Source organism: Rattus norvegicus, chromosome 1 (genome assembly GCF_021556685.1).
Source record: "Rattus norvegicus strain SHRSP/BbbUtx chromosome 1, alternate assembly SHRSP_T2T, whole genome shotgun sequence".
Classification (NCBI taxonomy): Eukaryota; Metazoa; Chordata; class Mammalia; order Rodentia; family Muridae; genus Rattus; species Rattus norvegicus.
In genome coordinates, this window is record NC_141534.1 from 67,411,256 (window position 1) to 67,533,874 (window position 122,619).

The following is a 122,619-nucleotide window of genomic DNA, read 5'->3' on the forward strand; positions in this document are numbered from 1 at the left end:
AATGCTTGACAACCAGATCTCCAGAAAGAAATAGGCCCAAGTGACTGCATTTGTAATGTCTGCAGTCAATTTCTTCTATGTGGCCCGTTTCAGGCTACAAGCATGATCGTGCCAAAGGCAGGGTTAGGGAGTGATAGGAGAACAAGCCCACACACCCGATCCCGGAGCGGCAGTGGGTATAAACAATGCTAACACAGACTTGGAACACTTAAAACAAATATCAATTGTTGGCAGGCTTTTCTGTAAAGAACCGGGTCGTTTATGGATCTTCTCAATTACGTACTGTTGTTTTAAACAACAAGGATGAAGGCAAGCCCTTTTTGAGACTCCTCCCTGTTGCAAGGAACATTACTCTAAAATCTTGTTTGCTTAAAAAAAAAAAACCAAAAACAAACAACAACAACAAAACCACAGATGAAATCGAATGGTTCATACACTGCCCCATCCCCAATCTCGGTTTACAGTTATCTTTTCGTGGTGATAAGCAGTTGGGGAGATCTAGCGTTCTAATTGCTTCGTGCAATTCCCCTATTACGCTTCGTGCTTTATTTCCAGTGCTTTTGCTCCTAGGGTGCAGTGCAAAAGAGTCTCACACTAGAGGCTCGTCATGGAGACATACTACTTTTATCTCCTTTTAAACTGAACGTGCCATTCGGGGACCAGGCAATGGATGGAAGTTCTTGCTATGTATTCCTCGATACTGAGTTCTATCCCTGGAACCCACGGAAGAAGGAAAGAAGCAAGTCCTTAAAGTTGTTCTCTCTCTCTCTCTCTCTCTCTCTCTCTCTCTCTCTCTCTCTTACAAAAAGTAATACAATTTGAGTTTTAAAAGTTGAGTGCCATTACACACCTCCACATGAAGCCAAAGAGCATCATTCCAGCAGAACTAATCTCTTTCTTGGCAGCTGTCAATCAATGACAGATTGTGGCAGCGGAAGCAAGGCCTAACCATTTTATTCCCCCAATGTAAGATTTTTCTCAAAAGACAATTTTTTTCCTTCTGGAGTTCCATAATTGGTTGTTAGAAAAAGTTTGTCAGCTCTGTAGCACTCGTGTGTGTGTGTGTGTGTGTGTGTGTGTGTGTGTGTGTGTGTGTGTTTCCTTTCCAAAAATGGTTTGTTTCCAGAGACTTCTTATGCTCCTAACTCACTCTTCAGCACTGAAACAGAGCAAGTGGCACTGTTGGTGTAAAGAGTAGGCCGAGAGATCCTAAGAGGGAGCTGAGGTCTTAAAATTGAACATCAAAATCCTAACTTCTAACTTCCAAGTCCACTGCTTTAGAAGGAGCCGGGATGTGGATGTCAACTTTGTGAAGGAAAAAAGTGGGATGGAGAGCAAGGTACCACAGACTCCGGGTGACTCCTTGAAGAGTCCTGACCTGCCCTACACGACTCACCAAGTGAGATGGCAAAAGGAACTGAGGCAAGGGTGGTGGTGGCCGCATCCCCCATTTTCAGGGAAGCCCTCATACGTGATGATACCGCCCCCACCCCTTCCGAGTTACCTCATCAGGCAGAGCTTTCTTGGAGCATTATGTGGTGAGATATGATGGACCGAGGATTTAGGGGCTTGGGATTGGATCAATATATGCCTATAGGCTGGGTAACAGGCTCAGAGCAACTTCCTGATGCTAGTCTCCAGAGACGGATTTCCTGTGGTGTGTCACGTGACATCTCACCCCCCAACCCTTGGTTCCGTTCCCACAGGGTTATCACCAGTGAGTAGGGCAGTTCCCTTAAACAAAGAGGCTGGAGCTAGTCTCTCCCTTATGTCTAGCATGACATTGCACGTGATGAGCGATGCGAATGCTCTTCCAACCTTGTTGGGTCGGAGTTTTTATGGAGCTAGTAGCTGGTACCCTCTTCCTGTCCTTGGTCTTTCTGAAGATATTTAAGAACCCACCCCTGGTCACTTCACCAGCATGAACTCAAAAATTAACAACAAAGGATGCTTTATAACTTTGTTTGAGCCTGTTCTCCAGGGACATGTATAGCTATTTTGCCTCCATTGTCAGGCCACAAGAGGGTGAAAACAATCTAACTATTATGCTTATAGTGGGGCCTTTGGGAAGTGATCACATTTGGATACAGTCATTTGGACAGAACCTCTATGATTGGATTCTGGTGGCTCTATCAGAAATAAAGACAGGCCTAGCTCAGGGCACTCATAGGCACAGTGTCTGACTCTTCATGTGATACTCTATGTGCCTCAGAAAGAAGGCACAGTCATGTGTCGGCACTGGGACCTCTATCATTGTGAGCTAAATTAACCTCCTTTCTTTATAAATTATCCTGCTTCAATGTTTTCTTATGAATGAAGGTCAGAATAATGTAGGGGCTGCTTCTCTGTAGATACACAATCCTCTGGTAGTCATAAAATCTCAAGGGTTGGGGTTGGGGATTTAGCTCAGTGGTAGAGCACTTGCCTAGCAAGCGCAAGGCCCTGGGTTCAGTCCCCAGCTCCCAAAAAAAAAAAAAAAAAAAAAAAAAAAAAAAAAAAATCTCAAGGGTTCTGTAAAGTAAAGCAGAGAGGAAACCTCTACGTATTTCATATACAGCATACAATCAAAAGATTAAGATAGATGGAGCTTGTGAATTAGTTCAGAGTTGTCCCATTGCCAATGACAACCTCAGTTATATATGATATTGGGGTCCCTGGGAGAATGTGGCCCCTCAATTACTAAAACTTTGATGGGAGAGGGCATTGGGTATCCCGGAACTAGAATGACACACAGCTAGTTGATAAAGGCGCTGTGAACCAAATCCCGATCCTCTGCAAGAACAGGAAGTGCTTTTGACCACTGAGCGTCTCTGCAGCCCCTGCCTGCCTTTTCACACCAGAACATGATGCTTCTTCATATCTGCGTCCTCTGCTTAGTCTGCAGTGCTTTCTTCTTTCTAGAAGGCTATAGAGCCTTATTCATTCTTCAAACTTGGACAAGTTGGGTGAGTAGAAGAACAGGTGCAAATGGATCTCCGTGTGCAAACCGGCTGGCGTGACTGCACTGTGAGCACCGTCAGTGCCTCATCTGTGGGATCTCAGTTTCATTCACAGTGTGTTCTTGATCTTCTCTGGTTTCCCACGTGCTCCCGATTATCATTTAGAAACTTTGAATGAACTGTGACATGTTTCCCGACCTCTGTGAAACATTTCCTACATGCATGCTCACATAACTGTCCAACACAAACACACACATGTACACATAAGTAATGAAAAATATATTAAAAACTAAAAGATTTTATGACAGAAATATGTTATATGACCAGGTGTGGGCACTGGGACTTCTATCGCTGGGAGTCAAATTAACCTCTTTCCTTTATAAATTATCCTGTTTCAAATGTTTTCTTACGAACGAAGGTCAGACTAGTGCAACATCCACTTATTTGCAGGCTCAGACTCCTCTAGCACTCACAAAATCCCAAGGGTCCTGTGAAACAAAGCAGAGGGGATACGATCCTGGTTACAATATTATTTAGTGGAAAGCACGATTAGCAATACCAGTCTTAGCAAGGAAAACCTTAACACCTGGAATGGGCTGTGATTACCATATCATGTATAAAATGTTTTTTTTTTCTTTAAAGAAATGTATCTTTACAAATAATCCTTCAGTGTCCTTTGAACATTGCATTGTACTATAGGCACACAATGAGAAGTGTTAGCTTTAAAACTCATAACTTAAACACCCACCTCAAAACTTCTTGACCTTTTAGCATTGTATTTCCCTCTTTGTCCACGCCATGTTCTCTAACTCACTGTCCGTGTCCTCTACATCTTGAATGCCAAACACAATATTTTTACTTTTTTTGTTTATTTATTTCATGTACATGACTACACTGTCACTGTCTTCATGCACACCAGAAAGAGGTCATTAGATCCCCATTACTGGTGGTTGTGAGCCACCATGTGGTTGCTGGGACTTGAACTCAGCACCTCTGGAAGAACAGTCAGTGCTCTTAACCCCTGCGCCATCTCTCCAGCCCCATATTTTTACTTTTAAATTGACACTAAGAAGCCAACAACTAAGGCATGATCCTTAAAATGGATACAATTAAAAATCCAGATGCCATTAGGCTTTAAAACTCTAAAAAGACAAATTTTAAGGAATCAGATTGTTTTGAAACATTTATAACAAAAAACAACAGCTCCTGCCTCTCTCTCTGCTCTTTCCATTTCCCAGATGCAAACACATTTTTAAAGCTGCTTAAATTCTTCTGCAAGCAAGTTCCATTTTCTTTGTTTTTTAAACTCCATTTTTGTAAAAGATGTATTTATTTTATGTATATGAGTACACTGTAGTTGTCTTCAGACACTCCAGAAGAGGACATTGGATCCCAATATAAATAGTTGTGAGCATGGGGTTGGGGATTTAGCTCAGCAGTAGAGTGCTTGCCTAGCAAGCGCAAGGCCCTGGGTTCAGTCCCCAGCTCCAAAAAAAAGAAAAGAAAAAAAAATAGTTGTGAGCCATCACATGGTTGCTGGGATTGAACTCAGGACCTATGGAAGAGCAGTCAGTGTTCTTAACTCCTGAGTCATCATCTCTCCAGCCTCTCCATTTTCTACCTAATATGTACTAAGTTATTTCTTAGTTTACCTTGTCTTTCCAGTGTTTGTAAAGAGAGAAGAGTTTTTATTGATCAGGGTGCATCAGCTTCCAGCAATTGCAGTCCTGGGCTTAATAGTTGAGAACCATGCTGATTTTCACAATTAGAACCACAGAATTTACCATATGCTTAGGGCCCAGCCTTCTCTGGAAGCTCCAGCTCCCTTTCTTTGTGGTTTCTGGGCTCTCACCCCCCTCTGCATTTCATATTATTGTTACATTGTTTCTCTAGTGAGGGTAAAAGAGATGTGACCTTTCTTGGATTTACAAAGCCATGGTGGATGTCAGAGGAGAATGGCTCATGCTCTGTTCTTTTGTTCTTTTCTTCTTTTCTCTCCCTTTTCTTTTTCTCCTTTATTTTTATTATTTTATTTTAAATATGTTATTTTATTTGATTTTATGTGTATGATTGTCTTGTATGATTGCATGTGTAAGTATACAGTGCATACAGAGGACAAAAGAGGGTATTGGAGCCCCTGGAACTGGAGTCCTTATGTGGGCGCTAGGAACTGAACCTGAGCTCTCTGTAAGAGAAGCAAGTGCTCTCAACACTCTCCCGCTGCTGCTGCTGCTGCTTCTTTTCTTCTTCTTCTTCTTCTTCTTCTTCTTCTTCTTCTTCTTCTTCTTCTTCTTCTTCTTCTTCTTCTTCTTCTTCTTCTCCTTCTCCTTCTCCTTCTCCTTCTCCTTCTCCTTCTTCTTCTTCTTCTTCATCTCCTCCTCCTCCCCCTCCTCCTTCTTATGATTTATTAGTTTTTTTTTTTTAAAGAAATAGGGTCTCATTGTGTAGGCCTGACTGCCCTCGAACTCACTGCTTGTTGAAGAGGAAGACTTTGCCCAAGTGGAAGGGGACTGGGCATTAGTTAGAGGTATACAAGCAGCTGCCTCAAATGTTAGAACTTCACAAACAAGCAAAACTGACTTTAAAGATAACTTCGACTTTTCTAAGTGGTTCACTGTACCAGTTTCTCATAGAGCTTCCTCAAGCAGAAGGCAGTCAATAACAAACATGGGGAGTTAAAACATGCTAACTGTGACTCATCGTCATTGCTATAAAGAAATTAAATGAGATCACTAGGAAAAGTAATGTCGAAGGGATCTCAGTCTGAGACCTGAAGGAAGACCAAAAGCCCCACATGCAAAGATGTGAGGAAAGCATTCTAAGCACAGACAGAGCCAGGGTCAAAGCCAGCAGAGAAAACAAGTAACAGAGTGTGGGTAGAAAGCGAGCCTCTAAGACCCAGTTCAGCGTAGGTGAGTGTCCTGAAGTGTGGCTCAGTGAAGCAGAAGGAGCTGCTCAAAGTCTTTAAACACCCCGGGCAGAGCAAGAAGTAAAAATATAAGAAGCAGCATAATACCTCCATTCTCTTCTATAAATGATTCTTGCCACTGGGCAATATCTTATAACAATAGTTTTATTTTTATTTCCTTTTTCTTTGTTTTTTTTTTGGGGGGGGGACAGGGTTTCTCTGTGTAGCCCTGGCTGTCCTGGAACTCACTCTGTAGGCCAGGCTGGCCTGGAACTTAGATTTCTGCCTGTTTCTGCATCCAGAGTGCTGGGATTAAGGGTATATACCACACTGTCTGCCATATACGTGTGTGTGTGTGTGTGTGTGTGTGTGTGTGTGTGTGTGTATGTGTGTGTGTGTTTATGTGTATGTGTGTGTGTGTGTGTGTGTGTGTGTGTGTGTGGTGTACAATAACTTTTGGAGATTACATAAGCTCAGCTTCATTTTCTTTAGAAATTTTGTTACTAACAAATGAAGTAATTTTGCACCATTTTTAATTATTTTGCTTTTATTAAATGATATTAACTAGTTAGACAAGAAGATGACTTACAATAATGAGTATAAGGAAAGCATAAAATCAAATCTATTTAAAGTTTTAAAATAATTTTTCATTTTAACTATTGTATGGAATCTCTGTAAACATCCCAGGTACTCAAAAATGTAAGCTCTAGAGAATTTTAACAATGCAAAGAGAAAGGAACCTCTAGGCAAGTCATACCAAAGCATCTGCAGCCTTAGCTTCCCAAGTGCTAGGACCTCAAGACCTGACTTCCAGACAAATTAATAAACAAACAAACGAGTTTCAGTGTCACTTGGGAGGTAGAAGGGGCTAGATCTGTGAGTTCAAGGCCAATAGGGTCTACATATCACAGCCAGAGCTACAGAATAGATTCTTTCAAAAAACAAAACAAAACAGAAGACACAGACAGATGCACACACACATGAAAGAAGAGCAAAAGCAAAAACAAATGAACCATAAAACAACAAAACAAAACCAAAACCTTCATAGGTGAGCTCTGACTCAGCCCAGCCAGCCTGTCACTTGCTGCTCTCTAGTTGTCTGTGTCTGTGTCTTCCCAAGTTCTCTGCTGCCCTTGCATCCTCCCAATTGTACGTCTTGCCTTTCCTCTACTTCTTCCAGTAGGTTCTATTCCTTCTCAGTCCAGTTCAGAGCAGCCTTATCTGACCACCCAATGGTACTTCCCATTCAAATATGGGAATCTTTGCTCTGAAAGGACGCTTTCTTTTTATTAAACCACCCCAATTTCCAACCCTAATGCCTTATTTACATTCTTACTCTCTGCCCTTCTCAAGAGAATGCCATTTTCAAGTGAGAAAACCCATTTTTGCCTGGACACTATTTTTCTAGTACCTAGCCTGAGCAAAGGTATATACAGGTCATCCAGGAAATGAATAAATAGCATGTGTCATTGCTTAACTAGTTAATTCAACCGGCTCAGCTGGGTATAGTGGTACACTCCTGAAATGCTATCACTTGCGAGGTAGGAAGGAGACAATTAGTAAAACAAGGCCAGATATTTGGCTACATAGAAAAACCAAAAAGAGAACGTGGTGTGTGTGTGTGTGTGTGTGTGTGTGTGTGTGTGTGTGTGTGTGTGTGGTGGTTGTTGTTGTTTGGTTGTTTTTGGTTTTGTTTTTTTTTTTTGTTTTTTTTTTTTTCATTTTTCAAGGTAAGATTTCCCTGTGTAGCTCTGGCTGACCTAGAATTCACTCTGAAGACCAAGCTGTCCTCACACTCAGAGCTTTGCCTGCCTCTGTCTTCGGAGTGCTGGGGTTACAAGTATGTTGGTATTTATTTTATTTATCCACCTCTCGATTCTTTTGCAATGAGTAGAGTCTCCATCTGCCTGTCAGATGGTTCATTATTTGTGGTTGGTCCTGTTCTATAAACCTAGTTCAGCAAGCATACCGTATCCAGCAGAAGTGGGGTAGTGTGCAAATAGACTGCTGGAACCCTCAGAGGCACGAGCTCACTGAACCGCTTCTAACCAGTTATTAGAAAATCTGGTCTTGTTTGTGTGGTGGTTTGAATGACGTTAGCCCAAATAGGCTCAAATATTTAAATGATTGGTCCCCGGCTGGTGGAATTATTTGGGAAGGACTAGGAGGTGTGGTCTTATAGGAGGAAGTGTGTCATTGGGGTGGGCTTTGAGGTTTCAGAAGCCCACACCACTCCCTGTTAGCTCTCTTTCTGCATTATTCTTCTGGATAAAAATGTAAGACGGCACAATGCAGTCTGCCTGTTGCCACGCTCCCTGCCAAGATAGCTATTCTAGTGTTTTGGAACTGTCAGTCCTAATAAACTCTTTCTGTAAGACAGCTTGATTGGGACTCCCCTTTGTAGGTTTTTTTTCAGGGTTACTCCTGAGAACAGACATTGCCCATCCTCATTTGGGGAAAGGTGCCCACTTCTGTCTGGTGAAGAATCTTCTGTACTGGAGGAAGAGTGTGTACTCACACGAGGCATGGAGATAGATTGTGGTCTATAGACTTGGGGCACAAGCACTCTACTGTGGGCATTGTCTGCCAGCTTTCTCTTAGGAAGAATTAAATATAATCTCTTAAGAGCACACTGGATCAGGTTTCATTGTGAGTTGCGAGTTTATCTGGACTTCTGTTTCTTAGCAACAGCCAAGCTTCTATCCTTTCAAATTGTTCTCTGTTTCAGCCTCAAGTCAAATAAGGGAGCAAGTGGGCCCTGCAGCTTGACCTTAGTGATATCTTTATATACAATGGTGCATTCTGGGCCTGGTGGCCACTGCTAGACAGCGAAGGAATCACCATATTTCTGTGAGGCAGACTCAGGGATGGGCTGTGCAGGATGTTTTGGAGGGTCCTGAGGAAGCGGTGTGCCTTACAGCTGTGGCCCCTTGGGGAGTCTTTCTCCTTGAGCGCTCGTTTGTGAAGGGCGCCATTTAGAAAAAGTACGGCAAAAGCTTGTGTTATAATTTTGCATGCCCATTTACTCATTTCTTATCTATCCTTACATTATCAGACCAAAGGTGATGGGCACAAAAGAGAGCTGATAACCATTAAATTGGTCAAATTTGGAGCAAATCCTGACAACTTGCTCTATTTGATGGCTAGTCTTGATTTTCAACTTGACTACATGTGGAATCAAGGACTCCACTAAAGGCCAAGCTTCTGAGCACACCGGTGAGGGTTTTTTATTTTATTTATTTTTATTTAAATCATTTGAAATGGGAAGACCCACTTCAACCTGGGCTACACCTTCTGATGGCAGCTTATCTAAAGGACAGGGAAGGCAGAAGCTCTTGCTTTTAGCCTGCTTGCCCACATTGGTTGGTAGGTTCAATCCTACACTGGTATTGGAGCCTACTGCAGGATTCTGACATATAATGAAGAACAGTGGAGACGTTCAGCCTCTCAGACTGAGTATAGATTCTTGGAATTTCCCTCAGTCAATGTCGAACTATCCAGACCACAGCTTGTGAGCTTCTCTAATTAGATGATTAATAATAATAATTTCATTATTGATTAATTAATATAAATTATTAAACTTTATAATTAAATATAATAATTAACATATAACACAATGTGTTGTATTAGATATATTAAATATTATATTACATATTTAAAATATTATATTAATATAAATATAATATATTTACATAATTAAATATAATCAAATTAAATACTAATTAATTATTAATTATGACTATATTCATTCTATCAGTTCTGTTTCTCTAGAGAATCCTGATTAATACTCTCCACTTCCATCTAGAAACCTTCTTTAGAATGTATCTCTTTCCTAGGTACATTTGAAATTCAGTATGTACTAACCCAAATATTTGTAAGCTTCAAAAGTACTTGGCTACTATAGAAATTGAGCTCTAAATCACTTTGGGTAAGATAACCACTGCATAATACACTAAATTTCTACCTTGTAGTGGCTATTCCTGGTTGTCAACTTGGCAATATCTGGAATGAACTACAATCTAGAATTGGAAGGCTCACCTGTGATCCTGATCTTGAGGCTGGAAGATAGCAGTTTCTGAACTGGATCTTGGCATGGAGATCATGAGACATAGTGGCTATGAATCCCAGGAGACTAAGGTAAGGAGATCTCTGAGTTCAAGGTCACCTGGGACAAAGCAAGTCCTAGATCCAGCTGTGGTGGTACACACCTTTAAGCTGGGATGCACCTTCTGCTGGGGATTTATATAAGGACATTGGAAGAAGGAAGAGTCGCTCTGTTTTGACTGCCTGCCTGCCTTGTGGGACTGAGCCACTGCTAGATCCTTGGACTTCCAATCACAGCTGCTGCTGACCATTGTTGGGAAGTCGGACTACAGACCCTAAGTCATCCACAAATTCCCTTACTATATAGAGACTACCCATACGTTCTGTGACTCTAGAGAACCCTGACTAATAGACACCTTATAATTGGAGGTCTATATGATTCTTCCTACCTTTTGGTTTGGCCCCTTTCCCTGTGGTTTATATCTGCTTTTCCACTTATAGCCACCTAAGTACAGGGCTTTGCTGCTGCACTCACTAGAAATCCACTTTGCTAAAGCCAAGATGAGAGATTATGTTCCAGGGATGAGTTATGACAGACAGTGCAAACATGAAAGCCGGCCAACTTCTCACAGGATGGGGAGTAGGACTGGGGCAGCTATTACATTGTGTTTGATACATGCTTCATGAAAACACAGACTCAAGTTAAACTGCCTGATCAATTCGGCTCCCACAAGTCCTTTAAGCAGTTACCAGCTTTCTTGCTCCCCAAGTAGAGGAGATAGTATTAATGTCATAGAGCCATAGAACTGTGACCCCAAATGGCACAGTGAGTGGCCTGGACTGCTCCGTCTCTTCCACAGAGACACCGGTTCTCCACAGGATGCATGCTGTCACACATAGCCTAAGTTTACGAGTTTTTAGTTCAAATGATCAGCCACCTGACAAACATTCCTCAGACCTCGTTCTAAGTTCTCGAGACAACCCATTTGATCCAGAGTGGGCCATTGGTTCATCTGGCGAAACTCAGAGTTATTTGGTCTTCTAGTACATATGTCGTTCCCGAGGCTGAACTCTGTTGTGGTAAACATTAAATAAATAAATAAATAAATAAATAAATAAATAAATAAATAAATAGGCATGACCAGCTCCTGCGGGTACTTTGGCGTTCCCCTCCGGCCAGCCATTGGAACATTGGAACCAGTGCTAGTTTATCTCAGCGGCTCCATGTTGCCCTCAAGTACTCTCTGACCCAGGCAGCAATTTCTCTACCCATCTAGTTCCCAGGATGGGTTGTTACCACTCCAGGCATACACATCCCAATTCTGTGGTAGGTCCTATGTGTCCTGCCACCACATACTCACTTGAACTCAATTAAGTCGCCACACGAAAGAATACATCACACAACATCCTCTGATCCAACTGATAAGATATAATTGCCCATCTAAACAGCACAAAAGCCTGTAGACACCCGTCTCTTAAAAATATTCATATGCGCAGAGAAGAATCTTAACATCTGCCACCATGTTCTCTCCGCTCCTCCTCCTCGCTCAAACTTCCTCTCCTTCTCTTCAAAAGCCTCAGTTCCCGCCTCCCTTCCTTCTCCCCCAATGACAGGCCTCACTTTTATCTTATTTGCCTTCACCTGCATAATGACATCATCCTAAAGAACTCTTATGTGGGAGGTTGTCAATCAAGGCCAAACTACTGAAAAAAACAGTTTGCTATTTATCCCAAATCGATGACACCTCTTTTTATAATCACAAAAAGTCCTCAAATAATTGACTTGCTGAATGCCATTTAACTAATGGTAGAAGGTACAGTGCAGTGGCTCTAAATCCAGTATTCTTTTCTGTAAGCAATGCTCTACACACACACACACACACACACACACACACACACACACACACACACACACACACACACACGAGAGAGAGAGAGAGAGAGAGAGAGAGAGAGAGAGAGAACCTTGCATGTATCTAAGCATGAAACTGGCCTTTATGTTTACTTTCAATTTTTAAAACAAAGGGTATGCTCAGCTTTACTTCAGAGAAGGCTTTTGACTAAGGCAACTTATAAAAGGAAAACATCTAGTTGGGGCTTGCTTACAATTTCAGAGGGTGAGTCCATGACCACGGTGGGAAGCATTGTGATAGGCAGGCATGGAGGTGGAGCATTTAGGTGAGAACTTACATCTAAATGGCAAGACAGAGGCAGACAGAGAGTGTGTGAGGCTGGGTTTGGTGTGAATTTTTGAATTCTCAAAGCCCACCCTCAATTGTCCTACCTCCACCAAAAGGCCACCCATCTAATCTTTTCTAAACAACCCATCAACTGGAAACTAAACATTCAAAGATAGTGACCTATGAGGCTCATTCTCTCTCAAACTGCTACATCCGGAATACAAATACTCAAGTTTAACCCCAAGAAAACCCAAATTGCCAAGCAATGTATTGGTCAGTGAATGAAATAGACATTTCTCAAAAGAAGAAATACAAATGGTCAGTATTTTTTTTCAAGTGCCAAGTATTCTTAGCCACCAGAAAAAAAAAATCCAATTAAATCTACTTGTGATTCGTCTCATTTCAATCATAATGGCCGCTATCAAGACAAAAAAGACAGAAAATGTTGGCAAGGATGTGGAGGGAAAGGGAAATTTCTTCACTGGTGGTAGGAATACAAATTGGTGCAGCCACTGTAAAAATCAGTGTGGAGTTTTCTCCAGAAAACTAAACTAAGGCTAGTGTATGATCTGCCTTTCGCATGCTTGGGCATTTACTCAAAGTGTTCTGTAGCCTGACATAAAAATGTACATCCATGATTACATCCTTTCCAATAGCAAGGAAATAGAATCGGCTGTCCATCAATGAACAGATGGGTAGTAAAAACATGGCACATAGAATACATACAACAGTGGATCCATGCAGCTGTAGGGATGACTGCGTTTCTCAGGGAAATGGCTAGAAGGGAACAATATATTAAATGAGTGCCCCGGTTTCAGTAAGACAATTAACACATGTTCTCTCTTATATACGGGTCCCGGTTTTGACCTTTTATGTGTGTGTATTTCTGTGTGGGTGAGTGTGTGGTGGAGGATGTGCAGCTAGGAGCTCCTAAGTGTGGAAGCGGGAGCCTTTAAGGAAATGGGGATGATGGAACTCATGCAATATGAAATAGGAAGGAAAATACTAATGAGAGAAGGCGGGGTGGGGGTGGCGTGAGAGCGAGGGGCGAGGGGCAAGGGGTAGGAGATGGGGGTAAGTAGATGTTCAGAGCAGAAACAACTACAACTATGTAAGAAAAATACCATTAGAAAACATGTATTTTTGAACATTAATAAAAAAAAATAGAGATTTAAAACGATGATGATGGGCATGAGGATGATGGTGTAATGAAGATGACAATGGCGATGATGTGGACTACAATGATGGTGATGACAAAGCTCTGTATGTTTGCGTAGGAGCCATGGTGTGTGTGGTGGTCAGAAGGTAACTTTGGAGAGTCAATTTTCTCCCTCCATTGTCACACAGGTGCTGGGGATGGAACTCTGGTTGTCAGGCTTACGCCGCAAGTGCCTTTACCATTTACCTGGGGGACCATCTCATGAGCCCAATAAAATATACATTTTTATAAATAAATAAATAAATAAATAAATAAATAAATAAATAAAACATAGGACAGAACAAACGCAGTAAAATTTACAGATGTGTAGTTGAAAGGTGCAGAGAGAGCTCAGTGATTAAAGGTACTAGCTGCTCTTGGGTCTCTCAGTCTCTATAAGCAGCTATATTCACAGGTATATTCCCACACATAAACAGACACACACATACACCATAGACATTATAAAAAAAATACAATTTCTAAATGGAAGGAAGAGAGAGAGTGTGTCCTTGTCCTACTTTTATTTCTGTCACTGTGGTATCTTGACAAGCAACTCAGGGGGAAGATATTTTACCTCACAAGTCCAAATTACAACCCATTACTGCTGGGAAGTCAGGGTGGCAGGAATGCACACTACAGTCATGTGCAGTGGGGGGATGAATAGATACAAGCTCGTTTGCTTTCTTGCTTCTGCCTGGCTGAATCTCTCCACCCTTTCATGGTTCACGACCTCCTGATTGGGAATGGTGCCACCCACGGTGGGATGAGTCATCCCACATCAGTTACCATAAGACAGTCCTGTCTCCTACCCTGTGACCATAGGCCTACCCAATGTAGGTGAGGGTTTTTTCTAGTCTGTGTCAAGTTGACAATTGACATTGGGAGGGAAAAACAGGGTATGGAAGAGTTAAGTGCCAGGTATACCAGTTGTCTCAGTGCAGAAGGATTGCCTGTTTGATACCAATGAGTTCAGGTATACTGTAAGACCATGTCTCAGCCCCCCCCCCCCCCGTGTGTGTGTGTGTGTGTGTGTGTGTGTGTGTGTGTGACACCTTAAGTCTTTTATCAAAGCAAATCAAAATCCTCACAGACAGAAAATGATATGTTCCAGGCTGAAGGGATGGCTCAGTGGTTAGAAGCTCTCTCACTGCTTTTGCAGGTACAAGTTCAGTTCCCAGCACCCATGCCATATGGCTTGCAGCTCCAAGGTTCACAACTGTAGCTCCTGAGTGTCGCAGCTGCGTGTGCCTGCCCACATACAGACACATACACATGTGTAAAATAACAAACTATGATCTATACCCTCCCGATGAAAAGTCAAATCCCATGAGAAGTTTAGATCCACTCCATTTATTTCTCATCTATCACATTCCATTCAGTCTAGCTTATGGCCATATTACGCAACCAAACAGTTCTTGTTGTGGTAACTGATGACCATCACGTCACCAAAGGCAGTGGACATTTTCCAGGCCCTGTTACACATGACTTCACAATGGCACTTGACGTTATTTATTCGCCACTCCTTCCTTGAAGTGCTTAGTCATTTGTCTTCAAGCACATAACACCCTCTGAGAACTCCATCTTGTCTGGTTCATCTTCTCCTACCTAGGCCCTAAGGTATTGTAAAGCCAGTCTTCTGTGTATTCAGGAATTTAATCTTTCCTTATATATGCACCAGGTTTTCTGTTTTACAAGTGATGTAATCAGCTCTCTCAAGCTCCTGCTGCTGTGACTTCCTGTCACTCGGTAGGTAGGGATAGGCTGTAGATGTCCAGCCAGTATAAATCCTTTCCCCTAAGGAGCTTGTTCCCAGGTCCATACTTCTATTTAGAGGCTGCTTGGATGATTCAAAACCCTCAGAAATTCAGTAGGTATTAAACCAAATGATCTCCCAACCTCCCTATCTACCTCCAAATACTCTAACATTTAAGTGAATGCCACTACCATGCAGTTCTAAATACACAAGTAACCTCTTCCTTATGCTCACTTTAAAAGTACATTCAACTGTTTGTTTTCTAGCTCAATCTATCTATTTCTCACTAACCTGGTCCAACATGCCCTTTCTAGCTTTTTTATTTTATTTACAAAAGCCTCTAGCTAATTCTGGAGTATTTTTATCTACCTTGATACATCTTAATCTTTGTTTGGGATTTATATCTAGAGTACAGTTTTCAATTTACCAATCCTTTTCAGTCACTGTCGCTAAAATTCCTTCACTGGTTTCCTGCATAATCTACTTGGTCCCTGAAGAGCCTTGCATGTGTAGGGACTCTCTCATTCAATTGCTGTGTGCTCTCTCAGAACTATGTATTCTATATCCCTTATTGTGATGGCTAATCTTCCCTATCAATTTGACTAAGTTTAGGGTCACCAGGGACGCACACTTTAGCTCATCTCTATAATATCTTCGGAAAGGTTTAACTCATGAAGAGGGAATGTGGGCAGCACATTAAAGGACTAAACAGAAACAGGAAAGCTAAGCAGCAGGATTCATCTCTCTCTTCTTTCTGACTGCGGGGTGTGACAGCTGCCTCGAGTCTGCTGCATCTCCCCCACCATGATGGGTAATACATGCAAATTATAAGCCAGGATAAACTTTTCCTTCTTGGAACTATATTTGTTAGGTGTTTTGTCATAATAACTGTCTTAGTCACTGTTTGATTGCCATGGCCAAGGCAACTCTCAAAAAAGAAGGCATTTAGTTGGGGGTTTGCTTATGATTTTGGAGGGTTAGTCCATTAGCATCATGGCAGGGGTATGCTTGGAGCACCGTGGCACTCATGGTGCTGGATGAACAGCTGAGAGTTACACCCTAATCTGCAGAGAGAGGGGCAGGGTGTGTCTCTGACTGGGTCTGACACGGGCTTTTGAAACCTTCGTTTCACTCCCAGTGACATGAGTCCTCCAAGGCCACACAGTCTAACCTTCGTAATCCCTGTAAACAGTTCCAGGCCTTGGTGGCCAAGCATTCAAACATATGAGCCTACGGAGGCCATTCTCATTTAAACCACCACAGAGATAGAAAGGCCATGAATACATTTCCCGATGCTCATCTGTTCATCACTGAAACATTTCTCAAATATCCTTGAAGAAAACTTTTTAAGTAACCGAGGCCTGTTCTTGGCAAGAGCGATTTCTCTGGCTCAAGAATTTTTTTGTTCTCGCAGTTCTTTTATCTACAAAGAATGTCTTCGGTGGCCTCGTTTGTGTAATTCATGCTAATTTCTGAGTTCTCAGAGTGCCGCACTTTCTTTGGGGAGATTGTTTTTCTAACTAGCATTTATTATTCCCATGGGATTATATTTCTCTTTATATTTATACTTCTCAATTTTGAATTAATGTAGGTATTTCCTGTCTGATCTTGCTTTAGGACAGCTCCCTATTCCTCAGCAGAATGTCTGAGGTAAATAAGTTTATAGAGTGACTATTAATATAATGTAGTGTGGACAGTCTCTATATTCAAGGGTCTTACAATCTAGCATAGAAGCAGAGGGTGGTGGTTGGAACGAAAATGGCTCCCATGGGCTTAGGGGATGGCAATATTGGAAAGTGTGGCCTTCTTGGAGAAGTGTGTCACTGAGGGGTAGACTTTGAGAAGCCTAAGCCAGGCCCACTGTCACTCTCTCTGTTGCCTGCCAATCGGGATGTGGAACTCTCAGCTTCCCCACCAGCACCGTGTCTGCCTGCATGCTGCCATGGTTCCTGGCATGATAATGGACTCATAACATAACCCAGCTCCAATTAAATGTAAATTCCTTTGTAAGGGTTGCTGTGGTCATAGTGTCTTTTCACAGCAATAAACCCCTAAGACATGGAGCAAATACCATGTGACAATACAGTGATCCACTGAACTGACAGGACACCTATTTATGTCATAAAAAGTAGACAAGAAATTGGACAGGTCTGTGGTGTGTGCAGTTACAGTAGTCCTTGGATATTTACTTAATCCAGAGAGTGATCTTTAAAATAGATAGATGAACTATAACTATTTACAATAGAGAAATACTATTCCAATTACTATTTCCTGAAGAAATGTGTGTATAGAGTCTACTAGGAATGGTAGGAGGCAATGATAAACTAAGTGGAAACTACATATTTTTGCATACATAACTATATGAATTATACACTTTGTATATATAACCATGGACGTGCATTCACATAATGCATTCATGTAGTCAAACATGCAAATATATATGTATGTGTATATGTATATATATATGTATACATACACACACACACACACACACACACACACACACAAAATGTAACCTAAAAGGTATACTGAAGTTTGGGAAGATAGAGAAAATAGGCTCCTAAGTATTAGTAGGGATTAAGAGGATAAATATAGTCTGGAGAGATGGCTTAGTGGTTAAGAGCAGTGACTGATCTTCCAGAAGTCCTGAGTTCAATTCCCAGCAACCACATGGTGGCTCACAACCATCCGTAAAGGGATCCGATGCCCTCTTCTGGTGTGTCTGAAAACAGTGACAGTGTACTCATATATATAAATAATTTCTAAAAAAAAGGATAAATACAAAATTATCTGATATGAAATGATTAATACTTGAATGACTTTTTTTGAAAAAAAGTAGAACGGAGGCATGGTAACGCTGGTGAACTAATCTGATAGAGGTTAGCCACTAAACTATCAGTTTTCTTTTACTGCATATATATGTATACGTTTAGTTTTGGAAGCTGAAGATATACTTTTGTATTTACACAATACCTATAAGATTTTATACCTACTGGCCTTTTAGAATCATCTTTAAGAACTCCATTTAAAATTTTATTGGTATCAAGGGACTAATTTATAAAAGGTCAAATGATGGAAGCCTTTAGTTCTGACTCTCAGGGGACAGAAGCAGGAGGGTCACCTGAGCTTGGGAATCAGAGCCATAATAGTTATTATAGGGAGACTGTGTCAAACTGGCACCCATGTCTTAAAAAGAAAAGGATTTATCAGCTAGTAAGATGGCTAAGTTGGTAAGGGCAGTTACTGCCAAGTTCGATGACCGGAATTTGATCTTGAGCACTCAAATAATGAAATGGACTCCTTCAAGTTGTTTTCTGACCACCACATACATATGAATTATATGTGACTGCACATGCATGTACACACATACAATAAATGTAAAAAAAAACACTTAAAAGAAAATAATTTCATCAGTCAAAACCCCCAAATATAATAATCTGGAACCCCCAAATATAATAGTCTGGAACGGATATCAGAATGAACTAGGAAATTCTTCCAAACACTGAATGTGTCACATTTACTAGGACTTAAAATTTCACAAGCTTATCTATCAAAGAACTTTGTAAATGTACACATGGTATTTGGAAACCTCTTCCAGTTTGGCAAGGCACTGGGGTTGATATCACAGGCTACAACTGAAAATACCGTAAGCCAAAAGTGTATATAACACATACGGCCTACAGAATACCGTAACTCAGTCATAATGGATACTTGAGTTTGTGTTGTGTGCCCTATGTTCACACGTCTGACTGGGAATGTATGGGTAAGTACTGTGACTCATAGGGCATGGGGCATTTCTTCAGCCCGGAAAAAGTTCTTCCTACAGAATATGTGTCAATTCCATATAACCATAAAAAAAAAAAAAAGACTAACTGGAACAATGTTAAGTCAGACTGTCTCTATTCTAATATTAAATAGGGGAAAAGAATATTTTTATCCCTATATTGGTATTCACAAAGTTAAGAAAGAGCTACCATTTTCTATTTGGAACATAGTTTTCCATTCTGGTAGTGTTTCTCAGTTTATCTATTTAAGAATACTGTGTGTGCACGTATTGTGTGTGTGTGTGTGTGTGTGTGTGTGTGTGTGTGTGTGTGTACATATCACTATGATCAGGTCCTTGAGGAAAGTCAACTTATAGGAAGATTAATTTTGGCTAATTGTTTTGGGGCCAGAGCTGAGACTCGTCCAAAGCACACCCCCACCCCCAAGTGATTCCTCCACTGAGGCTCTACCCACCACACTTCATCATTCAAAACTTGAAATCCATGCTAGGAGAGCTGGAGGCCTAATCCTTTCATCGTCTCTGGAAACTGCCTTACAGACACATGGAGTTGTTTATTTTACACATCTCCTATTTCTCAAGCCGACCAAGCTGACAATGAAGATTAACCATCCCAGACATCCACCAGCAATCACAGCTAGTAGAATGTTTCAGAGTTAAGGATTCACAGAGTAATACATTAGATTCGTCACTCTCTCCCAAAGGACTTTGATGTGTTTCAGATGGAAATTGAATAGTAACAAAATAAACCAAATTCCCTCCTGGTCGATGCTAACTATCTGGAATTTCTGCTAATTACATGTTTATAATCATCCCTAGGCTGTTGTTTGATATACTGAGACAAGATGCAAATGGGCAGAGGTACAGCTCAGTGTGGAAAGACACCTGCCACCAAGTCTTAAGATCTGAGCTCTGCCCCTTAGAATCTCATGGTGAAAGGGGAGAGTCAAGCCCTGAGAGCTGTTCTCACCACCCCATGTGCTGTGGTACACCCCCAAACACTAACAAGAAATAAAACTTAGAGAAGAGATTGTTTAAAAAATTGAGAGTTTAATCGCTCCGCTGACAAGTGTTTTTGCATTACTTTTAAAACTTGAACAGGAAGCTGACCCCCTTTAGTCCCAGTACTTGGCAGGCAGAGGAAGGTAAATCATTAGTTCGAGGCCAGCCTGGTCTACATGGGTTCCAGGACCCTGGAAGCTCTGTCTAGAGAAACACACAGACAAACAAACAAACGAACAAAAAACAAACCAAAACCCCCAGAAGTCTGTACTGAAAAACCTTGTCTCGAACAAAAAAACAAAAAACCAAAAACAAAATAAAAATAAAAAACCCAAAAAACAAAAAAACTTGAACAGGCAAGATTGTTGCAAGTTTTTAATATGTTGCATTTCTCTATATTCTTAAGTCATTTTAAGATTTTACAGTGCAAGAAGTATATTATGATTTTATTCAAAACATAAAGCTTGAAAGTTAAAAGAATCATTTGGAGAATATTACGGCAGTCAAACTCATTTGACTCGAAGGAGGGACCTCTACAGCAAATGCAACTTCAAAAAGTTTTAAAAGTTAGCCCCACAAGATGGGTACACCGACCATTTCCGGAGGCTGAAGGAGGTAGGTGGAGAAAAGGAAGACCAGCCAGGCTTGTATACTGTCTTTAAAAAAAATCTTTTTATTTGCCGGCTGGATAATGAAATCAGAAGAATTTTGATTTAAAAACAAGTAAGCAAACAGAGTTCCAAACCCTTTAAAACAGTCAGCCTTGAGGTAGCACATGCCTGCGGGTAATGCCAAAACTTCGAAGGATCACCCTGAGGCCACCCAGGGCAACATAATAAAACGCTCTTTCAAAACCAAAAAGCATAATAAAAACAAAATTGAAAACCGTACATAGATTGCTACATCACCAAGCTCGAAGAGATCTTGTTTCCGACAAATTGAGCCCGCGGATACAGTAATGACAGAAACTGTCAACTAAGCTGCAGCACCTTAGATCCAGTTACCAACGTCCCTCCAGTAGTAGCCTTTCTTGTTCCAATTCGGCACGGCACCCTTCCACCCGTCCTCCAGGGAGGGACCTAGGCAGGCGCTGTTGTAAAAGTTCTTTTATGAACCAGGCATGGGCCACCCACACACGAATCAAGTAGCGTCACGGGATGTCAGCACCTCGAACTCTTTCTTTCACTAGAGCCCCGCCCGGGAAGAGACTTAGCCGCAGGTCGCTCAGGCAAGGATCGCTGCGGGAGGCGACAAGGTTGCCCAATAGTTCCCTAGCTGCCCCGGTGACGCAGCAGCTCCGGCCGGACTCCGGACACCCAGCGCGCGCCGCCCGTCCCCAACGCCCGCAGTCCTCGGCCTCCGTTTTGGATCCCGGCGTATCGGTGCAGTGACCTCAGCGCCCATCTCCGGAAGCCCCAGGCGAAAGCCAGAGGTAGCGCGGGTTAGGAGTGCGCAGGCCGAGGCCGGCTAGACCGAGTGGCTTCCCCGAGGGGCGGACACCACCGCCCCGCCCCGCCCTGCCCCGCCCCGCCCCGCCCCGCGCTCGCGCGTCGGCGGAAAGGCCCGGCGTGCGCGCCGCCGCCGCGCGCCGGGAAGGGGAGTGAGCCGAGGCGGTGACGTCGCTCGGGAGGCGGAGGCGACGGCGACCTCGGCGGCGCCGCGCGGCGGAGACGGTTGCGCTCGATCGCGGTCTTGGCGTCATGGCGGCTGCCGGCGGCCGATAAGCGGCGGGGCGGGAGCGCGGACGGAGGAGGCGCCTTCGGTACTTCCCGCTCGCCCTCGGCGCCCGGAGATGAACTGATCGTAGGACCCGCTTCCCAGCCCCTCACGTCTCCGCCCGCGGCCTCCCCTCCCCCTCTGCCGTCCGCGGCGCGGGTCCCGCGGCCTGGGCGTCCAGGATCGCGGGCCCCGCGCGGGGCATCCTCCGCCTGAGGCGCCGGCCCGCGCCACCCTTCGCCCTGTGCCCGCCGGTAAGGACGGGTCGGCGAGGCCAGGGAGGCCGGGAGCCGGCGAGGCCCGTGAGGCCCGGCCCGGCCCGGCACCGGGGGCGTGGGAGAACGGCCCGGCGCATCCTCAGCGGCCTGGCGGCGCTGCCCGGCGCGCGGAGGGGACCAGCACGTGGGAGCGCGGGGGGGAGGGGGCGGCGACCGGGCGAGCCCGGGAGGGCGCGCGGCGGGGCTGCGGGAGCGGGAGGCGGGAAGGAGGCCGCGTCGCCCGGCTGCCCGGAGAAGGTGCAGCGGCCCCGCGCGGCGCCGCCCGGCTAACTTAGCCGGAGCCCGGCAACTGCCAGGCGGGGAGGGAAGCTGCAGAGGGAGCCCTGGCCACTTCGGAGGCTCTTATTGTTGAGACGCGGGAGCGTCCGGAGTCCGGGCGCTCCGAGCAGAACTTAGGGCAGGACGGAGAAAGGAGGCGAGGCTGGAAAGGAAGTCCAGCGGCCGGGGAAAGCCATCTTGAGGGGCTAAAGAAAGGTGAAAGGGAAAGCGCCCAGGCGAGTGAACTTTCTCAGCGCAGAGTTTGCGGAGAGAAGGAGGTGGGGGGACTTGGACACGGTTTCACGGGGGCTGGGATTAATAGTTAACGTTAGGAATTACTGTTGAGTGCTGTGGCTCTTAAGTGACCTGTTCTCGCAGAGGTCTGGAGACTGAGCTCTGCGGGTTCGAAATCCCTATCCAGGTGCAGAGTCGGCCAGGTGGCAGCAGCCTGGCTGGCCCCTCTGTTCTTTGGAGTGGAAATAATCAGAGTTAAGTCTCTGCTGGAGTCGGAGGACAACTCTGCTCCGTTCCTAGTGTGTCTTGGTGGTACTTTCTGGCTGGGGAAGGATCTGACGTCTCCTTCCCCCGCTTCTTCCTCTCCCTCCCCTGCCAGAGATCTCCTTTGTTTATTCGTGGTTGGCTTGTAGGTGACTCTAGTGCTCTGGCGGAAATCTTGAGAGGTGGAAATATTGTCTTGTTCCCCCCGCCCCCATGGTTTGCCTTGAAAATAAGATACAGTGTATATATTCTTTGTCTTGCTTTTTTATGTTTTTTTTTCTTCAAGGCGTCTTAAATACCTTACTGGATAAATGTTGTTTTCCACTCTACCATTGGTTTACCGATAAAAACCGTCTGTTTTGACGTTTGCACTTTGGCTAAGAATCGTGATACCTTTTATTACACTCTTTTCCTTATGAGCATTTAAAGACTTCCCTTAGTTGGAATGTGAAGTTCTTGGTAATAGAAGTTAGAGTTTCATTAAACGTAAGTCCTATCCTCACTTCGTTTGTTTGGCGAAGTTACCAAGTAGCATTTTTTCCACTCTACGTGTATGTATATGTTACATGGTAGGTTCAACTTTGTTTTAATAATCTATGTAAATAGTGCTTCATAGTAGCAATTAGTTTAGAAAAGTTTGTTGCCCTTCTGTCAAAACAGCACTAGCAATGGCAGGCTAAGTTCTAGTAAGAAAGAAAGATTGTACTTAATAGATGCCTTCTAGTTCTTGTAAGTGAAAGGCGTCCGGGTCTTCCTAGCCATCTCCAGTCTAATGGTCTAGGTCCATTTCTGTGAGTTCTAAAGTCGGGTTTACATCTTTTCCTACAGCAAATATTCTTAACCGCTAATATATTTCCCCCAGGTGACATAGAGAGGGGGCCCTGGAAACCCGTGGATGTTGAAGAAAATTCATCTTTGAACTTTTGATATTCGAGGAAATCGGCATTCATACTCGTCTTTTATTATTCTGAGGAGATTTGTGTTTTATTTAAAACTTGTTGATCTTTACAATGAATGGACACAGTGATGAAGAAAGTGTTAGAAATGGCAGCGGAGAATCAAGGTAAGTGAGCACTTTAAACCAGCTAGTTACCTGAGACCTGAAACTGGGAGTGTTTTTATCAAATTGTCTTAGCTTGGCAAAGGTTAAAAAGTCCCAATAGCAGTTTTGTTAACATTGCATATTTGTGTGTGTGTGTGTGTGTGTGTGTGTGTGTGTGTGTGAAGATAGCAGGTGAAAACTATAGAAAATTCTGATCTACTTAAATCTATTGAAGGTTTATATTTTGAATTAATTGAAGCTGAAACAGTAAAGAGACATTAAGATTGATTTATTTGGCCATTAATGAACTGTCTAAATGTAGTAAGAATTTCTGCACTCTTTGTCAGGAGTTTTATGTCCCACATCTTTGTTATCCAGTTAGCTATTAGCTGCATGCAACAGTTTAGATTATAAAACATTCAAAATTCTGTAAGTTACACCAGACATTCAAATAGTATGTAAATGACATATGACACATGTCCGCAGCACTAATAGGAAGTATTTCTGCCACTATAGAAAACTTTAGACAAAATTGATGTGAATTTAGTCTATGTTTATTTTTATATGGGAGTTTTAGAGTTCTTATTTGGACCATTTTGTTTCTTATAAATAAAGTTTATGGAAATGAAATGTTGAGGCATTTTATGTGTAAGTCAATCCTTTTGGGTTTTTTTTTTCTCTTCAAGTCAGGGTCTGTGGTAAGGCTCAGACCACTCTCTGTAAGACTTCTCATCCTGTACCAAAATGGAGCACTGAGATTATAGGCATAGATCACTGCCTGGTCCAACACCATTAAGTTCTTTTATATTTAAATAGTCTCCACATTACTGTCACAATCCATTATTTGTATATACTTAGACATAGAAGTCAGCAAAGTAGGTGTTGCTGTCTGACTGTACAGTTAATCCTGACTTTAATGGTTACTCACTATGAATTGAGGTAAATTATTCAGTTCTGATGTTTGGTCTTGCAAAATGGGAATTACAGTATTACTCACACACACACAAATAAGATGTGAAATCTAGTATGTCAGGACTTCAAATGGTTTCTGGCACAATACACATTGATGTTTTGTGTTGTGTAGGACACCAAACTGAAGTTACAGTGGTGGACAAGTGGGAGGTTCAAGAAGCAGGAAAGGTGCTGGGCTAGTTTACAAAAACAAAATAACAACAACATAGAGAATAGAACATGTTTTGTTATGTAAGTAAGGATCTAGAAGTTAAAAACCTGGGTTGAGCCCGGGAGTGATGGTGTACACTTTTAGTCCCAGCAATCAGGAGGCAGAGGTGGTAGGTAGGTCTCTGTGAGCTGGAGGCCATCCTGGTCTACATAAGAGTTTCAGGATAGTCAGAACTACATAGAGAGTCCCTGCTAATGGGGGTGGGGGGTGGGGAGTGGGGGGAGGGCTGTACAGTAGTACAAGGTAGAGTTTATAGAATCAGTGGAGTTGAAATTATTGAAATTAGAGGATTTGTGTGTGAGTGTGGGAGGGGGAGGAAAGGAGGGAGAGACAGAGGGAGAGAGAGAGACAGACAGAGTTTCATGATGTAGCCCTAGCTTACCTAATTCTCATTATGTAGACCAGGCTAGCTGTGAATTCAGTGAGATGCACCTGGCTTTGGCCTCCTGAGTGCTGGTTCACTTAAGAGGATGTTTACACTTCAGCCTTGATTCATATCTCTAGATACATTGTAGTAAGTGAATAGAAGAGTTACATTGTCTAAGTCTCATTCATTAGGAGTAAAGAAATGGTTAAGAAGTAGATATTCACAGAGAAACTTAGGAACAAGGGTATCCACAGAATAGGAAGTCAGATTTAAGTCAGGGGATTACCTGCTTGGTACATTCTCAAAACTTAACCTTCCAGTATTTGCTGCCATATCCAAAGCTAGGAGGAGGATGAAGCCAATTTGATAATAAACTGGAGGGGGGGTTAGTACGGTTTCTTTCCAACTTGGCATAGTTGGAATATTATTCCTATAATCCCAGGAAGAGAGGCGGATCAGAATACTAAATTCTATTCTTTCTCAATTTATACTCCTTTTAAGTGGTTACAAAGCATATTTCTATAATGTGAGTAATTCTGCTGTCAGACTCTGGTGCTTCTGAGTGTCACCATTGAGGGATCTGACTACACGTGCGGCTTTGGGATCTCTTTATTTCCGCTCTTCCTTGACCTTCCTTGACACAAAGCTTCTTGCTTTGTGTTGTCTTTTATTTTTTCTTCACCCTTTGTATTGATACTTCCTACTCTTTCTCGAAAATGCTTTCGTTGTAAGGTTGTGCAAAGAAAAGCAATTGTGTCTGGTTAACTGAGGCCTTAAACTCTACAGATAGGATTTCTTACCAAAATACCGAAAGATATTACAACAGAAAATATTAATAATAGAGAAATGAGAAAAATGATCCACCTCTGAAGTTAGTATACATTGTATACGTAGTTAAGCAAATTTGATGGTGTTGGCTGAGAAATGTAAAATGTGTTTTGCTACAGAATTTCATTTTTATTTGGTGGAAGCTTCTGAAATGAGGTTACCATTTGGTATTTTGGGTTGGGTTTAGCTTTTTACAGAAAAAGAAATGTGGAGGCGAAGGGGTTGATTCCTTCTGTGTAGAACAGTCACCATTGATGAAAAGAAAGAATTCTTAAGAAATAGACCCTTCGGCTGTATTATAACTGATAGCTTTGAAACCTTGCTTAGAAAAGTGGGTTAGGTCTGAGATGGGGAAGTGTGCACAGGCCTCTCCTCCTAACCAAGAAGCTGTTTGCTATTTGGTGGCAAAAGAACAATTAGTTGTTTTCAGTGAAGTCTCCATTGATGTTAACTATTCCTGGGTGGGCCTCATGACCAGAACAGTTGGCCATCACAAAGCTAACTCAGTGGTAGTTTTGTAGATTTTTTTCCCCCATTTGCTTTGAGCATTTTTCTCTTACTGGTCTTTGGCTTGTATGTTATGATTTGTGATTTGTGTTTTTCCTTCCTTCCTTTCTCTCACTCCCTCTCTCCCTCCCTTCCTTCCGAGAGGGCATGGAGTTGGGTAAGAAAGAAAGTTGGGAGGAGTTAGGAGAGGGAAAAGTTGTATCAGAACAGGCTGTATGAAGATAATATTTTTCATGCCCATGCCTGATGATCCTAGCACTTAGGAGGCAGAGACAGACCTCTGTATTCAAGGCCAGCCTGGCCTATATATAGGGACTCCCAGGCCAGCTGGGTTGGAAAAAACCCCAGTAATTAGAATAAATTAAAATAAAAAAATAAAAGCAGAATTATCATGTGTTTGTGTTGCTAGAGTGAGTCTGTAGCTTTTAAGTGCAGGCCAGGACACCTGTATGTGGTTCAGTTGAACACAAGTTTTATGTAGCTGAAGCCAAGCTCTCTGAATACAGTGCTGGAAGGGTTCCAGCCAGCAGGTCTGCCTGTGTGGACTTGGGGTGTGGGCAGTTCTTTAAACCCTGCCTATTAAACATTTTAAAAGATTGCATTCACTCATTCTTTTGTATTCCTGCACATGAAGCCCAAGGGCTCACATGTTAGGCAATTCTTTTTTTTTTTTCTTCAGAGCTGGGGACCGAACCCAGGGCCTTGCGCTTGCTAGGCAAGCGCTCTACCACTGAGCTAAATCCCCAACCCCCAGATTTTCTTCCTAAAGGGTATTTTGAAGGACGATTTAGTCCAATAATGGATTTAAGGGCCAATATTTGAAATGTGATCATATTTTGCTTATCTTTTGGATGATTGATAGATGCTTGTTTGGTTCAACTTTTAGCAACTTTGTTGTGTAAGGCTTACAAATTTGATCCTTCCCTCTTTAAGTCAGTTGTCCCTAATGCTGTGTTCAGTCACTTTATACAGTTCCTTATGCTTTTTGCTCACCCTCATCCATAAAAGTATTTTTGTTTCTACTTCGTAACTAATTTGGTAGTTGGAATCACAATGTAAATAACTGATAGGATATCTGATATGTACCCTGTGAAAGGGTCGTTAGACCCTGAGTTTGAGAACCACTGCTCTATGTGTTATGCCCTTGAATAATTCTTACAGAGTGGAAGATAGTGCTAATGTGCTTTAAGTCTCACGTAGTCTGTAGTTAATTGAATTCAGTTGACCTGATTCTTAGAATAAAATCTTTTGTGTGTATATATGCAAGGACACAGGTCATAGAGCCTAGAACCTTGTGTATACTAATTAGACCCCAACCTAAAATCTTCATTTTTCTTTTAAACAATGTTAATAATGATAAACGTGTGGGTTAGGCTGAGTCTTCATCCTTAGCCACTTGAATTCAAGGATTATATAAACGTGCATATACCTCATACATGTAAAACTTTGGGTTTTTTTTTTTTTTTTTTGGGTCAGGTGTTAGGAGGCAGAGGCAGGTAGATTGCTGAATTCAAGACAGTCTTCAGCAGAGCAAGCTTTAGGACAGTAGTCAGGGCTACACAGAGAAACAACACAAAAAAACTGGTTTATCTTTACATTAGATTTAAATATTTTTTATAAGACATTGTAAAACATGGTGCTTCTTGCTCTTCGTTTTATAACCACTTTTTAGAGTCAGTTGAGTAAGTTTGTAAAGTAATGCTAACTGTGAAGTTATGACGGCAAGCATCTTCAGGAAGATAGGAAACTAGGAGGTGATGAAGACAATGGCCAGAGGCGACCCCGTTCAGAAACCTGGCTGGACAGTTTCTGGTGATGTTGTAACTCTTGCATCTCACTTCTCTCAGTCCACGTGTTGGTCAGGTGTACTTTCTTTGGCTTTGTTTCCCCACATCCTCTGCATGCTTCTGAAGCTAAGATTTCTATCCGGAAATCTCAATATGCTGCATACCAGCGGCTTTAGCAGTAGGCTGTTCCTTGAGTAGAGTTAACCAAGTTATAATTGCCATAGCTTCCTGGGACTGTGGTAAGTATAGGGTCCTATAGTTAGTGTTACTTTTAGCTTGTGAGTTTAAGAGGATTCTGTGATTTTCTAGTGCAGTACTGTCCTATATAGAAAGGTAAGATATGTTCAGGAAGGGATAATAGCAAGTTTATGCCTAACTGGACCGTACCTATTGTAGTTTATATTTAAACAATGTGTCTTCTTAAAGACGTGTTCGAAAGATTACTTTTTCTTTAAATTTTTTATTTTTTAATTTATTCGGTGTATGTGACAAGATCCCTTTGCAGCCCAGGCAGGCTTTGAACCTGCTGTGTAATGAGGATGGCATGGAGCTATTGGGGGCTCCATCTCCCAAGTGTTGAGATTTGGGAGGAGTGCTAGGATTAAAAGTTTGCAACTGTGCTTGGAAGGAACTTTTCTTATAATTTTTTTTTTTTTTTTTTTTTGTTCTTTTTTTCGGAGCTGGGGACCGAACCCAGGGCCTTGCGCTTCCTAGGTAAGCGCTCTACCACTGAGCTAAATCCCCAGCCGGAACTTTTCTTAAGATGGGAAGATTTCGAATGCACAGGAAGAGAAGTGTTAGAACTGCACTGTGGTTCGTTCTCCTGAGCCTGTTGGGAATGGAGAACTGGGTTTCATACCAGAGTGTTCCTACTGTACCAGGTTCCTAAGTGATGTGTGTGTGTGTGTGTGTGTTCAATTCATCGTGTAAATGTATAAATAAAATGAACATGTCTACCTTAGTAATTTAGCCACTTATCCCTACAATTGTTGTTACTGGTGTTTTACTTAAATAAGGTTCTATTTTCTGTGAATTCCTGAGGAATATTGTCAGGAGCCATGCCAGAGAGAGGCTAGGTAAATTTTATTTTGCTAGAAACACATGCAGTGGCAAAGTGTAATTGTTGATTTTCTGACTGAACCAAGCAAGGTACATTCAGGGCACTGTCACAAGAAATTTCAGAACACATTCCCACAAAACCCCATTGCTATCTACTGTCTTATAACTTTGCTTTCTGGGTAGGAAAATAAGGTTTATAAACAGTTTTCAAATTTTATTTTTGTGCCTGTATGCCACTTTCATTTGCATGAGTGAGGAGGCCATAATTAGGGTGTTGATGCTATGGGGCTAGACTTAGAGACAGTTGTGTGCTACATTAACATAGTGCTAGGAACTGAACATGGATCCCTTGCAAGAGCAGCACGTCCTTTTAGACATTCATCATCTCTTCAGCTCTGTAACAGTTTAAAACTCGGATGAGGCCTGGGAGTTGACTGGATGGGTGAATGCATGCTTGGCATACAACATGCGGGGAGATTTTACATATGTATCTATCTCCAGGCTTGGGGCATTCAGCTGGACTCCCAGCCTGGGAACTGGAGACTTAGGACCCCAGAGACCTGCCAAGTGTGATAAGGTGGAGGACTGGGAGGATGGCTAAGCAGCTGCAGGCAATAACCTGATCAGCAAACTTGGGTTTCAATTGAGGCCCTCTCAGCAGATAAAGCAAATGGAACTTGGAAATCTATGTGTGCAAAAACTGTCATAAACTCGGCCTGTGCACCAGGCTGGCCTAGAACTTATTATAAGAGACTCACTGTAACCGCTGTAATCCGGAGTACTGGGATTAAAGGTGTGGCCCACCACTACCTGGCTCCACAAGGTTCATTCTAACCCCACTCTTGTGCTCTTATAACTTCTACCTCCAACAGTGGAGAAGCCGGCTCAGGTTATCCAGGCACTCACATATATGACACCTAGAATATATGAAAAATAGACTTTAATTCTAGGAGAAACCAACTTGCCAACTTGAATACAGTATTTATGTACATTTGGCCTTGCAGTGTCCACTCAACTTGAATACAGTGCGTGTACAGTATTTGTGTACATTTGGCCTTGCAGTGTCCACTCAACCCAGTAGTTTCCGAAGTTGCCCAGCACTTCCTTTTCCCTTCAGGGTTTTCAAATTAGTCCTAGAGGCCGGTGCATTTGTTAGTCACGTTGCATTTGAAATCCATTATACTTGTTAATTGTAAAGAACGTGAGTTAGAGTTCTGAGTTTTGACAAATGCAAAGAGCCAAAAACTGGAAAAGAATGGCTTACCTTGAAAGTTTTCTTTTGTATCTTAGATTTCCTGGATCATAACTTCCATTTTAATAGGGCTTCGGGATAGTTGTGTTCGTATCAAAATTCATACATATATAAAGCTATTCACGTGGAGTTGCAGCATGTTTTTAAAATAAGTGAGTTTTGGAAAGATTATTTTAATTTAGAGGTATTAATAGATTAGTATATCTATACTTAGTTAAGCAGGTACTTGTGGGCCATATAGTCGTGCAGGGGAGGTGAGGGAAAGCAGTTTGGTAAGTGCTAGAGCCATGCAGTGAGCTATATGGAAGATTCCCACTGAACTTTCACAATTTGGGTAAAAATGGATGTAGTTTTCAAAGAAAGAACAAATGATACTTTTACTAGGAAATCAAAATTTTTTACAAATATTGTATCCCCCCAGTAAAGAAGAGCTGTTCATTCTAATAAACAGAAATTGGACATTCTAGTTTTACAGTTTTTATCCCGAGATTGGTTCCTTGTTGTGCTGAAGTTTTTGTGTGGTTTAGTTGGAATGGGGGAGTGAAGGAGACTTTGAAAAAGGAGGCAGAGTAGATGGTGGGAAGGTAAACCATCACACAGGCTCATCAGACCCACAGAAAAGGAAAGCTACAGCATGCATGCCTGCGTGCGCTGTCTCTGTCTCTCTGTCTGTCTGTCTGTCTCTGGCTTGTCAGACCCACTAGTTTTAAGGGAGATGGTATTGCACTGTTGACTGAGGACTGCTCTTCATAATTGAAGCTGTGTTGCTAGCTGCCGCCAGTCATGAGGTGACTGCTTACTCAGAAGCTAACATTTAACTACATGCTAAGCCACAGACAGTTTTTTTTTTTTGCTATGGAAAGATTAGGTAAGATTTAAGTTGCTGTTGAAATGAAAAAACAGAGAAAGGAGAGAAGGCATTCCTGGTAGTCAGTATGTACACTCTTTCTCAGAGCTAAAGCACAGGAGAAAACTTCCTGGGCGCTCTATTAGTGACCCCGGCGGCTGCCTCTCAGCCGCACTGCCCCTTCCCGAAAAACAGTTTTCACTAGAATGGAATGAAGGTTTTTTGTTTGTTTGTTTGTTTTTTTACTTTTTAATTTTTTTATGTTTTTCAGTTTTTTTAAAAAAAAAAAAGTTTTTCTAGCCTGTGCAAGAAGAGCCAGGCATACCAGAGGCTGGTTGGGGAATGTTCCTCGGAAGTTAATGGAGCCATGAGAGCAGTGGGCAAAGTGGGCAGGACAGTCTTGATTTCCTCACCTCACTGGTATGAAGATGCTGTTCTTTTGTTGTTAGAGTAGATGCTGACTATCACCCTCTGGTTAAATCCAGAGTAGTTGTGTTGTTTAAAGATGGATTTGTTTTAATTTTTTTGAGTGTTTTGTCTGTGTGTATCTTAAGTGGGCTGTGTGCATGCCTGGTCACCATGGAGACCAGAAGAGGGTGCTAGATCCCCTGGAATTGGACTTAGGAATGGCTGTGAGCTGCCCTGTGGGTGCTGAGACTCAAATCTTGGTCCTCTGCAAAAGCAACAGATGGTTCTCTGAACCATCTCTAGCTCCTAGAGTACTCCCCCCACCTCATAGTTACAAATAACTGAATCCTGAAATACTTTACTAAGAAGTCACTTGAATGTGTATTAAATACCAGCTGTCTAAATGGGTGCTCACACTTTAAATAACCTTTAATCCTAGCCTTAGCATGTACTGGGCCAAAGGGTTATCTTGATGTGCAGTCCTGTAGTAGTACATTGTTCGGATGATAATTAACCCAGCGTGGACTGCATTGGCTCTGGTATTGTTCAGTAAGTGACGCATAGTAGATACCAAACTATAAATAGTTTTGTTTACAGCTATACAGTATAGGGATCTGATTTTTTGTTTTTGGTTTTTGTTTTTGTTTTTTTTTTGGAGTCAGGATCTCATCATGTAGCCTTGGCTGTCCTGGAACTCACTGTGTAGATCAGCAGGCTGGCTTTGAACTCACTAGAGATTCTCCTACCTCTGCTTCCTGGGGGTTGGGATTAAAGGCGAGCATCACCACACCCGGTGGGAACTTTATTTCTTGTGGCAGCATTAAGGAAATTTCAGCACATTAATGTTTTAAAAGTATGATGTTATTTTGCTGACTCAGCTACCTTGGATAGTTTCAGGCATCCCTGAAGTAATGGTGGCCACAGGGTGAGCTGCCACACACGTACGTGGTACGTGCTGTGCCGCTGTGCCTCTAGCACTCTCTGGTGGCAGTGCAGTTCCATCTCTTAATTCTGCCACTGGCCTGCTTTGCTTGATTATTTTTAAATTATTCACTACTACGTGGTCAGTAATACTGATGAGGGGGAAAAAAGCTACCTACCTATAAATGATAGAATTAGCCATTTATCTTCCTACAACATTTGTGATTTTATGTGTATTTTATGAAATGGTTACCAGTAAATTTTAATTGTATGTGTGTACACTCATTTTTCATTTCTTGATACTTAAAAGTAGTGGCTCTCAGTCTGTGGGTCTTGGGAGTCGAAAAGCCTTTTCATAGGGTTTGCCTCAGACCATTAGAAAACATTAAGGAGGGGTTGGGGATTTAGCTCAGTGGTAGAGCGCTTGCCTAGCAAGCACAAGGCCCTGGGTTCGGTCCCCAGCTCTGGAAAAAAGAATTCGTTGAGAAAACATTAAAATTCATAATGGGTAAAACTAGTTATGAAGTAGCAGTGGTAGTAAGTGTATGGCTGGGTCATCACAACACGAGGAACTTTAGTAAAGGGTCTCAGCGTCAGGAAGGCTGAGAACCACCGCTCTAAAGCATTTTGAGGCTTAGCCTCTAACTCAGCATGACTAATGCAGTTATCTCTCAACTCAGTCGTGCCAAAAATGACCTTTCTAGCATCCATTTCTAGCAGCCTTGTTCTCATTTCTTCAGTTTGGGACTTCAGGTAGGTAGGGGCATAATGTGCTTATTTTATCTTTGATTGGTTTCAACTGTCTGTCTGTCTGTCTCTGTCTCTATCTCTGTCTCTCTGTTTCTGTGTGTGTGTGTGTGTGTGTGTGTGTGTGTGTGTGTGTGAGACCACCTCACTGTGTAAAAGGCATACATGTGGATGCTGATAGTAAAGTTTGAAGCTGTTCTCACACATTCATTTCTCAGCAGTCCTTTAGAGTCACCTGTTACCTCTCTGTCAACATTGCTTCTTCCTCTGTGGTGAAATGGATAGGATGTTACCCAAATAACTGGTAATAACTTTACCAATGCTAAAGAGCAAGCATTTTCAGATGAGGAAAAGTATAGGGGTAGGTACCTATGCTGGGCTTCCCTCTTTGTTTTGAGACAGTGTGTCTACAGAGCCCTGGCTGTCTTGGACCTTGCTATGTAGAGCAGGACTCTCTGACGTCTGCCTGCCTTCACCTCCCAAAGAGCTCCAATTTTTTCTCTTTCCATTCTCTTTGCCCTAGCATTCTCCCTGTTTTGTTCCTAGTAAAAACCCCTGCTCACTAATTGTTAAGAAGGTAAACAAGTGAAATCAAATTATTAATTACAGAAAACCTAGTCTTTAAAAAAATTGTCTGTGCATTGAATAAACAATGCAGTGTAATAGAGGTGCCCCAGCCCTAGCACATGGTCTCAAATGCAGATCTTTTCACTGACAGGTAGGCTGCCTGCCCTTGATTGATGTTAGGGGTTCTGTTAATGTGGATACCTGTTCTTACTACATTTGTCCTGACTAGTGGTACAGCTTTATTGTAGAGGTAAAACACAGTGAAAATAATGCTTAAGCTGTAGGGTGTCATGTCCTAAATTTTGTCTTACTGGAGAAGAGGTGTGAGAAAGGGCTCTCTGGCCATCAAGACCTTTTCTGGGTATTGGGTATTTGGGGAATTGATTCCTAAAGTAGAGTCAGCTCCCGCAGGGTCAGTGTTACATGTGGACAGTGACGATGTGGGAGTAGACTGTGTGTCAAGCCTTCGATTTTTCCAGAAGAGTTAAGAGTTTTAATTAAGCGACTGAGGAAGAGTACAGTGGAGTAATGTAGAGCAAGGAAAACTGGAGAGGAGAGTGAGAAAGAATGTCTGCAGAGGTTGGTACATTACTGTAGAACAGGACGGAAAAGGAATGCAGCGTTTGCATAAATAAATCATCCTGCGTCTGGCCGCTAGAAAGCGAGGACACAGGAATGTATTTGCTAAGTGAACACTGTACTGGTATGTTGCCTTGTGCTGGTCATGTGTGGAGTGTCGGGTGGAAAAGCACACCTTGGAGTCCAGGCTGAGTGGAGTTGAGAACCCTTGTCCAGCAGGATAGTGACACTTAGCAGCTTTGTAGGAATGGAAGTGCTTGAACCACAGCTGGCTAAGGTAGGAATAACATGAGTTCAAGGGCTGCAGGAAGGTAGGTGTTTACATTGCAAAGCAGAGAGAATGATTTTAGATTAAGCGGATACATAGCTACCAGAGTTCAAATTTTAGGTCTTTTAGCCAGGCAATAAGCATAGCCTTTAAGATCCTCAAAATAAGTTGTGGTTACAGCTTTGCCACCGGCTCTTAGAGGTCTGAGATGGATCCCAGGCCCCCACAGTTTATAACTGGGGCGGGAGGATGGCCATCTTGATGAAGGTTAGAGTTTGAAAAACATTTCTGTCAGGTAATTCATAGACACAGAATCATAATATTTTAGTTATGGAGTTCATGAGGATTTGACCAGGGAGTATAGGTGCACAGAATTCTTTGAAAAAGAAGTAAATTAAAATGGCTGTACTGTTTTGTTAGTGGAATGTTAATATTTTTGTAAGCACTCAAGCTGACAACATTAACTGTTCAATACCTTAGGGAATGTTGGGAGAGAATTAGTTTCTAAATTATTACAGATGTGAATGTTGACTATGTTTCTCTTTTGTTGCTTTGGCTACAAACTTTAAAATTTATTTACTTGAGATTTATTTTGGCTTTTATTCCTGAGATACAGTGAGATTTATTTTTCATTAACATAAAGCATCGTATATCACACTTCCACTATCGCCTATTCTCATGTGACATGTGTACTGTTAACCCTTTTCTCCTTCCCCACTTCCTTAAGACACTTTTCCTTGCTCTCACGGCCCGCTTTCTAGGTTCTCAATTTCTACTCCTGCCTACCTACCCACATTTGCACATAGGAAAATTTAAAATGTGTGGTATTTGTGTTTTTGAGTCTGTCCCTTCACAGTTTAATTTCCCATTTTATCCTTTCCTGCGGGTATCATGTGTGTGTACCACATTTCCTTATCCACTGCGAGTTGATTGCCATCTTGGCCGTTGTCATTCTTGCTCTTGTTAGTCTAGCACAGCATCTATGTGGATGTCCGAGTAGCTACTTCTGTAGAGCAGAGCCTTGAGTTACACAGTACGGACAAACCTCTGTTCTAATTTTCAGTGCCTTCACCTATAAACTTTGAAGGAAAATTATAAAGTCCCAAATAGGGACTTCTAGCTGAGTAAGCTACCATTGACAACCTCTTGTGGTCAGTCTGTCTGTATGGAGAATTTGAAAGAAAATAAGTTGCTATAATGGTGCCCCACACATATTAGTCTACCCTTTCTAAGAACAGAGTATAATCTCTTACCTAAACCCTGTGAGCTAGCTTGTTCAGAGACTCTCGCTTTTCATTTCACTTTGGACTGTCACCTCCGTCTTTCATTAGTATCCAAACTAAGATCACATACTCAATTGGCTGTTGTTTCTCTTATCTCTTTTAACCTGGAATAGTTCTGTCTTTTATTAAATTGTCTTTGAGGACTACACACCAGTCATTTTGTATAATATATGTATTTCAGCTTGTGTTTGTTTAATCTGTACTTATAATTAAGTTCAAATGATACATCTTAAGAACATCTGGAAGCTCATGTCTTACCTGCTCCTGTTAGCGCTACTGCCTTAAAGATACTGTGTATGTATTTATTGTAAAAGTAAGGTTTCATTTAGACCAGAGGTTCTCAGCCTTGGTGCTGCAGTCCCTCTGACTTGCAGTTACTTCATAACTTTAATTTTGTTACTGTTGTGGATTGTAATGGGAATATCTGTTTTCTAATGGTCTTTTGCTACCCCTGTGAAAGGGTTTTGACCCACAGGTTGAGAACCACTGATTTAGCCATGTCTACACATGCTGATGATGTGTTACCTCTCTGTTCCTTCTTGACCTCCTTAACTACCCACTCCTTTTCTCTTTCAATAACTCTTTTTCACTTTTTATCCCCATGAACTATTTTCCTTAGTAGATTACACATATGAGAAGAAAAAGTGTTACTTGTCTTTGTGAGACTGGCTGCCTCATTGTTACTGTTACTTTTTAATCACATGTGAGTTTCAGTTGTCCCATTCCCCATCCCCATCCCTGGAGGTCAGAATAGAGCATTGGGTCCCTTGGAGCTGGAGTTAAGAGATGATATAGGATCTGAACTCAGATCCTCTGGAAAATCTGCATGTGCTCTTAACCTCTGAGCCACCACTCTAGCCCCTGTGAAAAGATGTTTTAAAGCTATATAAATATTGCCAGATATGGTGGTAAATCAGCATTTGGGAAACAGACTGGTGTATCTCTCTTGTCATGGCTAGCCTGGATTACAAAGCAAGTTCTAGGCCGCCAGGGCTACACAGTAGCTCTGGAGAGTTTGCAGCTGCTGGGTGTGGTCGTGCAGGCCTTTAATCCCATCACTCAGGAGGCAGGGGCAGGCCGATCTCTGAGTTCCAGACAAGCCTGGTCTACAAATTGAATTTCAGGACTGCCAGAAACTCTTTCACAAGCAAACAGAGACCCCTCCTCCCCAGAACAAAAAAGAGTCTAAAACGATGTAAATATTTTACTCATCAAGTTCTTTTATACTTAGCACCCACTGATGGTTCTGGTCTGTGCTAGTATTTTCTGTGTAACTGTAATAAGACTTTTCTACCCCTCTGTATCTGACCCTCCCATGTCCCTGAGTCTGTCATTTTCAGGAACTTGAGCTCCTACTTCATTTACTGGCCAGTAATCTTTCAGTACTGTTATTTTGATATTAAAAATTAGGTCAATGAAAGCTTCTTTACGCCGGCCTCTTATGTCCTTTAATTTTTCCGTGCTCTTCCCCTTCTTAAAGTTTGTTTTTTAAGGTTTTTTGTTTTTTTTTGTTTTTGTTTTTTTTTTTTTTTCCCCTTCCCATCAGGGCTGGTAGGCTTAGGTTTTACTTTCTGTAGCACAGCACCAGTCTTCCATTTCTTAGGAGAGTTGTCATTTAGGTGTGCAGTAGTATTTAGGAATCATGATCTGGGTGCAAGGCAATTACATTTTAAAATTACATTTTAATTTAACTGATCAAACATTGTATCTTTAAACTATTGAACCTAAGTTAATAATAATATGATGTCAGAACAATAAGTCTTTAAAAATAAAGAGACGATTCTGTATATCAAGTTGTTGGACAACTTCTGGTTACACAGGAATTAATAGGCTTTAAGGCAGTAGTTTAACTATGGGGATGAGCAATTTTGAAACCAGAAAGCAAAGGGATTATTTCAAAGTTTCCGTCAGTACTAATGTTACTAATGTGAAATTGATTAGTTGGGTGTGTGTAGTATATGTATTGGCCCTAAGATTAAACAAGCAGATCATTGGTGTCATTTGGAACCAAGAAGTTCAACCAAAATGATGTAAACAGAAAACTGAAAGAGTTAAAGCCTCTGATTGTGGATTAGAAATACTAGCATAAATTAATGTATTTTCTCTAAAAATACATGCATTGTCGTTCATTTTGCCAAACACACAAAGTGACATGTACACAGTCACAGGCTTACCTCATACTTGTGATCTGCTTGGGTTTTAATGAAATAACAATTATGGCTTATGGCAAGATATGCAAAGTGAGTCTGACCTGTCTTATCAGAAAGCTGGGCAGCTGCAAGAATTTTATTTGTATGATGTTCAAGTTAGGGTAAACATTTATACCATGAAATAGTTATCACTTATATTGAATCATTGAAAACATCTTTTCCTCCTAGCTTTAAAAAGAAAAGGTATATTATTATTATCACCAAGGTCTGTATTCACCCTGCTGTATAGTTGGACATTAGAATGCACTTCTGCTGAAACTTTTCCTTCCTCTTTATCTTGACATATTCTTTATTCCATGAAAGAACAACTCAGTAAACTACTTTGGATATAAATACCAAAGTCCAGCAGTTCCTGATATAAACATGTTCCGTTACTGTAGCAGGAGCAGGGATCTGTGACAGAGTCTGCCCTGAATTCCATCACCCATTTACCTTTTCCATTTTAGAGACAGCATGTTAGGTCTCAAATTGTAACCAAGGGTGCCATTGAACTTCTGCCTCCTCCACGTTTATAGGCATGCTTTATCAAGTTTATAACTGGGATCAAACCCAGTGCTTGTGTATGTTTGGCAAGCAAATTTATGCTAGGTGCTTCAGTGAAAATAAGAACCCCTGCCAAGCAACAATCTAAGACCTCCTTAATAGAAATTTGTACTAAGTGTTCCTGATTGCTTCCCCAAACCTGGTCATGTCAAGATCACTTGTTATAAACATAGCACAGGAAGCTGCTTATCAGCTTACGGAGGGAGCTACGTAAGGTAGGACTTCTTTTGATGGTAAAGACTTTGTGTCCTTTAGTCTCCCAAGGCTCCATCTACGAGTGGTTCTCAGTAAAGTTTATTGAATTAGTGATTTTCTTCCTTAACAGAGAAATAAAATTATCAGAAAAAAATCTCTAATAGCATTTCTACAGTTTGTACAAGTAGCTCAAGTAAAATAGGACTATTCTCCCCTTTTATTAAAAGACAATGATATCTGAGTGGCTCAGAGTTGTGTGTTTGGGAGAGGGAAATAATGATGGGAAGGGTTTGGGAATGGAGAGAAAAAGCAATATTGGTAGAGACAATGTTGCAACCATAAATCTCACTAGGGGAAAAGTTTTACTTTGTGTTTCTATGAAACAAAATTACACCACATTTTTCAAAATACATATATAGTTGTCATTTTAAACATTTAATTTGTAGAATAAAAATTCTTTCTGGAAACTTTATTACTCTATTTTACAACTCTCTTAGCTGCTTTCCTTTTTTTTCCTGAAGAGTAGCTTTTGAAAGTAGTCTGTCAGCAAGTTGTGCCATCTGGTGGTAGTTTGGAAAATTATAGAAGGCAGAAGACAATACCTTCTGCTTCTGTCTCTCAAGTGCTGGGATTGCAGACTTGCATCACTGCACATTGCCAGAAATAATCTTGTAAACAAGTATTCACTGGAAGAAATGGGCTTATTTTTCTACCCTCTGTAGTAAGAATTTACTACACTTTGTTAATTTCTTCACACACTTCCTAAATTTAAACTGTTAGAGCTAACCTCTATTAGGGTTTTTGTATTATGACTTAAACATTTTGTCTTCCTAGTTTCTCTCCTAGGGTCCCATAGTTGGTTGGCCTTGCACATTGTCTTTGAGGGATTACAGTCCTAATAAGTCTGTCCAATGACCTGGTGCACACCTTTAATCCCAGTACCCAGGAGGCAGAGGCAGGTAGATCTCTGAGTTCCAGGCCAGCCTGGTCTACAGAGTAAGTTCCAGCACAGCCAGGACTACACAGAAAAAACCTTGTGTCTCAGAAACCAAAACAAAAAACCAAATGTGTGTGTTCATTACTATAAATGTACATTTTCCTTTGTATTTGGACCCAGATGATTGAAATATTAAACTGTATGCTTAGCTTTCTGCTGAAGAGTTAAAATTCCTGTTGGATTTTGCTTTAAGTTTTTTATTTTCAATTGTAGTCAGTCAGAAGATGATTCTGGGTCAGCATCAGGCTCTGGATCTGGCTCAAGCTCTGGCAGCAGCAGTGATGGGAGCAGCAGCCAGTCTGGGAGCAGCGACTCTGATTCTGGTTCTGACTCCGGAAGTCAATCAGAGTCTGAGTCAGACACATCCCGAGAGAACAAAGTTCAAGCAAAACCACCAAAAGTTGATGGAGCTGAGGTAATTTATGCAGTTGAACTGACTTAAGACAGAATCAGGTGTCTGTAAAATACTTATGTACACAGATAAAACCTTTTCTACCCCTTTAAGACAGACGTTGACTCTTGTAACTGACTGGACAGCGTCATGGTCTGGGAGTATAGCTCAGCACTACAGCACTTGCCTACCATGCCTGGCGTTCTGGATTTGTTCCTAGCATCACAAACACCAAATGATAGAAATTAAATTTCTTAGATAAAAGTAAAGGCTGCTTGAGGTCTTCTGGTTAGGCTTGGTGGTCTGCCCTTAAGGTCTGCAGGGGGTGCTCTGTTGCTAACAGCAGGCGGGCGCGCTTGACAGAACTGTCTCCTGCAGGTTACTTGCTGCAGGGTGACTGTACTACTCAGAGTACCAGTTCCTGGAGAACTAAGATGTATGGGCCAAAAATGTAAATCATGCTGTAGCTTTGTTAATAGAGAACCTTGCCCCCTCACCCCCCCCCCCCCCCAAGTTTATGAGCAAAACTACGGAGTGACATGGTTTATATTTTGACTCTGGCTTTTCACATTTACCTAACACAGGAGAACATAGAGAGCCATGGTATGTAGGAGGGATGCAGTACATTTCCACTTTGTTTTGAAAAGCATTGGAAGTACCAGGAGTATGGTGGTTATTATTACATGTAAGGTCCGACATGCTGTCCGTTTCTCATGGTCACTTCATTGTGTTTCACTGTATTGCAGGGGCACTGTATTCATATAGTGAGTGAGGAGAATAATTTACATGGAGGGGTGTAAACATTGACACATTTCATCTCTCCCTGCTTTGTTTTGGTGCAGTTTTGGAAATCTAACCCCAGTATTCTGGCTGTTCAGAGATCTGCAATGCTTAGGAAGCAGACACAGCAGCCTCAGCAGCAGCGCCCAGCTTCATCTAATAGTGGATCCGAAGAGGTGAGCTTCCTGTGCGCAGCTCCATAACAGACATACACTTACTTACTAAACACCATTGCTTTGAATAGATAGCAATGCCTGAACTTAGATATTTGTATTAATCTTGACATACAGACGTCTTCTTTAGTACCAGTATTCCTACTTTTATGGGTTAATCAAAAAACAGTTAGTGGGACCTTTATGTGATTTGTTTCCTTATCATGGCAAAACAGGAAATAAGGCATTGATGTATTGTTATTGTTGTTATTAGTTGTTATTATTATTATTATTATTATTATTATTATTATATGATTATTATGTATGCCTGCTGTCCCAGCTCTTGAGAGGCTGAAGCAAGGTAAATTAGAGTTTAGCACCGGTCATATGTGCCTGAGACCAACCTAGTAAAATACTGTTTCAAGACAAGAACAGGGTAAGCCAAAGGTGAACTTGCAAGCAATATTAAATATGATGGATTGGCATGGTAATGAGTGTCTGTAATCTTAGTACTGCCCTTGTGAGATGGAGGCGGAATGATTGTACCTTGGAGGCCTTCTTTTTCAGTGCCCCACCCCTAATATTTTATACCCATATGTGTATGTGTATGATGTACACGATTTAATGGATAAAGACATATTATTAGTTCTATACAAAATAGGAGCCCAGCTTTGTTATTGAATATTTGTGTATTTTATTAGTTTGCTTTCTTTTGCTATGATAAACACTGACCAGGAGCAACCTGGGCAGGAAAGGGCCTATTTCATTATGTACCCTACAATCTATCATGAAGTCAGGACGGGAACCTGGAGACAGACAGTGAAACAGAAGCCCTGGAGGGCTACTGCTCTTCCAACTCACAGTTTACCTCCATTTCTTACGCCTCCCAGGACCTGCTCACGGTCACACCACATGAGTGGGCCGGGCCCTCCCACACCAGTCATCACCTGAGATGATGCCCACACACTTGGCTCTAGGCCATCTGATGGAGTCATTTTCTCAACTAAGGGTCCTTCTTCCCAGATAGCTTGTGTTACGGGGCAAAAAAATAACCAGGCATGTATGTACTCATTCACATGCTGTCTTGGTCTGAATTATTCCCAGCTGATGTGTGTTATTGGAATTTATTAATTTTTAGTGTATATATGTCCTATAGTGAGGTAGTCTACTCTGTCAGTACACATATTTGTATATATTTATGTGTATTCTAGTGTCAACACATTTCTAAAAGAAACTTTACTTTTTAAGAGATAACTGCCACATATGCTACTTGTTTTGGTAATATTCTTTTTTATGTGTCTTAGTTAGGTTTTGTTTGCTGTGATAAAAACACCAAGACCAAAGCAATTTACAGAAGGAAGGGTTTATCTGGGGCTTAACATTCCTGAGGGGTAAAGAGTCTGTCACTATTACTGTGGGGAAGTGGGATAGCAGGCCGGCATGGCCTTTGGAGCTGACGACTTGCAACTTAAACCATGAACTGGAAGCAGAGAGGCAACCTGGGACTAGCCTAGTTTTCAATGTCAAAGCTGGCTCCCCTGACATACTTCCTCCAGCAAGGACACGCTTCCTACACCTACCTGAGGAGTGCCACCAACTCGGAACTAAGTGTTCAAATGCCCAGGATTACGGGGTACATCTCATTCAAACCACTGGAGTGTGTTTGTCCGTCTGTCTGTCTCTGTCATGGTTACAGTCAGCAGAATGAGCGCTAGCTAGTACAGCAAGTGAAGCTTTGCTAATGTGCGTAGATGTGGATTGTGAGCTGCTGACACTGGCCTTGTCTCTCCGTAGGATTCCTCTAGCAGTGAAGACTCAGACGCCTCGTCCAGCGATGTCAAGAGGAAAAAGCATAACGAGTATGTGATTTTATTCAGCTGACTTGTGTTTTGTTTTGTTTGTTCATTTGTTTTTGGGACAGGATTTCTCTGTGTAACCCTGGCTGTCGTACAACTCACTCTGTAGACCAGGTTGGCTTCAAACTCAGATCTGCCTGCCTCTGCCTCCTGAGTGCTGGGTTTAAAGGTGTGCACCACCACGCCCGGCTCAGTCAACTAATTTTGAATGCTAAGGAAATATTATGGTTTTGTTTTTCTTTTGTACATTTCCTTTCCAAACATAGTTTTAAAATTCTTAGTTCATGGTGTTTTTGAAGTTAATTTAAACCACTACCATTTGTCTTTCTATAACCAGCTGCTATCTTTTTTATGCCTGTTCTTTTATATGTTGTAACATATCTCCTCTGTATTTGCAGATTAAAGATTGACTTTAAGTGATATCAAAGAACTACTTTCTATAACATACTACTTTCCAAGTTTGACAGCATGGTAGAAAAGCATGTAAGAGCGCAGAGTAATTGAGTGGCTTGGTGTTTATGTTAATTACCCAAGCAGTTCATCTACACATGCAGTTTACTTTTGCACATTTCACTTAGAAACTCAAACTCAGTATAGCTGTCACAGAATTTTGTTGCTGTAAAATTAAATAAAAATAAATGTTGTCTTTTACCCCACACTAGATCTGGCACCGTAGTGCCCCAAGATAACTAGTAGATATCTTCAGCTCAGTCAGCAAAGTGTCTCGTCCTCTTTGCTTCATCCCATATCACACTGCCAGTGGCCACTCTCTGAGCCTGGCAGCAATCTCTCTACCCATCTAGCTCCCAAGGCAGGTTGCCACCGTGCCAGACATACATATCCCAATTCTGTGGCTGCCTAGCGTCTCCAGCCACCACATATTCTCTTGAATTCAATTAAATCGCCACATGGAAAAATACACAACACAATAACCTCTGATCCAATTGATAATATATAATTGCCTACCTAGACATACACATCCATCCCTTAAGAATATCCATAACAACCTGTAAATGTGCAGAGAGGAATCTTAACATCTGCCTCCACGTCCTCTCGGCTGCTCCCACCTCGCTCCAGTCTCTTCCTCCTCTCTCAGACTTTTCTCCCATACATCCTTCCTTCTCGTCCAATGACAGGCCTCATTCTGTCTTGTACTGGCCTTCACCTGCATAATGACATCATCCTACAGAATTTGACCCAGAAAGCAGGTAGAACAGTTTCTTACATTAGGTCCGCTCCACTGGTTTGCTTTTCATTCTCATGCTTTGATGGATCTTTTTCTATTTATCTTGGGTATTCTGTTTGTTTACTTTGTTTTGGATTTACTGTTTTTTCTAATAGGTTTTGTATGTTTATAAGATTCATGTTTTTTAGTTTCTGGAAATTCTGTTTTTGTGTCTGGTTATCTTCTGTTTTTCTTCCCCCTCTGTCATAGGGCATACTATTACTTCAGATCTGTTTTATACCTTGGTGTGCTTTTGTGTGTGTGATGCTGGCTACACACATTCCAGAAAAGCACTGAAAATTGAGCTGACCTGTATTCTAGTTTTCAGTGAAAACTATATTGTATTTTCAACTATGGTGTCTTCTCAGCTACTTATATCTTTTATTGAGCTACTAAATTCTCATTGAGTATGGTTATAAGAAAATAAAAGAGAAGTAATTTGAGCTGATACATAGACTTGATTGGGTATAAACATTAAAAATTACATTGAAAAATTTATTTGGAAGAATTTTTCATGTGTCCTGCATCATGCCACTCTGAGTGTGTGTGATCCTAGAAGACCCCAGGATAAAATAATTGACTTCTATGTTTTACCATCTGATAAAATTATAATCTGATTTTATGTGAGTTTGTTGTGTTAACTTCTTCATAGTCACAATTGATTTGGTGTATATCAAGGATTGGGACAAAAATGTCACTTGAAGTAGGGTTGAGTTCTGGTAGGGAAATGCTTATGGCTGGAAGTGTCTCAGGTTTTCGAATTTAGCAAATTTAGGAATATTTGCATATACTGTACCTCTTGGGCACCCAACCCCAAACTCCCAACTCCCAACGTTCCAAATCAAACTTTTCAAAAGTTTCATGGTTTCAGAGTTTTATGTTAGGGATACTCAAGTTAAATATAACAATCTAATATTTATCTTTCATCTGATATTTGTATAATAATTACAAAATATTAACATGTAGACCCAACATTTTTCTGTATATGTTGTTTACATTAAGCTTTTTTTCCCCTAGAGAATATATGTTCTTACTTAAAAATTACTTTAGAGGCTAGCAAGTGGGCTCAGTGACTAAGAGCACAGGCTGCTCTCCCAGAGAACAGTGGTTTGGTTCCCAGTGTGCACTCACATGGTGGCTAACAACTGTCTGTAAGTCCAGACCCAGGGCAGCTGACACCCCTTCTGGCCTCTGTTGGCACCAGGAATGCAGGTGGTGTTCAGACCCCGTGCACATAAAAGGATATGTTCCCGCCTTCTGAGCCCATGCAGTGCAGATTCCTCTCCTGGGGAAGGGTCTTTCAGAGGCAGGAAACTCAGCCAGCTGTGCAGGTGTTCACTTGTCTTTTGCATACCTGGACTGCTCAACAGTCCTGCTTTCCCCACACGAAGACAAAACAAAACACAGCAAGTGGGAGCACCTCCGAGGATGTGGTTAGCGAATGCAGTGCAGCACGACCAGGCCATCGTGATCTCCACCATGCCGGGCCCCACTGCTTCTGTGTAAAAGCACATGCTTTTTACATACTACAGTCTCTAAAAAAGTAAAATGAGGGGCTAGAAGCCCTCTTGTTTTTAAGAGAATAATATAAACGTTCATGTACATAATATTTTTCATTTGAGGGTTAAGTTACCAGTAAAACTCTAGGGTTATAAGAAACATCTTTGCAAAACACTTCTTGTTGTTACTTTGCTGATATTTACTATTTTCCAGTATGGCTCAAAGCAATAGTTTTCTTGCATTCAGTGGGATATAATTTAGTTTTGACCATAATTGAGTTTTATTAGCAATATAAATTGTGATATCTAAAATGTTTTGTATACAGTGAAGATTGGCAAATGTCTGGGTCTGGATCTCCATCTCAGTCTGGTTCAGACTCAGAATCTGAAGACGAGAGAGATAAAAGTAGCTGTGATGGGACAGAGTCTGATTATGAGCCAAAAAACAAAGTCAAAAGCAGAAAACCTCAGAATAGGTGAGTATAGAATTTTGTGGTTTGATGCTAAAAATGGCCATTTAGAGAATTTTTTTTTGGTATAGTTTCTTAAAAATCTTTTTATCCTAGTATCTGCAAAGCACTTTCTTTTTTTCTCCTTCCCTTTCCCAGATCTAAGTCAAAAAGTGGGAAAAAAATTCTTGGACAGAAAAAGAGGCAGATTGATTCGTCTGAGGATGAAGATGATGAGGACTACGATAATGATAAACGAAGCTCTCGACGCCAGGCCACCGTCAATGTGAGCTACAAGGAGGATGAAGAGATGAAAACTGACTCTGATGACCTGCTGGAGGTCTGCGGAGAGGACGTCCCTCAGACGGAGGATGAGGAGTTTGAGACCATAGAAAGGTTTATGGATTGCAGAGTTGGGCGGAAAGGAGGTACAGCTGTAAATAGCATTATGTTATGTTATTGTTCAAATATCCACCATGTGAACGACAGCGTTTCGTAGATAGGTTCCAGTTATGAGAGAAAGTGAATTTTTTCTCCTTTGCTTATTTACTGTGAAAATAGGCATTGCTTGGCCCACACGTCTGAAAATGTCCTGGTAACAGTTTTGTGTTGTATGTTGGAAGACATTCAACTCAATAGCCCTTTTCTAAACTATAAGAAAAACAGTGTTTTCTTAACATTTTAAATCATTTGTTTCTTTTTTTATACTTTCAACTTCAAGAGTTTTGTTGGTTTTTGACCATTTCCCCCTCTGTCTTGAATATATATAGGCTTCTTATTGCTTAATGTACCTGGAGAGTAAATTCATTAGAACAGCAATTTCCAAGTTACAAGTTACTTGCTGTACACTAATGCGAATGCTGTTGAGTGTCCCACTGTTTGTTTTTGTTTTTTTAAATGGCTTATTAAGTAGAAAATTTTACATTTCTTCAGTGTGCACATGTGTATGTGTATGCATGTGCTATGGCACCTGTGCGGTGGTCTCTATCATGTGAGTCCTGGGGTTAGAATTGAGGCTTTTAGGCTTCTGCTTGTGAGTCAACTCACTGCCTGCTTCCTCAGTTCTTAAAACTCAAGAGGGATTGAATTAGTCAATTTTTAGTTCTAAAATTCTTAGTATCTTTTGTATGTGACATAATTTACCGTAAATTTTTTTTATTTTAAGAGTTTTACTATCTAGTGAGTGATTGTACACATTTGAAGCTGAAAATCGGGAAGACAGTAACTAACAGAGTCACATGGAGTTTGTCTTTGCCTCTAGCTACTGGTGCTACTACAACCATTTATGCTATTGAAGCAGATGGTGACCCAAATGCAGGATTCGAAAAAAGCAAAGAGCCGGGAGACGTCCAGTATTTAATTAAGTGGAAAGGGTGGTCGCACATCCATAACACGTGGGAGACGGAAGAAACCCTCAAGCAGCAGAACGTTAGAGGGATGAAAAAGTTGGATAATTATAAGAAAAAAGATCAGGAGACAAAACGATGGTAACGATTCCTTTAAAATGTTTTTTATAGTTCAAGATTAGAGTTGCATAACTAAGAATAAAATGACAGCATAGAATATTTCTAGCCTATATTGTATTTAATCTCAGGGCGAAAGGAATAGTCCAGTCTGAACTTATCTTTGATAAGAATCACACAGGCTGTCATACTCACAATAAGTTTTAAAATTAAAAACTAATGATGTTGGTGAGGGTGTTAGAATTCTTGCCTAGAACGTGCAAGTTTCAGTCTCTAGCCTTACCACATACACAACAAGAAAATAAAACAAACAAACAGGGAAAAAACCTACTACTAATGCTCTCTTTCTACATTGTTCAGACTTGGCCTATACCATTAAAGGGTACAATGAGTGCTTGCCGCACAGATAATTATCAGTAAGATAAAGTTATTTAGAGGAAAATCTGAAGTCTGTTGTTGCTTTAAAAAATTTCAGGCTGAAAAATGCTTCTCCGGAAGATGTGGAATATTACAACTGCCAGCAAGAGCTTACCGATGACCTCCACAAACAGTACCAGATAGTGGAGCGCATAATTGGTTAGTAGTGAATACCTGCCATAAGGTGTTATCTGTTGGGTATGCTTTTGAGATGGGATATCGTTATGTTGTCCATTAAAGTTTTAATTTCAGAACCCAAGCCCAGGTTCCTGAGTAGCTGGGATTACAAGTTTGCGTTCAGATTTTTTTTTCTGTACTTGTAATTATGTAAGCAAATGTAAGTTCACCTTTATACACAAAATACATTAGCTTGCTTTTACTTAAATAAAATATTGTAATGTAGATGACTAATTTTCACTTGTGTAGCCTTTACTGAGTCTGCCTGTGATGTAATTAAATAGAAATAAAGTGAGTACTTGATTCATCTCACAGCTCATTCCAATCAGAAGTCAGCAGCTGGTCTTCCTGATTACTATTGCAAATGGCAGGGGCTTCCCTACTCTGAGTGCAGCTGGGAGGACGGAGCGCTCATTTCCAAAAAGTTCCAGACGTGTATCGATGAGTATTTTAGCAGGAATCAGTCAAAAACTACACCTTTTAAAGATTGCAAAGTGAGTACCAACCGTTTTAATTAATGCAAATGTGTGTTTTGCCTCTCTTTTCTTTTTTCTTTTTTCTTTTTTTTTTTTTTTCGGAGCTGGGGACCGAACCCAGGGCCTTGTGCTTGCTAGGCAAACGCTCTACCACTGAGCTAAATCCCCAACCCCGCAAATGTGTGTTTTGTTTCAAGCCTTTCTAACATGTTGAATCTTCTTGTCGTACAAGCTAAAAGAGAACTTAGTTTGGTATGCCTTTTAGAGGAACTGAGATTCCTCTAGTGGCTCTATATTAAAATATAATAAAGTGTTGGTTAATGATGATTGTGTAGAGACTGCACAGAGAAAATTTTCTTGGAAATTGGAAATACATGCTTGGTTTAGAAGTAGCAGAAATTGTTGCTGAAAGCTAGAGCAGAAACCAGGGCATGAGAAACTGTCTAGGGCTATCTTCTGTAAACTTTGGAAACTTACGTAGTTTATGTAAAAATATAAGTGATAGTTTTAAAATATAGAAACTACTTTATTACAGGATTGAATTAAATTCATAGTGGTATTTTGAAAATCATGGAATAGAAAGTCTTATAAATTATAGTTCATGTTTGGAGCAATGGTTAGGAATGAATTTGACATTCCTTCTTTATGAATTACTTGACACATGTATATTGTTGGGAACTGAATTTCCTCAGTAATTTTTTTTCCACGGGGGGGGGGAGACAAAACATTTTACTCTATAGCAAATAGCCATGAACAAATGAATCATCAGATACATATAGAGTTTTCTTTTGTTTGAGTGCTGGCATCTGTGGAAGGTGTGGAATATTACAGTTGCAGCACGAGCTTAGGAGTACCTGCGTATCAGGGGAGGGTAGAGTTAGCTTGTAGTCAATCATTTGGACGAAGCTGTTATCTGATGTTTCCAGCTGGGATTCTGATACCTTGCCATGCTAGCCTTGAGCTCAAGATCCCCATGCTTCCAGTGTTTAGAAATAAGTGTTTGTCTCATCTGTTGAGTGGGCAGATTACAGGACCATACTATAGTACTTGGCTTCTTATGCATTTTGATTTATAAAACCTCTAAAACTAATTAAGATGAATGTTAATGTTTATCTAAACGTTAGCTAAAGCTAGTCTAAAGGACATTGGTCTTTATGCATGATTGCTTATATTCTGCACATTAATATTTACTCTGACCAAGGTACTGAAACAAAGACCAAGATTTGTAGCTCTGAAGAAACAACCATCCTATATTGGAGGACATGAGGGTTTAGAATTGAGAGACTATCAGCTGAATGGTTTAAACTGGCTTGCTCACTCTTGGTGCAAGTAAGTATTTTCTGAGTTACCTACTCACCCTGGGACAATGAGACTCCCCTTCTTTGCAGGTCACCAGTCTCCTGTCATAACCCTATAAGGGTCAGATTTCCACAAGCTGAAGCACTGCAGCCAAGCAGTGTTTGCCTGCGGTTTGCTTGCAGACAGCACCACAGGATCTGCAGCAGGCATCAGAGGACTATTTCCCTTCGTTGTCATCATTCATACAAACATGTCAGATATGACTTAGGTTTTTTAAGTGGAACCAGTCAGCAGAATGAGAATCATAATTGTCAGTGGGAAGTATTTTGAGAGGTTTTTGGATGGTTTCACATCTTTTAGTTTTACAGCTCTGACTTCTGAATCTTAATGGTTTCCTGACAGTGAGTCAGTCTCTATTCCTCCCGCCCCCCCACGCCTACTTACCACGTGGCTAAAGGCAGCTAAAGGAGTGAGAACAGATTGACAGATTTTACAAATACATAATTTAGGGATGATATCTGTTAATAAAGTTTGAGTTTAACTTATTTGATGATTGACATTTCTAAATGTTTTTTATTCAAATGGAAAAGTTGTGTATGCTGTCATCCATACTTCTGAAATAATTTCCCCGTTCCCTAGTTCTTCCTAGTAACCACCGAGTCTTCCTTCCGTCCCTGCCGCCCCTCGGCTCTGTTCTTAGGTTGTAGTTTAGCTGTACTTTTCCTCCGTGTTCTTCCTAGATACTTTTTACTTACACCAGGTCTACAGTCTATTTACTGCTGGTAGATAAATTGCAGTATTGGCTTTGTAATTAACTAAGAATAGTAATATTAAATATTAAGACAAGACTTGAATGTACTTTTTGTTCATCTTACCTTTCCTGTAATGTTAGTGATTATGTGTTTTGGTGAGATTTTGTATTTATTGTGTGTGGCTGATAGAAAGTGCATTGCATAAAATAGCTCCTATATATCATTTTATACAACTTCATATAAATGGGAGATATGAAAACCATTCTTCATGAATTACACCTTTACTGCATACATGGACTTTGTTTTTAACTTTGTAGAGGAAATAGTTGCATACTTGCTGATGAAATGGGCCTTGGAAAAACGATACAGACCATCTCATTTTTGAACTATTTGTTTCATGAACATCAGTTATACGGACCTTTTCTACTAGTTGTCCCGCTCTCCACTCTGACTTCCTGGCAAAGGGAAATTCAGACGTGGGCGTCTCAGATGAATGCTGTGGTTTATTTAGGTGACATTAACAGCAGAAACATGGTAAGTCCTTTTTCCATAAACTTGGTAGGCCAGCCAGATTTTTCGTGTGTGTGTGTGTGTGTGTGTCTGTCTGTCTGTCTGTCTGTCTGTCTGTCTCCATATCCTTAATTCTATCATGTAATTTGCTACAAAGAAGTGCTTAGCACATGCTTAATTGGTTATAATAAAGTCAAGCTATGGGGCTGGTGAGATGCCTCAGTGGGTAAAGGGGTTGTCACCTAGCCTGACAACCTGTATTTGATTCCTTAAATTGTCCTCTGACCTCTATACATATGCAGGTATACTCAAACACAATAAATAAATAAATAAATAAATAAATAAATAAATAAATAAATATTTAAAAGTCATGCTTGGTTTCAGGAACAACTGGATATGTATGTATGCATATATATGTGTTGTATGTACATATAAACACACACATACACTCACATACACACTTCTACACCTTTCTGAGGTCCAGGATAGCTTTGATCTCAAAATCCTCTTGTTTTAGCTTCTCATGTGTTGGCATTGTAGACATGTGCCAAACCCACATAGAGAAGCACATATGAATTATATTTTTTCTTTTGTGGAAAAGTTCAAATATTCATGAGAATAGTTTTCAGAGTGCATGAACATTTATATATTCCCTTCCCAAGTTTTAGAATTTTAACTGGTTGTTAATCTACTTTCATACACACACACACACACACACACACACACACACACACACACACACACGTATATATTATCTCCTTGCAGTTAGGCAAGATGAAGCTTAAATGTCGTATTTCATCCATAAATATTACTAAGTGAATTGTTTGTTTTACAACAAACCTTTCTTTAGTGAATAATAAAATTAGGTTTGCTCCATTTTTTTTTTTAAATAAAAGATTTCAGTTCCACATGCCATGTTTGATTCTATAAGGAGTTATTAATTTTTATTATATTTTTTTGTGTGTGTATCTTAAATGACTTTTAATTCATTTTAGATATTTAAGTAGAGCTATATAATTTGCTTGATGCTTCTCTTAAATTTGTCCTTAAATTTTCATAATAGATAAGAACGCACGAATGGATGCATCCCCAGACCAAACGGTTAAAGTTTAACATACTTTTAACAACGTATGAAATTTTATTGAAGGATAAGGTATGTAATGTATTACCTGTGGTAGTGTTTTCTTCTTACAGTTTTCCTGCATTGTGTGTTGCAGTCAGAATGAAGGGATATTTAAGTCAGAACTGATCTGCAAACTGCAGCCTTGGGTCCTTTTTAATTTTTTGTTTTCTACTTTTTATTTTTTACATGGCCCTTGTCTAATGTCACACAGCTATTAACAGCAGAATCAGGCCCACCTTCATTTCAGGTCTCAAGGGACCTAAATAGAAGTATTAGAAACCTACCAGTTGTAGAAGTCATGTGCACTTGAAGCATGATACTGTCTCAAGTAGACATTCATAGAGACCTATTGGATTTAGACTGAAAATCTTGTGTAAAATTTTAAATGAATAGGTGGTGGCAGCTTACTTCTTTTTTGCTCATAGTGTACGCTGACATAGACTGATACTTTCTATTTTCTAATAGTGAAATTAATAATTGAAGAAATTTTATTTTGCACGATAAGTTGCTTGATTTAAGGATTTCAGTTCAGTCATGAAATATTTGGGGGTTTTTTTTGGGTTCTTCAAGACAGTATTTTCTCTGGGTTTCCCTGGTAGTTTGGGAACTCTCCAGACCAGGGTGGTCTTGAACTCAGAGGTCCATCTACCTCTGCCTCCTAAGTGCTGAGATTAAAATGATAGTTTCTGATTTTAATTCACCTTATTTTAATAATCGTAAGTTCATCAAATGAAAAGGTTAAATTTGAATTCTTATTTCTCTAAGTATATTAACTGTTTTTTTATTTGTTTTCAGGCATTCCTTGGTGGTCTGAATTGGGCATTTATAGGTGTTGATGAAGCACATCGATTAAAAAATGATGATTCCCTTCTATATAAAACTTTAATTGATTTCAAATCTAATCACCGCCTCTTAATCACTGGAACTCCTCTGCAGAACTCCCTGAAAGAGCTCTGGTCATTGCTGCATTTCATTATGCCAGAAAAGTAAGACAGCATGGGATACACCGTCTTGATCATAGTTTTATATGCTTAGATTCAGCTGGGAAAAAATTTAGGGAATTGGGTTCATGATTTAAATGACATTGGGTCAGAGATCATTAAAATGAAAAAAACAAGATGGAATTAATTTGGATTTCTTTTTTTTTTTCTTTTCTTTCGGAGCTGGGGACTGAACCCAGGGCCTTGCGCTTGCTAGGCAAGCGCTCTACCACTGAGCTAAATCCCCAACCCCTAATATGAATTTCTAAGTTTAGATATTTTAATTCTAATATAAAGTCTTGAGAGTATACATTAAGACTTGTTCTGTGCAGGAGTGGTTTGCCTCCATGTATGTGTGTGCCATGTATGTGCAGTAGCAGTTGCAGTACCCAGAGATGGCTAGCAAGCTGATCTTGTAAATGAAAACTAGACCAGAAAGTTAAATGCACTTAAAGGTCACATGCACATTCTTTATTCAATATGTTTTGAACGTAGTAATTTTTAGAGATATTTAGTGACAGTTTTATCTTTGAAGAATTTAATTCAAGAGCAGTCATTATAAGTTACTCATAGTTAATCTTTTTTGGTGCAGTTCTGCAAGATGTGCCTAGTATATCACACGTTGTAGGGTCTGCCACGAGCTACATCTCCTGCCCTCGTTTTTACTTTTTGTTTTGAGGTAGGGTCTCCCTAAGTTGTGCAGGCTGGCCTTAAATATACTCTGTAGCTCAAGTTGGATCATATATGCCCACTCTCTATGCATATAGATAACGTATACTCACGTGTGTGTGTGTGTGTGTGTGTGTGTGTGTGTGTGTGTGTATGTATAGGAGGAACTTGTTGGGTTGGAGACTTAGAGGTAACTAAGTTTAGCTTTTATATACAATTTTGCTTATTTTCAATAACTGTTCCTTAAATTTGTTTCAAGGTTTTCTTCATGGGAAGATTTTGAGGAAGAACATGGTAAAGGCAGAGAATATGGTTATGCAAGCCTCCACAAGGAGCTTGAGCCATTTCTGTTACGCAGAGTTAAGAAAGATGTGGAAAAATCTCTTCCTGCCAAGGTGGAGCAGATTTTAAGAATGGAAATGAGTGCTTTACAGAAACAATATTACAAGTAAGCCAAATAGAACACAGTTCAGAGTTAGCTGTCCTTGCCCTTGTGGTGCTCTGCATCCCCACATACAGGATCTTAGAGTAGCAACTCACTCAGTTTTAAAGGACGTTTCTTCTATGGCTAATTAGCAGGGAGCTTTAGGGTTGGGTCCAAGATTAAACCGTGGCTTGAAGGACTTACTTTGATATGTATCGGCCTTTGCTTGCATGTATGTGTGTGTACCATACATGCTTGGTACCTGGTACGCAGGCCAGAGTAGAGCCTGAGATCCACCAGAACCCACGTTACAGATGCTTGTGAACTTCTGTACGAGCACTGGGGGCTGAACTGAGACCTTCTGTGAGGGCAGCAAGGGCTCTTAACCAGTGAGCCATCTTTCCTGCTCCTAAGCCATGTTTGTAACACATCATCGCGAATCCCCCTGCTCATATTTACCTTTCAACCAGCCTGATATATCCAGCAGTTGTGGTAGTTGACAGAGCTAAAGAAGCCTTAGACAGAGTGTTAGCTGCCTCCTCCCTTTTTTGAAGAACATGAACAAGTTATATTTTGTGTAAGTTCCTTGTCAAATTTATATAGTCACTTTTCAAAGGATAAAACCAAAACATGTCCTAACATGTATTGATAGTTACTTGTACAAGGAAATACATCGTGATTATATTTAGCATCCTAAAAAAAGTTAAATTTTATGGTGAAAATCTCTTAACTGCCATGCATGTGGGTTTATTGTGGGTCTTAGGGTGCAGACTGTGACCTCAGTACTTGGAGGTGGTCAGAGAGTTTGAGATTCAAATCCATCCATCCAGAGTACATCGAGTTCTAGGCAGAGCTGGACTGTAGGGTCTGCCCTGCCTCACAAACCTCCCAAGTGCCCGTGACTTAAGTTTGAGTTTGTTAGTGCACTAGTTTCTTCTGTTTCTTCTTCTCAGGCATGTCAGAGGTACATTCATATTTCTTCATGTGTCTCTAATAATTTTTAAAGATACCCATTTATAAAGTTTAACATTTTTTATGTCAATGTTCAGTAAAGCCTTTTCTGTGTTGCCTTAAACTTTAAATTTTGCTTACGTCAGAAATGAATATGATCTTTCTGAGATAATGAAGTGCCTCACTTGTAGGTATCCGTGCCCCTTAAAATTCCTTTGATAAGGAAACAGGTTTCTGAATAAACTTTTCATTGTAGATTTTTCTGGTATATTTTTCTGGAATCTTTAAAAATATCCTTTTTATTTCCTGTAGATCAACTGCTTGTTTAGATTTGGGTTTTTGTTTATGGAGAGAATGTTTTATAATGGAAAAGAGTAATATTAAGTATTTTTTTTTGTTGTTGTGTGTTGAAAATTAGGAAAATTTAAAAATGGAAAAGATTTTGAAACAGTTAAAAGGAGAAAGCATATATAACGCGTATAACTTCTGGGTACTATTTTGGGGTTACTATGGTAATAAAATGTGGCTTTAAATGGTGTATGTTCCCTCCTGCAGGGTTAGGGGTGGGGTAGTGAACACAGTCCTGACTGATGCCCAAATTAGCCTTGAAAGATTGCCATAAATTTGTAAAAATTTTTAGAGTATCTCCTCCAGAAACACAGGAGACATTCTGAGTACAGTAAAGTAAGGTCTCAGCCTGAAATACCTCCTTCAGAACCAAGAATTGTGTATGGACTCCTGTTTGCTTCTAAGTTAAGTCAGGCAAATCCCAAGTAACCAATAATAAAGAGAGATAATAAAAGAATACCTAGATAGTGTGGGATTTTTAATATTCTTCATAAGGTAAATTTACGAGAAAGGAAGTTAACAATAGGTAATTAAAGTAGGTTTTGAGAGAAGAATTGTGTGTGGTTTGAAGTGATGTTCAAGTTGCATAGGTATCACATAACTGCAATTTAGAGAGGACAGTATGACCAAACCAGGTATTCATGAGACTGGAAAAGATGTGGTTCTAATTACTTGTCTGCTGGAATGAAATTTCTAAGAAGATTGATACTGTGGACCACTGCTTCCCAAAACTCGAGAAAAGGATTAATGTGTTTATTATGCTACATAAAACCTCTGTATGTAGTCGATGGATCAGACAAGTTATGTGTACTTTTTAAGCCTTCGATGTGAGGTTCAGTCCATCCTGTATGTAACCAGGAACTTGGGAAGGGTGAAGTTTCGATTTGGTGTTAGTGTTGTTTTTAAGCTTTCAGAATTTATCTTGGTGATGATCTGCTGAATGTTGTTCATGTGACTTTTGTTTTTGAAGGTGGATTTTAACTAGGAATTACAAAGCCCTCAGCAAAGGTTCCAAGGGCAGTACCTCAGGCTTTTTGAACATTATGATGGAGCTAAAGAAATGTTGTAACCATTGCTACCTCATTAAACCACCAGATAATAACGAATTCTATAATAAACAGGAGGCCTTACAAGTAAGAATTTTTAAGTATTTCTTTTGGTAAAGCAGAATTCTAAGAATATGTATTTCAGTTTTAGCTTAAAGACAATACAGTAATATATTCATTGGAAGTTCTCTTTGGCTAATGTTTCATTTAAATAAGGTCTGGTTATTATTTGTTTTTATGAAAGCTCTTAAAATTATAATTTATAAACATAATCTTTCAAGCCAGTGGTCTGTAGTGGTTTATCAGACAAAATCTATTCGTGTGTTATAGATTATGATATGACTGAATCTGACTGTAGATCAGTAGATATGACTGTGACCTGAGGGAGGCCTTGCCTCCACAGCTGCTACCCCTCTCTTACCGTTGAGAGGCAGCTCAGACGTGAAGACACTTGGAATTCAGTCATAGTAGTTCAGTGAGGGGTGAGGATTCCCGAATTAAAAAAGAATATGTTTGCTTGCTCTTTAAAGAATTGTTTGTTTAGTTGCTTTTTTGTTTTTTAATATCTGTTTGCTTTTGGCTAAGTCTCGGAGAAATAGTGTAAGAGCTGGCAAGTAGAATGATACAGCAAAAATAATAGTCTAGTTATGCATGTTGGGGCGGGTTTAGTTTATGTAGTAGAGTAAAATGGGAAAAGTCCTAGAAAGCCAAAGTACGTTTATTCTTCAGCATTATGAAGAGCTTGAACTCTGAGTTGGAAATAGTTGGACCAACTGTGATGTGAAGTGGGACTCTGTACTGTCTACTGTGTTTTCGCACTGTAATAGTTGTACTCTATTGTTTTCTTAGCACTTAATCCGTAGTAGTGGAAAATTAATTCTTCTAGACAAGCTGTTGATTCGTCTAAGAGAAAGAGGCAATCGAGTCCTCATTTTTTCTCAGATGGTGCGGATGTTAGATATACTTGCAGAATATTTGAAGTATCGCCAATTCCCCTTTCAAGTAAGCATTTTCTTTTACTGTATTCTTGGGCTTATTTTATTGAATTACTTTTGAGATTATTTTGCATATAAATTATTTCTCTTAAACGTAGAGAATCATTTGTTACTTTTCTAAGAATTTCATTTTTTCTCTAAATTTTACTTCTGTTTTTATGTTGCATATTGTTAAAAGCTGGACTGAAGTGGTGTTTCTGTGCTAAGATAGCTCTGAAGGGCAAGCCATGTGAATTAAGATGAACTCCATGGAAAGAGAAGCTGTCCTTGGACACATGTAGGACGGTGCTGGCTGTAGTGCTCTTGTGCTGTGATCAGCCAATAAAACTTGAGCTGGCTGGCATCCCGTCTACTTGAGATTCGTGGTGAAATTCATTCACTGGAATTAAAACCTACACCCATGATTGTTTTAGTATTAGAGTCAGGTCCTACTCTCTGTACTCTATACCTAATAATGATTTATTTCTTTTTCATTAATTTTGTGTTTATGTGTGTGTTTCTGCATGTGAGTCTGTGGGTGTCAGTGTGTGTGTGTGTGTGTGTGTGTGTGCGCGCGCACGCGCACGTGCACACACACGAACGCGGGTCCATGCGCTTTCTGCTATGAAGGCACACTCCATGTTCAGTAATAGTTAATGCTTACGAAGAGCTTGAATGGCTACCCGGCACTCTCTTGTTTCCTCTTGGCTTTACTTTACTGTGAAGGAACAGCTAAGGGGGGAAAGTTGAATTGCCTGGTGAAGTCATTCAGTGAAGAAACCGCTTATGCTGCTTGACCAGATGCATTTCCATCCTGAGCACTGGTCAGAATCATTGGCTATATGGTGTTTGCTGAACTCTACCTTAGGATGTCTGATTTAGAAAGTCTGGGTTGGGACTTCATAGGTAATCACCATTTCTTTGTTCTCAGGCGGTTCTAATGCAACCCACAACCACAACCTAGCACCACACTGGACTTAGTGATTTTCACTGTTAACATTTGAATGTGGTGTGTGAAGTGTTTTACTTTGCTTTATTCTAGAGATTAGATGGATCAATAAAAGGGGAGCTGAGGAGACAAGCTCTAGACCACTTTAATGCGGAGGGGTCAGAGGTACGAATGCCTTTACATTTATATGCCTTTTGTTTCTGAAGATTGCTGCTGCTCTGCTTTTATTAGCTTTTAGGTTGTATCATATAGTAAATTTGATGTGTCAGTATTTCAACATATTACGGTTAATTTACTTCAATATAAAGTAGCCTTCATCATTAGAACTTATTGTGTGACTTGTATTTGTTAAGAAAAAAAATTACTGCCACATCCCAACCCTTCCTGTTTCCTTGCAGGATTTCTGCTTTTTGCTCTCTACCCGAGCTGGGGGTTTAGGCATTAACTTAGCCTCTGCTGACACTGTTGTTATATTCGATTCGGATTGGAATCCACAAAATGATCTTCAGGCTCAAGCTAGAGCTCATCGAATTGGGCAGAAGAAACAGGTATTTTAATTTGTTATTTGACTGTTTTATTTTATTTTTCTAAATACAGTATGAAAACTGCTATGTAAAACTTGACTGGGATAATGTAAGTCATTGAAGCCCAGTCATGCGGTCTTTGAGTAGCCAGGACCCAGAATGGGCAGAACTGAGAGACCCTTACATCAGGGTCTGACTGTTTAGGCTGTAACTAGAACGCCTGTCACCTGTTGAGTATAATAAAACCATTTGATGGCCTGCTTTGTCCATCTTTGATAAGTCCAAGTAGGGCATACATGGTTATCTGCACACAAGAGCCAGCCGCACCTGACCGGTTCTGTACAACTGTCTGCTGCTATTTGACCAAAACAAGTGTGGCACTGTTTGTTTGACCAGTTTCACAGGAAGTTAAAGCTTTGTTCACAGTGTGGCTTCTCATAGGGAGTAGTTCACAGAGTTCTGTTGTCTGTGTAGTTTAATAGAAAGCACTTACACAAAGTATAACAAATGTAGAAGCAAAGAAACTATATAAGGATTGTCAGGTTTGCAGGTTTGTTTGTTTTCTTCCTTGTTTTTTTCCCCAGATAAATTATAATTTAAAAGTAAATCATTTCTGCAGGTAGAGAAATGGCTCAATATTTAAGAGCCCTGGCTGCTCTTCCAGAGTCCCTGGGTTCTATTCTTAGCACCCAGCCTCTGTGGACACCAAGATGGATGTGGTACACAGATGTGTGTGTGTGTGTGTGTGTGTGTGTGTGTGTGTGTGTGTGTGTGTGTGTGTGTGTGTGTATGCGTATGCAGGCCAAGCACCCATACACATAAAATAATTATTTCTTGTTTTTTATATACAAAAATAAGCAAATACATTCCCTAGGAAATGTATAAAGAGTAGCAGAGGCAGAGAAAGGACTGCAGCAGGGGACTGTAGCTTTCAAGAAACCAGGGTAGCCAAGACCTAAAGAACTGCCTGAATTGACAGAATCCTATGGGGGGTGTGGGCTTAGTCGCCAGGCAGATGGCTCACGTGACCAACCTTTACAACCATCCAGAATAGAATATCACTCAGTACCTTCAGTGATCAGCTTCCGGTTGGGGTAGAGTTGGTAAGAAAATAGCAGGTCAGGAAGATGAAGTCACATGACTATTCCTATGTAGAAGCTATGCGATGGGATCCCTTTTGACTGAGCAATGGTGGTGTGCCAAGCACTTAGACTTAAAGGGTGATATAGCCTGGTACCACTTTGCCTCTTTTTTCCCTCTGATATTTACTGAAGTCAAGCGACACCAGCCTCGGTCCAGTTCTCATCATATATATGGTTTATTGTTTAGAAATGTATTCAAAGTGTGCTCTGAGGTCAATAAAGCCGAGCCAAAGTGGGGAGGGTATGAAGGAAAGATTTAAATCATTTTTTTAAATGGCAGAACTTTAGCTTTAGAAATGACATGTTACTAATTTTTATATTTGACAGTTTTAAGCCTTAGTAGAGGAGGAGTTGATTTATGTACGATTGTTTGGACACTCAGGTTAGCAAGAGACCCTTGTTACTTACTGCAGCTTGCTTCTCCTGCTTGCTTTTACAGGTGAATATATATCGCTTGGTTACAAAGGGATCCGTTGAAGAAGATATTCTTGAAAGGGCCAAAAAGAAAATGGTCTTGGATCATCTTGTGATTCAACGAATGGATACCACTGGGAAGACAGTGTTGCACACAGGCTCCGCTCCATCAAGGTGGGTACTGCTCTGTAAGAAATGCCATCGGGGAAGGGGTCACCCCAAACTCTTGTAAGTGGGCTACACTGTGCCGTACTCAGTGGTTAGTTTTAGACATCTAAAGATGCCTGGCTGATGTGTGTTAGAGGCATACACAGGCGCCTTGCTTGGCCACTGTAAATCGATCACGCAAAGGAGTTGTCTTAATTTCTGTGTCTCAGGTTTTGTGGTTTTAAAATAAGTAGATTAAAACTTTACCCACGTGACTTCCTCATCCCTTATAAAGCAACTATACCGAATATGCTCTGAGAATTTTACTGTTAAGGTTGGCTTTGTTTTTCATGATTCCAGTTCTACCCCCTTCAATAAAGAGGAATTATCAGCCATTTTAAAGTTTGGTGCTGAGGAGCTTTTTAAGGAGCCTGAAGGAGAAGAGCAGGAGCCCCAGGTGAGCAGCATTCCACCAGATTCTGTGCCGTCTGCTAGATGAGGGGAAGGTTCAAGGATGTCTAAAATAAAAATGTCCTTTTAATGCAGGAGATGGATATAGATGAAATCTTGAAGAGAGCTGAGACTCACGAAAATGAGCCAGGCCCGCTGACTGTCGGGGATGAGCTGCTCTCCCAGTTTAAGGTAGCCTCTTCTTTCTTCAGAGCTGCACATTGCTGAGGGACTGAACTGAAAAGATAGTGTCTGTGTTAGAATTTTCTGTATTGTTCAAAAGTTTGTGGTCAGTCCAACGATCAGCACCTGAGAAGACAAATTGTTTGTGGGTAATGGCATCGATGTGTGAGATGGACTTCTAATTTACAGCATGCTCAGTGTATTTAGGGTAACACATGCGTGAGTGTGAACTTGAGTCACACTTATTTCTACACCGAAGACTCAGCTGATAATTTTAGGCAGTATTTTTTATTCCTTGGAGATTTTATACATTTGTACAGTATATTTTGATCACACCTATGTACTGCCATTAATTCAAGCCCCCCGAGTACACCTCTCTCTGCCTCTTCACAACTTGGATTTTTATTGGATCAGATTTCAACAAAACTTAATTGAAGAATTATCAAAAATAAGAGCTGTCTAGAAAATTAGACAGTTGAAGTAACTGTCATGCCACTTGTACATGTCACTGGTCTACTGAGGGCGCTGACACAGCGTAAATCACATGACTTCAGGAAGGACGTTGAGTAGCGATTATTTTTTGTTTGTTTTTTTTAAGAAGCAGGCTCGTGGGCTAGAGAGAGATGGCTCAGGCCTTTAAGGCTCAAGCAAAGAATCAAAAAAAAAAAAAAAAAAAAAAGACAAGCAGGTTCCTCCACCAGTCTCTAAGCTGAGGTTCTCAGGGCTCACTTGGCATCTGCTCACTCCACAGACATCACTGTAATATATGACCACCAGAGACGACCCTGGAGGACGGACGATAGACTGGGAGGAGGGCAAGAAAGTGGAAGACAAAATAGAAGAAAGATTTTTGAAGCTGTCGTTCTGGACTTGATCTAGCAAATTATTTTTTCTGTAATTATGTTGTACTTGATTTCATTTACAGCTTGTTGGGGAGAGGCAAAGAAAAATCACAACTCACTAATAACTAGAAAAATGCAGATCATTTGTACACAGCGAATTAGTACTCTCATATGGCTGGACCTATTAAGGCTACCTATTTGTTTGAAATATTTGTCCTTTTTTTTTGAGGCAAGGACTTTTGGAAAGCATGCTTGCCTAAAACTTGTTATCTTCCTGATACAGCCTTCTGTATGTATACTTTGATTATAGATGTGCACTCACATGCCTGAGCATATTTTAATCTTAGAGAACAAGCACCTTCAGCCTCTTTGTCTTTATGAGCAGTAGGCATAAGTTTTCTTGTCTTCGTTGTTAAGTTTATATTCAAATATTAGTATCATTAGATAGTTTTAATGAGTGTTGACTGAATATCATCTTAGAATGTTAAAGTTGTCCTCACAAAAGTTAGTGTTTGTCCATTCTTTTAGAAGTGGGAAAGAAGGAAGCAAAGGTCTAGAAACCTGGTTTTTCCTAAGGTTGTCTTAGGAATCTATCAGCTACTCCTGTTCTATTTTTAGGAAAGGGGAGGAATAGTCTTTGGCACTTACAACAAGTTCATAAACTAGGAATTCCTTCAGAAGGTGCAGCATTTTAAAATTCATTTTACAGCTTGGTTATTTTGTTAACTACCGGTTTGTTGTCTCCTTTGAGTTCTGTTACTAATAGTGCAGCTCGAAGGGCAGAGTCGGTGCTGGAGCGAGGAGTTAGCAGTCAGTTGGTTTGCTCAGTCTCCTTGGCTCTGGTGAAGAGAGAACTAGATAATTAGCAGTCATCAGAGCTTAGCTCACAGGGCTAGGCCGCTGCTTGGGAAGGCTGAGCTGTGTCTACTAGCTCACCACTACTCCCTTAAAAGAGTACATTTGTGACTTCGAGTTAAATATAGTGATTATACTTATTCTGTTAAAATTCTGGAACTTATTAGGTTGCCAATTTTTCAAATATGGATGAAGATGACATTGAATTGGAACCTGAAAGAAATTCAAAGAACTGGGAGGACATCATTCCAGAAGAGCAAAGACGACGGTTAGAAGAGGAGGAGAGACAAAAGGAGCTGGAAGAAATTTATATGCTCCCGAGAATGAGAAACTGTGCAAAGCAGGTGATGATATTTTAGAATATTGTTACGTATCAGTATCACAGAGTAGTTAATGTGAAACGCTCTTTTTCTTGTTTGGTTTATAAATAGTAATGATTCATAATTTTGTTTGTCTTAATGTCTTTGATAGTTTGCCTTGTAAAATGAGTTGGAAAGTGTTTCCTCCTATTTTCGTGATTTTATGTGGATCTGGAAATTTTTCTTTATTAAATTATGGGATTATTATCAGGGAAACTCTTGGTCTGTGGTTTCTGTTGTTGGAAGATTTTTAGCTGATTTCCATTTTTTATGGATAAGAACTGATGAGAATATGTTTCTTCTTGAGTTTGATAGTTTCTGGGATCTGTTCTTTTTCTCCTTTGAACTTATAGGAATGTACTTACTATTTTTATTATGTCTGAATAATGCATGCCAATTTATTCCTAATATTGATAGACTTTTTCTTTGTAAGCTCGCCCCCTTTGTTCCTGGAATAACTACTCTGAGACTTCATTATATGTGAATAAACTCTTAGGCCAAAAGCTTCGTCCTGTTTCCTGACCAGCTTATAACTTATTTACTCGTTTATTCTGTTTTTTTGTCTTCCACATGGCTAGTTACCTCTCTTCAGGTTTATGTGACCGTCTCCTTCAGCGTTTAGGGTGAATCTCACCTGACCTGACATCCTCCTCAACCCCCATCCCAACCCCCACTCCCACCCCTACCCCCAAACTCTGCTGGAATTCCCACCTCCTGTGTCCTGCCTCAGCTCATTGGCCATAGACTTCCATACACTTAACCAGAGATTCTCTCTGTACTCCTTGATTATTCTCTGTAGGGATTAGGGTAATCTCCTTTAGTTTTTAAACAAAGAGCTTTCTGTCTCATTTGTGTTTTATGTTTCTCTTCATCATTTATTTGATTTTGATTTGTTTTATTTTTTTGAGATGTGCGGTTAGACAGTAAATTAAGATTATTTTTCTCTTATCATCCAATGTTGAAATTTTCTTTGGCTTCTTTGATCCATAATTTAACTGGGAGATTTTTTTTTCTACTATGTAGAGATTTTGTTTCTCCTTTCATTAGGATATTGCATTTTAAGATTGTCTAATTACTAAATTTTTCCTTTTTGCGGAGGACATGTTGCTACATTTGAAGTGAGAGACTTATTTCTGTCCTTTGCCATTCACCCAGGGAAAAGAATTCATTTTCTTCTGTGAAGTCTTCAGTGAGAAAAAGATCTCGCAGTCTTGCTTCCTGTCTTGAAAGAGCTAATTTCTACCTTTACTTAGGCTTGTGTTCTGGAGGTCAGGTTCCTAAGTCATTCACCTGATAGTCTTTTTTAAATACACAGCATAGGTTTTAGTGGCTTTCCCTGCATGCCTTCCTCCAGGTGCCCGTGTTCTCATGTTTGCCTAAGCTTTTAGTCAAGTGTGGTTGGCTTAGTTCTCATTCTGCTTATATAGTGCAAATGAGCCAGGGCTCAAATATCTCTTCTTCTTGGAAACTCTTTACCAAGATTTAGATGTTTAAGTTGTTTTGTGATTTTAGTTCTGATGTATATTTAGAAGTTATGGCTTTGTAAAGTTTGAGAAAACTCTAGAGAATTAGTTTTTGTTTTGGTATGTTCATTAAAAATAAAATGTTACAAATAGGTATTCATAGGCAAGGTTTGGTTTTTTTTTTTCCTTGAAAATATCTGATCAGCTTATTTAGAAAAGCAATCAAGGGTGATATTTAGAAGAAAATACTGAAAAGGGAAAAGAATGTGTTTTCATTGCTATGCCTAGCAGTGCTTCCATAACATGCATCGCCACAGTGTTTAAACCACCCTCATTTGACAAGTTAGCATAAGTGCACAGTAATTTGGAACTTGTTTTCTTCCCTTGGACAGTGCATGATAAATGTTCATCCTATAGCATGTTCCATTAGATTCTCGGTATTCCAGCCTGTCGATTGCTTTGTTTACTTCCTCTTTGGTAAATATCTGGATCCCTTTATTTTTCTTTATGTGAAGAATTTTACTGGACAAGAATTTTAGCTTCATACTTCTGGTCTCGGGAAAATGGCCAGAAGTGACATGTCTGGATCAGCAGAATGATGACTTTTGATGCTTATGATCAAATATTGCCAAATACCTGTTGTTTTAAGTAAGCAGCAGAAATACCAGAATTGTACCTGGCATCCAGTTTTGTAGTGGCCGTTATTGCTCAGTTAGTCCTTATTAAGTTGATAGGTTTTAAAAGAAATTATAGTTTTTTCCTTTTTTTAAAAGTATAACTGAGCTCATATAGTTTTGTATTTATACTAGGTTGCCAGTTAGTAGCCATTATCATATTTTTACAGAAAGCTGGTAGTTTTTTGGTTGATTTATATGTGCCTCAGTAGCCCTTTCTCATTACATTTTATAGTATTCTCTATTTGATTAATTAATTTTGGCTTTGGAATGTTTTCCATATGTGGATTAATGTTTTTACAGTTTTTACAGTCATCCACTGTGTTTGCCTGTAAGATACAAGCTTTCTTTATCCTGTACTTAAGGGTGTTTTTGTTTTTGTTTTCCAGATAAGTTTCAATGGAAGTGAAGGGCGGCGGAGTAGAAGCAGAAGATACTCGGGATCTGATAGTGATTCAATCTCGGAAAGGAAGCGGCCGAAGAAACGTGGGCGACCACGCACCATCCCTCGGGAGAACATTAAAGGCTTTAGTGATGCGGAGATTAGGCGGTAAGAAGACATAAGACCATTTTCTTTACCTTGGTGTTTTTAGACATGGAACTAAATATGAAAACTAGATTGAGAGGTTTTAGAGGGTAAAAAACACGTATTTGTGCAAGAGTTGGGGTGTTCTGCTTAGAAATTGATTATAACTTTGGAAGAAAGGTGTAACATCTAATGTTTGCACGTTACTTATTGTTACACCACTTGTATATTAAAGTTATTTTCTCTTGTGGTTCAGAATGGCCCTTTGAACAGTAAAAGTACATTAGTAAGTTCATATTACAGTTCTGTTCCCTGGCAGTACTTTCATAGGTGATTAATTTAGCCCTATATTTTTTTTGTTTACCATTGAGATGATTGTGCTTTTGAAAGAGTCCTTCATTCCTGGGGCCGGGATGGAGCTCATCAGCAGAGCTCACACTCTGCCTGTGTAAAGATCCTGGGTTGCAGCCTCAGCACCACAGAGAAGACCCCTGGTCTAGGCAAGGAGAAGTGGAAGGCAGCCTGGCTGGGAGGCTGGCCAGCCCCTTCCCAGAGCACCAGCGTGCAGTCTCCAGGGAGTGAGAGTAGCCTAGTTGGGCAGTAGCTTCACCTGTAAAGTTTGATAAAAAGCCTGTGCATTTTTATGTTTTAGAAGTTTGTTTCTTTCAAGTTATTTTTAACTCTTTTCCTTTAAATCATAGACCTGACAAAGCCCTTCCTCATTGTTCCTACAAGAAAACTAAGTGCATTGTTAGTTTTCGTTAAGGGAACCTTTATGACCATCTGATTTGCTGGACTTTCTGTCTTTAGTTGAAGAAGCATTTCATCCTCTACTTTCTGGATATTTCCCCTCATCCATCAACCACTTAAGTTGCTTTGTTGTGACGTAAAATTTTTGTTTTCTATTGTTGGTATAATAGTCATCTGAATTAAACCCTTCAAGTAAATCTTGGTCAGCTTTAGGATGTGATGAGGTGTGATGGTTGATAATCATTTTGGAGACAATTCCTCTTCTTGTGGTAGCTTTGAACATTTTTTTGTCTTATGAAAATAATAAAGTAATTTCTAAAATAAAAATTAGCTTCTATTGTTTTATTTATATTGATATTTTAGCTTCTTCTTGGGTGATGCAGTGTTATGTTTGGTGGAACTTAATATCCTAACAATTTATAGCTTAGCTGCTTCTTTCCTTAAGTCAGGGAACAATACCTTAAATTAGGTTTATTATTTGTTTGATTTCATTTGGCTTTTATTATTTTGACATAGGGTTTCATGTAGCTCAGGCTGCCCTGGAACTGCTGATCCCCTTGCCCCACCTCCCAAGTGCTAGAGTTGAGACTGCACACCATGCCTCACTTCAAGTATTTTCTTTTTATATGCATTATGAGTACAGAGTGGCGTGTGTGTGTGTGTGTGTGTGTGTGTGTGTCTGTGTGTGTGTGTGCGCGTGCGCGCGCGCATGCACATGTCTGTCTGTCTGTGTCTGTGATTGTTGTTTTTGTTTTTTATAGTGTTGGGACTCCAGGACCCTTTTTTGCCTTCTTGGCTAGCTCTATACCACTGAGCTACAACCCCAGTCCACTTAAATATTAAAAAAACCCAACAAAACAAAATATGTATATATACTCATATACATATGGGTGTATATATATTTATGAAAAATACATAATACATATATAAACATATTTGTATAAAACACGTTTGAACCAAAAATTTATTTTCTGCTAGGTTTATCAAGAGCTATAAGAAATTTGGTGGCCCTCTGGAGAGGTAAATATATTTGTTACTCTCATATAGTTATGAAATGTGTAATGTAATGTCATGATTGTTTAAGTAATTGCCAGTCAGGTTATCTGCTTGATTGAATTTGCTTTAATAAGCATTTTTAAAAATCGATAGAACCTAATTGCTGCAATTAATTATTAAAAATGTCTTTGCATGATTTGAGTCTCCAAAATTTATCTTTTATTACATAAATGTTAGCACAATACTCCTTACATTGCATTTTGATGGCTGTAATGTATTTTCAGTCTGTCTAGCTTTCATTAACTACTTAGAGCACAGATCTGTGTCTACAGAGGGACTGGGTTACTAACCTAGTGTCTGACTCTTTAAACCTTCTATAGTAGGAATCTCACTAATGCAGAGCAGCAAAGACTCAGATGAGTTTATTCATTTCTTTCTCATTAAAATTCACAATATAAAGATACATTCTATCTTATTTTGAGCTAGATTGTTTAAAATGCAATGATATTTGCCTGCTTATTTTAGATGCTGGAAATAGCTATAAATATTAATCTTTGTAGGTTCTATGGTAATACAAACTGCAGGACATTTTATTTATAATTGTCATAAATTTTTATCCCTTTTCAATCAGATCGGAACATACTTTTTTCTTTTTTCTTTTTTTTTGGATTTTTTTTATTTATATTTCAAATATTATTCCTTTTCCCGGTTTCCGGGCCATTAAACCGCCTATCCCATCTCCCTCCCCTTCTTCCATAAGGGTGTTCCACTTCCCACCCCCCTGAACTTCCCCTGCACTGGGGGTCCAGCCTTGGCAGGACCAAGGGCTTCCCCTTCCACTGATGCCCCAATAGGGTCATTCTCTGCTACCTATGTATTTGGAGCCCAGGGTCAGTCCATGTGTAGTCTTTAGGTAGTGGCTTAGTCCCTGGAAGCTCTGGTTGCTTGGCATTGTTGTTCATATGGGGTCTTGAGCCCCTTCAGCTCTTTCAGTCCTTTCTCTAATTCCTCCAACGGGGGTCCTGCTGAACAGATTTTTAATGGTTGGTGTATATAATCTCCAGGAGCCTACCATTTGCTCTGTTATAAAATCTTTACCATTGCTAGTGCTCATGAGTCTGTGATGAATTGATTCTCTGCTAAGTTGTCCTTGTTATATCAACTAGAATTTACAAGTAGATAAGAGTGATACTTGGATTATTAAATAAATTAAGTTTTTTTTATATTGTATCATTTCATTTAACATATTTAACTGAAAATCATTTTATTTTATTATAGGTTAGATGCAATTGCTCGAGATGCTGAATTGGTTGATAAATCGGAAACAGACCTCAGAAGACTAGGAGAACTGGTGCATAATGGTTGTGTTAAAGCTTTAAAAGATAGTTCTTCGGGAACAGAGCGAGCAGGTAAGTACCTTCAGTTAGCCTGCTTGTCACTCTGAAAGATGCTTGCCATTCTGAGTAGCAGGGTATGCAGAGAGTAGAGCTGCAGCTAGGCAGTGAGTCTGTTCTCAGTGCACCTCACGTGTTGTGCATTACTGTTGTGCTGTCTTTTGAGAGCATGCCTGGATGGGTGGACATTACGCATGCACAGGTGGCTGGATGGATGGACGCATGCACAGTGGCAGTAGTTGGGAGTATGCAGTTATTCCCTCATTCATCCAGTGAGGAAAATGCCCATATAAGACTTAGTGGTCTTGTGCACTGAAGAGATCATTATGAAATTCCCTCAAAACAATCGCAGAGGGCCTCTCCAAAGTCACATTTTCTGCTTTAGTTAGTAGAGAAATTTAAGAATTTAAGAAATTTAGTTTAGAGAAATTTAAGATTTTAGTTTTAGTTTTAGAAAGAGTAATACACATTGACATAAGCAATAACATGCTGTTTTGTGTTTTGTAGAATTACATACGAATTTATAGATATGCGTGTTATGTTTTTCTATATTCTTGTTTAAAAAATGAAGGTGGCAGACTTGGAAAGGTGAAGGGGCCAACGTTCCGAATATCCGGAGTACAGGTGAATGCGAAGCTGGTCATTGCTCACGAGGACGAGCTGATACCTTTGCATAAGTCCATTCCCTCAGACCCGGAGGAGAGGAAGCAGTGAGTACCCACTCCACTGTGTCACACTCTCCTACTCAGAATTCCTTTCTGAACATACACTGCACTTTTTTATGACACTGACTATTTTTCAATACAAAGTTTTAGTTACTAAGTATTTGATTTTTGACTCTCATTAACTTGAAGTAATTACTGTCTTTGATGCTAGGTATACAATCCCATGCCATACAAAGGCTGCTCACTTCGATATAGACTGGGGCAAAGAGGATGACTCGAATTTATTAATTGGTATCTATGAATATGGCTATGGAAGCTGGGAAATGATTAAAATGGATCCAGACCTCAGCTTAACACACAAGGTACTTCAGTGTCTCTTGATTCTGTTGACTGTAAATTGTTTCGAAAATAAGTTTAATTGAGAATAAGGAAATAATCATTCTGTGATTTATGATTTATAGCTTGGGTCTTATGAAGTAATTGAATTTAAATAATCTCATGATTTTGCTTTATTTCTGAATTATATTTTGTTACTAAGACAGGTACTTTTCCATTATTAAAGGAAACACAAGGAAAACTTAAAAGTCTTATAATGCCTTTCGTGGAAATGTATAATGCTAAGGAGTGTCTCAATGGGTTGGAGCTCTTGATCCTCCTGACATGGGCTCACCAGGCCCTCGCAAATCAAATATTTTCAGAAAATATCAACTAATGTTACAAAATTAGGTGGCTTTGTTTTTTATTGCTCTATCTAACAGCTTTTCATTATTTCTTCCATAAAATGGAAACTTTGGAAGCATTTCTCTGTTATCTTTTCAATGTTTGTGCTTGTGTGCATGTGTGCTTGTTTGTGGAGGTCAGAGGACAATGTTGGTGTCATCCTCAGGAAGTCTGTCTACCTCTTTAAAGATAGGGGATATCTTGAAAAGTTTCCCATTGTCTGAAAAGTTTACTATTAGGTTAGACTGGCTGGCCAGATAGCCCCAGTCTCCTCCTGCTTCCTCTACAATGCTTAGGGACACCTCGGACTTTCTGTTTTTATAGCATGAGAGAGAGCTTTTGTTGCCTTGGTTTGTGGGTGTATGTGTGTGCATGTGCCTGCATGTATTTTGAGGTGTGTGTGTCTCTATGCATTTTACACATCTCCCTGGCCTGTTCACCCAATTTGGTTTAGGCTTGTGATTTCCATCCAGTGTTTGCTGGTATCATCAGCTACACTGAGAGATTGCTTTACTGGCCTCTTCACCCAGGCTTGCTATTTCCCGTGTTTGCTGTTACAGTTGGCTACACTGAAAGATTCCTTTTTAGGTTTTCTCATATAGGATTTATTCCCAAGAGGCAGTCATGCTGGTAAACACTGGTAATCCTAGTTAGTGCTTGGAGACAAGAGAAATGACACAAGTTTGAGGCCAGTCAAGGGTAAACATAAGCAGTAAGACTGGATCTCAGTAAAGAAGAGAAGAATGGCCAGGCAGTGGTGGCACATACCTTTATTTCCAGCTCTTGGGAGGCAGAGGCAGAGAGAGAGGCAGAGAGGCAGAGGCAGAGAGGCAGAGGCAGAGAGGCAGAGGCAGAGAGGCAGAGGCAGAGAGGCAGAGGCAGAGAGGCAGAGGCAGAGAGGCAGAGGCAGAGGCAGATAGATCTCTGAGTTGGAGGCCAGACTGGTCTACAGAAGGAGTTCCAGGATAGCCAGGGCTACACAGTGAAATTCTGTCTTGAATAAACAAGCAAACAACAACGAAAACAAAAAAGACAGAAGAGAAGAATGAATTTGCTTCGAAGGAAATTAAAGCTGTTTAATGAGATCTAATGCCCTCTTCTGGTGTGCATGAGGAAGTATACACACACACACACACACACACACACACACACGCGCGTGTGTGTGTGTGTATATATATGTGTGTATGTGTGTGTGTTTGTATTCATACACATAAAATAAATTCATCTTTAAAAAAAAAAGCTGTATTCTGTGACTACACAGTCCTGTTGTTGCTACCCAGCTTGCTGCCCTCTTGTAGTTTCTCACATAGCCTATTCTTCCAATAATATTAGGAATATTAAAAACTTTGATGTGTGAACTAACATATATTTATTACATTGCATTCTTCACTAGTACAATTTTCATGTCATTTATGAAAGACCGCCTGCAAAATGCATTGCCCTTTCAGATTCTTCCAGATGATCCTGATAAAAAACCACAAGCAAAACAGTTACAGACTCGAGCAGACTACCTCATCAAACTACTTAGCAGAGATCTTGCAAAAAAAGAGGCTCAGAGGCTTTCTGGTGCGGTAAGTTAAACTGTGCATGTTCAGAAGCAGTCCACTCTTCTGGAGTTTTCGGCTGTGCTACTTATCTATAGTTAATGTAAGCACTGCATTGTTCTTTAATTTAGTGATTCTACTTGGTTATGACAGTAGAGAGAGGCCAGACCTGTATAGTTTTTTAAGGATCATGGACTTTATGAGCCACTTCATAAAAGATTTTTAAAAAGACACATGAAGAAAGGCATTGTAAAAAGTTATTTTTATTGCATGTGTAGGAATATTTTTCTTGCATTTATGTCCTTGTACCATGTGCTTTTCCTGGTGCCCATGGAATCTAGAAAGGGTATTAGATTTGTGGGTGTAAGCCATTATGTGGGCTCTGTTCTTTAAAGAGCAGCAAATGCTCTCAGCTGTTGACCTATCATCGCTGCAGGCCCAAGAGTGACTCCAAACCTTTATAAGTTTGCCTGTAAATATAACGTCAACAACTACCTGACTTGTAGTAAGAATATTTCTATCACTTTGTTGTTTCCGATGAATGCAGTTTTGGTGATACACCTGAGAGTGAAAACGTCACTTCCGTTCCTCTCGTGCTTGGACAGTGTTGTGTCTGACATAAGAAGTTGTGTCTCCTCTGTTGACTCTGAACTTGGTGCAGCTCATTACCAACAGACTCAGAATATATGTGTCTAGGTTTCAGATCAGTATTTATGATGTTTTTAAAACAGGAAGTCAGTGAAATTGATTAAATACAAATAATTACTTTTAGGGAGGCTCAAAGAGGAGAAAAACAAGAGCTAAAAAGAATAAAGCAATGAAGTCCATCAAAGTCAAAGAGGAAATAAAGAGTGACTCATCGCCCCTGCCTTCAGAGAGGTCTGAGGAGGAGGACGATAACGTACGTATGCTTTTAGAGCACCAGCTCTTAATGTGGAAAGGGAAGCTGAATTTTGCAAAAGCAATGTTTCTGTTTTTTGGTGGTTTGTAATTAGACTTATTTCTATATCATAACTATGCAATAGACACAAATATAAGACAGATCGATGGTCCATTTTTTTCAAACGCTTGCTAACTAAATGAGCCATTTCTTTTAATTTTACTATGAATTTGAATGAGACTGCCTTACTTTAGAGAGAAGTAAATATTACCTGTATCATTATTAAAGGGATTCTGAGTTTTTCTTTCACCTGAGTACATGCAAAAAAATTTACTTGAAGGTTAAAAAAAAGTTAAAGGATAAGGTAGGAAAATAATTTAATGAAAAATGGGACGGAGAGATGGCTCACAGGTTGAGTATTGACTGCTCTTCCAGACCTTCTGAGTTAATTCCTAGCAACCACATGGTGGCTCATAGCCATCTATAGTGAGGTCTGGTGCTCCCTTCTGGTGTGCAGGCATACATGCAGGCAGAAGATTGTATACTTAGTAAATAAACAAATCTTGAAAAAAAGAAAACAAATAGAAGCTATATAGAAAGAAAATATAAAAGGAAAGAATAGGCTGGTATTCAAGTGTAAAACCTAGAAAATGGAAAAGCCCAAACTAGTTTCAGTAACTGAGTTCTTTAGACGTTTTTGTGGGCATATAATTGAGGGGAGGAATTGATCTGAGCACTGTTTTAATGTCTTACAAGATCACATTACATAGCAGACATTTATTGTTTGTCATTGTTTAGCAAAGTAGCAATGAAGTTTTATAAGAAGCCTAACAGCAGTAAAGGTGGGTCATGTTCAAGGGTCAAGAGAGATCGAGTGAGGCTGTGAGAAAATGAAGTAATGACTGGTTTTTTTTTTTTTTTTTTTTTGGGTTCTTTTTTTCAGAGCTGGGGACCGAACCCAGGGCCTTGCACTTCCTAGGCAAGCGCTCTACCACTGAGCTAAATCCCCAACCCCGGAAGTAATGACTGTTAACCGAGAGTAAATACTTGCAGAAGAAAAGACGAGTGGTTGTTCTAAAGAATATCATGTTGTCTTTATGGTTGGGCTTTTGTTTCTTCTCCTTTCCAGGTGAATGACTCCAAGCCTGAAAGTAAAGACCGCTCCAAAAAGTCTGTGGTGTCTGATGCTCCCGTCCACATCACTGCAAGTGGAGAGCCAGTCCCCATAGCTGAAGAGTCTGAAGAGCTGGATCAGAAGACATTCAGTATTGTAAGTACCACCGTTTCCAATTAGACTCAAGTAGTGGGGTTAAAACAGTGTAGACAACTTTTATATTTAGGACTTTAAAAAAAGTCCTAAAAATTTAATTTATTGCATGTACGTGTGTGCTGTGTGTGTCAGTGCAGATACCTGGAAGCCAGAGGAGAGGTTTTGAGGTTTGCTGGTCTCAAACTGCTTTTCAGTTCCTGATCCAGTACTTAGAGTGCTTGAGTGCTAACGTGCAAAGGTTGTTCTTCCTCAATCCAGCCATTACTATGATCAATAACGTCCACTTAAAAAGCAAATCAAGTTGAAGTCATCGAGAAGCAGGCCTCGTGATAAGCTAGTGAGGCTGAGGTTTCCTAAGGTGACATGTGTTGTTATAGGCTGCTAATGAAGGAAATAGTATAAATACACAGGTAGTTTCAGTGTGTACCAGTGCGTTCCTTGTTGTGTGTCTCCCCATCAGATATCTCTGTAACCTGAACACTGTGTTAAAACCACAAGCTGGCTTTAGTTATCTGTTGTTAGACCTGAATTTAGTCTAAATCAGTTTACTGTTAACCAAGTGCAACACTTGCAAAAGATGTTCTCACTTCAGAAGCTGCTGGGACCATGTCTACCACGCCGTCGTCCGTGTCTCCAGCTCCTGCTTTTGTCCTCTTCTCCTTTGTACTTAGATTTAAGAGTAGGACTATATAAGCATGTGTTCATTATCTGATTCTGAGATGTGCTCTAATACAGGTACAATCCTGTTTTTAATGCTTTTTTTTTAAAGATTTATTTATTTATTACATGTAAGTACACTGTAACTGTCTTCAGACACATCAGAAGGCATCAGATCTCATTACAGATGGTTGTGAGCCACCATGTGGTTGCTGGGATTTGAACTCAGGACTCAGCAGTCAGTGCTCTTAACCACTGAGCCATCTCTCCAGCCCTTTAATGCTCTTTTTAAATATAACGGTTGCTACTAAGTTTTGTAGACTTGCATTTTGTGTACACAGCAGCGTATGTCCTGTGTCCCTTTGGGTTTATGACCTCTGTGATTCCTTTTCTTCTTTATCAGGATGACTCTGACCTGGATCTTAATCTAGCCTCCTTGTCTGTTTGATTTATTCCTATTCTTTCATTTATTTATTGTGCGTGGATGGAGTGTTGGAGCTGTTGACTTTGAGATGAGAACGTTAAATGTACTTCTTAATGTACTTCTTCCCTGTCCCACGTGCTTCTCTACGGAGTCAGTGGAGATCAGCTCTCGAGCTTGTGTGACATCCTCATGTGTCCTCTTTAGCCATCTCGTTTTCACATAACTGTTAGGATATCTCTCCCATGCCCAGTGCACATATTTCTTTACTTTTTTGTACATCCTAGAGAAAAAGAATGGAGAAACTTTAAGCTCATATTCTTGAGCTATTCATTCTGAGCTTCAGTACGTCATAGATACTACATCGCCAAGTCACGGCTGCCCATGTCATACATTCTTTCACAGGCTCTTCCTGCTTTGCCCTTCCCCATCCTATCCATGTTCTTTCCATGTGGAAGTTTGTACTCCAAACAGCAAACACAATAGGTTCAGTGCTTAGGATGGTGAAGTCACTTCTATACATAGAGTGCTCAAAGTCTTTCCATCTCTCTCAGGGTTAAAAATGCCTCTCAAACCTATGAGCAGCTTCTGTTTGGTTAGCTCCAGTCATTGGTAACATTTGTTTTGGTTTAAAACTGTCAAAACAAACTCTTCAAGTATCTTCACAAACATCACTTTCCCCTAAAATTCTAATTGGATAAAAGACTCCCTGTTTTCTGCTTCATTCATCTTCGTTACCAGCACTGCCTTTCTTCCTACTTGTCTGTCAGTCTTGATGCCGTAAAGTAGTCACCTGCTTTGCTTGCGTCTCCATTTTCTAGGCTTATTAGAACCCTGAGAAAATAATAGACACTCTGTGTACATTTGCTCTGTCTTCTTCTTAATTTAAAAATTGAATTTATTGTGCGTATGTGTGTGTCAGTGCAGATATCTGGAAGCCAGAGGAGAGGTTTTGAGGTTTGCTGGTCTCATGCTGCTGTAGGTTCTAGGAATCAGATTGGCAAGTGCCCAATGACTTATCTGGCCAGCCCACTTGGGTGTTTGAGGTATGCCCGCCCCCCCCCCCCCCCCCCCCCCCCCCGTGTTTCAACTTGACCTTCAACTCATGTTCCTGCCTTAGCTCTGAAGTGCTGGGGGTATAGTTTTGAATCACCATATCTGGCTTACAAGATTTTCAGACCAATAGGTGGCAGAGGGCAACTAGAATAAAGCTACAACTGGAGAGAGAGTGGAGGATTCCCTCACATAGCACCAGACCTCCTTTTGTCCAGTGTGATAGGCTTTTAAAATATTTTGTCTTGTTTACTTTTTGAAAAAGTCCATTATGTTGCTCAGACTGGCCTCAAATATCTTTCATGCATCCTCTACCTGAGCCACATACCAGCTTAGAGTACTCTCCTTGGGGTGGTCGCTCTGTGTGCATCATGTGAACCAGTCTAGCCTTGGACATTTATGTAGCTCAGGATGGCCATCAACCCGATTCTCCTGCCTCCTCATCTCATGTTACAGGACTGTAATTATGGTGCTACAACATTCAGCTGGAGAAAAAACTATAATTCATAGATTTGATTTTAAATTATTCCTGACAAAGAATGGAGAAGTCTACTGACTTGAATAACAGGCAGTAAAACAGTGAATTACTCATGAGCAAATCTGCAACTAAATAGACAATTCATATTGATCTTTCAGAGCAGGAATACACAGATTTTCTTTTAACCAAATATTATTGGATTAATTAAATGTATTACCTAACAATGATATGTTATTATATATTTGTAGAACTAAACCAATTTCCTTATCAATGTATTTGTTTTTAAGAGTCATTTCCATAAATTTATCTAAAGTTCCTGGCTTTTTAGTATACTTCAATTAAACTGAGTCAGAAGATTTACACGTTTATAATTGGACGGTATTTATTAAGAAAAGTGGTTTCTGCTGACCAGCCACTCAATCTCCAGTCTTCTGCAGAAGTCATTTTTAGTCATAGTGCTCTGCCCAAAAGGTTGTAAAAAGTAGGTGATTTATACCAGTTGCTTAATTCATTTTAATATTTTGCTTCTTTGTTTATTTTTGCTAGTTTCCTTATTTTTGTTTTGCTAGTGTACTAATGAGCTCCTGTCTGACCCTGTCTGCCTATCACAGTGCACACAGCCTGGGATGCACTGTGGCTGTACTTCTAATCATTAATGTTGAAGACTACCTATGATGGGTTCACTGTGGCATTGAAAGTAACCATTTTTTAGAAGCTCTGTAAAACAAAAGCTTTGCTTCCTCAAAAGCTGATGTCAGTGATAATGGAAAGCGTTCTTTGCCTGAAGAAAAGCCAATGGGGGAACACTGATTGCGTAATGTGTGGGGTGATGTGTAACTGCTTATTTTGAAACTAAGCAACGCAAAGTCAGAATTAATTCACTTGGGTTTTTAATACATGCATTTCTGTCCTTTTCAAGTGTAAAGAAAGAATGAGACCGGTGAAGGCAGCTTTGAAACAACTTGACAGGCCTGAGAAGGGCCTTTCGGAAAGAGAGCAGCTGGAACACACTAGACAGTGTTTAATCAAGATCGGCGACCATATCACTGAATGTTTGAAGGAGTATTCCAATCCTGAGCAAATTAAGCAGTGGAGAAAGTAAGTGCCAGCTTTGAAGAGATGTGGAATTCATGATTTTAGTCATTATCGTGCTTCTTGGTTTATTTTCTACTTCCAATTTTGAGGTGAAAAACCATGTTTTTAAAATTGATTTATGCTGCTAGTAAAGCAGTGATGGCTAGTCCTGTGAGACTCGGTGCACGTTAGAGAGAGTACAGCCCTCGTCTCCACCTTTCCATTGGCAGAGCCCATCGGCAAGGGCTGAAGTGGATTTTACCTCAGTGGTTTCCACGTGTGTTTTAGACTGTTACCCATGGTAGAAATTAGGGAAAAATGACAGTGTAGTAAATTATTCTTAAAGTTAGTTTAGTTATTTTAATAGTCCCATTAATTTTTCACTTTTTTTAGAGTAAAGATTTGAAAGTCTGGCAATGCTTATAAATAATACCTTTTGGCAAGAATGGATTACCATTTGGGAAGATTACCAACGGTCACTTTTAATTATATATTGTCAGTTTTGAAAACTTTGTTATTAGTATTTAGATTTTTATGTTTGCAGAGAGGCATGTCTTTTTTCCTGCTTTCTAGACAATAAGAAACACCTTATTGACATTTCTTAGTGATATATATGTGTGTGTGTGTGCATGCATGCATGTTTGAGATTTTGTCTCTAGGAAAAGAGAAGTAGTGTGTTTGGAAGAAGAGACACTAGTAGCAGGAAATGTTGCTTTTCAGCATGTTGGGTAATTTCCTCCCAAAGGTTATGCTCTGTCTTTCCTTTTCTTTTCCCACATAGGCAAAGCAGCCTTTAGTTTTCCCTCTATTTAGTTTTTTTTTTTTTTTTTTTTTATAACATAAATTGGGTCAGTAAATGATGAGTTTTGCCTTTTGTTTTACTGAATTTTTTTTCATACCATATAGTCTGATCGTTTTTCTCTCTCCCAACTTCTCTCAGGTTCTCCCCACCAACCCAATTCTGCACCCTTTTTTTTCCCCCTCTTTAAAAAATAAGCATGAACAAATAAGGAAAAAAAAAAAAACAAAAAACAAAAAAAACCCCCGAAGTCCAAAAGGACAACAGAGTGCTCAGACATAGTGAGTTAAAAGTCTATGAAAACATCACTGAGTTCATTTTCTGTTGGCCAACTACTGCTTGGCCTGAGCACGTCCTTTAGTGTGGCTAACATTCATAGCAAGGACCCACTGAGAGCTCTTACCTTCGCTTTGCAGGTGGGCACTGGCTGAACGTTGTTAGGGTGGGTGTCCATTCCCACCTCTCAGCACTTGGAACCCATGTGGGCTGAGCCTGTCTCTGTGCAGGCGCTGTGTGTGCCGCCCTCGTGTTTGCTAGCATACGTGAGGCATTGTGTCTAGACGAAACTACTGCCTTGGGATTGCCCATCTCTTCTGCCTCTTAACAATCCTTTCTGCCTCCTCGTCTACATAGATCTGGCCTGTAGGGACGTAGTTGATGAACACTTCCTGTTTAGGACCCAGTGCTCCAAGGTCTCTCACTCTGAACTTCTACAGCTGTGGGTCTGTGCATTGGTTCTCATCTACTGTGGAGGAAGCTTCTCTGATGGTGGCTGAGTGAGACACTGATCCTGGGTATAGCAGAATGTTGCTAGGAGGCTTTTCATTATTGTGTTCCTTTAGCAGATCAGTACATGTAATTAGTTTTTCCCTAAGCCTGTGGCCTGCCCAGTCTCAGATTCTTGGCTACTCAAGCAGTGCCAGGCACGGGTTCCAGCTAATGTAGTGGGGCTTAAATCCAATCAGTGTTTGTACCACTGTTAGCTCAGCATATCTCGTAGGAGGTTGCCACTGCATTGTTTGTAGCTGTGTTCATGACTAATTTCCTTCTCTGATAGCATGCAGAGTACCTTATTATAGTACCTGAGCACCAGTCCATACAGCTGAAGGCTCTCGGCATGGCTGGCCTTCCCCATACTCTGTGACATAAGAGCTGCTGTCTTCAGCAACAGGGTATCACTGTTAGTGTGTCGAGAGTGACCAATAGCCTTGACAGTAGTCTGAGATGTTTTGGGGGGTTTCCATGGGGCTTTTCTTAGCACTATAAGATGTATAGTTACATGAGTGTCTCTCCATGATATGGTAATTCCATTTAGATTCCTTTCCTATGTGAATATAGTTTAGAACTCTTCTAATTGTGGGTTTTCATAAGGCCCTCAAGTGGCCCTGAGTGTTAATTGCTCGTTTCCATGTTTCTTCCTTTACTCTCCCCCTTTAGTCCTTGACCAACCTTGGTTTTATGCTTCTTGTTATTTGTTTGTCCTTACAGTGTGTGCTATCCTTACGGTGTGTGCTTATTCGGAGTTCCTTACAGGCGGAAGGGGAGGAGACCCCCCAAGCGGCTACTATCCTAGAAAATGAAAAGACTTGTTCTAATTTTAGTTCTTCCTAGGAGAAGAGTTGCTTTGTTTCGTTTTGATGTAGCAAAAAAAAAAAAAAAAAAAAAAAATATATATATATATATATATATATATACATACATACATATATATGTTTAAGCTACTGTATAAAATTAACTTAAAAACTTAAGTGAATTTTGTGTTTCTGTAGATTTTGGGAGATAATGAATTTGTTATTTCAACCAAGTTTGCTTTCAAATTATATTTTAAGTTACTAACCTAAATGGGTTTATTGTTGGAAGGACATTTGATAATTTGGAACAGTATTTAATGTATACAATTTGACTGTGCCTACGCATACACACACACACACACACACTGAAATAACTACTACTTTAATATCTGTCCTTGGATGGAAAAAGGCCAAGATATAGATATACTTGAAGTACTCCTATTTCATACTCCCTGTCCATATTATTCTTGGGACCATTACAATACTATTAAAAATGATTGTAATATGTTATTTAAGGTCATTACCAACTTAATCTGTTATCTGCTATTATTTTTTCTTATTCATATATTAGCATGTTTGATGTTATGCACATACTCTGCACTATAGAATGAATCTTTGACTGTATGCTTAGTTTTACATATCTTTGGTACATGTCATGTTAGGGTCAAATACAGGATTTCATTCTAAGACTAAAATAAAGGGATTTGGAAAAGAACTAAAACCATTTATGTGTTTGAAGATTAAATGTGCTTGAAAATTTGAAAAGTAAACATGAAAATTAATTTTCCTTTTTATTAAAAATTGTTTTGTTTTTCTCTTTGTGTGTGTACATGTGTATGTGTGTGTACATGTATGAAGATCAGAGAACTTCTCTCCACTGTGTAGCTCCTGACTTTGAACCCAGGTTGTCAGACTTGGCAGATGTACCTTTACCTGCTGAGCCACCGTAATAGCCTCCAATAATTCATTTCTTTAATATAGACTTTGGTTCATAGAGAGAGATGATCGATAGTAGAAATTTTGTGATGAGACTAAATATTTATTACCAGACTAATTTGCTTTTTTTTTTTCTTCTTCTTCTAGAAACCTGTGGATTTTTGTTTCTAAGTTTACTGAATTTGATGCAAGGAAATTACATAAATTATATAAGCATGCTATTAAAAAACGACAAGAATCTCAGGTAATTGGTATATAATATTTTATTCTTTAGTTATATCATTAACACCATACACCTTCTTTATTATTTAATAATAAATGGGGAATTTAGTTAATAAAATAGAGGTAATGAATAAATTAAACCAAATTCCATTGGACTTAATACCATAAACTAATAATTCCAAGCATAAATCCATAAGTTTAAAGTAATGGGCAAGAAAGAAAGCAGGCCATTATATTGGCCTCGTGGATAGTGACTATGAAAGGAACGTGATATTCATGTGAAAGAGACATTGTTTGACAATCTTAAGTAATCACAACAAACCAGAGCATGAAGACCTCGGCTACACTGTAGAGAATCATGGCCCATCTGTGATGGTGTCACCAACAGTATGTGATTTGAATCTAGCCATGAGGAAATTTCAGAGAAACTGTATGAGAATGATTCTCAATAAAACTACTGAATAGTACTCCTAGAAATGTTAAGGTTATCGAAGAAGACTGCCACAGAGACACAGTGGATAGCTGGCATGTAGGTTTTAGACTGGCTTCTAGGGACATAAGAGAGAACTAGTTCAGCTGATAGTGTTGTATTGCACATGGATTTAACATTGGTGGGCAGGTGGTGAAAATATTAGGCCAGTGCATGGTTTTCATCATCATCGTCTCTGTCAAGTCTAAAATTAAATGAAAGTCAGTTTTTAAAAACATGGAGGAAATTGTTTTGTTTAAAGAAACCTGTATATTTTATGTTTATGAATGCTTGGTATTTGAAGACCTTAATTCAACATCAGGATTTTCTGAAGGGACCTCCCCCCTCAATCTCCCCCCCCCCCCATGCGCATCTACTATTCTGTAAGAGTAGTTTAGGCTACTTAAATTACTTAAATGTGTCTAATATTTGTGCATTTTATTTTAGCAAAACAGTGACCAGAATAGCAATGTTCCTACCACTCATGTGATTAGGAATCCAGGTAAACTTTTAAGAATTCCTTACCCTTTTCCCTTTTCCCTTTTCCCTTTTCCCTTTTCCCTTTTCCCTTTCCCCCTCTCCCCTCGCCCCTCAATGGTGTACATGTATGTGTTGGCTTGGCTTCATTTTAGTTTGTGATTTATTTTTTGTGTGCGATTGAGTATATGCATGTGAGTACCTGTGTCTGTGTGGGAGTACGGAGGCCAGCGAGGGTTTTGAATGTCCCTCCTATCCCTTTCCACATGTTACTTAGAGGAAGCATCTTTGAACCTGAGGCACATAGTTTTTTCAGTATGCAGTCTAGCAAGTGTTAGGAATCCTCTACTCTTTGCTTCCTTGGAGCTTGGTCAGGCTTGTTATATGGGTGCTGAGATCTGAACTCAGGGACTCATGATTTTGCAATAAACACATTTATTCTGCAAGATGTCTAGCTCCTTAGCCCTTATTTCTTTTGTTTCTTAAATTATTTTTTAAAAAGTTATTCTTATTCAAAGTACCTTTATGTTGAGAAAATACTATTAACTAAAAGAATTAGATCATTTTCCTCTCTCTAATTTGCCTCTGTGCTTCTCAAGTTGATGGCCTCTTGTTCTTTGATTAGGGGTGTGTGTGTGTGTGTGTGTGTGTGTGTGTGTGTGTGTGTGTGTGTGTGTGTGTGTGTGTGTGTGTGCGTGCATGCATGTGCCCGCGCAAGTGCATAAATAGAGCCTGTAAGTCAGTTTTTGTTGTTGTTTGTATATGGTTTCAGGGCCGATCCCTCTGCACTGGACAGCCAGTAGAGGCTCATCCCTGGGAGAGGCTAAAAGTTTTCCTTCAAGCAGTCACTAGTTGCCTATAGTTCTCTTTTGAGGGCTGGGACCCTGTAACATTTCCTCCATATTTTATGTCCATTGGTATCACCATTGTTCTGGTCTTACAGCAGCAATAATTTCTAGGAGAGACTTGTATTACCACAGACTTCCTAGTACTTTGGCTTTTCCACCTCCTTCTCCACCAGACACAGAAGTTGTGGAATCAATGTATCCTTGGGGCTGAGCTCCCCAGGACCCAGTGGTAGCTTCCGTGGGTCCAGTTGGAGTTCTCTGTAATGGTCTCCACTTGCTATAAAGAGGCTCTGATGAGGCATGGTACCTACACTTACTTGCAAAACCCTTTAAAAGCTTTAGTTCTGTGCTTACAAACCATTTTTAAATACTTTAGCTATCTGTGTTTGAGGATTGATTTTGTTTGGGCAGGAGTTACTGTTACTTAAGTATTTGTAACATTTTATCTATCGGATAGACATGGAAAGGTTAAAAGAGAATACAAATCACGATGACAGCAGCAGGGACGGCTACTCTTCGGACAGACACTTATCTCAGTGCCATGATCATCACAAGGACCGCCATCAGGGAGACTCTTATAAAAAGAGTGACTCTCGGAAGAGACCCTACTCCTCATTTAGCAACGGCAAAGACCATCGCGAGTGGGATCACTACAGGCAAGACAGTAGGTAAGCTGGAGGCCCGCTGTCAAAGTCTGCCTTCTTCCCATCTTTTTTCTCAATTGCATTTCCTGCATTTGGGGTAGAACTATACCATTTTCATGACAACAGATCAAGCATTTTTTTTATCAATAGAAGAATTGATAGTCCTTTTCATGTTAATATTTATAAATTTTTCTCCAAAGTGGCTTTGAAGTATTAAATTGACCTCAGAATATGCAATGAGAGTTGAAAGTTTTGTTGAAAGCACAGGCTTTTAATAGAGAGAATTCTGCTTTGGCTATTGAAATCCTTGGGAGGGGGAGCATATTTTAACTGCAAAATTCACTTTATTCCTTTATTGTGTAAAGAGTCTCCTTGCTAATGTAGGACCACTGCTACAATTAAACTCAGGAAATTGGGACGTAAAAGTAAAAGTCAGAAATAAATGGGAGGGGCTGCAGGTGCTGCTCTGAGAGTGCTCACCCAGTGTGGCGAAGTCCCATGTGACTTCTGTGGTTTGGGTGTGCTCATGGCCACCACAGAATAAGCCCTAATTATAGAAAGACTTTCTGTTAGAGACATTAGAAAAAGAAAAGCTATGTCTATATCTGTATATACCAGTAAATTCATGAGAAAGTGTTTGTGACAAGACTCTTTGACTAATAGGAGCATTTTATTTGAAAAGGCAAATATACCAGAGATCTTGTTTAGCTGCCAAATTGTATTATGGGGTGAATTTCTTGATGTGTGTGTTGACTTAGTACATAACTAGTTGAATGAGAACATGTTTGACATCACAAACTAAAGAAGTTTCGTTTTAGGAATTTTCAGCCTGCATTCTGGCATTTTAAGTTTTTTTCCTAGAGATTTGTACAAGGCTTCAGTTTCAAGGGGAAACTGCATAGCTCTGGTTATTTCCGTGCGTCTTAGACACTGAGCCGCACTGATTCACATGGTTCTCAGTGAATGCAGATGCTCTCAGGTGTTCTCTTCAGATGTGTGAGCAGGATTTGTACAGATTTCTAGTGATTCCAGCTGCCGCATGAGTGGCTCTGTTGCAGCAGAGAAGTGATTCTAAGCTACTGTCATGAAATTCTGTGAGCTTCTGCATGATTAAAGTACATTTTAAAGTATTTACACTTTTCTGTATGGTTTTATTTGGGAATTTTAACTTATACTAAAAGTCTCTTTCTCTTTCATTAGGTACTATAGTGACAGAGAGAAACACAGAAAACTGGATGACCACAGGAGTCGAGAGCACAGGCCAAGTCTGGAAGGCAGCTTAAAGGACAGGTGTCATTCTGACCACCGATCTCACTCGGACCATCGGATGCATTCAGACCATCGCTCCAGCACTGAGCACACACACCATAAGTCTTCCAGGGATTATAGGTACCTCTCAGATTGGCAGCTGGACCACCGAGCTGCCAGCAGTGGCCCTAGGTCTCCTTTAGATCAGAGGTCTCCATATGGCTCCAGGTCCCCATTTGAACATTCAGCTGAACACAGAAGTACACCTGAACACACCTGGAGTAGTCGGAAGACATAACAGCTACTGATGGTTTTGTCTTTCTGGACTTCATTTTAGCCATAGATCATAAACCAACACAGTAATTGCCTTACATGACTTGAAAGATACAAACAGCTCTTCTATCTATCGGTAGCAGTATTGTTACTTCTTTCCAGGACGCAAGGTCTATTATCCCAACAGAAGAGAAGATATTTTTATATTTAAGGATTATGCTGCACTGTACTGCAATACTGTAGTACCTTTTTTTCTTTTTTTAAAGAAATGGAAAATGTTTACTATACCAGGGACCTCAGCACTGCCCTCCCGTGTAGGCTGTATAAAACTGTTTATACGTCAGTGATTTTAGACTGACTCCATTTAAATTATGTTTGTATATGAACTTTACTCTGACCTGTGATCATGTTTCAGGAAGGAATGAAAGAGAGGTCTTTTCTTAATAAAGAAAAATCGCTCAAGGACTTTGTTCACTTTCCAAAGCTACTTGTTTACATTGTACACTGCGACCACCTTGCCGCTTCCCGTCACAAGCTTGAATATTTAAATCCTGTACTGAAGTCTGTAAGATAGCCGGGAACTTCCTGTTTGTGATTATTATTATGCCTTTTTACAGAAGAAGATGGCTGTAAATTATTGTAAATGTATAAATGAGCTTTCCTTCCTTACCCTTCTCAGGCTTCTTCTGACTGTTCCTTTCCCTACCAACTCAGGCCTTCTTATTAAAAAAAAAAAAATCAGTGTAATAACACTCTTTAATGATTTGTCTCGATGGAATCATTGTTTAGAATGTAAAAATGGGGAAAGGGGCCACTTATTCATTTCGTCCTCTTTTTATATTGAATATTTTTGTTAGATACATGTTTTACCCCTCCTTTTTAAAGTCAATTTTGTGTTTGTAGTTTTTACAGAAGAAGAAGTGGTGAGGGTTACATGTGAGATAGAAACTTGATGCTCTGGGAAAGTTTGCAGATGCATTTGGTTTAAAAGGGTAGGTGTGTGAACACTTTCAAAATCCAGACTGGCCAAACGTTCTTGTGAGTCCATTTGTTTTCCCTCTCACGTGGGCAATAATGTCAAATGTGCTATGCAGCCAGGCTAACATTTTAGACGGACTTGATTGACTTTTTAATATAAACTGTTACAGTGCACACTGATTGTACATAAAACCTTATATATGACAAATTAAATTCTAAGAAAAAGGATATGTGGGCTCCTGGAGTTTCTGCTGCATCCTTGTTTCCTCAAGCATTTAATCTTTTGTTTTAAGTAACTGCTGCCAGAAAGAAAGGTGTTTTGGTAAACAATTGGATTGATAATATGTAATCCTAAGCTCTTACTGTGTGGACGAATCCGTCTTCTGTGAAGTAGAACAGATGACAGAAGTCTTGGCTTCCTGTGGGCATTCTCCTTGGATGCCTTACTCAACCACCCCCTTCTCCTTACACTCAGTGGGGATTTTGTATGTATGTTGTGTAGCCATGAATAACGTTTACTCCTGGTCTCCATGGGGGCAACCTAAAGTTAGTCTGTGGCTTTATATTTTTATATCTTCCTTTTACATGATTAAATATGAAATTTATGCTGTGTATACAAACAGACTTTTCTTTTCAAAGCAGTTTCATCTCTGGCCTAAAGTTATCCCGAAGCAGACGATGTATTTTTATTCTTGATATGCAAGGTAATGCGTTGGGGAATAACTCAACTTTTAAACATCTAGTTTTAATTAAAGATAAAAATGATGATAGTATATTCAGTGCTGGCACACAACTTTTAACATTTTTCACTTTCCTCCACTTTTAATGTAAACGATCATTTAATTCCCAAAGAACACTTCCCACAATCCTGATACATAGCAAATAGCTCAGGGTCGGCGCTACATGCCTTTGCGGCTAAGTCATTTGCTTAAAAGCCTGTTGTAGAGACTTTGCGAAAAATAATGCAATTTTGGAGAATGGGCTGGGTTTTTTTTCTTTTTTTCTTTTTAACAATTTGACATTTAATTGCATTAACTTGCTGAGGTGAATGAAGCAATCTTAAACCTGTATGTAACATTTGAGTGTTATTTGTAAAAAGTAACAGTTACACAGTAAAGGAGCAAGCCATAAAGTTACTGAGATACAGGGACAGCAGCAGTCCGGGGCATTACCCACATGCTTACTTTTGTCTCTTACATGCTCATTCTGCTTCTCTGTCCACTTGTTTACCTTTTAAAGATGAGAGATTACACATAGCATTGTACCAACTAACCTTCCATTTTAATAATAAACAATAAACGATTCTTATAAAAAGCAATGGCTTGTCTGCTTATAAAGAAAACCCTCTGTGTTTAGGGCGTGAATGAGTCTTCAGACCGGAAACCAGTGAGACAAGACCGCTACAGCAGTTGCAGAGTGCTGTAAACCATTGCAGTTTGTATGATGGAGCCTTTGGTTAACCATGTGGACATTTCAGTTATTTTTGCAACGTGCAGTGAAAGGGTTGAGTGGATTTTATGGTAAGATTATTTGAGAACACTCACCAACCTTCTATGGTTTTTGTTTTGTGACATTATTTTCTCTACACCTGGAACTCACTACACAGGCCAGCCTGCCTTGGAAAAGCTATCCCACATTGTTTTTCCCTTCCCTCCAAATACCACATAATTCCCATACCTCCCTGCTCTCTTTCCTGCCCTCTTTTTTTTTTTTTACTATGAGTGAGTGTGTGTGTGTGTGTGTGTGTGTGTGTGTGTGTGTGTGTGTGTGTGTGTGTCAACATTTATAAACGTAAGCCGCTCAGTCTGTATAACATCACTTGTGTGTATGTTTTCAGGGCTGACCGTTTGGTATTGGATAAGCAGTTGGCATGCTCCTCCCTGGGGAAGACTTTCCCCCACGCCTGCAGTTCTTCTTGTGGGGTTGAGGCCTCCCAGGCTTTCCCCGTCCGCTTTGGCATATCATTTTTTGCAGCTCATGTTTAGGTAGTTTTCTCTGCACTCCACTAACTTCTTGGTATAAACTACTTAGTTTTGTAAGGAACTGTTGTAGTTATATGCAATAGCTTAAAGGAGGTGAGGCTTAGGGCTTGGGAAAACAACTAGTCATTGTATTGAAAGTGGATTTTAAGATTTACCAGCTTCATCTAAATGTGAAGGTACCTTGGTTAAAATTTTTAGTGGTTCATTACTCAGCAAACAAGTTTTAGGTGCTTCTGAATCGGTACATAAATGAATAGAATCTTTATCAAACATTGAAATTCAAGACAAGCCATTATCCTTTGCCATGGCATTGGATATAAGGTCTGTGGAGGGAGGTGAATGGGACAGCAGTTTCAATATCTGTAGGTAACTTTTGGGTTAAAATTTTTAGAATGTTCAGTTATCAGTATTTGGAAGAAAACATTTAGTTCCATTGAGATTAAATTATGTTTTCTCCAGTGAATGACTTTTGTAGAAATTTAAGCTCATTTTTTTTTCTTTAAGTTAAACGTAAGTACAGATGTAAATTCTTCAGGCATCCTTCCCATACCGGGGCATTTATCCAAAGGTGCACCTTGTACTATAGCAAAGAGGGAGAAACAAGCTACCAAACAAAATGCTTTCAATTCTGCGATTGGCTCTAGGGAAATCTCTTTTCTTCTCTTTCTCTCTCCCTCTCTGTCTCTTTCTTTCTATGTTTCTTTGTATTTTGATACATGGTTTCTCTGTGTAGTCTTGACTGTCCTGGTCTCACTCTGTAGACCAGGGTGGCCTCAAACTCAGATCTGCCTGTCTCTGCCTCCCTCTCAAGTGTTGGGACACGCTGCACTTTTTTTTTTTTTTTTTTTGAGGAATTTTAGTTTTTGATGACAAAAAATTGGCACCATGCAGAAAATATTCACCTCCTTTAGCAGATACAGCATTCTATGCACATTATGGTCTGTATGAGGAAGTGAAAAACAGAACTACCCAGCAGAATATTAGTTTACACATGTGAAACAAAACCAAGCAACGGCTGGATTTTCTATGAACTTACCACAGAAATAGTACACACCATTTGACTAGAAATTTTTCTTTTCACAGTTTGCTGAGCACCGAATCTCGTTTTTAGTTTTCTGAGACCAGGCATCCGTGTGCTTTGCTCCCGGCTTTGCTCTGTTCATTTGTATTTACGTCCTTACGCCAACCGCACCTTCTGTTTTTCACCAGTGATGAAAGTACACTTTCAAGTTTACAAGTGAAAGTCCTGTGTACTTTTTCAGAATTACTCCCGATTCTTTGGAATTCTTTGCTCTCACATTTTATAAGCAGCTCCCTGAGTGGAGGACACTGGGGAATAGTCCCAGGACTAAGACTTCCAACTCACGAATGTAGGTCTCCATTATTAACATTTTCTGTCATTGTGGCGTTACACATTTTTTTAAATGTTAGATATTTAATAGCTTACATAATTGTAACTTTTAAGATTTCATGAAACACTTGTTTTTTGACTGTGACTTCTGGCCTTGATACACATTTGTTTTCTTTCTCATTTTTGGGGGATGGTGGTTGGGCAATTACAGCTGGGCAGGGTCTTACTATTTAGCCTTGGCTGGCTTGGAACTCACATATGGCTCTGTCTAATTTTGCCTCCCATGTGCTGGGGTTAAAGGCCTATGCCATCCCCACCCACTTAGCCCCGTGTACGAATCTGTGGAGTCTCTATAGCCAGTAGATGATTTTGGTGTCACGGGGTCGGTCCCCTTGGCTCTGCTGTGTTATTTTTCTGTGCTGTATTGGTGACCTCACAGTACTTGCTTTTTCCAGAGCGTTTTGACGCACTGGAATCTATTGGTGATGTTGGACCACACAGGAGAGCTGCCACTCACACTGAGCCTGTAAGTATTCACTCGGATGTAATGTCCCTATCTGCTTCCACTACACAGTTCATCCTTCCGGCTCCTCTAAAGGGCTTTGTCACTCTTTGGGATTCACTGGTGATCTCCGCTGTTGTGAGTTAAAAAAAAACATTATTAGGACCCGCTAGTTTTCTAATTTTTTTGTTTTTTGTATGAGTGGAGCATTCTTTTGTAAATTATCCATGTTCTAAGAAGTGATACTTTAAAGTGAATTGCTCCTTTGATTTTCTTTCTTTTTTTTTTTTTTGTCAACTTTATCCAGAAACTCTATGTACAATAAAATATACATGGTGCGTTATAAATGTGAGCTCCGGCAATGCTATCCTGCCATAATGATGAAGGATATTTTCACTCCTCTGAAAGTTTTCACTGTGCCCCTTCCTGACAAACCACATACCGAGCTGCCTCAAGTTACACGAGCTCAGATTTGTCCTGCCAGGATTTGAAGTAGCTGAGATCACGGAGTGCACACTCGTTTCATCTGACTTCCTTTATCCAACACTGTGTTTCTGAGACTCCTTTATACTTTGTGTGTCAGTAGTCCATGCTGGTTTTCGTTTGTTTTTAATTGAGGGGAGGTTGGCTGGAGGTGGAATGGACTCAGGACCCATGCTGGCTTCTGACTCACTTTACTTCTGAGGAGAGCCCTGAACTTCTGATCCTCCTGCCTTTCATCAGCCAAGTAATGCCACGGCTGACTGTGTTCATCCCTACCCTCTCTCGATATTCTCGATGAGACTGCCTTGTTTTCCAGCTAAGAGGAGTGACATTTCTATGGGTTTCTTTTGCAAATTGTTTCACATATGTTTTTGGCCTGGTCATGTGGTAAGAGTTTGAATCTTTTGAAATTTTAATGTTATTTGATGGGGACACACACACACACACACACACACACACACACACACACACACACACACAGAGAGAGAGAGAGAGAGAGAGAGAGAGAGAGAGAGAGAGAAAGAGAGAGAGAGTTGTGAGTATTCCCCCACACATACTCTATTATTTCCCTTTTCTATCAATCCCCGCTGATCCCTATTAATTCCTTGCCCAGATTCATGATTTCGAGGTTGGTTTTATGACCCCCCCCCTTTTTGTGACCATTGTATCGGAACTATCTATTGGAGTTTGAAATAAGGATAAACATATACTGACCAATTTTTCATTTGTGTGTGTGACACAATCCCTTTCATACCTCTTAAACATTACACTGCTGTAGTTCCTGTGCTGTGTAATAGCACAACAGAACTTCCTGCTCTTATCTCAGTGTGACCTAGTTCACTGTTACCCCCACCCCCACCCCAACTCTGGCCAGCTTCCCACAGGCACCACTCATTCTTGGCAACTAAACTTAGATTCCACACACAGTGAGATACAGTGCTTGACTCTGCCTGTCTTATCTCAGTATACGCCTCATTCCCATCAGTGTCATACATGACATTTCATCACTTTATGAGGCAATGTCATACCACATTTACACATTTACCACCTTTCCCCACCCTCCCAGTCTGTTGTCCATTCTGAATTTCTGCTTTGTGGTTATTGTCAGTAAATGCTGCAGAGAACTTGGGCATGTGGCTATCTCTTTAACATATGATTTTCTTTCCTTTGACAATATACCATCTGGTGGAATTCATTGGGTCATGTTGTAGTTCCTTTTTTTTTTTCTCATCTTTATTAACTTGAGTATTTCTTATTTACATTTCGATTGTTATTCCCTTTCTGGGTTTCCCAGCCAACATCCCCCTAGCCCCTGCCCCTCCCCTCGCTATGGGTGTTCCCCTCCCATCCTCCCCCCATTACCGCCCTTCCCCCAACGATCCTGTTCACTGGGGGTTCAGTCTTGGCAGGACCAAGGGCTTCCCCTTCCACTGGTGCTCTTACTAGGATATTCATTGCTACCTATGAGATTGGAGCCCAGGGTCAGTCCATGTATAGTCTTTGGGTAGTGGTTTAGTCCCTGGAAGCTCTGTTGGCATTGTTGTTCATAAGGGGTCTCGAGCCCTTTCAAGCTTTTCCAGTTCTTTCTCTGATTCCTTCAACGAGTGTCCCGTTCTCAGTTCACTGGTTTGCTGCTGGCATTTGCCTATGTATTTGCTGTATTCTGGGTGTGTCTCTCAGGAGAGATCTACATCTGGTTCCTGTCGGCCTGCACTTCTTTGCTTAATCCATCTTATCTAGTTTCATAGCTGTATATGGATGGGCCACATGTGGGGCAGGCTCTAAAAGGGTGTTCCTTCTGCCTCTGTTCTAAACTTTGCCTCCCTATTCCCTCCCAAGGGTATTCTTGTTCCCCTTTTAAAGAAGGAGTGAAGCATTCGTATTTTGGTCATTCCTCTTGAGTTTCATGTGTTCTGTGTATCTAGGGTAATTCATGTATTTGGGGTAATGTCCACTTTATCAATGAGTGCATACCATGTGTGTTTTTCTGTGATTGGGTTACCTCACTCAGGATATTTTCCAGTTCCATCCATTTGCCTATGAATTTCATAAAGTCATTGTTTTTGATAGCTGAGTAATATTCCATTGTGTAGATGTACCACATTTTCTGTATCCATTCCTCTGTTGAAGGGCATCTGGGTTCTTTCCAGCTTCTGGCTATTATAAATAAGGCTGCTATGAACATAGTGGAGCATGTGTCTTTTTTATATGTTGGGGCATCTTTTGGGTATATGCTTAAGAGAGGTATAGCTGGATCCTCAGGCAGTTCAATGTCCAATTTTCTGAGGAACCTCCAGACTGATTTCCAGAATGGTTGTACCAGTCTGCAATCTCACCAACAATGGAGGAGTGTTCCTCTTTCTCCACATCCTTGCCAGCACCTGCTGTCGCCCGAGTTTTTGATCTTAGCCATTCTCACTGGTGTGAGGTGAAATCTCAGGGTTGTTTTGATTTGCATTTCCCTTATGACTAAAGATGTTGAACATTTCTTTAGGTGTTTCTCAGTCATTTGGCATTCCTCAGCTGTGAATTCTTTGTTTACCTCTGAACCCCAATTTTTAATAGGGTTATTTGTCTCCCTGCGGTCTAACTTCTTGAGTTCTTTGTATATTTTGGATATAAGCCCTCTATCTGTTGTAGGATTGGTAAAGATCTTTTCCCAATCTGTTGGTTGCCGTTTTGTCCTAACCACAGTGTCCTTTGCCTTACAGAAGCTTTGCAGTTTTAGGAGATCCCATTTGTCGATTCTTGATCTTAGAGCATAAGCCATTGGTGTTTTGTTCAGGAAATTTTCTCCAGTGCCCATGTGTTCAAGATTCTTCCCCACTTTTTCTTCTATTAGTTTGAGTGTGTCTGGTTTGATGTGGAGGTCCTTGATCCACTTGGACTTAAGCTTTGTACAGGGTGATAAGCATGGATTGATCTGCATTCTTCTACATGCTGACCTCCAGTTGAACCAGCACCATTTGCTGAAAATGCTATCTTTTTTCCATTGGATGGTTTTGGCTCCTTTGTCAAAAATCAAGTGACCATAGGTGTGTGGGTTCATTTCTGGGTCTTCAGTTCTATTCCAGTGGTCTACTGTCTGTCTCTGTACCAATACCATGCAGTTTTTAATCACTATTGCTCTGTAATATTGCTTGAGTTCAGGGATAGTGATTCCCCCAGAAGTCCTTTTATTGTTAAGGATAGTTTTAGGTATCCTGGGTTTTTTGTTATTCCAGATGAATTTGCAAATTGTTCTGTCTAACTCTCTGAAGAATTGGATTGGTATTTTGATGGGGATTGCATTGAATCTGTAGATCACTTTTGGTAAAATGGCCATTTTTACTATATTAATCCTGCCAATCCATGAGCATGGGAGATCTTTCCATCTTCTGAGGTCTTCTTCAATTTCTTTCTTCAGAGGCTTGAAGTTCTTATCATACAGATCTTTTACTTGCTTGGTTGAAGTCACACCGAGGTACTTTATATTATTTGGGACTATTATGAAGGGTGTCGTTTCCCTAATTTCTTTCTCGGCTTGCTTCTCTTTGTGTAGAGGAAGGCTACTGATTTATTTGAGTTAATTTTATACGCAGCCATTTTGCTGAAGTTGTTTATCAGGTTTAGTAGTTCTCTGGTGGAACTTTTGGGATCACTTAAATATACTATCATATCATCTGCAAATAGTGATATTTACTTCTTCTTTTCCAGTCTGTATCCCTTTGATCTCCTTTTGTTGTCTGATTGCTCTGGCTAGAACTTCAAGAACTATATTGAATAAGTAGGGAGAGAGTGGGCAGCCTTGCCTAGTCCCTGATTTTAGTGGGATTGCTTCAAGTTTCTCTCCATTTAGTTTAATGTTAGCAACTGGTTTGCTGTATATGGCTTTTACTATGTTTAGGTATGGACCTTGAATTCCTATTCTTTCTAGGACTTTTATCATGAAGGGGTGTTGAATTTTGTCAAATGCTTTCTCAGCATCTAATGAAATGATCATGTGGTTTTTATCTTTCAGTTTGTTCATATAGTGGATTATGTTGATGGTTTTCTATATATTAAACCATCCCTGCATGCCTGGGATGAAGCCTACTTGATCATGTAGGGTGATTGTTTTGATGTGCTCTTGGATTCGTTTTGCCAGAATTTTATTGAGTATTTTTGTGTTGATATTCATAAGGGAAATTGGTCTGAAGTTCTCTTTCTTTGTTGGGTCTTTGTGTGGTTTAGGTATAAGAGTAATTGTGACTTCATAGAAGGAATTCGGTAGTGCTCCAACTGTTTCAATTTTGTGGAATAGTTTGGATAATATTGGTATGAGGTCTTCTATGAAGGTCTGATAGAATTCTGCACTGAACCTATCTGGACCTGGGTTCTTTTTGGTTGGGAGACCTTTAATGACTGCTTCTATTTCCTTAGGAGTTATGGGGTTGTTTAAATGGTTTATCTGTTCCTGATTTAACTTTGGTACCTTGTATCTGTCTAGGAAATTGTCCATTTCCTGCAGATTTTCAAGTTTTGTTGAATACAGGCTTTTATAGTAAGATCTGATGATTTTTTGAATTTCCTCTGAATCTGTAGTTATGTCTCCCTTTTCATTTCTGATTTTGTTAATTTGGACACACTCTCTGTGTCCTCTTGTTAGTCTGTCTAAGGGTTTATCTATCTTGTTGATTTTCTCAAAGAACCAACTTTTGGTTCTGTTGATTCTTTCTATGGTCCTTTTTGTTTCTACTTGGTTGATTTCAGCTCTGAGTTTGATTATTTCCTGCCTTCTACCCCTCCTGGGTGTATTTGCTTCTTTTTGTTCTAGAGCTTTTAGGTGTGCTGTCAAGTTGCTGATATATGCTTTCTCCTGTTTCTTTCTGAAGCCACTCAGAGCTATGAGTTTTCCTCTTAGCACAGCTTTCATTGTGTCCCATAAGTTTGGGTATGTTGTACCTTCATTTTCATTAAATTCTAAGAAGTCTTTAATTTCTTTATTTCTTCCCTGACCAGGTTATCATTGAGTAGAGCATTGTTCAACTTCCATGTATATGTGGGCTTTCTTCTCTTATTGTTGTTGAAGACAGCTTTAGCCCATGGTGGTCTGATAGGACGCATGGGATTATTTCTATCTTTCTGTATCTGTTGAGGCCTGTTTTATGAACAATTAATTATATGGTCAATTTTGGAGAAAGTACCATGAGGTGGTGAGAAGAAGGTATATCCTTTTGTTTTAGTATAGAATGTTCTATAAATATCTGTTAAGTTCATTTGGTTCCTGACTTCTTTTAGTCTGTCTATGTCTCTGTTTAATTTCTATTTCAATGATATGTCTATTGATGAGAGTGGGGTGTTGAAATCTCCCACTATTATTGTGTGAGGTGCAATGTGTGTTTTCAGCTTTAGTAAGGTTTCTTTTACATATGTAGGTGCCCTTGTATTTGGAGCATAGATATTTATGATTGAGAGTTCATCTTGGTGGATTTTTTCTTTGATGAATATGAAGTGTCCTTCCTTATCTTTTTTGATGACTTTTGGTTGAAAATCAATTGTATTCGATATTAGAATGGCTACTCCAGCTTGCTTCTTTAGACCATTTGCTTGGAAAGTTGTTTTCCAGCCTTTCACTCTGAGGTAGTGTCTGTCTTTGTCTCTGAGGTGTGTTTCCTGTAGGCAGGAGAATTCAGGATTCTCATTGCATATCCAGTTTGTTAATCTATGTCTTTTTATTGGGTAGTTGAGTCCATTGATGTTGAGAGATATTAAGGAATAATGATTGTTGCTTCCTGTTATATTCATATTTCGATATGAGATTATGTTTGTGTGCTTTTCTTCTCTTTGTTTTGAGACCAAGATGATTAGTTTCTTGCTTTTTCTAGGGTGTAGCTTGCCTCCTTATGTTGGGTTTTACCCTTTATTATCCTTTGTAGGGCTGGATTTGTAGAAAGATATTGTGTAAATTTGGTTTTGTCATGGAATATCTTGGTTTCTCCATCTATGTTAATTGAGAGTTTTGCTGGATACAGTAACCTGGGCTGGCATTTGTGTTCTCTTAGGGTCTGTATGACATCTGTCCAGGATCTTCTGGCTTTCATAGTCTCTGTTGAGAAGTCTGGTGTGATTCTGATAGGTCTGCCTTTATATGTTACTTGACCTTTTTCCCTCACTGCTTTTAATATTTTTTCTTTGTTTTGTGCATTTGGTGTTTTGACTATTATATGACAAGAGGAGTTTCTCTTCTAGTCCAGTCTATTTGGAGTTCTGTAGGCTTCTTGTATGTTTATGGGCATCTCTTTCTTTAGGTTAGGGAAGTTTTCTTCTATGATTTTGTTGAAGATATTTACTGATCCTTTGAGCTGGGAGTCTTCACTCTCTTCTACACCTATTATCCTTAGGTTTGATCTTCTCATTGAGTCCTGGATTTCCTGTATGTTTTGGACCAGTAGCTTTTTCGTTTTACAGTATCTTTGCCTTTTGTGTCGATGATTTCTATGGAATCTTCTGCTCCTGAGATTCTCTCTTCTATCTTTTGTATTCTGTTGGTGATGGTGATATCTCCGGCTCCTTGTCTCTTTCTTTGGTTTTCTATATCCAGAGTTGTCTCCCTGTGTGTTTTCTTTATTGCTTCTATTTCCATTTTTAATTCCTTCACCTGTTTGATTGTGTTTTCCTGGAATTCTTTCAGGGATTTTTGTGATTCCTCTCTAGAGGCTTCTACTTGTTTATTGTGTTTTCCTGCGTTTCTCTAAGGGTGTTCTTTATGTCTTTCTTGAAGTCCTCCATCATTATGATCATCATGTGATTTAAAATCAAGATCTTGCTTTTCTGGTGTGTTTGGATATTCAGTGTTTACTTTGGTGGGAGAATTGGGCTCCGATGATGCCATGTAGACTTGGTTTCTGTTGCTTGGGTTCCTGCGCTTGCCTCTTGCCATCAGGTTGTCTCTGATGTTACTTTGTTCTGCTATTTCTGTCAGTGGCTAGACTGTCCTATAAGCCTGTGTGTCAGGAGTGCTTTAGACCTGTTTTCCTGTTTTCTTTCATCCAGTTATGGGAACAGAGTGTTCTGCTTTTGGGTGTGTAGTGTTTCTTGCCTACTGGTCTTCAACTGTTCCTGTGGGCCTGTGTCCTGAGTCCACCAGGCAGGTCGCTTGGAGCAGAAAAGTTGGTCTTACCTGTGGTCCCGCGGCTCAAGTTGCTCATGGGGGGCTGCTTTTGAGCTCTCTGTGAGGGCCGCAACCAGAAGGGCCTGTGCCGCCTTTTCCTGGGGCCCCCGTGCACTGGGGTCCCAGATGGCATTAGGTGTTTTCCTCTGGAGTCAGAAATGTGGGCAGAGTGTGGTCTCTTCTGGCTTCCCAGGCGTGTCTGCCCCTCTGAAGGTTTAGCTCTCCCTCCCACGGGATTTGGGTGCAGGGAGCTGTTGACCGGGTCCCTTCAGGTCTGTGTTCCTTATTTTTTAAAGGAAGTCTCACACTCTTTTCCTAAATGACTGAATTAATTTATATTTTTATCACTAGTATATTGTTGTGTCACTGTCTCTACACCGTCTCCAGCCTTTTAGCTTCTTTAATAACTAGCTATTCTGATTGACATAAGATGGTATCTCACTGGGTTTGGCTTTTGTATTTCTCTTTGTGAGTGATTTTTCTGTGCACTTACTGGTCATTTATTGTGGTAAAGTTTTTGAAGATGTGTCTAATAAGAATTATATGTTTTTGAATTAGGTCATTGTTTTTTATCATTCATTTTTGAGGCTCTTTATATGTTGGATGCTAACCTGTATGTTTTATGTGCATTGTTTTGTAGATATTTTCTCCTAATACCTACGCAGTCTCTTCACTCTGGGTTTTATTTGGTGCTAGGGGTAGGGCCACAGCTTCAAGCATGCTGAGCAGCCATTGCTGGAGACAGCAGTTCTTCCGCGTGGCTCTTTACTGTGCGCTGCAGATTTGATCAGATGCCTTCCCGTCTGTCTACTTGGCTTTCATTCTCTTTGCTCTTGGAATCATATTAAACAAACAAAAACAAACAAGACATCTTTTCCTATACTGGTCTACTGAAACATTGCCCCAGTGTTAACAGGCAGCATCACTGTGCCTGGCTTTACCGTACTTTGAGTTGATTTTATTGTACACTGCGTAAGGTAGGGACCTAGTTTCTTTTTCTGTGTGCAGATATCCGGTTCTTAGCCTCCTGTTTCTGATGGATGTTGTGTGCACGTGTTTTAAAATCCAGTTGATGCCGGCGTGTAGCTTTACTTGAAGGCTCTCTTGTTTTGTCTCACTGGTCTGTATTTACACCAGTACGATGCTATTTTGGTTACTACAGTTTGGTAGTGTATTTTGAAGTCAAGTGGTGTAATAACGCCCCCTGCTGTGATCTTTTCCTTGCAATGGCTTTATCCACTACAGTTTTGTGATTTGATTAAAAGACTTAGTAGACTAGAGAGGCGGCTGAGTGGTTAAGAGCACAGACTGCTCTGGCAAGGGACCCACGTTTGGTTCCCAGCCTCCCCATCTGTAATTTTAGCTCCAGGGGATTCAGTCTCTTTTTGTCTCTGTGATTACTAGGTATACACACACCACACATGTGTATACAAGCAGAGCATACACACACTAATAATAAAATGGCTTCTTTAAGGCTTGGTGAAACGTGTCCTGTGCTTTCACTTCAGGTGTTACTTGTGAGTCATTGCTTCACCACGAATGGATTTTGGGTAAAGCTTTCAGGTTTATTTACGTCACGCTGTGTGTATGAGTGTTCTGCCTTCGTTCGTATGTCTGAGTACTGGTTGCCTGTCTGATACCTGTGCAGGCCAGAAGAGGGTGTGGGGTCCTCAGGAACTGGAGTTCCAGACAGTCGTGAACTGCCATGTGGGTACTGGGAATCTAACCCAGATGCTCTGTAAGAGCGTCCAGTGTCCCTAGCCACTGGGAATCTCCCTAGTCCCACCTCCCTAGTCCCCAAAGAGCTGTTTTTTTTCCTTTTAATAGAAAAAGTGCAACTTGAGATTCATCACTTGAGATTTCCCCATATAGATTCAACTTTTTGAGTAGCATTGTTGAAAATTGTGTTCTTTCCTATTTGGATTCTTTTAACTTCTTTATTAAAAAACAATCTACTGGACACCTAGGTGTGTCCTGGGACATAATGCCTTACCTGTTGCGATGACTGTTCTTGGCTGTTAACTATGTCTGGAATTAACTAAAATCCAAGTCCAGCTGTGAAGGGTTTTCCTAACTGAGTCATTTGAAGTGGGAGGTCTCACTTTTAATCCAGATCTTCGGAGGCAGGAAGACCCACCTTTTATGTGGGTCACACCTCCTGGCGGCAGCCTGTATAAATGACATGGAAGAAGGAAGCTTTTGCTCTTTTCCTGCTTGCCCTTAGGCTTGCTGACGAGTTCATTCCTTCACTGGCATTAGAGCCCGCTTCCCTCAGGATTCCGGCATGTACCGCCATATACTGAAGAGACAATGTAGTGAACAATACTGGATTCTTGTATCTTCTGCTGACAGCCATTGTTCGACTAGCTGAACCACTGTCTGTAGGCCATTTTAATAAATCCCAGCAGTGAGTTTTAAGTTGAGTGAGAGATCCTGACTCAAAGCAGTAAGGTGAGAAGCATTAGAGCAGGGACGAGAAGTGCCAACAAGTGTTCTTACTCCAGTCCACTGAGGTCCTGAGCAGAACTCTTACTGATGGTCAAACCGTTAACTTTCTTCTTTGCCTTATGGTGAAAACATTTCAATTTTAATTAGGTCGCTTCTTTATATTTAGGTCACAAACTACTTTCCCCTCTCATCTATATGTCCATGTGAAGACTATTCTGTTCCTATTTTTAAATTAGATTATATGTTTATTTCTTTGGATTTTTATTTGGCCTATGAAAACAGTATAAAATAGTGAATGCTTTTATTATAATGGGGTATTTGCAATATACTTCTTTCGGAGTAAGAGCAGTTAGACAAATTTAATACATCTAAGAAAATACCTTACCCACAACATATGGATTTGTTCTTGAACAGACTAGACAAAACATAAAGCTTTGTTATCACAGAGGACCTGCACAGCTAACTGATGGATACTGTGGGCTGTGGCATTGGATTCTTTCTCATGGGAGTTGTTGGTCCCCCAATCTCGGCCCTTACATACTGGTACTCTACAAGGGACATGGGAACAAACAGCTAGAAGCAGGAACAATGCACAGAATTAACCCAGTGTTCACAGTGTCATTTCTTCTGCATTCTGTGAGATGACATGTGAATCTTCTAAAAAAAAAAATCCTTTTTTTCTGGAGGTATTTTGAATGACTTGTATTATGTTAGCCATCAAGTAATTCCTAGGACGCCATTTTTTACATAATATATCTTTTATTTATTAAGTTATCAGCTATCCAAAGGCACCCAGGCCTTCAGAGAAGGCTTCACTGGATTTGCTATCAAAGAACTCAACTGTAGAGCCTGACTGGGAAGTTTCAGTGGATGGGAAGAAAATGCAAGCCAGGTTTGCACTCAGTGAGAAAATACAAAGTGTGCTTACAGCAGCTTTTCAAGAAGTCAGTACTGCAGATGGAGAAGCAGGTCCTCAGCTGGATGCAGGCCAGGGGTGGTGGTACTCTGCTTGTAATTCCGCTACTCACGAAGTACTTACCAGTCAAGGAAGTTTTTGTTGTTGTTGTTGTTTTTGTTTTGTTTTGTTTTAATGGGGAAGTTGTTTTTTAATTTTAATTTTATCTTTTTCTATTTATTCACTTTACATCCTGCTCACTGCCCCAGTCATCCCCTCCCACAATTCTTCCCCATACTCGTACCCCTCCCCTTCTCTGAGCAAGTACCTCCCTATACCTCCCCTCAACCCCCGCCCCCACACTGACACATCAAGTCTCTGCAGGGCTAGACACTTTCTCTCCCACTGAGGCCAGACAAGGCAGCCCAGACGGAAGAACATATCCCACAGACAGGCAACAGCTTGTGAGACAATCAGCCCCGGCCCCGGCTCCAGTTATTGAGGACCCGTGTGACTATGAAGACCAAGTTGCATATCTGCTACGTTTATGTGGGAAGGTCCAGGCTCAGTCCGTGTTTGCTCTTTAGTTAGTCTCTGAGAGCCCCAAGGGTCCAGGTTAGTTGACTCTGTTGTCTTCCTCTGGAGTTCCTAACCCTTTCTGGGCCCTCAGTCCTTTCCCCAACTCTTTCATAAGAGTCCCCAGGTTCTATCCACTGTATGGTTGTGGGTATCTGCATCTACCCGAGTCAGCTGCTGGGTGGGGCTTCTCAGGGAGCAGCCATTCTAGACTCCAGTCTACAAGCATCACACCATCAAGGGTGTCAGGGATTGGTGTTTACCTGTGGGAAGGGTCTCAGGTTGGGCTGGTTATTGGTTGGCCACTCCCTCAGTCTCTGCTCCATCCCTCTGCCTGCAGGTTTTGGTAGACAGGATAAATTTTGGGTCAAAAGCTTTGTGGGTGGCTTGGTGTCCCTATCGCTCCACCGGGGTTCCTGCCTGGCTACACCAGTGCAGCAAGTCACAGCCAAGGTCACGGGGAAGTTATTTTTAAAAGAAGCAGATACTTGAAGGATGTTTTCCTGTTGAAATGATCCAGTACTGTTGATCAGAGCAGAGGGCAGATGCTTTGTAATTTTGGTCCACTGAGTTGCAAATACTTATTTTCAGAGTGTTTCTTCTGTTCTATATAGAGTTTACAAAATTTTCTATTTATTTATTGCAAAAAAAAGAAATAGAAATTTCCCCAAATGCTAGGCACCAGTTGTGTTGCTGACCATTTCAATCACCAGGGGGCAGTATGAGTCTATTTATTAAATTAAACTGCAGCCAGCAGTCAACCTTGGAGCCGTGTTCTGAAAAATACTTTTCAGACATCCTAAAATTAAAATTCTGTAATTGCACTCATTCATACAATTTTCAAGATATAGAATTGCTTTATATTATATAAAACATTCTGATGTATCTTAAATGCTGACATTTTAAGATAAATAACATCCTTTTCACATATTGAAATAAATCCACACATCATAGTGATTCCAATATCCATTATCATCTCTTTAAACGTTGCAAAATGCAAGGACCGGGGGAACACCTAGGAAGATGTGCCCCAGTGTATGATGCCCTTTTCTCTGCCCAGGGAAGTCTTACTCTTGTATTTAATGAAACGAAGTTTAAAAAGATTACTTGTTTATTTATTTATTTATTGAAATGAAGGCATCGTGCATGAACATACTACAGAGACAGACTTTCAGAGGAAACACCCATCCACACAAATAAAATACAAACAGGGATGATTTTAAAACAGATTAAATAGTTTACTACAGCTCTTCGTGTCCAACATTTTCAGCAAATCGACTTCGGGTTTCCTATCTTTGACATTCCTTAGCGCTCCTTCTCCTCTGCTACTTCAGCTCAGGGTCTGTTAGTTACTACTCGTGCAGCAGGACTGGCTCCATTCCAGGAACAAAACTTCTCTCCCTTTGATCTTGGAGATTTCTTGGGCCAGATTTTCCATTTTCCAGTGAGTCACTGAATTCCAGTATTAAATGTTTTTAATTTACAAGAGCTCCTTATTTGTTCTCAGGATTGGAATACAACTCCTTGGCCAGGAAATATATGTCATGTCTGCGTTCTCCCTTTTGTGTTTTCTCAGTTGTTGGTCTGGCGGGGGCAGGGGTTCATCTCATTTACAAGGTGGTATCTTGATTCCCTGGTGAATCTTGGCTTCCTGCTCATGTTTAGGACACCCCGAAAGCTCCAGGAACATGGGAGTATTATTATTGACACAGTCTGTGAACTTCACTGTTGGGCAATCAGGAGTTCATTCAGCATTGACTCCCATAAACCGTAGTATCCTCAGGGCTATGTTTCTGCATCAGGTTTTTGTTTGTTTCCTTGTTTTAAGAGTAGAGATTCAGGGTCGTATTGCTTTATGTGCAAGCCTCCTATGGTAGCGCCTCTGGTTCCTGAGAGACCGTGCAAAGGCAACCCCTTCTCCCAGGTCACCGGCAGCAGAATCCTCTCAGCAGACTAGGTGGGCAGCTGTTTCCCCTCTCACCTATTTCTTAACCAGGGTTTGAGGTGCATGGATTTCTTCTGGTTTCATAAAAATTAACTTTCTGCTTTTTGTTGTCCTCACTCGAGTCCCTTTAAAGTGATAAAGTAGTTTATTCCTTGGCATTTTGTACTTGGCGGTACGATTAGTCTTGCTTGAGTTGCTGGTATTTCTATGCATCCTTTGAATTTTCAAACTCAAGGGCGAAGTGGCACTCCAGGAAGAGAGGAACACCGGGCTTTAAAGGAAAAGAACTTGTTCAATTTACTCCAGAAGTTAACTTAGGGGTTCTGTGATTTTCAGTAATTCCAGAAATGGTTTCGGGCATACTGTGTTAAATCCCTGAAAGAGAATCCTTGAAACAATCATGGAAGGCTTTTCTGTTCTGGTTCCCTGCTGCTTGAGAGCTTTTGAGAACTCAAGGCTTGTTCTGTGTCAGTGTCAGTGCTACGATTTCGCTGCATTATACAAGGTAAAAAGCTGATGCCAGGCCATGTCTACAGAAACCCCGAGAAGATGTGACAAGCAAGCCTCCGGTGACAAGTCTGAGCGTCCATCAAGTTGACATCATGGCAGTGATTAACTGGAGAGGGCATGAGGTCTGTGTGTCCACAGAGAGGTGTAAGGGAAACAGATGTTGCACATCCAGGCTTTTCTATTCAACAGCCGGGATGCACATACCTGCTTTCTACCCAGAAGTCCCGAGCGGATGTTGTTGGAGAATCTGATATTTCTCTATTCTGCAGAGCTGGGCTTCACCTTCATCCTGAGCACTGTCTGTCAGTCAGTGGAACCCATTTTTTTTTTTTATGGAAGAGGTCACAGGTACTTTGCAAAAGAAACATACCTTGCAGAGGAGTTTAGATATGGTCACTCATTGTGATGACTGCCATGAGGAAACCTTTTTCCCAGAGATGTACTATGCTTCCACATGTCAAAAGTAAGCTGCGTAGGGGTCAGACTCCTGAAGTTTGAAGCAGCCTGGCAAACTAAGTTGTGCTGACGTGGGATTTCTTTGCCTCTTGTGGTTAGTTCTCTCCCAGCACTAGAGCTTGCCGGGACCTCCAACATTAACTACCCAGATGCTTTTCACTATTACACAGGGCATCTTAAAACCCTCAAGATTCAGAAAAGCACTTGAATTCGTGGACATGGAGCAACACATCTGTAGTGCCGTTGCAGAGTCTATCTGAAACCTTTAAGACTCAGGAGGGAAACGGAATTAAGTATAAAGGCTCTTGCTGTAAACAGAACTCATGACTCAAGAAACTACCCAGCTAGATTGACAGGCCTTCTCCCCGAGGTTACACAGCATTGACAATTGTGAGAGGGAGGAGACTGGCTGGGCCTGGTGCAGCTGCCTGGGAGTTGAGCAAGGAGCCGTAGGGATGCAACCCTTGTGAGTCCATACCGGTGCCACGGAGGGACTTTGGTGTGTTCCCGTGTAAGCAATCCCTCAACTATGCCACCATAAATGACGGCAGTGAATTCGCTGTCTCTCTAAGCTAGACTTGGGTAGAATTGTTTCGTTCATCTGTTGTAGTGCCTTGCTATCTGGGGGTGAGTAGATGCTTGTTCATGGCACCCCGGAAAAGTTACAAAATGCTGGCTGCATGGTAAGGCCCAATCTCAAAATGAATAATGATTTGTACTGTTTTTGTTTTTTTTGTGGTTGTTCAATGTGTACCTGAGGATGACCTTGAATCCTGATCCTCTTGCCCCTACTTCCCTAGAACAGCGTTTATAGACATATATCACCATGTCCAACTTTGCCATTTTAAGTTAAGCTAACACACACATAGATATATACATGCATGTACACATACACACACATGCATGTACACATACACATGCACACATGCATGTACACACATACATACATGCATGTATAATATGCATGCACACATACATGCACTGTTATGTTTGATCCTGCTGAGAAATGGAAATACTCATATAAATGAATATCCTATAGACTTTTTAATAATTAATTGCAGATTGTGAAATTTTACTTAGATTAAGAGTTATAGGTAATATGATTTCTCTGTTCCCTAAATGTACACACTAGAGATTCAGTCTCTAGTGATAAAGGTCTGAGACTTTTAAGAGGTGGGCGGGTCCTGTACTGCACCCTTATGAAGGGGTCAGTGATATTCCTGTGGCAGTGTGTTACTCATAACAGATTATTATGTGACAAGTCTGATGTCTCCTTCACTCCTTTGCACATACACTTCCTCCACACGCACTTGCTTGCTCTCTTGTTTTCAGTACAGCAGGAAGTTCTTCCCAGACGCTAAGATTATGCAGACCCCTTATGTTGGAGGTCTAGGCTCCAGAACTGTGAGCCACATAAGCGACTTTTCTTTATAAATACTCAGGATCAGAAATTTTGTTATAACATCAGAAAATAGACTGAAGTAATCTGATAGCTTATAAATTCAGAACAGGTGGGAAGAACTAGATAAAAACCGTGCGAATAAGACGCAACAGACAAAAGAACTGTGACGAATCCTTTCATGTTAGTGACATGGGTCATCGCCTTGGCTTTGAGCTTTATAATGCAAGGCCATGTAGGAAAACAATTCAATATTCGATTCAAAATGTCAACAGCAGGTGATTAGTCCTCATATTAATATGAGAGGATGCAGCCTCAGCCTCTGCTCTCTTTCTACTGATTCACACAATAAACGCAAGCAATTGCGACTCTGGGGTTGTGACTCATCCCCTTCTATCACATCATAAACACAAATGGGACCACAGTGCGCCTGCAGAGGGTGAGAGCCGTGGTCGTTACCCTGCATCTTTATGGCCTGCCTTAGGTTAAGAGTAGCTTTGAGGATGCCATTAGGAGTAAGCAGCTTATCTTTCAGGCCTCAGCTATCTAAGGCAGAGGATGAGTGTGGTGTGTGTAGCACATGGTAAGGATTCAATTTATTTACTAGGCAAGCAGCATCTACATGGAAAGCTGTCACATGGACATGCGTGTGTAAACCCATCACTGGGGTTGGGGTGAAATGGGGAGATACAGGCAGACCCCTGGAGCTAAGTAGATGGCTCACCTAGATGAATTGGTGAGCTTGAGACTTTCTCAAAAGATGTATGGCAGACAACAACTGAGGAATGCACTGGACTCTGGCCTGGACATGTATGAATACATGTATGAATGCACACCCTGCATGCACACGTGCACACACACCTACACACACACATACCAACAAAAGAAAGTTACATGGCGCCGGAGGAATAACACCTGAGATTGTACACTGGCCTCTACATGCAGATGTGTGCACTGACACACATATGATAACATACATGTACACACACACATACACGTGAAAGATTTCTTTAGAGGTTCAAATAACTGATCATTTTCCTAGTTATTATCGGGTGCATTCTATGTAGCTAAGCTTGCCAGCTAATTGATCTTGAGACACATGCAATGTCAATCTACACTTTACACAATATTATGCCGTGTTATATGTCAAAGGACAGGCTTCCTTGCACAGTGTCTCATGAGAAAGATTTCAGAAGTACTGCTGGGAAATTCATCTTGTTTTATTTTTTTTTTTTATTAACTTGAGTATTTCTTATATACATTTCGAGTGTTATTCCCTTTCCCGGTTTCCGGGCAAAAATCCCCCTCCCCCTCCCCCCTCCCCTTCCTTATGGATATTCCCCTCCCAACCCTCCCCCCATTGCCGCCCTCCCCCCAACAATCACGTTCACTGGGGGTTCAGACTTGGCAGGACCCAGGGCTTCCCCTTCCACTGGTGCTCTTACTGGGATATTCATTGCTACCCATGAGGTCAGAGTCCAGGGTCAGTCCATGTATAGTCTTTAGGTAGTGGCTTAGTCCCTGGAAGCTCTCGTTGCTTGGCATTGTTGTACATATGGGGTCTCGAGCCCCTTCAAGCTCTTCCAGTTCTTTCTCTGATTCCTTCAACGGGGGTCCTATTCTCAGTTCAGTGGTTTGCTGCTGGCATTCGCCTCTGTATTTGCTGTATTCTGGCTGTGTCTCTCAGGAGCGATCTACATCCGGCTCCTGTCGGTCTGCACTTCTTTGCTTCATCCATCTTGTCTAATTGGGTGGCTGTATATGTATGGGCCACATGTGGGGCAGGCTCTGAATGGGTGTTACTTCAGTCTCTGTTTTAATCTTTGCCTCTCTCTTCCCTGCCAAGGGTATTCTTGTTCCCCTTTTAAAGAAGGCGTGAAACATTCACATTTTGATCATCCGTCTTGAGTTTCATTTGTTCTAGGCATCTAGGGTAATTCAAGCATTTGGGCTAATAGCCACTTATCAATGAATGCATACCATGTATGTCTTTCTGTGATTGGGTTAGCTCACTCAGAATGATATTTTCCAGTTCCAACCATTTGCCTACGAATTTCATAAAGCCGTTGTTTTTGATAGCTGAGTAATATTCAATTGTGTAGATGTACCACATTTTCTGTATCCATTCCTCTGTTGAAGGGCATCTGGGTTCTTTCCAGCTTCTGGCTATTATAAATAAGGCTGTGATGAACATAGTGGAGCACGTGTTTTTTTTATATGTTGGGGCATCTTTTGGGTATATGCCCAAAAGAGGTATAGCTGGATCCTCAGGCAGTTCAATGTCCAATTTTCTGAGGAACCTCCAGACTGATTTCCAGAATGGTTGTACCAGTCTGCAATCCCACCAACAATGGAGGAGTGCTCCTCTTTCTCCGCATCCTCGCCAGCATCTGCTGTCACCTGAGTTTTTGATCTTAGCCATTCTCACTGGTGTGAGGTGAAATCTCAGGGTTGTTTTGATTTGCATTTCCCTTATGACTAAAGATGTTGAACATTTCTTTAGGTGTTTCTCAGCCATTCGGCATTCCTCAGCTGTGAATTCTTTGTTTACCTCTGAACCCCATTTTTTAATAGGGTTATTTGTCTCCCTGCGGTCTAACTTCTTGAGTTCTTTGTATATTTTGGATATAAGGCCTCTATCTGTTGTAGGATTGGTAAAGATCTTTTCCCAATCTGTTGGTTGCCGTTTTGTCCTAACCACAGTGTCCTTTGCCTTACAGAAGCTTTGCAGTTTTATGAGATCCCATTTGTTGATTCTTGATCTTAGAGCATAAGCCATTGGTGTTTTGTTCAGGAAATTTTTTCCAGTGCCTATGTGTTCCAGATGCTTCCCTAGTTTTTCTTCTATTAGTTTGAGTGTGTCTGGTTTGATGTGGAGGTCCTTGATCCACTTGGACTTAAGCTTTGTACAGGGTGATAAGCATGGATCGATCTGCATTCTTCTACATGTTGCCCTCCAGTTGAACCAGCACCATTTGCTGAAAATGCTATCTTTTTTCCATTGGATGGTTTTGGCTCCTTTGTCAAAAATCAAGTGACCATAGGTGTGTGGGTTCATTTCTGGGTCTTCAATTCTATTCCATTGGTCTATCTGTCTGTCTCTGTACCAATACCATGCAGTTTTTAACACTATTGCTCTGTAATACTGCTTGAGTTCAGGGATAGTGATTCCCCCTGAAGTCCTTTCATTGTTGAGGATAGCTTTAGCTCTCCTGGGTTTTTTGTTATTCCAGATGAATTTGCAAATTGTTCTGTCTAACTCTTTGAAGAATTGGATTGGTATTTTGATGGGGATTGCATTGAATCTGTAGATTGCTTTTGGTAAAATGGCCATTTTTACTATATTAATCCTGCCAATCCATGAGCATGGGAGATCTTTCCATCTTCTGAGGTCTTCTTCAATTTCTTTCCTCAGTGTCTTGAAGTTCTTATTGTACAGATCTTTTACTTGCTTGGTTAAAGTCACACCGAGGTACTTTATATTATTTGGGTCTATTATGAAGGGTGTCGTTTCCCTAATTTCTTTCTCGGCTTGTTTCTCTTTTGTGTAGAGGAAGGCTACTGATTTATTTGAGTTAATTTTATACCCAGCCACTTTGCTGAAGGTGTTTATCAGCTTTAGTAGTTCTCTGGTGGAACTTTTGGGATCACTTAAATATACTATCATATCATCTGCAAATAGTGATATTTTGACTTCTTCTTTTCCGATCTGTATCCCCTTGACCTCCTTTTGTTGTCTGATTGCTCTGGCTAGAACTTCAAGAACTATATTGAATAAGTAGGGAGAGAGTGGGTAGCCTTGTCTAGTCCCTGATTTTAGTGGGATTGCTTCAAGTTTCTCTCCATTTAGTTTAATGTTAGCAACTGGTTTGCTGTATATGGCTTTTACTATGTTTAGGTATGGGCCTTGAATTCCTATTCTTTCTAGGACTTTTATCATGAAGGGGTGCTGAATTTTGTCAAATGCTTTCTCAGCATCTAATGAAATGATCATGCGGGTTTGTTCTTTCAGTTTGTTCATATAGTGGATTATGTTGATGGTTTTCTATATATTAAACCATCCCTGCATGCCTGGGATGAAGCCTACTTGATCATGGTGGATGATTGTTTTGATGTGCTCTTGGATTCGGTTTGCCAGAATTTTATTGAGTATTTTTGCGTCGATATTCATAAGGGAAATTGGTCTGAAGTTCTCTTTCTTTGTTGGGTCTTTGTGTGGTTTAGGTATAAGAGTAATTGTGGCTTCATAGAAGGAATTCGGTAGTGCTCCATCTGTTTCAATTTTGTGGAATAGTTTGGATAATATTGGTACGAGGTCTTGTATGAAGGTCTGATAGAATTCTGCACTAAACCCGTCTGGACCTGGGCTCTTTTTGGTTGGGAGACCTTTAATGACTGCTTCTATTTCCTTAGGAGTTATGGGGTTGTTTAACTGGTTTATCTGTTCCTGATTTAACTTCGGTACCTGGTATCTGTCTAGGAAATTGTCCATTTCCTGCAGATTTTCAAGTTTTGTTGAATATAGGCTTTTATAGTAAGATCTGATGATTTTTTGAATTTCCTCTGAATCTGTAGTTATGTCTCCCTTTTCATTTCTGATTTTGTTTTTTTTTTTTTCCTTTTTTTTTTCCTTTTTTTTTTTTTTCTTTTTTTCGGAGCTGGGGACTGAACCCAGGGCCTTGTGCTTGCTAGGCAAGCGCTCTACCACTGAGCTAAATCCCCAACCCCCATTTCTGATTTTGTTAATTTGGACGCACTCTCTGTGTCCTCTCGTTAGTCTGGCTAAGGGTTTATCTATCTTGTTGATTTTCTCAAAGAACCAACTTTTGGTTCTGTTGATTCTTTCTATGGTCCTTTTTTTTTTTTTTTTTTTTTTGGTTCTTTTTTTCGGAGCTGGGGACCGAACCCAGGGCCTTGCGCTTCCTAGGTAAGCGCTCTACCACTGAGCTAAATCCCCAGCCCCTCTATGGTCCTTTTTGTTTCTACTTGGTTGATTTCAGCTCTGAGTTTATTTCCTGCCTTCTACTCCTCCTGGGTGTATTTGCTTCTTTTTGTTCTAGAGCTTTTAGGTGTGCTGTCAAGCTGCTGACAGATGCTCTTTCCTGTTTCTTTCTGCAGGCACTCAGCGCTATGAATTTTCCTCTTAGCACAGCTTTCATTGTGTCTCATAAGTTTGGGTATGTTGTACCTTCATTTTCATTAAATTCTAAAAAGTCTTTAATTTCTTTCTTTATTTCTTCCTTGACCAGGTTATCATTGAGTAGAGCATTGTTCAATTTCCACGTATATGTGGGCATTCTTCCCTTATTGTTATTGAAGACCAGTTTTAGGCCGTGGTGGTCCGATAGCACGCATGGGATTATTTCTATCTTTCTGTACCTGTTGAGGCCCGTTTTTTGACCAATTATATGGTCAATTTTGGAGAAAGTACCATGAGGAGCTGAGAAGAAGGTATATCCTTTTGCTTTAGGATAGAATGTTCTATAAATATCTGTTAAGTCCATTTGGCTCATGACTTCTTTTAGTCTGTCTATGTCTCTGTTTAATTTCTGTTTCCATGATCTGTCCATTGATGAGAGTGGGGTGTTGAAATCTCCCACTATTATTGTGTGAGGTGCAATGTGTGTTTTGAGCTTTAGTAAGGTTTCTTTTACGTATGTAGGTGCCCTTGTATTTGGGGCATAGATATTTAGGATTGAGAGTTCATCTTGGTGGATTTTTCCTTTGATGAATATGAAGTGTCCTTCCTTATCTTTTTTGATGACTTTTAGTTGAAAATTGATTTTATCTGATATTAGAATGGCAACTCCAGCTTGCTTCTTCCGACCATTTGCTTGGAAAGTTGTTTTCCAGCCTTTCACTCTGAGTTAGTGTCTGTCTTTGTCTCTGAGGTGTGTTTCCTGTAGGCAGCAGAATGCAGGGTCCTCGTTGCGTATCCAGTTTGTTAATCTATGTCTCTTTATTGGGGAGTTGAGGCCATTGATGTTGAGAGATATTAAGGAATAGTGATTATTGCTTCCTGTCGTATTCATATTTGGATGTGAGGTTATGTTTGTGTGCTTTTCTTCTCTTTGTTTTGTTGCCAAGACAATTAGTTTCTTGCTTCTTCTAGGGTATAGCTTGCCTCCTTATGTTGGGCTTTACCATTTATTATACCATTTATTATTTGTAGTGCTGGATTTGTAGAAAGATATTGTGTAAATTTGTTTTTGTCATGGAATACCTTGGTTTCTTCATCTATGTTAATTGAGAGTTTTGCAGGATACAGTAACCTGGGCTGGCATTTGTGTTCTCTTAGGGTCTGTATGACATCAGTCCAGGATCTTCTGGCCTTCATAGTTTCTGGCGAGAAGTCTGGTGTGATTCTGATAGGTCTGCCTTTATATGTTACTTGACCTTTTTCCCTTACTGCTTTTAATATTCTTTCTTTATTTTGTGCGTTTGGTGTTTTGACAATTATGTGACGGGAGGTGTTTCTTTTCTGGTCCAATCTATTTGGAGTTCTGTAGGCTTCTTGTATGCCTATGGGTATCTCTTTTTTTAGGTTAGGGAAGTTTTCTTCTATGATTTTGTTGAAGATATTTACTGGTCCTTTGAGCTGGGAGTCTTCACTCTCTTCTATACCTATTATCCTTAGGTTTTATCTTCTCATTGAGTCCTGGATTTCCTGTATGTTTTGGACCAGTAGCTTTTTCCGCTTTACATTATCTTTGACAGTTGAGTCAATGATTTCTATGGAATCTTCTGCTCCTGAGATTCTCTCTTCCATCTCCTGTATTCTGTTGGTGAAGCTTGTATCTACAGCTCCTTGTCTCTTCTTTTGGTTTTCTATATCCAGGGTTGTTTCCATGTGTTCTTTCTTGATTGCTTCTATTTCCATTTTTAATTCCTTCAACTGTTTGATTGTGTTTTCCTGGAATTCTTTCAGGGATTTTTGTGACTCCTCTCTATGGGCTTCTACTTGTTTATTTATGATTTCCTGGAATTCTTTCAGGGATTTTTGTGACTCCTCTCTATGGGCTTTTACTTGTTTAATTATGTTTTCCTGGAATTCTTTCAGGCATTTTTGTGATTCCTCTCTGTAGGCTTCTACTTGTTCTCTAAGGGAGTTCTTCACGTCTTTCTTGAAGTCCTCCAGCATCATGATCAAATATGATTTTGAAACTAGATCTTGCTTTTCTGGTGTGTTTGGATATTCCATGTTTGTTTTGGTGGGAGAATTGGGCTCCGATGGTGCCATGTAGTCTTGGTTTCTGTTGCTTGGGTTCCTGCACTTGCCTCTCGCCATCAGATTATCTCTAGTGTTACTTTGTTCTGCTATTTCTGACAGTGGCTAGACTGCCCTATAAGCCTGTGTGTCAGGAGTGCTGTAGACCTGTTTTCCTGTTTTCTTTCAGCCTGTTATGGCGACAGAGTGTTCTGCTTTCGGGCGTGTAGTTTTCCCTCTCTACAGGTCTTCAGCTGTTCCTGTGGGCCTGTGTCTTGAGTTCACCAGGCAGGTCACTTGCAGCAGAAAAGTTGGTCTTACCTGTGGTCCCAAGGCTCAAGTTTGCTCACGGGGTGCTGCCCAAGAGCTCTCCGCGGCAGCAGCAATCAGGAAGATCTGTGCCGCCGTTTACGGGAGCTTCAGTGCACCAGGGTTCCAGATGGCCTTTGGTGTTTTCCTCTGGCGTCCGAGATGTGTATGCAGAGTGCAGTCTCTTCTGGTTTCCCAGGCGTGTCTGCCTCTCTGAGGGTTTAGCTCTCCCTCCCTTGGGATTTGGGTGCAGAGGTCTGTTTCCTTCAGGTTCCGGCAGTGTCTCAGGCAGGGGTCCTGCCGCTCCTGGGCCCTCCCCCATGGGAACCCAGAGGCCTTATACAGTTTCCTCTTGGGCCAAGGATGTGGGCAGGGGTGGGCAGTGTTGGTGGTCTCTTCCGCTCTGCAGCCTCAGGAGTGCCCACCTGACCAGGCGGTCGGGTCTCTCTCCCACGGTGTCTGGGAGCAGAGAGCTGCTGCGGGGCCATCTTGTTTTACATAGTAGACAAGCTCTGTGACAGCTGTGGCTGAGGAAGGCCAGCTAGACCAGATTGTAGAAATGAATCACTCAGAGGTGGGGGAGGGAGGCTCTGCAGACCTAGACTACCATGTCCTAGACGCCTGTCTGAAGCACTTTCCTGCCTTCAGCAGGAGTTTGGATTATAGTCAATATTTTAATCATTTCCATATTCCATGGGTGGACTGAAGAGAGCAATTTCTCCTGAAACTTGGCATACTGTCTCAGTTTTTGTTTAGTAATTTCATTGTTTACCCTAAACCTTTTTGAAAGACCTGGGGATAGTTGGAAATGACATAGCAGCATGTGCGGGCAAAGATAACAGCAGTCATTGTAGTTGTTTCGGGTTGATATGGGTTAGTGAGCTTGAGAAGGAGAACTCTCAAGTGAACAAGTGCACAGTCAGCTTTAAAATGTGTTATCCTGGGGTTGGGGATTTGGCTCAGTGGTAGAGTGCTTGCCTAGCAAGCACAAGGCCCTGGGTTTGGTCCCCAGCTCCGAAAAAAAGAATAGAAAAAAAAAGTGTTATCCTGCAAGCACAAAATGCATTCGTCATATTTTGAGGGGGTAGGGGATTCAGTTCAATGGGAGGAGAACATTTGCCAAGTATACATGGTTCCCTGGGTTTGAGCTTTAAAAATTAATTTGTCCCATACTCTACCTATTGGATAGAGGCAGATCAGAATGGAAAGTTCTATTTTATTGGTAACCGTTTGCTAGAGCTCAGTTTGTCGATGCATCGATAACTTGATTAATGAAACAGAATTTTCAGAACACGTATCCGTCTATTCTTCTGAAAAACAGATTGTTTATCTTTTGTTTTAAATTTTCTTTCTGGAGCTTATTGCTTTTGTCTCTCTTAATCTCACCTTAGAGATCTAAATGCATCACATCTTTGTGGTGCTGGGAGAGCTTCAAAGTGGGCAACTTTTACACTGTCCATTGGCTTCTCCACTTTACTTTCAAACCAATGTAATCCTGATGATGAATAAGTTGAGCTCAGAGATAGTCCAAAGAAGCAAACACCTTCACTGGGGCGCAGGAGCCCTTGGCCCATAGACAAGTTCACAACTGAGTTCAGCGTTCTCCAATGACCTAATGTCCAGTTACAGGGTTTGCAATCATATCATTTAGGAAACCGTGGGAGGAGTTCACCCATACCGAGAAAAAGTAGCAAGACTCACACTGGGGGCAACAGCTAGGGAAAGGGGTTGGGACTTTGCTTAAGTGATGAGAATTATGGGATATGCTTCTCTCCACTGAACCAAAAGGCAAATTGCAACTGAGAAATGCTTCTTCTTCTTCTGCTTCTGCTTCTTCTTCTTCTTCTTCTTCTTCTTCTTCTTCTTCTTCTTCTTCTTCTTCTTCTTCTTCTTCTTCTTCTTCTTCTTCTTCTTCTCTCCTCCTCCTCCTCCTCCTCCTCCTCTTCTTCTTCTTCTCTCCTCCTCCTCCTCCTCTTCTTCTTCTTCTTCTTCTCTCCTCCTCCTCCTCCTCCTCCTCCTCCTCCTCCTCCTCCTCCTCCTCTTCTTCTTCTTCTTCTTCTTCTTCTTCTTCTTCTTCTTCTTCTTCTTCTATCTTTTTCTTTTTCTTTTTCTTTTTCTTTTTCTTACAGTCCCAGTCCACCCTCCAACAGTTCCTCATCCCATTCCTTCTCCCCAGTCTCCAAGAGGATGTTCCTACCCCACTAGGCCTCCCCACTCCCTGGGGCCTCAAGTCTCTCCAGGGTTAGATGTGTTTTCTCTCACTGAGGCCAGACCAGGCAGTCCACTGCTGTATATGTGTCAGGGGCCTCATACCAGCTAGTGTATGCTGCCTGGTGGGTAGCTTGGTGTTTGAGAAATCTCAGGGGTCCAAGTAAGTTGAAACTGCTGGTCTTTTATGGGGTTTCCTCCTCTTCAGTTTCTTCCAGCCTTTCCCTAATTCAACCACAGAGGGCCCTAGTTTCTGGTCATTAGTTGGGTGTAAGTATCTGTGTCTGACTCTTCAGCTGCTTGTTGGGCCTCTTGGAGGACAGCCATGCTAGGCTCCTGTCTGTAAGCACACCATAGCATCAGTAATAGTGTCAGGCCTTGGAGCCTTCCCTTGAGCTGGATCCCAATTTGGGCCTGTCTCAGGACTGCCTTTCTCTCAGTCTCTTCTCCACTTTTGTCCCTGCAGTTCTTTCAGACAGGAACAATTCTGGATCAGAGGTTTTGACTGTGGGATGGCAACCCCATCCCTCTACTTGATACTCTGTCTTTCTCCTGGAGGTAGATTCTACAAGTTCCCTCTCTCCACTGTAGGTTATTTTATCTAAGGTCCCTCCCTTTGAGTCCTGAGAATCTCTCACCTCCCAGGTCTCTGGTACAATCTAGAGGGTCCCCACACCTCCCATCTCCCGAGGTTGCCTGTTTCCATTCTTTCTGCTGGCTCTCAGGGCTTCACTCCTGCCTCCCACCCCCATTACCTGATCATGCTCCCCTCTTCCCTTTCTTGGCCCCTTTCTCGCCCAGATCCTCCCCCTACCCCAGACTGCTTTCTTCTCCCTCTCAAATGGGATCGAGGCATCCTCACTTGGGTCCTTTCACTTGTTAACTTTCTTAGGTTCTGTGGGATGTATCCTGGGTATTCTGTACTTTTTTTTTTTTTTGGCTAATATCCATTTATTAGTGAGTACGTATCATGCATGTCCTTTTGGGTCTGAGTTACCTCACTCAGGATAATATTTTCTAGCTCCATCCATTTGCCTGCAAAACTCATGATGTCCTTGTTCTTAATAGCTGAGTAGTACTCCATTGTGTAAATGAACCACATTTTTCGTATCCATTCTTCCATTACGGGACCCTCTAGGTTGTTTCCAGCTTCTGGCTATCACAGATAAGCATGTGCCCCTGTGTCAGACAAACACTCATATACATAAAATATAAATATTTTAAACTTGTTTTCAAAGAAGGAGAATGAATGCATTTTTGTAACCGATGTTCTAACTTTGGGAAACTGTTAGCCTTCTAGGAGGCCTTGAAATGTTAAAATAGTTTTCTAATGCTTCAAGACATCTCTATGAGTTTTAGTCTTGTTAAAAAAAAAAAAAGTCAGTGAAGCCAGGACCTCTGATGTCCTAGATGGTAGGACTCTTGTACAGCAAGATGAGGGGAAAGCATATTAGAAGCTCTCTGGTAGATCTATTTCCAATTTTCTGAGATCTACCTGAGATCTGTATGCATATAAGTGTTTGCCTTCATGTATGTCTGTGCACTATGTTCATGCCTGGTTCCTTCAGAGGCTGGTAGAGGGAATTGAATCCCCTGGAACTGTAGTTCCATATATGATTGGGGTCCACCATGTGTGTGCTGGGAACTGAGCCCACAACCTCTCTAAGGGCAACGAAGGTGCTTTGTTTATTTCTTTATTTTGATCCTTGAGCTGTCTCTTCAGCCACCTCATGCTTCTGTTTCGAATGTGGAGCACTAGGGGATAAAATAGTAAAAATTTTAAAGTAGTCTTGTGTGGTGGTTTGAATATGCTTGGCCCATAGGGAGTGGTACTGTTAGGAGGAAGTGTGTCATTGTCGGGGAGGGCTTTGGTGCTTGCCTCGTATGCTCAGGTTCCAGGCACTGTGAAAGAGATCTCTCTCCTAGCAGCCGGAGGAAGTCAGTCTCTCCTGGTTGCCTTTGGAACGAGATGCAGAACTGTCAGCTTCTTCTCCAGCACCACGTCTACCTGCATGCTGCCATGTTTCCCACCATGAGGACAATGGACTGAACCTCTAAACTGTAAGCCAGTCCTAATTAAATGTCATCCATTATAAGAGTTGCCTTGATCATGGTGACTTCATGATTTCAGCAAATGAAACCCTAACTACAACATCTTGTCTCTTTAAACAAATGGCCTTCACGGATTAGTCTCTGTTAAGTTGAATAAAAAAAAAGTAATATCCTGAGATGAGAGTTAGATTTGTCAACAATGAGGTCCTGTGTAAGTTTGGGAAAGACTTGATGGGGGCAACTGAAAGGCACATGGTCAGAAAAGCAGGCATCCGGTGGTCAGCCTGCTCTGATGGAGGCACAGCGGCCTGGAGAGGAAATGTATTCCTTCTATATAGCTGGAGAAGGGGGTGGGTTTGCTAACTTCAGTAGCGAGTCCCTTAGGGGAGTAGACTCAGGTTGCAGTCACCTGGGAGGAGTGTAGAGAGAATCTCTTAAAGTATCACCTGTCGATCAAAAGACGTATGGCCAATAAGCTGGGGCAGAAAATAGGAGTGGGCCATCTGGCAGGGAGAGAGAGAATTCTGGGAAATAGTTAAGCATTTATTAATAAATAATCAGTCTCAGAGTAATTATTTTCTGGGAATTGAGTGACTGGGAAGGAAAACTTATTTTTCCTTTTTTCAAAGGAGGAAGTTGTGGTTGATGCTTTCTGCATAAAGTCAACATTCATACTTGGAGCAAGGGAAGGTCTTGCCCTTTACCTGAGTCTGACCCAGGGAAGGCCTTGCCATTCCCATGGATTTGAGCTATTGGGGTCCCTGCTGTGGATGCCATGCCATGCTATGCCATGAATGTTCATCCATTCAGGGTGTACTTGCTTCCTAACTCTGTTGAATGCTAAACAGGAGATACATAAAACTGTTTCTGAACAGAAGTAAAAAGTCATGCTACTCAAATCTGTATCCTGAAACTTATTTACCTAGTTATTTGGAGACACCAAGCCACTCAATAAAAAAAGACACATCAACTGTCACTGAGAGTTGATGTATATATTTTCTGAATATATACTAAAGAAGATATATTTTTCTGCCTTTTGTTAGGGGTTGTTAATTGGAATTAATATCACAGAAGACATGGTTTCTGGCTTACATAGCTTGAAACAGTATAAAAAAATGATCTTTACAGATTAGCTTTTAAGTTGAATTGGAAGGATGTAATGTCCCAAGATAGGTGTTTGAAGACATTTGTACTTATTGGCTTGTCTAGAACATTAAAGATTTGTTCTCTGTGATGCAGAGTGTGGGTGTGTGTCACATACATGTTAAGCCAGAATATACACTTCTCTTAACTATTATGAGAGGTCTTTTTCCAGTTGACATTATTCCATTCCCTTATTTACAGCAAGAAATTATAGACAGGACCATCTTGTTAAATCTGTGGTGATCTAGTTCATCTAAAGGTTTAGTACTAGGTTAAAAAGAGTTGAAACAGTGCGTTTTATACCTGCAGACATGGTATTTTTGAAGATATCCCCAAATGTCTGTAATCCTATGTGACTTACTCTAGTGTGGCCTTGACACATGTCTTCCCTCCTATCAAAAGGTGAGGTGTATGTGCTTGAGTTTGGATAAGCCCTGTAGGCACTTTGGCCAGCATAAGATAATGCTGGGCCTCAGGATAGTCGTTAACTATATTTGTTCTCTTCCTTGCTTGTTAAGGAGCTATTCCTGCTCTGTGGTTCATTTTGCTTTGCTTTCCCCAGAGCCACATGCTGCGAAAAACTAAAGTCACACAAAATCTTTCTGTCAACTTGACATGATCTAACATCATTTTGTAAGGGGGAACTTCAGTGGGAGGGCCCAGCCCACTGGGGGCAGTGCTGTCACCTGGGGGTTATAGTCCTGGATGGTATAAGAAAGAAGGCTGAGGAAATCAGAGAGAGCAAGCCAGTAAGCAGCATCCTCCATGGCTTCGGCTTCAGTTCCTGCCTCCAGGTTCCTGCCTTGAGTTGCTTCCCTGAATTCCCTCAGTGATGGATTGTGGTTTTTAAGTATTGTAAGGGGGAACAAACCCTTTCCTCTCCAGGCTGCTTTTAGTCTTGGTGTTTTATCCTATCAAAAGGAGCCCCAACTAATACAAGTGGGTACTTGATTCCACAGCCCCAGCTGATCCTTCAGAGGTTGGCGTCTACGGACTCTGAGCCACCTGAATGTCCATCCACCATGGATGCTTACCTGGGGCTCACATACTGAGACCCTTCTTCTGCGTGAGCTCAGCCTAGGAACAGGCAGCCAGCTGAGGCCATCCAGTGCACGGACCACGACTGTAAGTACTTGGTTTTATTGAAATTGTGGCTAGATATTATAAAGATGACTTATACTTGGTTTATAAAATATTATTCCAATTAAAAACATTTCAAAATTGAACACTGAAAACTGATATAATATCCATTTTTTCTCACTAGAAGCTCTTTTAGGTAAGGAAATAGGGATAGTCAACTTTGGAGCCCCAGGATTCAGTTGCACTTAATAAATGCTTGTTAAATATGTGACTGTGTTCTTCCATATTATGCTCCCCAATTTCTTATTCATCGAGATCCTTTTATCTATTTTCTGAATTGAATTAATAATCTTTCCCTGTGATTGCTGAAGACCATGGTTCTGATGAAAAAGTTCCAGCACTTTTTTTTTTAAAGTCACAGAAGGCTTTAGTAGTATTGTGAATATATAGGCCTCTCTACAGGTGTTATACACAAAACAGGCTAGCTAGTCTTTAGTTTTATTTTAACTCTAACTTTCTCTCTCTCTCTCTCTCTCTCTCTCTCTCTCTCTCTCTCTCTCTCTCTCTCTCCTCTCTCTTTTTCTGAGATTGCAATATAATTGTGCCATCCCCACTACCCTTTGTTTTACTCCCTCCAAACATGGCTTAGAACCTAGCAAGTACCAATCCTATATAAAGCCCTACAGGCAACCAAGGAAAGCAGACAGCAGGAGAATTAGTCTTCCCTCGTTGGGGGTGGGGTGGGAGGGTGGGGGGGCACATCAATTGGTTGTGAAATACCAAATGGCCAGCCCTGAAAACACACTTACAAATAACACTACACAGACTGACCAGGTTGTACTTAGGTATTTAGTCTTTCGTCCCCCCCCACCCCACCCCGATTTGGAAAACAGGACGATGATATGCTTTCACTGTCAGGCTGGGGCAGCTTTGTGGACGATAGGCAAGCACCTTATCAACTGAGTAGTTCTTGTTAAAAATAATAACCAAAACTGTCTCTGATGAGCAAGGCTATAGGAAGAGGGCTTAGTTTTCTATGGCAAGATTCTTAAAATTTTCATATGAAGCCAGGGCAATGTCTCTGTGGGTTACGCTGTTTTCTGTGACCTTCAGTTGAAGGTGGCCTTGTTTCACAAAGAGTACCCACAAAACAGGAAATCGACTGTGGAATGGGAGAAGGAAAGACTTTGGCAGAGGTGACACCCTGACAGCTCCCAGGTTTGATTTCTTGTCTTTCAGGTTTTGCCTTCTTGCCCCTAGGCAGCATGAGATGCTTTTACAACAGTACAGTAAGTTTCTCCTCTCTATCCCGAGGCTGGAGACGATAGTTTCTGTTGGACTTACTGAAGGCAAACAATTCAGCCAGTTATCAGACTCTCTAAAGCCCAGGAGATATATGATCATTTTTAAAGGAAGACATGTAAACTGACGAGAGGTGTTCCTTCACAGTGCTGTCTTGGAATCCTCAAGCACTTCCTGCATTTTGGCATCTGTAATTCAGTATATTCATTAGTTGTTTGCAGGTCTTCACAATTATGTCTCCACTACCCATTTCTGTGCAGTCTTCTTTTAGGCTCACTCCCGTCAGTGAGATTTCTAGTCTTTTCAACATCTCTTTCGTTGTTTTTCTCATCTCATTTGTTGAATACATGTCTTCTCATAACTCCTTCCCTCTCAAGTCTCACATTTGAAAAAAATATCTTTTTATTTGAGACATAGTTTCTCTGTGTAGCCCTGGCTATCCTGAAGCTTGCTTGGTAGACGGGGCTGGCCTTGAATTCAGAAATCTGCCTGCCTCTGCCTCCTACGTGTGGGGATTAAAGGGATGTACCAGTAAGGTCTGTGTGAAAAATGATTAGTTTACATTTTTACTTTAAAAAAAATGTGTATACGTTTGTCTATATGAGGATATGACATGTATGTATGGGTGCTCATGG

The 122,619-nt window shown here is 40.6% G+C and overlaps 1 protein-coding gene and 1 long non-coding RNA gene across 6 annotated transcripts; one reads left to right on the forward strand and one right to left on the reverse strand.

The window, feature by feature from the left end:
• Nucleotides 1-3,197: 3,197 nt before the first annotated feature.
• On the reverse strand, nt 3,198-21,286 carry Chd1l2 (chromodomain helicase DNA binding protein 1 like 2). The gene is made up of 2 exons (XR_015649454.1): nt 20,700-21,286; nt 3,198-3,427 (listed from the first exon to the last, which is right to left on the reverse strand). It is a non-coding gene; the product is annotated as a chromodomain helicase DNA binding protein 1 like 2 (long non-coding RNA).
• On the forward strand, nt 20,996-88,322 carry Chd1 (chromodomain helicase DNA binding protein 1). 5 transcript variants are annotated; one of them, XM_087553173.1, is made up of 36 exons: nt 20,996-21,240; nt 23,421-23,621; nt 40,362-40,563; nt 41,382-41,495; nt 43,266-43,330; nt 46,378-46,527; nt 46,660-46,928; nt 47,762-47,987; nt 48,439-48,539; nt 48,873-49,051; nt 50,235-50,362; nt 51,402-51,618; nt 52,658-52,747; nt 53,513-53,703; nt 54,626-54,814; nt 57,060-57,222; nt 57,985-58,137; nt 59,152-59,223; nt 59,457-59,606; nt 61,164-61,312; nt 61,646-61,742; nt 61,832-61,927; nt 63,783-63,959; nt 66,501-66,661; nt 68,366-68,407; nt 69,662-69,792; nt 70,349-70,487; nt 70,654-70,804; nt 72,611-72,733; nt 73,479-73,607; nt 74,716-74,856; nt 78,385-78,563; nt 81,993-82,089; nt 82,984-83,038; nt 84,319-84,529; nt 85,706-88,322. In XM_087553173.1, exons 2-36 carry the CDS (start codon nt 23,569-23,571, stop codon nt 86,049-86,051), a joined length of 5,136 nt encoding a protein of 1,711 aa, XP_087409299.1. In that variant the 5' UTR covers nt 20,996-21,240; nt 23,421-23,568; the 3' UTR covers nt 86,052-88,322.
• Nucleotides 88,323-122,619: the final 34,297 nt, after the last annotated feature.

Bases quoted from the DNA above. Each gene is read 5' to 3' on its own strand.
- Chd1 (XM_087553173.1), top strand. From the start codon at position 23,569: ATGAATGGACACAGTGATGAAGAAAGTGTTAGAAATGGCAGCGGAGAA. The intron at 52,748-53,512 runs GTATGTAATGTA...ATTTGTTTTCAG, and splicing joins AAATTTTATTGAAGGATAAG to GCATTCCTTGGTGGTCTGAA. The intron at 59,224-59,456 runs GTACGAATGCCT...GTTTCCTTGCAG, and splicing joins TTAATGCGGAGGGGTCAGAG to GATTTCTGCTTTTTGCTCTC.